This window comes from Nicotiana sylvestris, chromosome 7 (assembly GCF_000393655.2).
Source record: "Nicotiana sylvestris chromosome 7, ASM39365v2, whole genome shotgun sequence".
In the NCBI taxonomy this organism is placed as follows: domain Eukaryota; kingdom Viridiplantae; phylum Streptophyta; class Magnoliopsida; order Solanales; family Solanaceae; genus Nicotiana; species Nicotiana sylvestris.
This window is the reverse complement of record NC_091063.1, coordinates 40,393,141-40,537,319: the sequence shown is the minus strand read 5'-3', so window position 1 is coordinate 40,537,319 and position 144,179 is coordinate 40,393,141. Positions and strand designations below refer to the sequence as shown.

General features: G+C 39.3%; 4 protein-coding genes and 2 long non-coding RNA genes across 12 annotated transcripts; 3 read left to right on the top strand and 3 right to left on the bottom strand.

Moving 5' to 3' along the window:
- The first annotated feature begins 42,688 nt into the window (after nt 1-42,688).
- Nucleotides 42,689-48,805, top strand: LOC104213020 (uncharacterized). 2 transcript variants are annotated; one of them, XM_070151788.1, is made up of 6 exons: nt 42,689-42,945; nt 43,042-43,085; nt 43,184-43,736; nt 45,596-45,929; nt 46,054-48,532; nt 48,630-48,805. In XM_070151788.1, the coding sequence occupies exons 2-5, from the start codon at nt 43,054-43,056 to the stop codon at nt 48,528-48,530; spliced, it is 3,396 nt and encodes a 1,131-aa protein (XP_070007889.1). In that variant the 5' UTR covers nt 42,689-42,945; nt 43,042-43,053; the 3' UTR covers nt 48,531-48,532; nt 48,630-48,805. The 2 variants fall into 2 exon arrangements, with proteins under 2 accessions (XP_070007889.1, XP_070007888.1); XM_070151787.1 differs by having other exon boundaries at nt 48,615-48,805.
- A 1,306-nt stretch (nt 48,806-50,111) lies between these two features.
- LOC138873029 (uncharacterized) lies at nt 50,112-50,645 on the bottom strand. Its single transcript, XM_070151459.1, has one exon. It carries the CDS (start codon nt 50,643-50,645, stop codon nt 50,112-50,114), a length of 534 nt encoding a protein of 177 aa, XP_070007560.1.
- A 3,096-nt stretch (nt 50,646-53,741) lies between these two features.
- On the bottom strand, nt 53,742-54,662 carry LOC138873028 (uncharacterized). Its single transcript, XM_070151458.1, has one exon. The coding sequence runs from the start codon at nt 54,660-54,662 to the stop codon at nt 53,742-53,744; it is 921 nt and encodes a 306-aa protein (XP_070007559.1).
- Nucleotides 54,663-74,727: 20,065 nt separating this feature from the next.
- Nucleotides 74,728-107,004, bottom strand: LOC104238799 (uncharacterized). 6 transcript variants are annotated; one of them, XR_011401021.1, is made up of 6 exons: nt 106,910-107,004; nt 105,585-106,044; nt 104,089-104,159; nt 103,182-103,244; nt 96,834-102,657; nt 74,728-75,087 (listed from the first exon to the last, which is right to left on the bottom strand). It is a non-coding gene; the product is annotated as an uncharacterized lncRNA (long non-coding RNA). The 6 variants fall into 6 exon arrangements; XR_011401020.1 differs by lacking the exon at nt 96,834-102,657 and adding an exon at nt 96,420-96,490; XR_011401022.1 differs by lacking the exon at nt 96,834-102,657 and having other exon boundaries at nt 74,728-74,827; nt 74,928-75,087.
- A 2,562-nt stretch (nt 107,005-109,566) lies between these two features.
- LOC104238798 (uncharacterized) lies at nt 109,567-112,214 on the top strand. Its single transcript, XR_713964.2, has 4 exons — nt 109,567-109,921; nt 111,024-111,166; nt 111,384-111,456; nt 111,960-112,214. It is a non-coding gene; the product is annotated as an uncharacterized lncRNA (long non-coding RNA).
- Nucleotides 112,215-139,862: 27,648 nt separating this feature from the next.
- LOC138873027 (uncharacterized) lies at nt 139,863-140,319 on the top strand. Its single transcript, XM_070151457.1, has 2 exons — nt 139,863-139,911; nt 139,964-140,319. The coding sequence occupies exons 1-2, from the start codon at nt 139,863-139,865 to the stop codon at nt 140,317-140,319; spliced, it is 405 nt and encodes a 134-aa protein (XP_070007558.1).
- Nucleotides 140,320-144,179: the final 3,860 nt, after the last annotated feature.

Below are 144,179 nucleotides of genomic sequence, written 5' to 3'. Positions count from 1 at the left end.
TCACTTCTTTGTAAGGGGTTAGATAGACACATTATCACTCTTTCTTATGCATTTCAAATCTTTTCTCCTTTTTCAACTTTCCACGCCTTTCATTTTTTACTTTTCTTGAATCCCTTTTTGTTCTTTTTCATATTAAACATTCTATTTGCCATTTTGCTTTTCTTTCTTTTCATTGCCTTTCCTTTTTTTTGTGCCTTTTTACCACTTTGTTGCAATATCCATCCCCCCCAAACTTATACTTTTGCCATGTGCTAAAGGAAAGATCGGGTGCCAAGAGGGGGTATCTTTTAGAACGGGTATAGGCTTGTATTATGGTTCTTGAAGGAAAAAGGTCTAAGACTCAAAAGGGTTGACTAGGGATCTTATCATTGGTAGGTTATGGGAGTGTTCAACTATCATTTGGACAAGGAGAGCCTATAATCATGTCTCAAGTCAGAATTCACTTAGGATTTTGCCTCAACAAACATTCAGGGCAAGTTCTAGACCAATGGCTCGGGACTTGGACTTGCAATGCGATTACTCACCACACAAGCTATGGGATTGCTAAAAATGCAGAGTCGGGGGTGTAAGCACGTGATTTTTGCTTCACGGACAATCACTCCAAAAGAAAATAAAAATAGTGACAAATGACTTCGCTGTACAATTTTTCGAGTTTTCCGTGACATGTGTTGTTAGTCATTTGTGGGTCTGTCCATTTTGCATTTAATCATTATCAAACAAAATACAAAAAATATGTATGCATTTCTAGGTTGTAATTTAACCATTTAAAAGTTTTTATATATATATGTGTGTGAATAATTGTGTTAAGTATTGATTAATGGGTATTTCAAATTCATTTTTAATTTAGTTGTATTTCAAAAATTAGAAAACTAAATTAAAAAAAAGTGAATGAAAATCAGTTTGGGCCCAAGAAATAAAACAAAAATAGGCCCAAACCAGCACAAGTCCAGCCCAGACTAGGCCTGCCCTGACCACCTCCCGAAACGACGCCGCATCATGCGTCTGATCTGAGCCGTTCAAACACACCCATCCAACGGTCCACCTCAGCACCCGTAACCCGACCTGTTTAGCCGGTCCAACCCAACCCATCACTTAAACCCAAACGACCTCGTTTTAATACCAAACGACCTCGTCTCACCCCTCACCATCAGATCCAAGCCGTTGAGATCATCTGATCCAATGGGTCAGATCTAAACCCCTAGACCATATATAAGCTTTCTATCACACCTCACGCCCCCTATCCGAACCCCCCTTCACTCATCTCCTTCCCCAAGCCTGAAACCCCCAAACCCTAGCAGCCGCCCTGATTCCCCTTTCACCAGAACCCGGCGGCATGAACGCCGATGACCCCCTCCTGAACACCCTAAGACCCCCTCACTCTCCTGAACATGGATCTATTATCCCCTAGCCTCAAATCCCCTTCCTTCATCTCGAATATTAATTCGAAGATTCGAGTCGAACCCGGACCTATGCCAAACCTCACCATCTTCATACCAGACAATCCCCTGACCCCCCTTGTGACCAAACCAGGCTTGGTTTGGTCCGAATCTACCCACAACTCTTAGAATCTCAAATCTGAGAATCCAAAACCTAGAACATGAATAGCCTTGGAAACCGGCCAGTCTTAACAAGGTTTGAGGTCTAATAGACCTTAATCAAGGTGTTCTCACGTGAGAACACCCTGATTAAAGTTTGTTCGGCCTCAAGGGGTCAAAATTGAGTCAGATTTGGTTCAGTTTTGTTTGGACATTTTTCGGTAAGTTTTCTTTTCCTTTTTGTTTTATTCAACTGCTAGTTAAGTTGTCAGCATGTTTCGTTGTGTATGTTTGTTATTTTCTTTTGTTATTTTCCATTCGGATTTCTTCCATCTATGTCAAAGACCTTTTATTGGGTCAGTTGATTTTCTGTGTGTTCTGAATGTATTCTGTGGTATACATGATCGTCAATTAAATTAGTCGTCAAATGAGTTAATTCATATAGGTTCCCAGTGATTGAACAAAGTTGTCTGAAGTCATTCGGGACTCTGTACGTGTTGTTTATATGAACGATTGATTGTTATGTGTTACGATTAATATAGTCGAGTCGATGTATGTCGTCAATTAGTTTCAGTCATTAATGGTAACAACTTGATCCGTGTTGTTTATTTCTACTGTGATCGTATTTGAATCCCATTAGGAACTGAATTGTATTGCCTATTGGTTTTGTTCAAAGTTGAATTAAAAGAACATCTAGGGGGTAGGTTATAATGGCAGTTCAGACTTTGAGCTTAAATGGATGCCATGTTCACTTAGTTCAGATGGTGGGCAGCATACGTATGGTCAGTTGTTTTGGATTAAAATAGCCTGACAGCACATGCTGTCAGATTATATTCCTGCTGCCCATACTTTGGTTAAATAAACAAGAGATTAGGACACTTTAACAACAAAAAGAGAGAGGGGCTATCAGGGATTTCATGGGAGTTTTGTTATTTAAAATGAGTAAGTGGAAAAACAACAGGGAGGGGGAATTTTGAGTGGTCAAACAGACTGTAAAGTGTTAAGGTTAGGCTATAAAAGAGGCAGACTTTCCATTATAAGGGAGGATTCTTTTGGAGCCGAAAAGAGGAGGTTCTTCTGAAAAAAAACTTAGTCTTGAGAGAGGTCTTGTGAGTTAAAGGAAACTGAAAAAATATAAGGAAATTTCCAGAAATACTGTAACCAAACACTGTCTGAAAACTACAGAAGAATTCACATTGGTCAAGCTGTCTTGGCCAAGTTCTGTTGTTTGTCCTGATTGAGCTGCTTGTGATTGTTGAACTGTTGGTGTATCGAATACTCTGTTATTTCTGTTGTTTCACTACTCTTTTCTGGGATTACTTGTTTGGTGCTCGACCATCTGTTGGTTTTCTTTGTTCTGGAAACTGTTGCTGGTTGTCTGTGGACTGTGGAAAACACTTGTGGTTGTTGGTTTGTTGCTGTGTTGTTGCTGTGTATCTGCTGTTGCTGTGTTTGTTGCATACTGCCCAGCTGATCATTCCTTTCTTCTTTTGTTCTCTATACCAGGTACACAACCAATACACTGTCAAATGTAATTGGAAAATTAAGCATGAATACAAAAAGAAAAGACCTGAAGTTGACTTTCATACATAGATTGTTACATTAGATATCATGTACTGTAATAATTTTCATTCCTGTGTTGACAATAGAAGTAGCATGTATGCCCAGTGTATATCAATGTAGATTAGCTGAATGATAGTATATATATGTATGCTGATAGGTGAAAATATTCCCAATGTAATAGGTTGTATCTTAGACTTAGTTTAACTTTGTAGTATGTCCTTTAATGTAGGCCAAGCATGAAAATCGTACACTACTAGTTAAGTTCTTTCCTTTCTGATAAACTGCTTCATATAACTGGTAAACCATGTTTTAAGACAAAGAACACGGAGTCTGCAATCTCAACCTCACGAAGGTCGAGCCCAGGTCGAAACAGACCAAGCAGGCATGCATCGAACAAACAATGGCCCAGGTCTAGTCCATCACGCATGGGCTGGAATTGGGCCCTTAATTTTTGCTCGGCTGACCGTGTACGTGGCCGTGCTTCTGATTTTGTGCAAGCACTCGGAATTCTGTATAGATAACTTGCAAGCATGTAATTAACTAGGGCTATCTACTGTTTTCAATTAGTAGAGACAAACGCGACAAGAAACGTAGTTGCTATAGGATATCCTTTTAAAATAAGGACGAGATGAGCCTCGACAAAAAATGAATAAAAACGCACAAATTGCGGGGCCCTCATTAAATGTATATATTGAAGCATTCAGTCCCTAAGGTGGGTCGTTTAGCAAATCTTATGACCCCCCCCCCGGAACAATAACGCAATAGCCTCTTTAAGCGCGTATTTAATAATTTTACCTTCTTAAATTCGGGTGCGCATTTAAGTGACCCAAATCCAAATCTCGACGGATTCGAGATGTGTTTCTAATCACGGGTACATTGATTGTGACGTGGTTCGAGATGCATGTCCATGACGTCGCAAGTTCCTTTTTTTAAAAGTAAGAATGAGACGAGCCTCGACAAACAAAAATGTGCAAAGCTGCGGGGCCCTCTAAATGTATATATATATTAAAAATATTTAGAATCCGGGACATGCCGTTTTAGCAAATTTTACGGCCTTTCCCAAAAATAACAATACGTTAGTTGCTTTAGGCGCGTCTTAATAATTTATTTTTCTTAATTCGGGTGCACATTTATGTGACCCAAATCTAAATCTCAACGGAGTCGAGATATGTCAATAACCACGGGTGCATTGATGTAACGTGGTTCGAGATATATTTTCACGACATTGCAATTCTCGTAAATAATAATAACGACAAAAGCGGTTAAAAGATAAAATTGGCACATAAGTTCATATTTGTATAAAATCAGATAATCAAGCCAAATATAACAGTTGAGCGACCGTGCTAGAACCACGGAACTCGGGAATGCCTAACACCTTCTCCCGGGTTAACAGAATTCCTTATCCGGATTTCTGGTACGCAGACTGTAATATGGAGTCATTCTTTTCCTCGATTCGGGATAAAAATTGGTGACTTGGGACACCCTAAATCTCCCAAGTGGCGACTCTGAAATAAATAAACCAATCCCGTTTCGATTGTCCTTTAATTGGAAAAAACTCTCTTGCGCCCTCTCGGGTGCGTAAAAAGGAGCTGTGACAGCTCTGGCGACTCTGCTGGGGATATCTAAAACCCAGAACCACTGGTTCAGGGCTGATAATTCGAGCTTAGAATAATTGTTATTATTTGACTTTGTTTATTATCTGATTTTATTACATATTTTGAGCATAATGTGCTAAATGCTGCTTTTACCGCTTTGATATTATTTGAACTGTACATATAAACTGTGCCGAAACCCTTCTCTTCTTACCTCCGGGGAGAAGCTCGCTGGTCGAGACTCCCTATTCTGTTAGTGTCATACCCTGAAATAAGAAAGAGGTCGGACAAGTTACAAAGCCGGACGATCTCGCGGGTCCCCGGTACGTAGCCCCCTCCTCGACTCGAGTTGTCCGCTCGGGTACACAGTCTAGAACAAATACCCAGGTTGTGAACCTAGTATAACGAAACTTCATGCCGGATCCCTAGTAGGAACGCTTATTTGCATCATGTTGCATTTGACTTAGGGGACTCAACACAGGGGTTGGGTCCGTCTAGGACTAGCAACCTGAAATGAAAAGACCATCCTGCTGCATCCTATTTGTTTTGCGCATCTATTTGCTTCAGTTCCGCATGCTGACCGGTTTCTAAAAATAAAAGGGAAAAATAGCAGCGTAGGGAGATAATTACTTCTTTTGGAAAAACCAATGTCCGAGTAGTGTCGAAAATAATATAAAAATTACTTCGAGTTGGATTTTTAAAAAAGAAAAAAAAATAATATAAAAATTTTCTTTTTATCACTTTCAAAATCAAAAAAAAAAGAAGGTATTTATTTAAAATTAAAAAAAAACGGAAAATTCATAATTCAAAAATGTTGTTTCTTTCGTAGTACCCCTTTTATAAACTCAGACTAATAGTCCAAATATTTCCTAAAAAATAAATATTTTCTTTAGTCTTTATCTCTTTTCAAAAGAAAAAAAAATAATAAATATATATTCTCGTTTTCTAGGTTTATTTGATTTTCTCTATTCACGATATCCCGAACTACGCCGGTTTGATTCTCACCGGATGTGAGATACGTAGGCAACCCTAGTCGGGTTCAACCCCATTTTTGCTAAAATAGCCAAAATCAATAAATAAATAAATAAAAAGATGTGTCAAATTTTAAAAGAGTCATAAATAAGTCAGGTAATGCTGTTTTGTCATAAATAGTCGAATGTTCCCGAAAAGGGACGTCGGAAGGCTGACTTTGCATAAACAGCCACCTTTGGGTCTTGTTTAGCATTTTTGTCCAGTTGACCCACACAGCCTTAAAATCTTCGTCCCCGAAGTGTTTAAAGGCCGTGTTCAAAACTTGATCCCCTTTGTAAAATATTTTTGAGTCAAGTCATTTTGTTAAAATCACCTTAATAAATGTGCAGGATGAGCACGATGCAAAATGAACATTTTTCAATAATGACCAAAATCCCTGTCAAGTTACGGCTATGGTGGAATGATCTAGGTGTTGAAGGACAAAATGAGGTCAAGAAATATCTGAAAGGTCTCGTGGGTTTGTTGGAAATCCAGCCTCGGGGAGATATCATAAGAGCTTTGGTTACCTACTGGGACCCGGCACACAATGTTTTCCATTTCTCTGATTTTGAACTCACCCCGACTTTGGAAGAAATGGCCGGGTACATCGGGAATGCTGAACTTCCGTTGAGGCAAAAATACTTGGTCGCCCCAAGAGTTGTCACGGTACATCGGTTCCTAGATTCATTGAAGATACCCAGAACGGTCCACAACCCGGATCTGGCAGCCGGATTTTGTACTCCATGCTTCATATATGATAGGTACGGTCATGAGGGGGGATTCAATAATCCAATCAACAAACTGTGCAGCAAAGGTGTTCGTCAGAAGTGGGACAAACACAGACGGGTAGCTTTCATGATGATGTTCCTGGGCCTTCTGGTATTTCCAAGGAAAGACGGAAACATTGATTTGAAGATATCCGGGGTCGTCAGCACTTTACTCACGCAAAATGACAGTACTCTCGCACCTATGGTGGTATCTGACATCTTTCGAGCTCTTACAGCTTGTAAAGCTGGGGGAAATTTCTTCGAAGGTTGTAACTTGCTCCTACAAATATGGATGACCGAGCACCTCTGCCATCATTCCGAGATTTTGAGCCATGGTTCCCCAGAAAAGACTTGCATAGAAGAATTTTACACGAGAACCAAAGAGATCAGTTTGCCCAAAGGAGTCCTGGCATGGACCTCGTTCTTTCAAGCTCTTACTGCCAGCCAAATACAATGGACGCTAGGATGGTTGCCTGTTGATGAGATCCTATATATGTCGGCAGCTAAAACTCATTTCTTACTGATGGGGCTTAAGAGCATTCAACCTTACGCACCCTGCCGAGTTTTGAGACAGTTCGGAAGATGCCAGACAGTACCTCATGAGGAAGATCTTAGCACTCAAGCAGTTGAGATAAGTCCTAACGGACAATTCCCAGAAGCAAAGATTCGCCAAATCTGGAGTGAGTGTCAATATTTGAAATCAGATACTTGCGTGCGGGATCGAGCCAAAGGAGAGATGGCGCCAGGTTACCTTGCATGGTATAGAAGGGAATTTGAGCATGAAAGGCCGGCTAAGAGACCCCACATCCGGAATTTCACCGAATCATCGCAAAGGCAGTGGGATTGGTTAAAGAAGGAAAGAGGCTATTGCGCCGATATCCGCAGGTTGAAGCGACAAATGGAAAGCTTGAAATATGAGCACAATGTGCAAGTTGCTACCAATCTGGGAGAGCGGAACAGGTTAATTCAGGAAAACGAAATGCTCAGAGCCCAGATCAAACAGATAAGGGTGGATGCGGATAAACAGCCAAGGCATCAATCAGACGAGCAGCTGATAAAAAGGCTAAAAAGTGAAATCAGGGAATGGCAAGATGGTTTGGAGAAATCCGAAAACGTCATAGCAAAGCTCAGGGCACAGTGGGATACAAGAGCAGATAAGCATCGCCGATACCTGAATCAATTGGAAGGCGACCACGAGAAAACTATTGCTAAAATGAAGAGAGAGATGGCTACACTTGAAATCAAAGCAGCTAATCAGGCCAAGGATCTCCAAATTGAGAGTAGATACTGGTACGACTTGTTGGCCCGAATGAAGTTAGAGTACGGCAACTGAAGAATCAGCATATCCAGGATGCTCAGGTATTCAAGATGTGCAGCGATCAGATAAAATGCCTACTTATAGAGAAGAAGCAAACCAGAAATAGGATCAAGGCCATTGCCCATGCCATCACCCGACGATGTCTACGATGTGAGAACATGACCAGCGTTACCATCCTCTCGGCAGTGATGAGTTATGTCAAGTAGACCATGCATGAGCTGGAGCAACTTGAGAGGGATCTCGTACCTAGGACCGCGGCAAGGCCGAACGACGCCCCGCGGACACCAATTTTCAAAACCATAATGTACTCATAAGTCAAAGTCTGTATCTTAGCACTTTTTGCTTGTTTTTTTTATCAGGGTGATTTCTGGTCTATTTTTGAGTCTAGGCTTATTTTCAAAGTTTGCTCTTTCGTTTGCAAAATGTAGTTTGTAATAGGCCATTTCAACAATAAAAGGTTGTTTGCTTTTATGCTCATTTGTGCAGAACTACGCCTGGTTTGATTCGCGCGGGGACGTGATGCGTAGGCAATCCCCATAAGATTCGACCGCTCTTAATAAAGAAAGAAGAGAAAATACAAAAATAAATAAAAAGGGAACAAATGAGCAAACCGGGATGACGCATGTTGTTCGAAGCGAAGCATGTAGAAACGGTTAACTGCCTAGGAGCATTGCATCCTCTATGTGTTGTGATCAAATCTGTTAAGCTCTAACGCTAACAAAGTTTGTTGTTGTCTGATCCAGACAAGTTAGTTGTTAAAGAACTCTGGCAACACACTCCTATCAAACCAGATCCAAAGGACCGATAGCAACAAGCATGACTACTTCAGAGAATAGTAATGAGGAAGAGAGGCCGATGAGCCAGTTGCTAAAAGAAGCGATGGAAAAGATTGAAAGGATGGGACTAGAGATGAATGCAATGCAGCTAGCCATAGCCAAAACACAAAAGAGCCCTGAAACACTGGGACACATGCCAGAATACCCTCACTCCGGCCCTTCCACAAGCCGCCCAAATCCCCTTTATCATCAAGAAAGAAGCCCTCATGATTCCCAAGCTCCACCACCCCATCAACCTCTCCCAACACCCAATATTCCCATTTTTGTGGGACCAACATCAGCCCCTTTGCAAAGAACGACCAGTGAGCCATTGTTTCAGGCTCACGATACACAATACTATCCCCCCGAGCCTACGTTTCATGCCCCCGAACCACAGGCTTACAATCCACATTTGGAAGTGCCGGCAGAGATTGAGAAGCCGGCTAAGGCCCCTGAACAGGATGAAGTATTGAGAAAGTTCAAAAGCCTGGAGCAGTCCTTCAGGAACTTGCACGGGCTGGGCAACCAAGTCAGCGTAGCATACAAAGATCTGTGCCCTTTCCCAGACGTCCAACTCCCGGCTGGGTTCAAGATGCCTAAGTTTGATTTATATGAAGGACACGGTGATCCTATGGCATATTTGCGGTGATTCTGTAGCAAAATGAGAGGGGCAGGCGGCAAGGATGAGCTGCTGATAGCTTATTTCGGCCAAAGTCTGAGCGGATCTGCACTGGAGTGGTATACCAGGCAGGATTCCAGTAGGTGGTATACTTGGGATGATCTGGCGCAGGCTTTTGCAGGTCATTTCCAGTACAATCTCGAGATAGTCCCTGACCGTCTCACATTATTAAGAACTGGGAAGAAACCCGGGGAAAGTTTTTGCGAGTTCGGGTTCTGCTGGAGAGAACAAGCAGCTAGAGTCGATCCTCCCATGAGAGAGGGAGAGATGGTGGACTATTTCTTACAAACATTGGATCCAACCTACTTTGGCCACTTGGTGACAACAGTTGGAAAATCTTTCAACGAGGTGGTCAAGATAGGGGTCATGATAGAAGAGGGTCTGAGGTCTGACAAAATCTTGAACTATTCGGCACTTAAGGCCACGACCCAGGCTATTCAGAGCAGCACGGGAGGTGCGCTGAGAAGAAAGAAAGAAGAGGTTGCCACGATCGAGGCAGGCAGTTGGTCCAGGGCTGGCAGGCCACACTACAACCAACCCAGTCCTCACAGGTCAAACTACCCATACAACCCACCACAAAATTTATATCCACCTCGAGAACCACATTGTTCCGTACACCAGGCCCAAGTATACACTCAGCCTCCGGTTCGCCCGCAATGGCGCGCGCCGGTTCCCCAGAACATATATACGCCACCATAAAACACCTACCCTCCACCAAGGGCGTATAGAAACCCTCCAGTGGCAGGATTTCGGGGAAATCCAGATGCTAGGAATGACAGGTTGCGGAAACAGAGAACTTTCACAGAGTTGGGGGAAACCTACACCATTTTGTTCCACAAGCTGAGGCAATTGGGTTTGGTTAGTCCTGTCCAGACTCGAGAACCAAATCCCCCACCTCAGAATTTGGATCGATCAATAAGTTATGAATACTGCTCAGGGATGCTCGGGCATGACACCGAGAAGTATTGGAAGTTAAGGCATGCCATACAGGATCTTATCGACACCAATAAGATCGAGGTCCAGGCATCGGAAGCTCCTAACATCAACCAAAACCCACTACCAGCGCACCACGAGACTCACATGATTGAGTTGGTGTATGAGGGAGGAGAGTTGAAAAAACCCTCACAAACAGTGATGATGATCCAAGCCGCCCCGAAGGAAGTCTCAACCAGTGGGGGAACGAAGGTACAGTCACAGGGATAAAGCGTCAAGCTAGTAGTGATATTGGGAAAGAGCCTGTCCGCCATAACAAGCAAACCCGAGCCAAACAAGTTGGTAATATCAGGGGTTCCGCCCGCACCTGCTGTTGTGTTAAAGGGGGCATATAGAGAACTGGTCACCGTAAAGCCTGTAGTCCAGCTGCCGATGATTGATAGCAAGGTTGTGCCTTGGAAATATGAAAAGGCGGTGATGATGTACAAAGGAAAACAGGTAGAAGAAGTTAGTTGTGAAGCGCAAGGACTGACTCGATCAGGTCGATGTTTTGCTCCGGTGGAGCTAAGAAGAACCAACCCAGTTGCAACCAAGAAACCTGTGTCCGAAGAAGAGGCTGAGGAGTTCCTGAGGAAGATGAAAGTGCAGGACTACTCCGTGGTCGAACAGCTGAGAAAAACACCGGCCCAGATCTCGTTGCTGTCATTACTGATCCATTCTGAGGAGCATCGACGGGCTTTGATGAAGATATTGAACGAAGCTCATGTACCCAATGAGATTTCTGTAAACCACCTGGAAACCATTGCCAGCAAGATTTTCGAGGTGAACAGGGTAACATTCTCAGATGATGACCTGCCAATGGAAGGTACGGAGCATAATAAAGCTTTGTACCTAGCTGTCAAATGTGAAGACTCGGTGGTAACTCGAGTACTGGTGGATAACGGCTCAAGTGCCAATATTTGCCCACTATCTACCCTGAATCAACTAAAGATTGACCACGGAAGGATCCACAAGAACAGTATCTGTGTCCGAGGGTTCGACGGAAACGGAACAGCCACTGTGGGGGATGTTGTACTTGAACTGACCATCGGTCCAGTCCTGTTTACCATGGAATTCCAGGTGTTAGACGCCACAGTATCTTACAACCTGCTGTTAGGACGACCATGGATTCATGCAGCCAAGGCGGTGCCCTCCACCCTACATCAGATGGTGAAGTTCGAGTGGGAAAGACAAGAGGTCGTGTTACACGGCGAGGATACAACGTGCACCATGGGCGGAGCCATTGTACCTTTCATAGAGACCGCTGATGACAAAGGTCCTTGGGTCTACCAGATTTTCGATACAGGGTCGGCCAACAAAATTTCTGAAGGAGAAATCATCCCGCACCCTAGGGTAGCTGCCGCAACAGTCATGATGGTCTCAGAAATGCTGGGTAATGGATTTGTGCCAGGAAAAGGCCTGGGAGTCGAGCTTCAAGGGATTGTCCAACCTGTCTCCCTTCCTAAAAATCTGGAAACTTTCGGATTGGGGTTCAAACCAACCGCAGCAGATAGGAAGCAAGCGCGAAAAATGAAGAAGAGGGTCTGGTTTCTGCCTAAGCTGGTGCCACGTCTCTCAAGGTCTTTTGTCAAAGCAAGTGCCAGGGGGTCACCGGTCCCGAAGATTCTATGACCAGTGATCGGTATAAATGAGGACCTAAATCAGAGTTTTGAGAGGCTATTCGCTGATGTCAGTGTGGTAGAAGCTAGAGAAGGTTCCAGCAGAACAGAGATACAGTTTGTGGGGCCTGAGGCCAAGACCAACAATTGGACAGTTACTCCTCTTCCTGTCCGAGGGGAGTCTTGGTAGTAGGCTTTGATTTATGTTTTGTGTGTTTTGTTTTGTCCGGATTATTCCAGGGTGTAATCCAAATTTTACGTTTGTCTTGTAAAAGTGTGAACCCTTTTATCCCGCAAGTTTAATAAAGTTCTCTCTTTTGTCCTATTTTAATTTTTGTTTTGTTCTTTTTCTTTCTGAACAGTTCTCTTTTTACTGGTTCTAATGACATGGCATGCACAGCGGATCTTCGACCTAGTCTAATAAATCAATCTGAATCCGACTCAATGATGCAAGAGGTCGTTTGTGACGATGAATCTGAATGTGACGAAGGTGAAGCCTTCGAAGAGATAAACCGAGAACTGTGCCAATTTGAAGAGAAACCCAAGCCTAACCTAAATGACACTGAGGCTGTGAATCTAGGAGACGCTGATAACGTCCAAGAGACCAAAATTAGCATCCACATTGAGCCGAATGTCAGGGAAGAATTGATCAAAACCCTCATGGAATTCAAAGATGTTTTTGCATGGTCATATGACGATATGCCTGGATTAAGCACCAATTTAGTGGTTCACAAATTGCCCACTGACCCGGCATACCCTCCGGTCAAGCAAAAACTAAGGAAATTTAAAACAGAAATGAGTGTAAAGATCAAAGAAGAAGTGATTAAGCAGTTGCAGGCGAAGGTCATTCGGGTCACTCGATATCCCGAGTGGTTGGCCAATGTGGTACCAGTCCCAAAGAAGGATGGAAAAATCAGGGTGTGCGTCGACTACCGCAACCTCAACAAAGCAAGTCCCAAGGACAATTTTCCATTGCCCAACATCCATATCTTGATCGATAATTGCGCTGGGCGCGAGATCGGATCCTTTGTAGATTGCTATGCGGGTTATCATCAGATCCTAATGGACGAGGAGGATGCGGAAAAGACAGCGTTTATTACGCCATGGGGAACTTACTGCTATCGGGTAATGCCGTTCGGATTGAAGAACGCCGGGGCAACATACATGCGAGCAATGACTGCTGTGTTTCATGACATGATACACAAAGAAATCGAGGTGTACGTCGATGATGTGATCATCAAATCTTGGCGTCAGGAGGACCATGTAACAGACCTAAGGAGATTTTTCCAAAGACTCCGAAGGTATGATATCAAGCTTAACCCGGCCAAATGCGCATTCGGGGTTCCATCAGGAAAGCTGCTAGGATTCATCGTCAGTCGACGGGGGATTGAGTTAGACCCATCCAAAATTGAATCCATCCGAGATTTGCCACCGCCAAGGAACAAAACAGAGGTAATGAGTTTGCTGGGTAGACTCAATTACATCAGCAGGTTCATCGCTCAACTCACCGCAACTTGTGAGCCCATATTTCGGCTGCTGAGAAAGGATGCTGCGGTAGGTTGGACGGCAGAGTGTCAGGAGGCCTTCGACCAAATCAAAGGGTATCTGTCTAATCCACCCGTATTGGTCCCGCCTAAGCCAGGGAAGCCCTTAATTCTTTATCTGACGGTCCTGGAAAATTCATTTGGTTGTGTGCTGGGGCAACATGACGACACAGGAAGGAAGGAGCAGGCCATCTACTATCTTAGCAAGAAATTCACAGTACATGAGGTCAAGTACACTCAACTCGAGAAAACATGTTGCGCCCTAACTTGGGTAGCTCAGAAGTTGAAGCACTACCTGTCTTCATATACTACTTATCTCATATCCCGTTTGGACCCATTGAAGTATATCTTTCAGAAACCTATGCCCACGGGAAGGTTAGCAAAATGGCAAATTCTTCTCACAGAGTTTGATATCGTCTATGTGACGAGGACAGCCATGAAAGCCCAGGCGCTGGCCGATCATTTGGCAGAGAATCCCGTTGATGAAAAGTACGAGCCCTTAAGAACGTACTTTCCCGACGAAGAAGGTAATGCATACAAATGAGATGGAATTAACTGAGGAACCGGGTTGGAAGCTTTTCTTCGACGGAGCTGCAAATGCAAAAGGGGTTGGAATAGGAGCAGTACTCATTTCTGAAACAGGACGCCATTATCCTGTTACGGCTCAACTACGCTTCTATTGCACCAATAATATGGCCGAGTATGAAGCTTGCATTCTGGGTCTGCGCTTGGCTGCTGACATGGATGTCCAAGACGTCTTGGTCTTGGGAGACTCGGACCTCTTGGTACATCAAATTCAGGGTGAATGGGAAACACGAGATCTAAAGCTCATACCATACCGACAATGCTTGCATGATCTGAGCAAGCGATTTCGATCGGTGAAGTTCAAACATATCCCGAGAGTTCACAATGAGGTTGCGGATGCCTTGGCCACCTTAGCATCAATGCTGCACCACCCTGACAAAATGTATGTTGATCCTCTGAACATCCAGGTCCGTGATCAGCACGCTTACTGTAATGCCGTAGAAGAGGAGCCAGATGGCGAACCCTGGTTTCATGATATCAATGAATACCTCGGAATGGGGACATATCCAGAACAGGCCTCTGAAGACCAAAAAAGAGCCCTTCGGCGTTTGTCGAATGGTTTCTTCCTCAGTGGAGGAGTGTTGTGCAAAAGAAACCCGGATTTAGGATTGTTGAGATGTATAGATGCCGGTCAAGCCACGACGGTTATGGCAGAGGTACATGCTGGAGTTTGTGGGCCACACATGAGCGGATATGTATTGGCAAGGAAAATCCTTCGAACAGGGTGTTATTGGCTCACCATGGAACACGACTGTATCACTTTCGTAAGGAAATGCCATCAGTGCCAGATACATGGAGATCTGATTCATTCTCCGCCAACAGAGTTACATACGATGTTAGCACCTTGGCCGTTTGTAGCATGGGGCATGGATGTCATTGGACCTATCGACCCAGCAGCATCCAACGGCCACAGGTTCATTCTTGTGACCATTGATTACTTCACCAAATGGGTTGAGGCTAAAACCTTCAAGTCGGTAACCAAAAAGGCAGTGGTGGACTTTGTTCACTCCCATATCATCTGCAGATTTGGAATCCCAAAAGTGATCATCACGGATAACGGTGCGAATCTTAACAGCAGCCTGATGAGAGAGGTATGCCAACAATTCAAGATTACCCACCGCAATTCCACCCCATATCGTCCCAAGGCGAATGGAGCGGTCGAAGCAGCCAATAAGAATATCAAGAAGATACTGCGAAAGATGGTGGAAGGATCCAGACAATGGCACGAGAGATTACCCTTTGCTTTGTTGGGTTACCGCACTACTGTCCAGACTTCTATAGGTACAACTCCTTATTTGTTGGTGTACGGAACTGAGGCCGTAATACCAGCGGAGGTCGAAATTCCATCCCTCCGGATTGTCGCTGAAGCCAAGATTGATGATGATGAATGGGTCAAAGCTCGGTTGGAACAGTTAAGCTTGATAGACGAGAAAAGATTGGCGGCAGTGTGCCATGGTCAGCTGTACCAGAAGAGAATGGCAAGAACATACAATAAGAAGGTGCGCCCTTAGGAAGTTTGAAGTAGGGCAGCAGGTATTGAAGAAGATCCTCCCGCATCAGGTTGAGGCAAAAGGCAAATTCGCCCCAAATTGGCAAGGGCCTTATATCGTGACCAGAGTATTGTCCAATGGTGCTTTGTGTTTGACAGATATCGAGGGGAGATGTGTCGACATGGCTATCAATTCTGATGCAGTCAAGAGATATTATGCGTAATTTCTTTAATTATGGCAATTATTGGTTCGTTTGTTTGTATTTGGCATTTATTGGATAATGAGATGACGGAGGCAATTCTTTATTCTATCCAAACACTTTTAACCCTTGCTTCCCCTTTTGAGCCTTAAGTTATTCTTTCATACCCCTCTTTTGGAATCACTAATGGAAAAGACATGAAAAAAAAGGAAAAAAGAAAAAAAAAAAGAAAAGAAAAAAAAATCTTTAAAGGAAAATGAAAAGAAGGAGAAATTAAAGAAAAAAACAACAAAGAAAAAAGAAGATAAAATCATAAGAAATACAAAACCGTGGGAACTACGTTTGACCTGATTCCTCAAAGAGGATACGTAGGCGCCTCACGGCTCGGTCATAGTGTGCATCATAGTATATATAGGATGCAAAATGTACATAGTGTGCATAATAGGCACAGTGTGCGTAACGCACGTAGCTCAACACAAGTATAAAAAAAAATTCCCCATGCAAGAAAACTGGGGCAGAGGTTATGTTTTAAGTTCCAACAAAGGTTTGATTCCAAAAGTTATAGCAGATCACCCATCAAATTATTTCATTTTTTGATAGCCTTTCTTTAACCCCACACCAAAACCAACATCGACGTCCAAAAAACCTCCCGATCAACATCCAAGAGATACCAAGTCAGGCAAATAAGGCCAAGAATAATACACTGATCCCCAACAAAGAAGAGGACCGCAAGACTGGGAATGAATTGATGGTCAAAGGAATCTCCAGAAGAGAGGGTCGTATCAACAACACCCCGATTCCTCGATGAAAAAATAAAATGAGAGAGTCTTATCGGTGAAAACCTTCACAGGCACGGAAAGGCGACGTAAGATGAGGGATATCAAAATGAGAGAGTCTTATCGGTGAAAACCTTCACAGGCACCGAAAGGTGACATAAGATGAGGGATATAAAATGAGAGAGTCTTATTGGTGAAAACCTTCACAGGCACCATAAGGCGCCGGGAGATGAGAGAAAAGAGAGTCTCATTGGTGAAAACCCCTTGAAGGGCACTATGAGGCGACAAGACAGATCAACAAAAAGCGACCACATTCGCAACGAAGTGGACACTCATTTATCATCCCCAGCAAGTCAGACCATCGGGCAAATCGATTGATACAAATAGACTGGGTCGGGAATCTATGGTGCACGTCATGATCACGGGGACCAGTCATGTCCTCCAGATAAGTTCTTCTGAGTTTCTTCTCCCACCAAATATTGGTTCAGAAAGATTTTCTCCTTTTCTATCTTTTATTTCTCTTCCTAAAAATTTGTCTTGAAAAGGATTTTTCAAAGCTTACTACCAGAGACCGAAGGGGAATTCATCCAATGCAGGATAACACAAACAGTCTTAAAGGCCGGCCCCAGGCAATGCAATGATCGTGCCTCGCAGTTTTGGAGGAAGTAAGCTCCCAAAGGGAATGGTTTCGGGAGTAAAAGCAGATTCCCACAGCATGTGCTTAAAGAGAAAGCAGAAAAGGGAACAAATTTAAAACCAGCCCCAGCAGGCTAGAGACCCCCAGCAGGCAATTTTGTCCACTAACCAATTATGGGGACATAGAGCAAGAAAAGGGGAAGAGATGAAAAATCATCCGCCGGAAAGGCACCCTCTACCACCATGATTAAAACTAATTAAATCCTTTTGTCTGCTGCAGGAAAACAAAGGATTGATGATGGCAGCGAGATGCAACGCCAGGAAAATCACCAAAAACCGGGGCAGAATATTTTCTGCCGATTGTCAAAAATTTTCTCGGAAGAACGGGGAAACAATTTCAAATACATTTTAAGTTCTAGGTCGCCCACCAGTATAATGCGGGAATACATTTAAGTTCTAGGTCGCCCACCAGTATAATGCGGGAATACATTTAAGTTCTAGGTCGCCCACCAGTATAATGCGGGAATACTTTTAAGTTCTAGGTCGCCCACCAGTAAAATGCGGGAATACATTTAAGTTCTAGGTCGCCCACCAGTATAATGCGGGAATACATTTAAGTTCTAGGTCGCCCACCAGTATAATGTGAGAATACATTTAAGTTCTAGGTCGCCCACCAGTATAATGCGGGAATAAATTTAAGTTCTAGGTCGCCCACCAGTAAAATGCGGGAATACATTTAAGTTCTAGGTCGCCCACCAGTATAATGCGGGAATACATTTTAAGTTCTAGGTCGCCCACCAGTATAATGCGGGAATACATTTAAGTTCTAGGTCGCCCACCAGTATAATGCGGGAATACATTTAAGTTCTAGGTCGCCCACCAGTATAATGCGGGAATACATTTAAGTTCTAGGTCGCCCACCAGTATAATGCGGGAATACATTTAAGTTCTAGGTCGCCCACCAGTAAAATGCGGGAATACATTTAAGTTCTAGGTCGCCCACCAGTATAATGCGGGAATACTTTTAAGTTCTAGGTCGCCCACCAGTAAAATGCGGGAATACATTTAAGTTCTAGGTCGCCCACCAGTATAATGCGGGAATACTTTTAAGTTCTAGGTCGCCCACCAGTATAATGCAGGAATACATTTAAGTTCTAGGTCGCCCACCAGTAAAATGGGGGAATACATTTCAGCTTTAGATTTTGGAATCAGTAACCCCACCTGAAGGCGGAAGGTTACAACAGAGATCCCCAAGCAGGAAACAATAAAATCCCCCAGCACCAAGAAGCAGAAGGCTGCAAAGGCAAGCGCGCGATTCAAAATGAAGAAGGAACGCGTCTCAAAAGAAGCAGTTTGGGAACGTTATAGCATGCCCAACATAACAATTTTGATGAAGAAAGCCATACCACTGAAGAAACCATTGAAAGGCTTAAAGAAGAGAGCCATGTTCCCAGCAGAGCAAGCGAAGGGATGAAAACTGGCATTCAGAAAAGGCGAAGGACCAGTATCATCCCCCAAGTTCACAAAATAAAGGCATCAGAGGAAAGCGTTAGCCGACAAGAAAGCAAGGCAACAAGAACAAGTTGAAGATAGATGAGACCTCATGATCCATAGTCTAGCTTAGCTTCTTGTTTTTCCTTTCAGAACAATGTAACAGGGAGATCGGTTGAGCGGTAGCATCCTACAGCAGCATGCAACAGCGCACAATAGCAGCGAGCACTACAATCACACGGTAGTCCCAGCTACCAAAATTTTCCCGAACTACATTGACCTGATTCCAGTTCAGCCCAGGATATGTAGGAAACCTTTGAAGCAAAGGTTCGGTCAAATCTTTTTCAAAAAATGCTTCACACGGAGTACTCGGACGAGCAAAAATCGCCCGCTATATCTTTGCGCGAAAACCCTTCGTGTCTTCGTGCAAAGAGGGGCAGCTATAAGCACGTGATTTTTGCTTCACGGACAATCGCTCCAAAAGAAAATAAAAATAGTGACAAATGACTTCGCTGTACAATTTTTCGAGTTTTCCGTGACATGTGTTGTTAGTCATTTGTGGGTCTGTCCATTTTGCATTTAATCATTATCAAACAAAATACAAAAAATATGTATGCATTTCTAGGTTGTAATTTAACCATTTAAAAGTTTTTTTTTATATATATATGTGTGTGAATAATTGTGTTAAGTGTTGATTAATGGGTATTTCAAATTCATTTTTAATTTAGTTGTATTTCAAAAATTAGAAAACAAAATAAAAAATAAAAATGAATGAAAATCAGTTTGGGCCCAAGAAATAAAACAAAAATAGGCCTAAACCAGCACAAGTCCAGCCCAGACTAGGCCTGCCCTGACCACCTCCCGAAACGACGCCGCATCATGCGTCTGATCTGAGCCGTTCAAACACACCCATCCAACGGTCCACCTCAGCACCCGTAACCCGACCTGTTTAGCCGGTCCAACCCAACCCATCACTTAAACCCAAACGACCTCGTTTTAATACCAAACGACCTTGTCTCACCCCTCACCATCAGATCCAAGCCGCTGAGATCATCTGATCCAACGGCTTAGATCTAAACCCCTAGACCATATATAAGCTTTCTATCACACCCCACGCCCCCTATCCGAACCCCCCTTCACTCATCTCCTTCCCCAAGCCTGAAACCCCCAAACCCTAGCAGCCGCCCTGATTCCCCTTTCACCAGAACCCGGCGGCATGAACGCCGATGACCCCCTCCTGAACACCCTAAGACCCCCTCACTCTCCTGAACATGGATATATTACCCCCTAGCCTCGAATCCCCTTCCTTCATCTCGAATCTTCATTCGAAGATTCGAGTCGAACCCGGACCTATGCCAAACCTTACCATCTTCATACCAGACAATCCCCTGACCCCCTCGTGACCAAACCAGGCTTGGTTTGGTCCGAATCTACCCACAACTCTTAGAATCTCAAATCTGAGAATCCAAAACCTAGAACATGAATAGCCTTGGAAACCGGCCAGTCTTAACAAGGTTTGAGGTCTAATAGACCTTAATCAAGGTGTTCTCACGTGAGAACACCCTGATTAAAGTTTGTTCGGCCTCAAGGGGTCAAAATTGAGTCAGATTTGGTTCAGTTTTGTTTGGACATTTTTCGGTAAGTTTTCTTTTCCTTTTTGTTTTATTCAACTGCTAGTTAAGTTGTTCAGCATGTTTCGTTGTGTATGTTTGTTATTTTCTTTTGTTATTTTCCATTCGGATTTCTTCCATCTATGTCAAAGACCTTTTATTGGGTCAGTTGATTTTCTGTGTGTTCTGAATGTATTCTGTGGTATACATGATCGTCAATTAAATTAGTCGTCAAATGAGTTAATTCATATAGGTTCCCAGTGATTGAACAAAGTTGTCTGAAGTCATTCGGGACTCTGTACGTGTTGTTTATATGAACGATTGATTGTTATGTGTTACGATTAATATAGTCGAGTCGATGTATGTCGTCAATTAGTTTCAGTCATTAATGGTAACAACTTGATCCGTGTTGTTTATTTCTACTGTGATCGTATTTGAATCCCATTAGGAACTGAATTGTATTGCCTATTGGTTTTGTTCAAAGTTGAATTAAAAGAACATCTAGGGGGTAGGTTATAATGGCAGTTCAGACTTTGAGCTTAAATGGATGCCATGTTCACTTAGTTCAGATGGTGGGCAGCATACGTATGGTCAGTTGTTTTGGATTAAAATAGCCTGACAGCACATGCTGTCAGATTATATTCCTGCTGCCCATACTTTGGTTAAATAAACAAGAGATTAGGACACTTTAACAACAAAAAGAGAGAGGGGCTGTCAGGGATTTCATGGGAGTTTTGTTATTTAAAATGAGTGAGTGGAAAAACAACAGGGAGGGGGAATTTTGAGTGGTCAAACAGACTGTAAAGTGTTAAGGTTAGGCTATAAAAGAGGCAGACTTTCCATTAGAAGGGAGGATTCTTTTGGAGCCGAAAAGAGGAGGTTCTTCTGAAAAAAACTTAGTCTTGAGAGAGGTCTTGTGAGTTAAAGGAAATTGAAAAAATATAAGGAAATTTCCAGAAATACTGTAACCAAACACTGTCTGAAAACTACAGAAGAATTCACATTGGTCAAGCTGTCTTGGCCAAGTTCTGTTGTTTGCCCTGATTGAGCTGCTTGTGATTGTTGAACTGTTGGTGTATCGAATACTCTGTTATTTCTGTTGTTTCACTACTCTTTTCTGGGATTACTTGTTTGGTGCTCGACCATCTGTTGGTTTTCTTTGTTCTGGAAACTGTTGCTGGTTGTCTGTGGACTGTGGAAAACACTTGTGGTTGTTGGTTTGTTGCTGTGTTGTTGCTGTGTATCTGCTGTTGCTGTGTTTGTTGCATACTGCCCAGCTGATCATTCCTTTCTTCTTTTGTTCTCTATACCAGGTACACAACCAATACACTGTCAAATGTAATTGGAAAATTGAGCATGAATACAAAAAGAAAAGACCTGAAGTTGACTTTCATACATAGATTGTTACATTAGATATCATGTACTGTATAATAATTTTCATTCCTGTGTTGACAATAGAAGTAGCCTGTATGCCCAGTGTATATCAATATAGATTAGCTGAATGATAGTTTATATATGTATGCTGATAGGTGAAAATATTCCCAATGAAATAGGTTGTATCTTAGACTTAGTTTAACTTTGTAGTATGTCCTTTAATGTAGGCCAAGCATGAAAATCGTACTCTACTAGTTAAGTTCTTTCCTTTCTGATAAACTGCTTCATATAACTGGTAAACCATGTTTTAAGACAAAGAACACGGAGTCTGCAATCTCAACCTCACGAAGGTCGAGCCCAGGTCGAAACAGACCAAGCAGGCCTGCATCGAACAAACAATGGCCCAGGTCTAGTCCATCACGCATGGGCTGGAATTGGGCCCTTAATTTTTGCTCGGCTGACCGTGTACGTGGCCGTGCTTCTGATTTTGTGCAAGCACTCGGAATTCTGTATAGATAACTTGCAAGCATGTAATTAACTAGGGCTATCTACTGTTTTCAATTAGTAGAGACAAACGCGACAAGAAACGTAGTTTCTATAGGATATCCTTTTAAAATAAGGACGAGATGAGCCTCGACAAAAAATGAAGAAAAACGCACAAATTGAGGGCCCTCGTTAAATGTATATATTGAAGCATTCAGTCCCTAAGGTGGGTCGTTTAGCAAATCTTATGACCCCCCCGGAACAATAACGCAATAGCCTCTTTAAGCGCGTATTTAATAATTTTACCTTCTTAAATTCGGGTGCGCATTTATGTGACCCAAATCCAAATCTCGACGGATTCGAGATGTGTTTCTAATCACGGGTACATTGATTGTGACGTGGTTCGAGATGCATGTCCATGACGTCGCAAGTTCCTTTTTTTAAAAGTAAGAATGAGACGAGCCTCGACAAACAAAAATGTGCAAAGCTGCGGGGCCCTCTAAATGTATATATATATTAAAAATATTTAGAATCCGGGACATGCCGTTTTAGCAAATTTTACGGCCTTTCCCAAAAATAACAATACGTTAGTTGCTTTAGGCGCGTCTTAATAATTTATTTTTCTTAATTCGGGTGCACATTTATGTGACCCAAATCTAAATCTCAACGGAGTCGAGATATGTCAATAACCACGGGTGCATTGATGTAACGTGGTTCGAGATATATTTTCACGACATTGCAATTCTCGTAAATAATAATAACGACAAAAGCGGTTAAAAGATAAAATTGGCACATAAGTTCATATTTGTATAAAATCAGATAATCAAGCCAAATATAACAGTTGAGCGACCGTGCTAGAACCACGGAACTCGGGAATGCCTAACACCTTCTCCCGGGTTAACAGAATTCCTTATCCGGATTTCTGGTACGCAGACTGTAATATGGAGTCATTCTTTTCCTCGATTCGGGATTAAAATTGGTGACTTGGGACACCCTAAATCTCCCAAGTGGCGACTCTGAAATAAATAAACCAATCCTGTTTCGATTGTCCTTTAATTAGAAAAAACTCTCTTGCGCCCTCTCGGGTGCGTAAAAAGGAGGTGTGACAGGGGGCCCACAACGACCTTAGATAAGATTTGAGCACACAATGGTCCCGAAAACCACTTGATGATTATCGGTCAACACAAGAGTCTCAAGATCACTACTTTCACCATCCTAAACACAACAATTTGTTTTTGACCATAAGATCAAAGGCAAATGTGCTAGGCCCAAGTGAAGCTTTGCTTGAGGCACCCTTAACTACTAACTACTATAAACGAAAAGAAAAATGGACTCAAACCCTTAAGAAGGTTGTCACGCCATCCATCATTGGGAAAAGCCACCCGGTTCACACAACACTCCACCTTTGGAAAGAACCGTGGCATTAAGAAAACCAAAGGCTTATTGCAAACTTGAGAAACAAGAAGCTACGAATCACAAATAAGAAGCTAAGAACGAAATATTTGCGGAAAGTAGAATGAAAATATACAAGAGGGGATTTGAATATACAATAGATGGGATGAATATGTACAATGTAACATAACTTTATATACATACCCAAAGTAAAATAAAAGTGCGATAAATGTACGAAATGTTAAAATTATATACAACCCAAAGGTGAAAAATCAAGAACACATAAAAAAGTATCAAATATATATATAATCATCCGAATGAATAAAAATTAGGGCCTACCCCCTCAAATGAAAGCTGGCATTGTCCCCAATGCCAACTAAACTAAATAAAGCATCAAAAGAGATACGAAAAAGGATATAGGGACTCCCTATGGCCTGTCTGTTTGCATAGGCTCCTGAGTGGTCCCAGGGTTCTCACTGTACATAGTACCCTCAGACTGGTTCCCGGTGGCCTGCCACTCTGCTGCTGCTGGGACCTGGTCCTGGACCTGGACAGGCTCCTGAAGTGCATCCTGAGGCTAACTGGAGGAAGCCTCCGGTGGGTCGGCCAATTGGATGACTGCATCATCCGCTCTAGGAATTATCCTCTTCCTCTTGGGAGGCCTCTGTGACTGCTCTTGCTGGGAATGAGCTGCGAGTACTGGGTCCTGGAGCAGTAAGTCTAAAGGCAGCTAATCTGCCTTCAGTCTGTCAACATCAACTCTCAACACCTTCACGGACTCCTTGGATGCCCGTGTCTTTCTCAGCTTCTTGTGCTCCCTAGCAAGTGCCTTGAGAGACTGGCTGTGTGAAGCAACTGCATTTGTGAGCATCTTATGAGTGTCAAGGATTTTCTTTTGGTTGTCTAAAATCTCTTTCAAAGCATCCTCTATCGACTAGGAAACCTATGGGGCTGGAGGTGCCGACTGAGCCTATACTGTGGTAGTCAGGATGGACAACTTGGATGAGGCAGTCTACATCCAGTTGTTGATACTCAGAAGTGCCTGGCTTAGTCAGTGGGCAGTAATAGGATGGGCCTGGGAAGATGGAATCTCCGAGTCCGCTGAGGTGGATGGACCAGGAGGGGCAGCAGTGGAAGTAGATGCAGGCTCAACTGGAGTCACTACCACAACTAGCTCTTTAGACTGGCCAGTAGGAGCAGTAACTGTGCTCTTGAAGTTCTTGCTCTTGGGGTTATCATCCCCCTGCATGTTGTACCAGGAGAAAGGGGCCTTCGCTTTGACTTTGATGTCGAAGGGCCTCTTCTCCACTTTCAAGTCCTGGAAGTACATAGTGAGGAAACTAGGGAACGGGTAGTTTTTGTCATGCTCGGCGCCCACAATAGTAATAATCCGCGACATCACATTCCCTACATTGATTGGGTACCCTACCATGATCGAAGCCACTAACACAGCCCGGTGGAGAGGGAGGGAGTTGTCATGTGTTGTGGGGTCTAAACTGCTACATACAAAGGTCTTCCACCCCCGTGCCTCAAAGTTTAAACTCCGTCTCAAGATCTTGACTCCAGTAGTCAACCAATCGGGGTGGTACCTGGGATTGCCAGGTACTGTGCTAGCCAGGGACGAACCTCCTCACCCATTTCCATCTTTGCCATGTACAGGGTCTCATCTTCCTCATTAAACCCAAGATAGTCATTGATTGTCTTCCCGTCGAACAACACTTTCAGATTTCGAACCTTGGTCACTTTGGAGCTGTTTTTGATGTGGGCTATGTTGCTGTAAAATTCCTTGACCAAGTGTTCGTTGGCATCCACACACTCATCTAGAAAATGTTCCCAGCCTATTCTTGTGCTAAACTGCCTCCTCACATTGGGGTTGTGAGGTAGCAAGTATCTATCAATAAAACTCTGCTCAAGGATTAACTTCCTCACCGGCCACCATTCCCGGAACTTGTGGTACGCTACCTCACTAACAAACTGGTCCTGCCACACCTCCGACTTCCTAGTTCGGGCAATACCCCCCACTTGTGGTTCACCTCCTTCACCTACTTCACCGTCTCCCCCTACTTCCTCCTCATCACCTACTGCACCCTCTCCAGATAATGAAGTTGTGGGAGAGGTGGAGTATTCCCCACTACCATCACCTAAGCCCTCAGACGACCCAAAAGAGATGTTCACTGATGCTTGGGCAGTGGGGGATGCTGGAGGTGTATCTCTCAGTCTATGCTTCTCTGGCCAGTCAGGGATGTATTCTGGCACAAGTCCGAAGAGATCTCCCGGGAAGGCTCGTACTCACTCCCCGACATGTCAATGGCTCTGTCAGCAGCTTTTATCACTTTCCTCATGATCTTTATGTTTTGCCTAGCTATGGGGAGTGAGTTTTATCATTTTTTGCTGCCCTCCCCGGGAAGATCCACCTCTGCCAGGTTGTTTAGTTCCTTTGCCTCGTTGTTTTACCATTGTCTGCAACCATAATTCAATCAGCTTGTTAGTATCAGTGTAATCAGTTAAGAACCAAAGTTGCAGAACAGAAAAGATTAATTGCAAACAGTTCTCAGAAATCACCCAGTGCGGACCGCACAAAATGGTGTGCGGCTGCACAAGGGTCAATGCGGACCGTACAAAATGGCTATGCGGTCCGCACAGGGGTGGGGTTAAGACTATCCACCCTCTGTATCTAGGCAATGCGGACCGCACAAAATGTAGTGCGGCCACATAGAGGCCAGTGCGGTCTGCACAAAATGTAGTGTGGTCGCACTGCCCAAAGTTCAGCTTCCAAGTATTTCATCAAGGCGGTCCGCACAAAATGGTACTACGGACTGCACAGAAATGACTGCGGTCCGCACTGAGTGCCTAGTTGTGGCACTAAGTTAGGGTTCATGAATTTTTTTTATTTTAAGCTCAATTATGCACCTAATTAGTGTCCCTACATGTTTGCCCATTATATTGAACTACCTAAGTCTACCTTAATCAAAAATTAATTACCCGAACCTAAATAATTGAAGAAACTACAGGAAGCATAGGAAGAAAAGCAAGAAAAACAAAAATTAGATGAAATTAACAAAATTGAACAAGTAAAAAGGAGTGTAATGTTACCAGCTATCATATAAAATGAAGAATGTCGGTTCTAAGCAGTTAGTTATGAGTAGAGACGAGGATGAATAGTGTTTTAGTGAATCTAAGAGTAAAGAGATCGAAAAGTTTGAATAGGAGGGCCTCAGGCCCTATTTATAGAAAAGGACCTGGGGCCCAGTCTCACCAACTAGTACGGACCGCACAAAATGGACTGCGGTCCGCACTATACTGCTTTTTCCAAGTTCGACCAAGTAACCCATTGCGGTCCGCACAAAATGGACTGCGGCCGTAGTGGTCCACTACGGACCGCAAAATGTAGTGCGGCCGTAGTGGCAAACTTCAGAGAGGTCTATATTTTACCCTTCACTAGTGCGGTATGCACTAAATGTAGTGCGGCCGTACTAACAACTTCAGAGACTTAGCACTTTTTTCCACTATGTCCTGCACTGCACCAACACAATCCTATAACATCTCACAAACAGTTAGCCCAAAAATAAATTCTATCCTACAATGAAAATCAAAGAAAAACAAGAAGAAAAACACATGGGTTGCCTCCCAAGAAGCGCCTGATTTAACATCGCGGCATAACGCAAGTTACCATCACATCATTTGAAATGGAGAAGTGCCACCACGTGGTTGTCATCAATTTTTCCAAGATAATGCTTGACCCGGTGCCCATTAACTCTGAAAACTTCACCATTTTTGTTCTTTAAATCAAGAGCACCAAATGGGGTCACATACACCACTTCAAAAGGTCCACTCCATTTTGATTTGAGCTTTCCCGAAAACAGACGTAACCGGGAGTTGAACAAGAGAACCAAATCACCTACTTTGAACTCCTTTCCATGAGCATATTTATCACGAAGGTACTTCATCTTGTCCTTATACAAGGATAAACTGGAGTAGGCATGGAATCTGAATTCATCAAGTTCATTGAGCTGCTCCACACGAAGATTGGCTGCAACATCCCACTCAAGATTTAGCTTCCTCAAAGCCCACACGGCCATGTGCTCTAACTCAACCGGTAAATGGAAAGCTTTCCCAAACACCAACCGATATGGAGACATACCAATCGGAGTCTTGTAAACAGTCCTATAAGCCATAGAGAGTCATCCAACTTCTTCGACCAATCGGTCCTATTTTCTTTGACCATCTTTGACAATATGCTTATGATTTCCCTGTTGGAGACTTCAACTTGACCACTTGCTTGAGGATGATAGGGAGTAGAAACTTTGTGATTGACACCATACTTTGAAAGCAAAGTGTCGAGAGCTCTATTGCAAAAATGAGACCCCCCATCACTTATGATTGCACGAGGAGTACCAAACCATGTAAAAATGTTCTTTTTGAGAAATGCAACAACACTCCGGGCGTCATTGTTGGGCAAAGCCACAGCTTCAACCCACTTTGAAACATAGTCCACCGCCACAAGAATGTAAGTGTTCCCATAAGAGCTAACAAATGGGATCATGAAATCAATGCCCCATACATCAAAAATATCAACCTCAAGGATGGTATTGAGAGGCATCTCATCTTTCTTCGAAACTCCACCCGCTCTTTGGCATTCGTCGCATCTCTTCACCAAGTCACCCGCATCTTTGAACAAAGTTGGCCAATAAAACCCACAACTAAGAACTTTAGAAGCCGTCCTCGCCCCGCCACGATGGCCACCATAGTAAGAGTAACAACAAGCCTCCAAGATACTCAATTGCTCCTCCTCCGGGACACACCTTCGGATCACACCATCCGTGCAAATCTTGAACAAGTACGGCTCATCCCAATAGAAGTCCAAACTGTCCCACTTGAGCTTCTTACTTTGGTTAGAAGAAAGCTTACACAGGATTATACCAGTCACAAGGAAATTAGCAACATCGGCAAACCATGGCATATCATTCATCGACACCGAAAGAAGTTGTTCGTCAGGAAGTGAATCATTGATCTCTAGGCCATCAAGAGGCCTCTCCTCCTCCTCCAAGCAGGAAAAGTGGTCCGCCACTTGGTTTTCACTACCCTTCCGGTCCACAATCTCCAAATCAAACTCTTGAAGTAACAAGACCCATCACATCAGTCTAGCTTTAGAGTCCTTTTTCATCATCAAGTCCGGAGTGCGGCATGGTCGGTATGAATAATAACCTTAGCACCCAAAAGATACGGCCGGAATTTTTCCATAGCAAATACAATAGCCAAAAGTTCTTTCTCGGTCACCGTGTAGTTCACTTGAGCATCATTCATTGTCTTGCTCGCATAGTACATCGGATGAAACATTTTGTTCACTCTTTGACCCAAAACCGCCCCAATCATAACATCACTCGCATCACACATGAGCTCAAAGGGAAAGCTCCAATTAGGAAAGGTAATGATAGGAGTGGTGGTCAACTTATGCTTGAGAATTTCAAAGGCTTGCATACATTTCTCATCAAACATGAACTTAGCATCTTTTTCCAACAACTTGCACAAGGGGTTCACTACCTTCGAAAAGTCTTTGATAAATCTCCGGTAGAACCCTGCATGCCCAAGAAAACTTCGAACTCCCTTGACGGATGTAGGGGAGGGAGCCTTGAAATCACATCGATCTTTGCTTTATCTACCTCAATACCATGCTTCGAAATTTTATGCCCAAGAACTATTTCTTCTTCCACCATAAAGTGGCATTTCTCCCAATTGAGGACAAGATTGGTTTCTTCACAACGGGCCAACACCCTATCAAGATTCTTCAAGAACTCATCAAATGATTCCCTTACATCACTAAAATCGACCATGAACACCTCCAAAATATCTTCCACCATATGAGAATGGCCATCATACACCGTTGAAATGTAGCTGGTGCATTACACAACCCAAAAGGCATCCTAGAGAAGGCAAAAGTGTTATATGGATAAGTGAATGTGGTCTTCTCCTGATCTTCCAGAGCAATCAAGATTTGGTTGTACCAAGAATACCCATCTAAGAAGCAATAGAAAGCACGCCCAGCAAGTCGGTCTAATATCTGGTCAAGGAAAGGAAAAGGGGAAGTGATCCTTGCGGGTCACTTTATTCAACTTGCGGTAGTCCATGCATACCCTCCAACCAGGGACTGTTCTTGTAGGAATCAACTCATTTTGATAATTTGTAACCATGGTCATGCCACCCTTCTTCGGTACACATTGCACCAGCGAAGTCTAAGAGCTATCAGAGATGGGGTACATAACCCTGACATCCAACCACTTGATCACCTATTTTTTCACAACTTTTTGCATTGATTCATTCAATATTCTTTGATGCTCCAAGGAAGGCTTTGCATCATCCTCCAAGATAATTTTGTGCATAAAGAATGCGGGTCTTATTCCCTGAATATCAGCTAGAGTCCATCCAATTGCCTCTTTCCTCGTTTGAAGCACTGCCAATGTGGCATTAACCTGCATATTAGTAAGGCAAGAAGAAAAAATAACTGGCAAAGTAGAATTTGAGCCTAAGAACTCATACCTGAGGTGTGGAGGAAGTGGTTTCAACTCCAACGCCGGAGGCTCATCAATTGAAAGTTTAGTTGGTGGAGTCTTTCTATTCTCGAGATCCAAAGACATTTTCCTAGGCTCATAAGAATAAGAGCTCATTCCATGTAAAGCATTCATGCACTCCACTCAGCTTGCATCCTCATTGACATAAAGATTCAACAATACGGCCTCCAATGGGCTCTCCACATTGATCATTGCACTGGTGCCATCAATTATTACTGCTGTGACGAGGTTAACAAAAGAGCACACCTAGGTAATGTTGGGCTACTTCATAGATTTGCACGCATGAAAGACCACCTTTTCATCACCCAGCCGGAAGGTGAGTTCCCCTGCTTCCACATCTACCAATGCCTTCCCCATAACTAGGAAAGGTCTGCCTAGTATGATAGGAACTTCGTAGTCCACCTCACAGTCCAAGATCACAAAATCAGCTAGCAAGATAAATTTGTCCACACAGACAAGCACATCATCAATAATACCCAATGGTCTCTTCATCGATCTATCCGCCATTTGTAACCTCATGGAAGTCAGCCTAGGTTGCCCAATACCCAAGGTTTTGAAAACTGAGTAGGGCATCAAATTGATACTAACTCCCAAATAACATAGAGCCTTGGCAAAATCGGCACTCCCAATGGTGCAAGGAATGGTGAAACCACCGGGATCTTCAAGCTTCGGGGCCATTGAATGCACTATAGCACTAACTTGGTGAGTCATCTTTATAGTTTCACAATCCATAGAACACTTCTTTGTGACCAAGTCTTTCATGAATTTTGCATAGCCCGGCATTTGTTCAAGAGCCTCTACCAGAGGAATATTAATGGACAAGCTCTTCATCATGTCAATGAACTTCTTAAACTGATTATCATTCTTTTGTTTCGCGAGCCTTTGAGGATAAGGTGGAGGTGGCCTTGGCAAAGGTGCCTTGGCTTTAGGCACAACCGGCTTTGTCATGTCAATTATGTGTTCCCTAGATGGGTTCATATCACTTTGAGTTTCCACCTCGATATCTTGAATATCAATCCTCACTTCGTTGTTCACATTTTCATCAACCACATCTTCAACTACCAAAGGGACTTCATTTTCTTGCAATTCAACATCATCATCCAAGATTTGCTTTTGGTTGGAGGCATTCACATCACTGCCTCTCCCACTTCTCGTTGTTACCGCCATGACATAATTGTTTCCACCTTTCGGGTTCGCTACCGTATCACTTGGTAGAGCACCCTTAGGGTGAGTATTTAAAGACTGAGAGATTTGGCCTAACTGTACCTCCAAATTTCTGACAGAGGTATTGTGGGAAGCCAACTGTGCATCCGAATCTACATTCTTCTTCATCATTTGTTCGAACATTATTTCAATTCTACTCATATTATTGCCAGAAGAACTAGGACCTTGAGATGGAAATGGGGGTGGATTGTTCGGTTGTTGGTACATTGGGGGCCTTTGAAAGCCTTGCCTCCGATTTCCTTGGTTTCCATTGTTCCATTGTTCCATCCACCTTGACTTTTATTACCACCCCAATTGTTGTTATTCCCTTGGTTGCCTTGATTATTGTTCTGATTGCCCCAGTTGTTGTTTTGGTTGTTGTTCCCCCAATTACCACTGTTTTGTTTTTTGGTTGCCCCAATTGCCTTGAGGTCTCCACTGTTGTTGGTTGGAAGAGTTGCCCCGTTCGCCTTGATAGTTGTTTACATATTGAACCTCTTCACTTTGGTCATCATAACCATCATTTTGAAATCCATCACAGTCATCATCAAATTGCTCAGAATTCCTTAGGTTTTGTTGCCTTCTTTGCCTTATTTTGTTGACAAGCACATTAACACCCTCCATGGCATTCACTTGGCGAGGATTTTGAACTTGTTGCAACTGTGCCTTTGTCAATTGGTTCATAGTAGTTGTAAGCTCAACTATAGCTTGACCGTGATCATGTAGTTCCTTGTGCAAATGAATAACTGTGGGGTCACCTTGAGGCACATTGGCTCTACTTTGTCATGCAGAAGAAGTGTCAGCCATCTCGTCAAGTACATCGCATGCTTCATCATATGATAGCTTCATAAAATTGCCCCTGGCAAGTTGGTTTACTATGCATTGGTTTGTGGTGTTAATGCCCTGGTAGAAGGTTTGTTGGATCACAGCCTCGGTCATATCATTGTTGGGACATTCTTTCATCATTGTTCTATAATGCTTCCAAATCTCATGCAAAGGTTCTGTGGGCTCTTGCTTGAAAGTCAATATCTCATCACGCAATACTACCATATGCCCCGGCGAGAAAAATTTAGCAATGAATTTATCCTCCAACTTATCCCAAGTTGTGGTGGAATAGTTGGGAAGTCTCTCGAGCTAATCTAATGCCTTCCCCCGAAGTGAGAATGGGAAAAGTCTCAACCTAAGAGCATCCTCGGACACATTCATCTGCTTGCTCCCCCAGCATGTATCCACAAACCCCTTGAGATGTTTGTAGGCATTTTGATTTGTAGCGCCCGTGAAATACCCACACTGCTCAAGTAAGGTCAACATCACATTGGTTATTTGAAAATTGCCCGCCCAGATTCGGGGTGGGACAATAGCACTCGCATAGCCCTAGTTCGGAAGTATTCTGGGAGCCACTCTTGGAGGTGACGGAGGAGGGTATGGAATATCACCATTCGGATTAGCATTGGCATTGCGGCCTCTTTGTTGTCCTAGAGGTACAAGAGGCACCTCATCTTCCCCGACATCATCTACCTCCTCCCCCGCAATCACGTTTCCAAGAAGGTCATTAGCGTTGTTCGCTGCCATTTGGTACCTGAGTTGTGACACAAACAAGTAAGTAACAAAGAAGAAAAGAAGAACAATACACAAAACTAACTAAATAGATAGCCAAAACCGTTAGCTCCCCGGCAACGGTGCCAAAAGGTAATCACGGCCTACTCCGCACTACTATTGAGTAGTGAGAGAGGGTCGGAGCAGCTTTTACCCGATTTAGGGTCGGGATCGATTTCCACAGAGTGCTAGAATTTGGAATCGAGTATCTATCTAGTTTAGGATTACGTATGTGTTCCAAATTACACTTCTAATCATTTTTGAGGTTTTCATTTTACTTCCACTATTATCAACTACAAATGGTAAATACAACTAGATTAAGCTAAGAGATAATCTAAAACGGGTTGTTAAAATGGTTCAAAAGGCACTAGGGTAATGACTTTTACCTAGGTGGTTAATTGACGGATAATTGAATCTAAGACACGATTGACATAATTGGGGAGTATGATATAACCGCTGCACGATATTACCCACTCTGCACCTCTTGGTGGTTCGAGTGGTTTTGCCCGAATTGACGTTCTTAAGTCCAATTGGGTATGCAAATTTGCACAAGAAACTAGGGTTCAAGTCGGGTATTACTCTCTCGAGGTTTAACCTTTTAGTTGAGGCTATCAATCTCCTAAGTACGCCCCAATTCCTTGTTAGACCAATTTCGAAGACTTAGGCTCTCTTTCTCAAGAAATGCCCTAGTCAACTAAACACAAACTAGTGTTTGCAACCACTAATTCATCCATTAACCATGAAATTGGCCCAAATATCAAACACCCATAGTCAATCTAGCCCTAAAATACAAGACTCATCAATTACCCACACTAGGGTTGAGATACAACCCTAGCTTATGGGTCTAGCTACTCATGATTAAAGAATAAAAGCAAGAAATAGATGAAGAACAACTCATATTAATTAATTTCTAAGCTAAAGAACAAGATTAAATGATGAAAAGTAGATAAAATTGCCCAAAATAGCTAAGAATCTCGAACCCACAAGCGCAACTGTTTTACAAAACTATCTGATACCCTAAAAATGGGAAAAGAAGCTATTTATACTAAGCTGAAAATTCTGGAGAAAAATGCCCCTGCAGGGTTAGTGCGGACCATACAAAATGGTGTGTGGCCGCACTAGGGCTCTGAATCTGAAGATCTGACTCTCTGAACTCAGGCACTACAGACAGCAGAGAATGGACTACGGCCGCGGAGGCTTCTAGAGCGGTCCGCGCAAAATGGAATGCGGACCGCATTGACTTGAATCCTTGAAATTGGCACTTCTCTGATCTTGGGTTCTGCGGACCACACTAAATTACGTGCGGTCGCATTTCCTTCAGTGCGGACCATACAAATCCTAGTGCGGTCGATTGCCTTTGTGCCTTGAAAGTCATGCTCTCTGAACCTCACAGTGCGGACCGCACAGAATGTAGTGCGGCTGCACTGGCCTTTCTTTGCCTGAGCTTTGTCTTGTCTTGGTATTTGTGCAAGTTTCACTCCTTTTGAGCTGATCTTTGACATCTTGTCACTTTTTGATTAAACCTGCAATCAAGCATAACTTGTGAGCCTTTTGGGACTATTTTGTATGAATTTCTAATCAAAGCATAAGCAAGAAGGAGTATAAAATGCATTAAAATCCCTAGTTATCACCTAGTCAACCCCTTTGAGTCGAAGCCCTTTTTCTTTCAATAACCACATTACAATCATTCATTTGTTATACAATGACCCACTCTTGGCACCCGATCTTTTCTTAGCATTCTTGAGAAACAATTGGCAAAAACATAAGTTTGGGGGAGAGAAGAGGAGTTTGAAAGTGATGAAGGTATAAAGAAGAGAAAGAAATGAAGAAAAGGGAAGGCAAAGAATAGAAATAAAGAAAGAACAAAAAAAATGCCAAAAAGAAAGTGAATTAAGTGAAGAATTGAAGGGAATCCAAAAGAAAATAAGGAAGAAGGATTAAAGTAAATAGAAAAAGGAGAAAAATGAATTTCATGCTCAAGAAAGAGTGACGTTACATCTCTCTAGTTCCCCCGAGGAAGAATAAAATAACTCAAAGAGTCGAGAAAGTATGAGCTGAAAATAGAAAATGGAGTGCTTAAGGAAAGATGAAACCATTATATTCCAACAAGTCCTACATTGATCCAAAAGCCTTCATTACATCCCGCAAAAACTCTACATGATTTCAAGTTGAGTGAGCTTACATTAGTGGTGATTTACATGAGGGGCAAGCTTATGGTACTTAAAGCCGGTCTTGAGACGTTCTTTTGAGAGAGAAAAGCGAACTTTTCACAATCCTTGTTTCGAGTGTTACATTCTAAAGTGAGATTTACTAATGGAGAGTAGAGGACGAGGAGGAGTTTGGGATCCACAATGACCTACGTCAAAGAGCGTGCTTTCTTGATGAATAGAGTGAACTCTTGATGCTTTAGTGTCATACTAGAACTATTGTACTCAAAAAGTCATATCATTGTGTTGTTGATAATTCATATGTGTTGTGGGTAATTGTTGGTCCCAATTGATGTGTGTCTGATTCACCTTAGGCCATCTGAAATATCTTTTTTTCTAGTGGAGGTGGGAATTGCCTTATTTGCTTGAGGACAAGCAAATGCTTAAGCTTGGGGGAGTTGATAAGTAGGGATTTTGACCACTTAATTGCTCTCTTTTACTTGCGAATTAGCTCAAAAATGCTTCAAGGTATTCCCGAAAACTAACAAAATATGCTTACTTGAAGGGATATTGGGAAACGATCCAAAGAAGGCAAAATGAACTCATAAAGGAGTCAAAAGTAAACAAGAGCCAAAACTGGGCAAAGAGGCTAGCAGTGCGGACCGCACAATTCTAGTGCAACCACAGAAAGAGATTCATAGAAGGGGTTTTAGATAGCTCAGACAGTGTGGACCGCACCAAAAATATGCAGCCGCAATCATTATTATGCGGTCTGCAAGATTGAAGAATCAGAGAGTTGATCAAAATCCAAAAACTAGAGAGTGTGGACCGCATCACTTTTGTGCGACCGTAGAATCCTCAATGCGAACATAACCATTTTTATGCGGACCGCAGAAGACCTCAAGTTCCATCCCCAAGTTCCCAAGTGTGCGGACCGCACCAGAATTGTGCGGCCGCATAAGACCATTTTGCGGTCCACATCAGAATTATGTGGTCGCATAACCTCCGTAGGGGTATTTTTGTCAGATATTTTCAGCTTAGTATAAATACAATTTTTTGTCATTTTTAGTTTAAGTTTAGTTTGCAGAGGTGCACCTGAACATTTTTCTTTACTTCTTTGAGTAAATTTGTATTAGATTGACTTCTTAACATTAGTTTTTCTTTGTTTAATCTATGATCATGCATTCTACCTAAATTTCTTCTTGTACTTCTTTATTTTTCATGAGTAGATAAATCTTTAGCTAGGGTTGTGGCTCAACTCTAGTGAGGATACTTAATGGATATTTAATTTTAGGGCTTGTTTGTGATTGGGTTAGTGATATCTAGCCTTGTTTATGCTTAAATTCACTACTGAAAAATTGGTCCACGATAACAGCTGAAAAACCGTTTCCACAGACTGCCAAACCATTGCCATAGGGATATTGGAACGGTTTAAAGCCCGTCACATCAGCCGGCGTACCCATAGGTCTACTGGAATGGTTCTTGCAACGGTTTGCATCGCTGTGACAGTAAATACGTCTATCGCAACGGTTTTCCCTTTCTCTATTGGAACGGTTATTTTTTTCCAATTGGAACGGTTTTAAACTGTTACTATATTGTTTATACAATGGTTTCTAACTGTTACCATATTATTTAAAGCAACACTTAGGTAGCCAATTGCATGTGTTTGCTATACCACGAGCCCGATAAATTAAACTTGCCCTATAGTTTACAACTCGTAAGGTAGCCACCTAGGTGAAAGTCACGACCATAGATTCCTTTATCATTTGAAAAATACTCAAAACCAAAAATACTATTTTCTAGTTATTATTTGTAATCCTTAGCTAAAACTAGAAATAGAAAACAACCAATGAATATGTGGAAGTCCAATCTAAGTCACATCATACATTAGCTCTAGTTATATACCTAATCCAAATTCTAACTCCAAGTGGATTCGAACCCAACATGTATTGGGTTTATTATTGTTTCGACCGTCTCACAACCTATTTGTGGTGTGAGTTTGGGAGAGATTAGGTACCTGCTCTTTTGAGAGGTCGTTGCCTTTTACCGCCATGACGTCATGAATGATATGGTCTTCAGGGTCCGTTGTGTCGTCGTATATTTTTAGATATGGTGGCATTTTGAAAGTTTGGGTATGGCATGTGGGGCTTCCTCCTCATTGTATGGATGTTCCACGAATCGGCCGACGTCCCATTTTAGCAGGAGTTTCGAGGCGCCTAGTATCTTATCAACTCTTTCTTGGTGCTCCCTCATTTGGTCGTGAAGCGCTTTATTCTCATTCTCCATTTTTTTCATTTTCTTTAGAACAGCTACGAGAGCGTCGTTACCTACATCAAGAACAGTGTGATGGTTACCTGTTGGGGGAGGAGTGTGTTGCTCGTTGATGGTTACTGGGGTATCAACTCGTGCGGTATTCCTACTCTCCCCTAGAGCGGGTTTGTCGAGTATACTGCTTAGGGTACTTGTCAGCCACGCCTTCAATAATTTTTTACTGCGGACGACGCTTCTTCCGTTATGGACGTGGAGGCTCTTTTCTCATGTGAAGCGGTTACACTCCCACGAGGAGGGGTGAATCACTTTGCCTGGGTGGGGCGCTCGGCATCACAAGCTCCTTGTCTTCCTTGTCCACCTCATTAATGGTGCCTAGGGGATTGGTAGTGACACCCATCACTGCTTTCAGTATTTCCTCTCCTTTTCCTGTCATTGTTAGCTTGTGCAAACAAGAAAAAGGGAGCTTTTGTTGTTGTTTTTTTAGATCTAGAAGAAACTAAACTTTTAAACTAGGAAGTCCCCACAGACAACGCCATATTGTTTGACCAAAAAGTTTTAAACCCTTTTAGTTAAACCAATTTAATAAATAGATAAGGGGTGAAACCAAGTTAAAAGTAATAAATTCCGGATTCGAAATTAAACAACTTAGACGGTATGGGTCCATGTTCAAGTCAACAAATACTGAGTTAATGCTCAATGACTAGTAATTAATAAGAGGATGAAAACATGCAATAAATGTGATAAATGTCATTAAATGTAAGAAGAAGGAATTTGTCACCCAAATGTTGGATGAGATGGATGATTCCTTCCTCTGACTACAACGTGTGACAGCGGACAAATGAAGTGGATTATGTGTTCTTGAATCTTGTGAGTTAAAGAGGAATATTATGTGATGAAACCAAACAAGAGAGACAAAATAAGCTTTTTATATATTCCTGATAGTCAACTCTTTACAAGATGTTCTTTCATAAAAGTTCTGAATCCCCCTTAATTTGTTTCCTCCCTCTTCTTATTTATAAGGGATATCCCTAGAAAATCTTAAAATAGTACAATGTGGGGGAATATTCAACAGAATATTCCTATTCACAATCATAGGAATATTCTAACAATTGCAGTCGTTTGCTCTCTACTCGACCTCGGCACTGGTCTCTCCCTTTGAGCGACTCCTCGCCAGTGGATCGTGCTTGGTTTTGACCTCGGCCTCAGCTCGTCCATTTGCATTCACTAAACTAGAGCCAATTTTGACCCATACATTTATAAATTAGATATTAGCTGTCAAATTAATTATTTCTCGATATTGAAGACGTTAGAACCTCACTTTTGAAGATAAATTATACAAAAAGGAAATAAAAATGATACTCTATGAAGTTTAGGAAAAGATAAGATTGTTAAAACTTATTTCATAATATTTGTATAAATAAAACTCTTCATTAAGAATAAATTTTAAAAAAAAAATTAAATTAATTATTTTGAAATAATTAAAAGCACTAATCTTTTTTAACTAAAAAGGAAAGAAGAATATCGCCCGGTAATAGTCCTTTTCTGAATTATCTCTCTGGTCAATCCTCTTATATTCCGTTTATTTTAGCAACTTATGATCAAAATGTCTCCTCGTTAAGATCTCCCGGGCGATGGTGGAGGAAGCCATTCATCTATTGCAGCACGGGACATCTTTTTTCTTTCACAATTATCTTTACCTTTGGTTCCTTATGAGTCTACATCCATTCTTTTTCATAGAAAACGTGGAGTAAATTAAAGAGAGTAGATATGCTTAAGAGCTTTAAGAGAGCACATGGATGTGAGGCTTTTAAACTGTTAATTTTGGAGAGAATTGACAGAAAAGTTTTGTGAGAAAAATGTAATCTCTATTTCTATATCTCAACTCATACTGTACGGTTGTTTATATACAAATGAAATAAAAAATATGTGATTAGCTGAGCTGTCATCCACTCACTCCTTAACCTCCCTAACTAACTACATGTATATATCTATACAGAGAGAAAGGGTAGTTTATGTTGTCTAGCCATAAGGAAAATAGTACATGGAAGAATATCTTTATTTAATGCATCTAGGGTCAAACAAGAAATATTTTTCATACTAGAAAGCATATGTCCCAGTATAACATGTCACACATTTTGAGAAGTATTTACAGATGTGGACATAGAGTGAATTGGAAAACAACTAGAAAATTTATGTAAAGAAATTGAAATATTAGAAATACGAGATGATTGTCTGAGTGAGTTCTCTGGTGGTGAATGAATGGATTGAAGAATGTAGAGGTCATTTTTTATTCTACCAAGACCCAGTGGCCTCTTCAGTGAAGGGCCCTGCAAAGAGCATAAAAAGGCACTGAAAATTAGGTCACATCCAAATTGAAGAAAGAATTTGTGCACAGATAACAGCTTCAATTTGAATGAGGGAACAAACAGAACTCTATTTAGGACTAGGTCTGGAAAAAAGGTAACTCTCCCTGCATGAGTTACTTTTATCTTATAGGAATTTGGAAGATTAATAGTTAAATGGTAAGAAAGCATATGAATGTCAAAGAGAATGGATTTATCAAAAGTCATGTGTTCTGATGCTCCAGTATCAAGAATCCATGAATGAATAAAGGATTTATCAGGAAGAACGGATGGTAAAATAGGAGAAATACCAGCACAATTTGTAGTCACATTAACTTCAGAAGTTGATACTGCATGTTACCAATTTTTACTTGTTGTAGAATGTCCATCAGCTAAGAATATTGCTCTTGACTTATTCCCACAGGGTTGTGATTTTGTATTAAAAGCACCTGAATTCTGATTCCTTTGCATAGTCTGAAAACAAAGTGTTGATCAATGGTTCTCTGTATATTAAAGCATCATGTTGGGTCCCCATTATACCGTGATTCTCATCTTCAGCTATAGCTGAATTCCCCTGCACTACATGTTGATTCTAAAAGGTTTTAGGTTTATCAGATTTAAAGTTGACAGGATATCCATGAAGCTTAAAACATTTTTCTATAGTATGTCCTGGTTTTTGGTAATAGTTGCAAAATATATTTCTCCTGTCATTTCCTTTGACTGTATTGAACTTGTTACCATTTTTGGGATAAGTATTAAAGTTCACTTTTCCTTGTGCTGGATAATTCATTTATTTTTATGCAGATACATTGAAGGAGCTGAAATCAAAAGGTGAGCATGCCATTGGCTGGATAGATCTATGTCTCTCCTCTTGAAGGAGAAGAGAATATACCTTGTCAATGTTTGGTTCGGGAGTCATCATCATGATATTCCCTCTATAGGTATTATATGATTCATTCAATCCCATCAAAAATTGCACAAGCTTCTCTCTGTTTTCTAATTCTTTGTTCCTCTGTTTTGCTTTATATTTGCACTCAATACAAATACAAGGAATCCTTGAATCTATGGCTTCTATTTTATCCCAGATTGCTTTGATATTGTTAAAATATGTTGAGATATCAGATGATCCTTTCACAGTTTCTAATAATTTCTTTTGTAATCCAAACAACATTGCAAAGTCAGATGAACCATACCTATCTTCAAGTTTCTTCCATAGGTCTCTAGCATATTTGGATTGCAACACACTCAACCTTATGCCTTTAGTCAAGGAATTCAGCAGCAAGCCATAACCATATCATTAAATCTTATCCAAAAGTCCAAATAAGGTGAGTCTTCTCCAGGTTTTGAATTTTTTTCATTAATAAAACCTAGTTTATTCTTTGCTGATAAGGAAATTGACATAGATTTCCTCCAATCTGCATATCCAGTGCCATCGAATGGTGAAAATACAAGAATCACACCAGGATTGTCTGAAGGACTTAAGTAAAGAGGATGCGAATTGTCAACCACGATCTGCCTTACTCCAAAAGGATCGTCTTCCTCCATTAATGGCGAAAAACAGCAGAGATCAAACAATTGTTGAAGAAAACGAAGTAAATCAGAAGAAAGAAGGAATCGAAACAAGTTGATTTCAATTTTCCAAGTAGAACTTCATTGAATTATCCTCGAAGAATCTAGAAATGGATCGAGCAAAGTGTGCTCTGATACCATGTTAATTTTGCAGAGAATTGACAGAAAAGTTTTGTGAGAGAAAATATAATCTCTATTAATGTATCTCAACTCATACTGTGCAGTTGTTTATATACAAATGAAATAAAAATATGTTGTTAGTTGAGCTATCATCCACTCACTCTTTAACCTCCCTAACTAACTAGATGTATATATCTATATAATTAATTCACAGAAGCTTCTAGATGTAAACCCTTATATGTCACGTGTGGCAGCCCATGTGAAGTAGACAAATAAGTAACTAGGGTTTCTCTGTGTTATGTCTTCTCATTCGATTGTAACGCCTCTCTTTGCTTAGTTAAAGTCTGAGCAGAGGAGTGACTAGTATCTGATGAAGAATCAAAGTTAACATATACATCAATTGGGTACAGTCAGATCTCTCTATAACAATATCACTATATAACAACCATTCACTATAAAAACCAAGTTTTTATGGAACCATTTTTCATACTATGTTATAATATATGTTTCTTATAACAATACTTCGCTATAACAGCCAAAACATTTCGGAACAAATGAGGCTGTTATAGAAAAGTTTGACTGTAATTAGTTTTTCTGCGAGGTCTTGTGCATTTGGTATCTAGAAGGTAGGCAAAATATTAGATGCTTTTTAGGTGTATTAAATTTATTTTTTTATTGTAATATCTTATACTACATGCGTTTCAATTTAGATGATGTAGTATAATTCGGTACAAAATTTAAGAATAAAAAGAAGACTTTTTGAAATATGTGGTCCTAAAAGCTTAAGCGACAAAAGCTTTATGGGATATACATTTGTTCTGCTATAAAAATTTCTTATTAAGAATAAAGTGAGTAAAATAAAAAATGTAAAGTTGAATTATTTTCAAATATATAAATGTGTTATTCTTTTTGGAACAGACTAATAAGTATAGTGTGTCATTTAAATTGACGAATGGAGTAATTTTTATCAAAAAAATAATAAGAAAATAGTGCCCAAATAAATTGAAACGAAGGGAGTAATAATTTTAAAGAATAAAATGAATAGGTTGTGCTAGGATTAATATGAAGTGGAAGGTGTAAAACAGGGAACTGCAATCCGCGCGTGGTATTTCTCTCCCTAAACATCGAATCTTTGTTTCTGAAAACCCTCATTTTGAGTACACGAGCGAGTTGTCCTACACTCCAACTGTATAACACTTACAAAAACCACATTACAAACAAAATGAAAAAGTAGAAACTGAATAAAATATGTAATACTCCTACTCTACTGTAGTTTATTCTTTAAATTTACTTACTTTTATACGGCTCGGTTGAGCACTCATCTGTCGCTATCCCACTTAAAAGTATAGACAGAGCTGAAAATAGGATAAATTGACACCTTCCCCCTACCCCCTACTTCTCACACTTTTCGAGCGGGAAATAATAGAATACACGCATAAAGTGCCATTCCTCACTCTTACACACTCTCTCTTCTTTCCCTACTTTCTCTCTCTACAAAAAAAACCCAGCTCCAAATCCCCCATCACTCAACAGAAAAATCTCTTCATTTCCATGGAATATTGTTGCTGGAGCTCCGTTTGCCTAGTTTGTATTTCTTTGTTTGTAGCATCTACTGGACTAGCTCGTAGTAGTAGTAGTTGTTAGTGTGTGTTTTACTTTCTCTCTCTAGTTAAAGCTAAGGTACTGCTGCTTCTACTAGCTTTCTCTCTCTAAAACTCTTTATTCGTAAATTGTTGATTTTTATATGTTTGTGTGAGATTTCTCTGTTGTTTTCAGGTAGCGTAAAAGATGGCGGTGTCGATAGATGGTTTCTCTATCAGGTGAGTAAGATTTTGTTGAAATTTTTTACTTAAATTGTGATGCGGTACCATATTTCGATGTATTTATTGTATAAAATGCCTGGTTTGAGTTTAAATAGGGAGTATACTGCGAAAATGAGGAGTATGGACGTGGTGAAATGCTGGCCGTTCGATGAATCAACCAAGGAAGTTCATGTGAGAGCTATGTTACCTCCAATTGCCGTAAAGAAATTCAGCTGGTGGCTTGATGTACTGGAATTATCAGATGATAATGTGGATTCTGATGTTATTCCAGTCACGAGAATTCGAACGGCCAGAAAAACAAAGGCTATTAAAGGAAAATCAAGGGTTCAGAAGAAAAGGTCTATTATTGACATTTTTGCTGCGGCTCCGCAGGTGGAGAGAATGGACGACGGTGATTATTATGATGATGAGGATGACGACGATGATTGTGATATTGAAAGAGTTGAGTCTTCTGATCGGAATGTTTCTGCTATTAGAAATAGTAAAAATAAGAAGAGAAATACAAAGAAGAAGACGAAGAAGAAGGAGAAAACGATTGTGAGCAAGTTGAAGGAGGTGAATAAGGGCATAATAAAGAAGGATAATAGGAGGATTAAGCAAAAGAAGAAAGTGAATAGTAGTTGCCTGGATCTACTAATCCGAAACAAGGTACAATACTTGTTTTTTTTCTTTCATTTGCTGTTATTTTTTGTGGTAATTTTATAAGTTGTAACTTGAAATGTATCCGATGCTTGATGAATTGAGACGTTGATGTGAAATTTTGTGCATAAAATAATGGTGGTGAGTACAGTTACTTAGATTTTGGGTTGGTAAAAATCTGATTTGTTAGTTCAGTACCTTTGAACTATAAACTATTCCGGTAAAACTAGTCCTTTTACCCCCTTGCTGCCTGAAATTACTGTTGAAAAATTCGCATACATCTGAATATGGAGCCATATCTTTTTATTTGTTTGTGTTTGTGTGGAAGAAAGCGACGGAATTTTAACAGTTTGGTGATTTATTTTGGATTGTTAATGGCTTATGCTGTTTCTTCAGAATACTGAGATGAAAATTAAAGGTGCTTGTCATCACATTCAGCGTTTAGTATTGCTCAGAATCTCATATTTTATGATAGAAATTGTGTTGTTGCATCTAAATTGTTGGATTACTTGCTAGAGGAAGCCTCAATTAGGCCTTACACTTGGATACCTAAAGGACTATTTGCAGAAAAGGGAGTTTTCCAGATGACTGCTGTTTAGTTGACATTTGTTTTGTGCATTTGATATATGTGACAAGGGGCAATTTACACTTCTCCACTATTAGAAACTTGGTTGGTTGCATACAATATGGTGAATGATCATGTCCCAGCATAATTCTAGTTGAGGGGTTTACTTTTTTGACTCCAAGTACAGTAACTAATAGCCTTGTATAATTAATTTAATGCTCCAGGAATGGAAGAACTATTTGTTATTTGTTTGATTTAATTTTTGCGTTTAATTTGATAAATCATCAATATCAAAAATTTGATGGATTTTCGTCAGTGATTTAGTCATGATATCTGAGCAGAAAATTATCAGGCTTTGAATCCCTCAAATAAGATGTAATTTAATTAAGAACTAGGAAATTCCAAAATTCTTCCAAGTAATGTTTATCATTACCTTCAGAAATTATAATACTAGTATAAATTTTGCAGCATAGCTATAGTCTTGAATTTTCTTCCGGAAGTATGCTCCTCATAGTTTTGCTGTATATCATTGCGAGAGTTGAGATTTGTACTCTAACACACATATACGTAAACCTTTAATTTGCTGTTTGTTTTAAAGTTTTTGATGTAAACCACCTTCTTTTGAAACTTTAATTTTAAAAGTTTGTTTTACGGTATTTCGCTTTTGCTGTTTCTATAGGGTAATTAGAATGATCACTTTATTAAATCTTTTCTGGAGTTGTCTGAGTGATAATATGAATTAGTATTCACATGGAAAACTGGTGAATAGAGATGCCTTTCCAAGAACTGCATTGAGGGATGAATTAGTGTGCTTCTACGAGAACATAACTGTGTTCTTTCACTTTTTCCTTTTCTATTTCCATAATTTCTTCTGTGTTCAATGTTTGTAGAGCTTTCAATTTTTTATTTGTTTTCTCTTTCTGGGAAGAATGTGTGGTAAATCAGAAAAAGGATATTGATCGAGTGCTCCGCTTCTCTTAAACTATAGCTTCAAGCTACTCTATGCAGGAAGAAACCACTTTAAATATGAAACTCTATGCATAAGAATGAATATATGATTAATTCAAATACATTAACCCGGCAAGAGTTGATGCTAATTGCAGCAAATCATTGTCCAAGACATTGTGCTTAATGTCACTGGATTACTGGATTGCTTTATTGTTTGGTTGGGAAGTATCTAATTATCACTCAAAACATTTTTCTGGTATGAAATCTGAGGCTGATCACTGTTTGAATTAAAATGCAATAAATTCTCAGGAGCGGCTTTATGTTACTATATATGGTTGTCTGAATTTGCTTGCAGGAGAAATTTGACAAGCTCAAAGTGCCCAATTCTTTTCCAAAACCTAGTTGTCCACAACATAGGAAGAATTGTGGGAATGACATGGCAGATTATACTCCTACCTACGGAAAGAAAGCACAAAGGAAGCATCTAGTTTCAGAAAAGATGACCAAAGGTCTAACTGATTCCAAGTTCTCCGCAAAGCACCAAAAGACGTTGATTCCAGTTGGTAGCAATCTCAAGAAAAGGACTAAACGATTTCCTGTGGAGAACTCGACAGGTGGCATTTTAAGTGGTCCCAGGGATGTAAATTTTTGCAGCAATCAACAAGGAGACAAACATGTCCCCTTCTCAGGTAAGTAAACGATTCTTTGACGAAATAGTAAAAGCATCTTCTGTTATTGTCTTCAGATATTTGGATTTTTTCGTAGTCTGTAGTCTGACCTGGCTGCTGCTTTCATTATATGACTGTTTTGCAGAGAGAGGAGAAGTTGTATCCCTCGTAGAGGAGAAAGGAACAAACAAATATATTCCGAGAAAAACAGAAAATGAGGTTGGTGTTCGACCTGGATCTCCAAAGCAGTTTCCCGTTGTGTGTAGTACAGCTGATGAGCCTGGTTTACTTAGGCAAAATATCGGTACTAAAGATGATTCATTTGAATGCTGTGACATTTTCAATGAAGTTGCTGAGGGAAATGGCAATTTAAAATTGTTCAGGAGAGGCTATGGGGTGGCATCACATGGTTCACAGTATCTCTGTAATCCTGGGACTCTCCACATGCCTCAACAGATATATAACCACCAAAAGAAGGCCCAAATAGATGGAAGTCTAATTAATGCTTGTGGTGCTAATGAGAGATCACGTGAGCAGTTAAAAGGTTCTCTCCACGAACTTGCTGGGATTTGCTCCATGCATTCTGTGAAGGCATATCCTCAACAGTCATCAGCTTTTGAAATTCTGAACAGGAAGCCTATTTTGCTGCCACAAACCATTACAGGAAGTTGCAGTGGTCATATCATGCAATATCAACCATTCCCTCAAATTTCTCCTCAGGACTTAATGTGCAAAATATGTTCTTTACCAGAGTGGAAGCAAAGAGAATCCATGTACGGAGAGAAGGGAATTGAAGAAAATCATGTTGGCTTGCCCCTCAACTCTCATGGGGAATTGATCAATTTGAACTCAAACGGTGAAAGAAAGTTGACTCAACTGCCAAGTTCAAGGGGAATTCTGGGTTCTTCCAGAGGATTAGCCGTAACCGATGCTGCACTCTCAAAATGCATGGATAATCTCCCTGATGCTAGAGGTCGGGATAAACGAGCACCACCAAAAGACCAGCTAAAATTGTCCTTTATAGATGATTCAATGCAGTGGAACCCTACTTTTCCAGTGCCTTCAAGGTTAGGTATCTATGACTATGATGCTGGAAGAACAAATGTTGAGTTGGATCCACGTAAGGAAAATGAGCAGTCTATTACTTCTTTTGAGTTAGACCGCCACGTTAGTAATTTCTCTAACCATGGGAGCAAGCAAGATGATCAGGCCAAGCAACTTGAAACCACCAGGAGTCAGCAATATGGGAATTCTGACCATTTATCACTGCTTGTCGCTCCCTCGAAAATGCGTCTGATGGGAAAAGAATTTACAGTTGGTAAAAGAGATTTTCATGTACCACAGGATAAAAGGATTTGGACAGATAAGCAGATCATTGCCGAGAATTTTTCTGCAGATAACTACAACTACAATTTAGTGGTTACAAATCATGATCAACAAAAGCATACCGTGCATCCTGTGCTGGGGACACTGAAAGGTCCGGTCGCTTGCTCTCCTAGTATCAGAATCAATCAAGCCATTCCACGGCCTTGGGTTTGCTCCCCTGACAACAGCCATCAAATTGATTCAGTGCAGCATAATCATTTAGGTGCAACCAATCAAAGCCCTTTCACTGTTTATAATCATAAACCAAACTTTGAGGACCCTTTTACAGGTGGATATAAATCTTTCACAATCAGCCCCTACGCGCCTGGACCAACAGCGCTTCATCATTACTCCAGTCAGAATGGGAGCTCGAGCTCTGTTGTTCTGAAAAGTTCAAACTGCGCCATCAATTCTCCTTTCTTGCGTCCAGATTCTGAAACGAATTTCCGGTCACCCTGGTCTCAGTTATCTTCAGAAAGCACCCCATGGTTTTCAGATGCAAAAGAAAAGAGAAGACTAATGGATTTTCATGAATTGTATTCTACATCTGACAGGAACCATCATTACTGCAGCATTTCTGGGGATAACTGTCAAATTGACCATTCGGTATATGTTGCATCTGAGCGCTTCTGTTCTTTCACTCAGCACCCTGCATTGGAGAATCCAGTTGCTTCACCATCTTTGGCTAACTACCGCCCTATGCCACTCCAAATAGGCTCCAGAGCAAATGCTGGCACAAAGAAAAAACATGGTGACATGATGAAGTTGAAAGAGAAGATCACATCTACTCCTTGTCTTAGAGAAACTGGTTACAATAGAGAGGGCAAAAAGAGGCCGCTATCTGCATCAGACAATTGTACAAATGCAACAAAGATCCCTAACTTGATGTTTCAAGAAGATCCTTCTGTAGTTTCACCATTAAATAGGCTTTCTAATTTTGAAGGTCGTTTCAGCTGCAGACAAGCATGGGAATCAGGTTCAGTTAAAGGCATCGCAAAGAGTATCGAGAGTGGCCAAAGTGGAACACCTGATGCAGGTCTTGGATCTTTTAACAGTGAAGATACTCTCAAATATGACTGCAGTCCAAGATCTGGGCCCATTAAATTAACAGCTGGAGCAAAGCACGTACTTAAGCCCTGTCAGTATAATGATCTGAAGAACTTTAGGCCAACTCATTCAACTATCCAATTTGGCGCGTCTACTGCCGGTAGTACGACTCTGGAAACTGAGAAATCAACCAAGATTTACAAGTTCTAGTGGTGAGCTTGATCGCCCCTTAAAATACAAGCTTTCTGGGATAAATACTATCAGTCCCTAACTCTTGAATCACGGGAACGTCAGTTTTGCTACTTGCAGGAGACTTTTTCTCTACCCCAGTGGACTTGGAATCAGATGTAAAGTAGTCGAAACATGATGCTGCAGTTGACACGTTGACATTTAGGCTTTACTACTAAATTATACTCTAATCGTCAGGTAACTATCTTTTGGATTGTGATATGACATTTTGATGTGGATGCCTTACTTTTGACATTCATCATTTGTGCGCTTCTTCAATCTTCTGTGTGTTGAAAGCCTTCAACTACTCAGTTTTAAATATACTCGAAAAGGAGACGAGAAAATTAAAAAGAAAGGAAAGAAATCCTCTTCGATGTTCCTGATATATCATCATTTCGGGCAATCCCTGAGGGTAATAATGAGGTACTCCAATGTCATTATAGGAACATTCACATCATTCCTGTTTATTGCATATTATTTGTTTTGGTTTATCCCTTCGGGGTAGGGGTAAGGTCTGCGTACTCACTACCCTCCCCAAACCCCACTAGTGGGATTTCACTAGGTTGTTATTGTTGTATTTGTTTTGGTTTGTATCAGCTGGAGTTGGCCTTCTATGCATCCGGAGATGTAGATGTTTAAGTTACTCACATTACTGTGGCCAGTGCTTCATCCAATTTGTTGCGGAATATCGTGGGTTAACTAGCACACAATCACACACAAAGCAAATAGAGAAGAAAAATCAATACAAGGATCTAACGAGGTTCTGTTAAGCCTAATCTTCGGGGCAAAAGCAGAGAGAGTTTTCCAATATGAATGAGAAGAAAAGTACAATACAATCTCTAGGATCCCCAACTACAACCCCTATATATAGATCCCAAAAGGTCTCAAACATATAGGAGAAAAATTTCTCAATTTGACAAGGACTATAGGTTTTCCTTTCCCAAATCTATTTGGATAATGGGTTTTCCTAAACCTATAGAGATTATGGTTTCCTAAAAATATAAGGAAATAATTCAAGCCACAAATAACAAATCTTCCCCTTAGCTTGAATTCTCTTCATCAACAAGAAAAGAACAATACAATCTTTAGGATCCCCAACTACAACCCCTATATATAGATCCCAAAAGGTCCAAAAAAATAAGAGAAAGGTTTCCCAATTTGACAAGGACTATAGGTTTTCCTTTCCCAGATCTATTATGACAATGAGTTTTCCTAAACCTATAAGGATTATGGGTTTCCTAAAAATACAAGGAAATAATTCAAGCCACAAATAACAAATCTTCCCTTTGGCTTGAATTCTCTTCATCAACAAGAACAATGTCTCTCTACCTTGCCCTCAGTCCTCGCAAGGGCTCTATCCATTGCCACACACATCAACCAAGTCTAGGCAACGCCTAAACTTGTTAAGAGACTCAATCTCTTTAGCCATAGCACTAATCCGTCGATTTGGTTCTGTACTCTGAACTCAATTACATCAACAGTCTCTGCAACTGCCAAAGCAAATCCCACTGGATTCGTATATCCAAGAAGATTCCCATAAACTACGTTTGCAAACCTTTGCGGTCAGTTGATCACTCTCTTCTCTCTGCATGTTGCAATGCTATATGGTTGTTGTTGTGCAGATGCATCAACATTATCACTTTTATCAATATTTTGCACCTCATCCACTTCCTCTACTTTAGAACTATTGGGTTGAGCTAGTGGAGATTTAATTTCTAGCTCTATGCGGTCACTGACACCACGATCTGTTTTTGATATTGCCTTCTCCCTCTGATTATCCAGTGAGGCAGATTCATTGAATGTTACATCCCTACTGATAATTAGCCCTGGAGTCTTTTGATCTCTGCACCACAACCTATAACATTTCACTCCAGTTGCATACCCTAGAAATATGCACTTCTTTGCCCTCGGCTCAAGTTTTCCATCTCTCACATGAGCATAAGCAGGACAACTAAATATCCTTAAATTTGAATAATCAGCAGGCGAACCGGACCATACCTCAAAAGGAGTTTTGAACTCAATAGATGTGGATGGAGATCTATTTGACCAAATAACAAGCTGTATTGATTGCTTCAGCCCAAAAATCTTTGCTAACATATAAGTGTGAAACCATGCTTCGTGCCCTATCACAAATCGTTCTATTCATATGTTCTGCAATATCATTTTGTTGTGGTGTTTCGACACAAGTGTGGTGTCTCACTATGCCCTCTCTGCTGCAGAAATTATCGAACTCAAGAATCGTAAAATTTCAACCCATTATCAGTTCGAAGACGAAGCAACTTTTCTTTCCGTCTGCCTCTCAACCATCGTCTTCCATTTAACAAATGTCGAAAATGCCTCATCTTTTGTTTTCAGAAAATACACCCACGTCTTCCTTTTTTTTGAATTGGTAACTATTGTATATATTATAAAAATCAGTACATAGGTTGCACTGAAAACCAAATTTACATAGAGAGAATTTATAGATATTCTAATTTGAGACCTAGCAGTATCCTAGTATGTCTATGATTGTCAATGTATCTTCTGTGTACATCTGTTTGCACCAAAAACAAAATAGAAGAATACAATTGAGTTTGATCTTCTGCAGTGAATTGCTTCTGTCTTCAAAACATCTAGTATTCCTTTCCCTCCAGACTGTCCACCAAATACATGCCGGAACAGTCCTCCATCTATCTCTGCTAGTTGCTTGAGCTCCAGCTTCCTCCCAGCTATAAATGACATCTTTAATCATGTATGGCATTGACCAAGAAATACCCCTAAGACTAATAAAGATTTTCCATAGTTGGTCTGTAATCTTGCAGTGTAGAAACAAATGGTTGACAGTTTCTGCATTTTCCCCACACAGAAAACATCTTGAACACAGAGAAATTCCCCTTTTTATGAGATTATCCTGGGTTAAAACCGCCTCCTTTGCTAGTAGCCAAGTGAAGCAGGCTACCTTGTATGGAATCTTTGTTTTCCATATATGTTTCCAAGGCCATGTGTCTACCTGTTGATTATCATGATTCAAAATCTTATATGCATCCTTCACTCGGTAAATCCCTTTGTTGTGCCTCTTCCACCATATTGAATCCAAACCTTCCTGTAGTCCTGTAAATGCTTCCAGCTCTTTGTAGAGGTCAGTTAATCTTGTTATCTCCCAGTCATTCAGCTGTCTTCTTAGAGCTATTTCCCATCCTTGACAACTCCTCATATCAGCGACTGTCTTATGCTGGTTTTGTGCTAAACCGAACATATCTGGGTATCTTTCCTTTAAGCTTCCCATTCCTAGCCAGTTATCATTCCAAAATGATGTGTTCCTTCCGTTGTTCACTCTTATGGAGGAGTGATTCTTCATTATTGGCCAAAGTTCTCTGATGGATTTCCACACACTTACTCCATATGATGTACTGACTTTTTTTGACACCCAGTTGTTTTCTTCACCATACTTTGCTTTGATCACTTTGGCCCATAAAGATTGGGGTTCTTTAGAGTACTTCCATAACCATTTAATTCTAAGAGCCTTGCTTTGGTTCTTCAAATTCCTTATCCCTAATCCACCTTGTTTTTTATCCATTGTTAGTGTCTTCCAATTGACTAAATGGAAGACCTTTTTCTCCTTATTGCCTTGCCAGAGGAATGTTCTTCGGAGTTTGTCCAATCTCTGTAAAATGCCTTCTGGAATTGGGAACAAAGACATCATGTAAGTAGGTAGAGAGTCTAATACTGAGTTGATTAGAACTAGCCTACCCCCCAATGATAGGTACTGCGATTTCCATCTTGACAACTTCTTCTCACACTTTTCTATGACTGAATTCCAGATTTCTTTTGATTTGGATCTTGCACCAAGAGGCATCCCAAGGTAAACAGTTGGTAGGGACCCAACTTCTCCTCCCAATATCTGAGTCAGTTGCCCCATGTTGTTAACTTCATTAATGGGAAAAATATTGCTCTTTCTCCAGTTAATGTGTAATCCTGATACTCCTTCAAATAAAACCAAAATGATCCTTAAGAATCTAAGTTGGTCTTTTTCAGCATCACAGAAGACTAGAGTATCATCAGCATATTGGAGATGTGTGATCTCTAGATTGTTAGCCCCACTCCTGTTTACCTCAAAGCCTTTAACCCATCCACTGACTTTAGCCGTTTTGATCATGTTGTTCAATCCTTCCATGGCTATGATGAATAGAAAGGGAGATAAAGGATCACCTTGTCTGAGACCTCTGTGTGAGTGAAAATAACCTTTAGGACTTCCATTTATAAGAATGGAGAATTTCACAGTAGATATGCAAAATTTCATCCATCTAATCCATTTTTGCCCAAAACCCATTTGTTCTAACATTCTTAGTAGGAAGCTCCAGTTCACATGATCATAGGCCTTCTCGATATCCAATTTGCATAAGATTCCAGGTTCTTTCTTTTTTATTCTTGAATCCACAGCTTCATTGGCAATCATCACTGCATCAATTATTTGTCTTCCTTTGATGAACGCCATTTGTTGAGCATCAACAAGTTTCCCAACCACCCTCTTAAGTCTTTCAGTTAAGACTTTTGAGAGCAGTTTGTAGAAGCTCCCTATCAGACTGATCGGTCTGAAATCTCTCAATTCTTTCGCACCTGTCTTCTTTGGAATCAATGCTATATATGTTGCATTGAAGCTTTTCTCAAACATCTCCTGTGAATGGAAGTTGTTAAAAGCTGCCATGATATCTTCCTTCAAAATGTCCCAACACTTTCTGAAAAAACCCATTGTGTATCCATCTGGACCTGGAGCCTTGTCACTTGCACACATCTTCAGACTGCTCAGCACTTCTTGTTCTTCAAAGTTACTCTGTAAAGACTCCCTTTCCGATTCAGAAATGCTTGGACTATTTTCGAAATTGACTGTTGGTCTCCACTGTTCAGGTTCTGTGTATAGCTCCTTGTAGAATTCAATAATCTCGTTCTCTATTCTTTCTGGATCCTCGATTACTTCATGTCGAATCATTATTTGGTCAATGTTGTTGTTTCTCTTGCGTGCATTTGCAGTCCGATGGAAAAATTTTGTATTCATATCCCCTTCTTTGAGCCACAAAGCTCTTGATTTTTGTCTCCATGCAAATTCTTCATTCTTGAGTTGCACCTCAATCTCCATTAGAGTGGCTGCTTTCCTGACTGATTCCTCCTCTGTCAACGCTCTTAGTTGTTACGTTGTCTCAAAATCTGCTAGTTGACTTAGCAATTTTGATTTCTGCAGTCCCAAATTGCCTTCGTAACTTCTGCTCCAACTTTTAGCTTGCCCTTGAGAGCTTTTAACTTGCAAGCTAAAATGTAATCAGGTCTTCCTGAGAATTCAAAAGATCCCCACCACTCTCTAATTCTGTCCTCAAAACCTTCCACATTCAGCCACCAATTTTCAAACTTAAAGTATGATTTAGCTTGTTCCCACGCACCGCCTTCTAGAGCCACAGGTGAATGGTCCGAAATCAGCATTTGTTGGATAGTTTGCTTGATATTTCTGAGCCTTACATCCCATTCTTCTGAAATGAGAAATCTATCAATTCTTGAAGCCGCTGTATAATTGTCCCCTTTGAACCAAGTATAGTTTCCTCCTTCAAGTCGAAGATCTATCATCTCCATATCTTCTATAAAATCCGAAAACTCCACCATCGCTCTGGACCTCCTTGAGCATTCCCGTTTTTCAGAAGGGTACCTTGTAACGTTAAAATCGCCACAAACCGCCCAAGGACCTTCCATCAATCCCCTCACTGCACCAATTTCACTCCATACTTTTTTCCTTTCTATTCTACAATTTGGAGCATACACTCCTGTTATGTGACATTGAAAATTCTGTAGAAGAGCGTCAAACTTGCACGTCAAAGTGTATGCACCAGTCTGTAACACCTCCCCTTTCCATACTCTGCAATCCCATAACATCAAAATCCCCCCTCTCGTGCCGCTAGCTTCTAAACTTGCATACCTAACCCATCTACCACCGCATATTTGCCTGATTATTTCCTCGATATCCCCCTCGACTTTTGTTTCTTGCATGCAAATAATGTCTGCCCTCCAATTCTGCACTTGACTTTTTATTATCTCTCTTTTCTTCTTATCATTTAGACCCCTTACATTCCAGGAAATTACTTTGATCCTCATATAGAAATAATTGATAGATCTCTTCCCCTACTTCTTTTCCCGTCACTCTTGAATTTGACATCGAAAGAAGTCAAACCTTTTAATTCCAGTGATCCTTTGAATCTTTGTTTCTTCACATCCAACTCTGTCTCCACCCTTCTAACCTGTCTGCAGCTGTCAATTTGCATTAGCAATTCCAGTGCTTCTTCTTCATGTCCTTGGAAATCTACTCCAAACATTTTCCCCAATTTGATCATATTTTGATGGACCCATATTGTTGCATCCATGTCTTTATCCAATAATGGATTGTGTTGCTGAACTGCTAAAGGATTCACCTCCTCAATTTCCCACTCTTGAATAGGGCTAAATTGCTTTAGATGTTCCAAAGTACTTCCCACGTGATCATTCCCCATCTTTGAGTTTATGTTTTGCTCCCCTTCCTTCTGTTCCAATCTTGCTAAATCTACTCCACCTTCTGGCTGACTGCAACTGGTAATTGTTTCCTTTTGCATACTTTCACGATTCACATTAAAGGTTTGATCCCCTAGAGGTGACTCTTTTGCCCCCGATTGAGAAGGTCCTCCCATTTCCTCTATATAAGGCTTCAGCCCAGTATCATCAGAGATCTCACACGAGAGGTCATTAAAAATGACTTGTGCAGCCATATCGGGGCCATAGGATTTCAGCTTGACTTTTGACACTTTACTGCTTTGATTCATCGAAGTTGAACCTTGTGTAAATTGTCCACTTGCTTTTCCTTTACCAGTGTTTAGCTCATACCGTGTCTTTCTTTCAGCCCAGATTGGGATGAAGAATTTGGTACCGTCTTTTTCAATCCCCACCTCATTGGGAGTCTTTCTGCCATCACCAACAATTTTGATTTTCGCCCACTTAAGATGTTTTTTGAGATCAGTTTCTTCTTCTGCAGCTAACCAACCCCCACAGAGATCTCCTATTTCTTTGAAGATCTTTTGTGACCATAGATGTAAAGGAATCCTCATGGCTCTAATCCAGCATGTTTCCTCAATTTGTGAGTTTGGAATGCAACCGGCTGTATGATTCCACCAATCCAGATGAAGCTTGTATTTTTTCCATCTCCATTCTCCTTGCACAATCTGCTCTGCCATGAATCTGTTTGGAAATTCAAAAAGAAACATGTTTCCTGTCATTTCATATATGTTTACTCTGTATGCTTTGTTCCATGAAGCACTAGCCCATCGCCTTATATCTGCTAAAGTAGGTCTCTCATTGATTTCTTTCCCTAAAGATCCGATAATGCATCTTTTTAGTAGGCCTGTGTCCTCTCCTCCAGTAGGTTCCAAAACAGTGATATCGCCATTGTTCGTGCTGACCCTTGCCTCTCGAAGAGTATTGGATTGTCATTTACTCTCCTTAACTGCTTGGGCATAAGGGAAATTTTCCACAGTATTTCTGGGTGGTACTATGGGATTCAACTTGGTGGGTATGAATCTCTCTATCTTAGCTGCTATGTCTTTCCATCTAGAATTCAAAGTTAACTCTGGGATTATAATCACTGACCTCCCTTCTCTCTTCAGTGACAGAATACTCATATATCTTCCATGGGCGTTAAATTTCCTAGTACAGAAATGTTCTGTCATTTGCTCCTTGTACTTCCATCTCTTCACTCGATTGTTTTGATCAGTCAACGCTTCTTTAAGTGCAAAGCATATCCATTCCATTGCCTTACTACCCATGGATGATCTTCTCATCATGTTGCGGCTTCTTTCCACCCATTCAAACCAAGTATCTTTGTTGGAGTTCCATCTGGTGATGTCAAAAGATTTGAATCCTGCGTTGAAGTATATCCTGTTGTCTCCCATATTGTACTAAACAGCTGCTCAGGTTATGGAATTTTAGGGTTTGTTTGGACGTTATCACCGTGAGCTATAGAGCTTGAAAAAAAGAACAGAAAAACCAGAATTCTGGACAGAGAGAGATTCCCCGCCACCGGAAAAACTAAAAGTTGTCGAAATTCAGAAAAAGTTGTATGGATGTGCTCGGAATTTCCCAACGATCAAGCTGTCCAAAATAAAAATTTTAAAAAGTGGCCGGGATTGAGCTCACGCGCCGGCACGTGGCGTTTTGCTCGCCGGAAAGTGCGGCGCGTGGCGGCGCGTGAGAGGCTGTTTGTCGGAACTGTTTTCAGAGGGTTGGTCGGAATTGAATAAGCATGCTCATGGTGTTTATGAATCCTCAAGATTCCTTGTTCTCAGACTCCTCGGGGAATGTGCCTGAGAGCTCAAGAAAATAGAGAGAGAAAAAATTGTTCGACTTACCCTAGCTTTTTTTTTTCACCCACACCTTCCTTGAATAATCATCAATCAAAGTCATAAAATACCTGGCACCACTCTTGGAGGGAACTTGGTTTGGACCCCACAAGTCGGAGTGTATATAATCTAACTTGTTTATGGTCTTGTGCTCGGCCTTCTTGCTGAACTTTACCCTTGTCTGTTTACCAAACACACAATGCTCACAAAAATTCAAAATTTGATTTTTGTACTCATACAACAAATTTTGTTTACTCAACAAAGACAATCCATTATCACTCATATGGTCAAGTCACAAGTGCCACAATTGAGACTGATTCAGATCACTTTTCCCAAAAGCTACAGCAGCTTCTCTTTCAACTACACTGGCCTGAAGAAGATACAATTTAAAATGTAGTTTACCCTTCATGAGTACCATGGAGCCTTTACACACTTTAAGTATTCCATTCTCGGAGTGAAATTTATATCCTTGATCATCCAAAGACAAGCAAATGAGTGGGACTGTCTATATGGGAGATGATAATCCATTACCAGTAGAGGGGGGTTGGTAACATCAAATTGAGAATGTTCGACGGAATTATCAGAAACATTCTCTTTATCCGAGGAACATGTCAACACTCAATGTTTCTGATAATTCCGTCGAACATTCTCAATTTGATGTTACCAACCCCCCTCTACTGGTAATGGATTATCATTGATTTCTCTTTATCCGAGGAACATGTCAACACTCAATGTTTCTGATAATTCCGTCGAACATTCTCAATTTGATGTTACCAACCCCCCTCTACTGGTAATGGATTATCATCTCCCATATAGACAGTCCCACTCATTTGCTTGTAAGTTGCAAACCAATTCTTGTGTAGACACGTCTGGAAAGTAGCACCAGAATCAAGAACCCAAGAATTATGCTCATGACTAGAATTCACAACACAGACTTCCCCTACATAGTCATTATCATCAGAATTATTGCCAGTGTCAACAATATTTGCCGAATTATCTATTTTCTGCTTCCCTTTTTTCTCCTTCAACTTAGGACAATCTCTCTTGTAGTGACCTTGCTCTTTGCACTCATAACAGTGTTGCTTCCTTGCTCTAGACTTTGATCTGGCGGTTAACTTTTTTCTGTTAAAGTCCTTTTATTGTGTTCTGCCTCTAATCATAAGACATTCGCCCTCAATTCTGTTGTCTGGAAAGCTCTTTTTCAACTCTTTAGATTTTAGTGCTTTACTAACATCTTCCAGTGAAATGTTGTCTTTCCCATATAGCAGCGTATCAGCAAATGTATCATAAGACGGTGGTAAAGAACATAACACAATCAAGGCCTGATCCTCACTCTCAATTTTGATATCCACATTCTTCAGGTCCATTATAATTGCATTAAACTCATCAATGTGAGTTTTAACAGGTGTACCTTCATTCGTACGAAGATTGTATAACCTCTTTTTCAGGTAGAGGCGGTTTGTTAGCGATTTATTAGAATATAGATCTCCCAGCTTCTTCCATGCCGTTACTGCAGAAGTTTCTTCAGCAATTTCCCGAAGAACGCTATCTGTAACATTCATGAAGATCGCACTCAAAGCCCTCTCCTTCAGGTCTACCTTCTCTGTATCTTTCATCTCTTCAGGAAAATCCTCATCAATTGTCTTCCATAACCCCTGTAACACCAGGGACGATTTCATCCTAATCTTCCATAGAATGAAACTAGAACCCCCGTCAAATTTCTCTACTTCGTACTTTGTTGAAGATGATGAAGGCATCTTAACCCTAGATTATATGTAGAAACCCGAACCTCGCTCTGATACTAATTGTTGTAGAATATGTCGGTTAACTAGCACACAATCACACACAAAGCAAATAGAGAAGAAAAATCAACACAAGGATATAACGAGGTTCGCCTAAGCCTAATTCTCGGGGCAAAAGCAAAGAGAGTTTTCCACTATGAATGAGAAGAAAATCACAATACAATCTCTAGGATTCCCAGCTACAACCCCTATATATATATATATATCCCAAAAGATCCCAAACATATAAGAGAAAGGTTTCCCAATTTGACAAGAACTATAGGTTTTTCTTTCCCAAATCTATTAGGACAATGAATTTTCCTAACCTATAGGGATTATGGATTTCCTAAAAATACAAGGAAATAATTCAAGCCACAAATATCACAATTTTCTGCCCCAGGAGTAAAGATGCTGGAGTACATAAATGTAGAATAGTATTTGTAACTTTAAAACAAACGAAACATAAAAAATATACGGCTAAGATATCTCTGATGTTTGATCAAATCTTACGAAGGAGTAATAATTAATCTTAGTTACAAGGAGAATTGCCAGTCCGTCTAGCAACAGTGATTGCTGTAATTCTGGAATACAGAAATAGAATGTTTTCTCCTATGGAATTGTTGCATAGCCAATTAAGTACAAAGATAAATAGCCGGTCAAAATTAAAAGAAGGGAGAGTCTCCTGTTTTCTTTCAGCCTGCAAACATGTCAAAAATCCAGAATGAGTTTATCAAAGAACTTGTTAGCACAAACTGGAATGGATTTGACAATGTCAAAATTCTTAAAAATGTCGCCTCTTTTCTATAAAACTCTCAACTGCTTTCCTGGCATCAAAGCTCATCATCAGAAGGGCCTTCGGTTATCTATAACTTGGGCTTACATGGCTACCGACTTTAACATGCTTTCACACAAGATTCTCATGTATGTGAGCTTCTCCATTGAAAACAGGTAGCACCAACCATACGCACAATACAAGTTTGAAATGTGGCCAAAATGGAATCCTGTGAATGATAATTACAAGTTGTAAGATGAACCGAATTCAGGAGATCGTTTGATCGGTTTGTAATTTGTTCGAAGATAAAATATTTACTAATCATCTAGTTCTAGTGGTGAAGAGTTAGCTCTCAATCGTGCGCATATATAGTGGAATATTTATCCATTGGAAATCACGTACTATTAGTAATTAACTGGCAGGCATTTCACTTGGCAAAATTAAAGCAGTGAATTAGCGACTCACAGGGGATAAAATAGCGTCACACCAGGCCTGATAGTTAACGCCGAACGAATTCCTTGTTTTTATAATGAATCGCTAAGCAAGCAAAATTCTAATGAGAGTTTTATACGTACGGCCGTACTAGTGCTTATTTTCCGTTTGCAGTCGAAAAATACAAGCTTAACCTCAACCTATAGAGTTTTATACGCTATATTTTTCTAGATTCTATTACATGAGGCACGCATAAAAGAGATTATCGAACATCTTCTTAAAAATATTAATATACTTATGCATTACCTAAGTTTCTTTCTTATTTTATGCTTCGAAATATATATTCTTGTTTTGCTTTAGATCATATTCTAAAAGAATGAATTTCCTATAGTGTAACAAATAAATGTACTATATACACAAAACGTATGAAAAACCATTAACATAACAGCAGACATAGCAGGAGATGCATTTTGGAAATAATAAATGTGAGACATTTTTTCATCTGAAACATATATGGCTCGCCAATTATGATAACACTGTTAGCAATAGTGATAAAATAATGAAACGGATGGTGGCACCAAAAGTGTTCGATTCTGGTTGTCTCAGAAATATCCAACATATTCCAATAATGAAGTCAAGGTTTATGCAGTAATTGGAGACAAGGGGGGCAAATTGCTTTATGTCATTCTCGTGGAGCATCTAAACCTTAATTATTCCGAGAAAGCTCTAACCTTTGACTCTCTCACACGCGAATATTATTACCACCATAAATTAAAAAGATGCATTTGTATAAACATTCTTACACTTGTATTAGTACTCCAAAATCTTACAAGTATGTTGTATATATTTCTACTTTAACATAAGAAATTTATAAAAATAAGTCACTTGAACATTTTTAAGCAACAGAAAAGAAGATGAAATTGAAAAAACAAAACAAAACAAAGAGAGTGTGATATATTGGAAAATTACGTTAACCCTACATAAGTCATAGGAGAGACGTGGGGCACTGGGGCAATTCTAGGTAATATTCATTTTTTTTTGTTTTCCATCCGGTGTTCGGTACCCGCATTGTAGCCCGACTATATCCGGATTCGTGCCGCATAATCATTCAGGAGAAAGTGTGAATGGTTAAGGGATTCATTTAGGATCTGGTTAAGAGAAGAGCAGCCTCATCCGCTGCACCACATCCTTTGTTGTTGGTAGGTAATATTCATTATTTAGCCTTACATATCAATAAGTGTGAGAATTTTTTAAACTGGGTGAGGCAGCTGCAGTGAAATGTATTATTTATGAAAAAAAAGTAGAAGAACCGGAAAAGAAAGAAAAAAAGAGAGATAATTGTGAAGACGTGGAAAACATTTGAAGTAAAAAAAAACTCATATATGTTCGAATTAGTTTGTGAGAAAAAATTATGTTGAGAACATTATTTGTATTATTTTTAGTAGGAATATCCTTTGATTCTTTTCGGTTTGTGGAATTGTAGAAGAGCTTTTGGGTCTTCTGACAGTCTTATTGCTAAGACATTTTCAAGAGCTAGCTTTTAAAACTATTCAATTCAACCATCATTATTTTTCATATATGTCTTGAACAGGTTTTCTGAACCAAACAACGTATATAGTAGAAAGACTGTATTGAGAACCCGATTCTTAACCGAATAGGAGATATTAGTACAAATTAGAGTCGAAACTAGATTTTTATTAAAGGGGATCAAAATATTATAAAATAGACACAAATTCAAAAGAATTCAACATATAGTATATGTGCATATATATAAAAAAATTGATATATATACACAATATAATTTTTTGGTGAATGGGTGTCAATTGACTCTTCCTGAAAAGTGTAGCTCCGTCCCACGACAAAACTAATTAATTGTAGTGTTTATAGCAACACAAATATTTCTATATGCTTAAGACTACAAGTTTATAAAGTAATTATTTTTTTAAACTCCGCATAATCAAATAGATTCACATAAAATAGAAGAAGTAATACTCCCTCCGTTCCTATTTAGTTATCATGTGTATTAAATAGTTGTTCCCAAATCACTTGTTATTTTAAAAAATCAAGAGAGAATTAATTAACTTTTTTCAACTTTATCGTTTTCCATTAATTGTTCTAAGAATTAAGAGGCACGTAAATAGACACACGTAAATACACAAAGATTAAAGAATAAAGGGTAAATTAGTAACTATTCTTTTATTAATAATTTTTTAATGGACGTGCAAAATCGCACTACAAAAAAGACTCATTTTGTGGGGGTTATTTTGTTGATCAGTGACGGTTTTCGACCCCCACAAAATAAATTGTGGCGGTTTCAAAAAACGCCATAGTTACGTTCGCCACAAGATTTTTTGTGGCAGATTTGTACAACCTCCACGACGACCGCCACAAAATAAAATTTTAATTTGTGACAGTTTATCAAAGTAATTAGCGGCAATTTGTAACCTCCATAATATGATTTCAATGTTTAAAAAAATAATTTGTGGGAATTTATAACCCTCACAATTTGATCTCAATCAAATAAAAAAAAATTAGTAGTGGCAATTTGTAACTACCACAATATCTATCTGATAGTTTATATTCGGGGATTCAATAAATAACTTTACTAAATAACTCTCTGTCACGACCCAAAACTCAATCCATCGTGATGGCGCCTATCGTGGAACTAGGCCAGCCTCAACTCAATGAAAACCAAAACCACAATACTAAAATTTAGAACATTGCGGAAAAACACTTTTATCATTTAAGAAAATAAACTATTCATAACATAAGCAAAATCCATAACACGATTCAACCAGCCCAAAACTAGGGTGTCACGGAGTACATGAGCGTCTAGAGAAATAGCATAGTCTACTGCAATTGTTTACTGAATACAACTGAAACAAAACTAGAATAGAGAAGGAGGGTCAAGGCCAGCAAATGCTATGCAGATACCTCAACAAACTCCAAAGCCTGCAACCTCGATCAATGACCGCCACTGGGACCGAAAGTGCCTGGATCTGCACACAAGGTGCAGGAGGTAAGGTGAGTATACCAACTCAGTAAGTAACAAGTCCAAACTATGGACTGAAAGGTAGTGACGATCTCAACCTCATCGGGGATAATAGAAAATAACGTACAGAAATGTAGGCATGTTTTTAGTTAAATAAATAACTCAAAATAGTGAAATAGAGACGATATGGACATGGTAAAGAAATATAACTCTGCTACGTCTACATGCTAATGCACATGCTGTATGTAATGCATCATGTTGAGTGCTTCATGTGAACTCAATCCCAAATGCTCGTCCACTCAGTACTGTATATGGCTCATACGGCCTAGGGAAGATCTATCCCGGAATATATATATATATATATATATATATATATCTGACTGCAATCACTCAGTACTGAGGAAGGGCAATCCAGCCCTATGGAGAAGATCCATCTCCGGATAATGATAATAATCTCACAACCACTCGATACTGTATATGGCTCACACGGCCCAGGGAAGATCCACCCCGGAATATATACATCACTGGCTTTCAGTCTCCAGTGCCGAGGAAAAATAGGCCAATTTAGCCTCATGGAGAAGATCCATCTCCATACCAAGGGAAGATCCATCCCTGAATATAATCAACCGTGCTCACTAGGGGTGTGTTACAGACTCCGGAGGGGCTCCTACAGCCCAAGCGTTATCATAATCATCAACATAATCGCTGCGGCGTGCAGACCGATCCCATAACTATCACTCATAATCAGGATCTCGGCTTCACTCAGTCATCACTCTCCGGTCTCACACACACGGGCTCATAATGCCATGAAAGTAGCTTGAAACAATGATATGATGTGCCAACATAATAACAACTGAGACTGGGACATGATATGATATGCATGAATAAGAATGAGTACAGAATGTCGGTGGAATTAATGAGATAACAGCAAGTCTCAACAGTATCGGCATAAAGCCCTAATATGATAATTAACATGATTTATAGCTCATTTACTTAGTCATATAATAGGAATACAGATATCATCAAGAAGGAGTCACTAAACGGTGTCGTGGAATGAACAAGGCCACAATTCTCACGGTGCACGCCTGCATGTCCGTCACCTCAACACTAATCACATAACACTTATAGTTTGAGGTTTCGAACCCTCAGAACCAAGTTTGAAAACATTACTTACCTCAACCAAGCCAAAATCCTACTCCGCGATGCCTTTACCCCTCGAATCGACCTCCGGATGCTCTGGATCTAGCCATAAGCAATTCGATACAATCAACACACGCTAAAGGAATCAATCCCATAAAAAAAATTCTAAGCTTAAGGTCAAAAGTCAAAAAGTCAACTCCAAAGGCAGGCCCTCGGACCACGTCTCGAAATTCGTCCAAAGTCACAAAATCCGACATCCCATTTGATTATGAGACTAACCATACTAGTTTCACTCAATTCTGACCTCGAATCGACTTTCAAATCCCAAAAATTCACTTTATGAAGTTCCACAAATTTTCCCCAAATTCTATTCCAAATTACTAATCAAAAGATGGAATCAATGATATATTCATGATTATTAGCCAAAACCGTGTTAGAATCACTTACCCTAATAATTTCCTTGAAAAATCCCGAAAATTCGCCTCAAACCGACCTCCTAAAGTCCAAAAATATGAAATAAAACTCTAACCCTCGCTTATATAGCTCTCTGAAATTCCAGCTCGCGGTCGTGTATTCCTCACAGCGGCCGCGCAACCATTACCGCGGTCCGCGAAATTTCCATCGCGGCTGCCAATCCTAAACTCCTCCCTTTCGCGGTCCGCGAACTTTTACCGCGACCACATTTTTCTACCGTGAACTTCCTATCGCGACTGCACTTCCAATGATCCGAGACCTGCAACTTTCAAAACACCATATATCATGTATTTTCCAACTCCCAAAGCCAAATAGTGATCCGATAACCACCCGAAACTCACTCGAGGCCTTCGAGACCTCGACCAAACATCCCAACACGTCCCACAACATCATTCAAATTTAGTCTATCCTTTGAATCACTCAAAACAACATCAGGACACCAAATTACACTCGGATTCAAGCCTAAGAACTTCTAAATTTCTAAATTCCACAAATGACGCTGAAACCTACCAAATCACCTCCGAATAACCTGAAATTTTGCACACACGTCACAAATAACACTACGATCCTACTCCAACTTCCAGAATTCCATTCTGATCCAGATATCAAATTTTCCACTATCGGCCCAAAATTGCCGAATTTCCAACTTTCGCTAATTCATGCCTAATTCCACCACGACCTCCAAACCACATTCCGGATGCACTCCTAAGTACAAAATCACCTAACGGAGCTAACGAAATCATCAGAAATCCTATTCGAGATCGTCTACACATAAGTCGACATCCGGTTGACTTTTCCAACTTAAGTTTCTAGATATGAGGGTAAGTGCCTCATTTCACTCCTCCACTCCGGATCCGAATCAACCCACACGATACGATAAAACACATCTGAAGAACACAGAAGCAAGCAGAAACGGGGAAAACAGAGCTATTACTCATGAAACGACCAGTCGGATCGTTATATCCTCCCCCTCTTAAACAAACGTTCATCCTCGAACGAGTCTAGAAACATACTTGGAGCCTCAAATAGGTGTGGATATATACTCCGCATCTCCCGCTCGGTATCCCAAGTAGCCTCCCCACTGGGCTGACCTTTCCACTACACTTTTACTGAAGTTATATCATTTGATCTCAACTTTCGGACCTACCGCTCCAAAATAGCCGCTGGCTCCACATCATAAGTCAAATCACCATCTAACTGAACTGTGTTGAAATCCAACACATGAGATGGATCGCCGATATACTTTTGGAGCATAGAAACATGAAATACCGGATGCACGCCCGACAAGCTAGATGGCAAAGCAAGCTCATAAGCCATCTCCCAAATCCTACGAAACACCTCAAAAGGCGCAATGAACCGAGGGATCGGCTTGCTCTTCTTCCCAAATCTCATAATGCCCTTCATGGGTGAAACCTTCAGTAGAACCTTCTCCCTAACCATATAAGACACATCACGAACCTTTCTGTCAACATAACTCTTTTTCCTTGACTACGTTGTATGAAGCCACTCCTGGATCACTTTCACCTTGTCCAAAGCATCCTGCACCAAGTCTGTACCCAAAAGCCTAGTCTTCCCTGGCTCAAACCACCCCACTGGAGATCTATAACGCCTCCCATACAAAGCCTCATATGGAGCCATCTGAATACTCGACTGATAACTGTTGTTGTAAGCAAACTCTGCGAGCGGTAGAAACTGGTCCTATGAACCACCAAAGTCAATAACACATGCACGTAACATGTCCTTCAAAATCTAAATAGTGTGCTCGGGCTACCTATCCGTCTGAGGATGAAATATCATACTCAGCTCCACTTGAGTGCCCAACTCTCGCTGCGCGGCCCTTCAAAACTGTGATGTAAATTGAGTACCTCTATCTGAAATAATGGACACTGGGACACCATGCAGGCAAACAATCTCTCGGATATAAATCTCAGCCAACCGCTCTGAAGAGTAGGTAGTACACACAAGAATGAAGTGCGCGGACTTGGTCAGCTGATCCACAATCACCCAAATAGCATCGAACTTCCTCAAGGTCCGTGGGAGTCCAACTACAAAATCCATGGTGATCCGCTCCCACTTCCACTCTGGAATATCTATTTACTGAAGCAAGCCACCCGACCTCTGATGCTCATATTTCACATGCTAACAATTGAGACACCGAGCTACAAATCCCACTATATCTTTCTTCATTCTCCTCAACCAATAATGCTGTTTCAAATCCTGGTACATCTTCGTGGCACCCGGATGGATGGAATACCGCGAGCTATGGGCCTCCTCCAGAATCAACTCCCGAAGTCCATCTACATTGGGTGCGTATATCCGACCCTGCATTCTCAAATACCCCGTTATCACCAATAGTCACATCTCTGGCATCATCATGCATAACCTTGTCCTTGGGCACGTATATCCGGCCCTGTATTCTCAAATACCCCGTCATCACCAATAGTCGCATCTCTGGCATCATCATGCAGAACCTTATCCTTGAGGATAAGCAAACTAGGGTCATCATGTTGGCACTCTCTAATATGGTCAAACAAGGAAGACCGAGAAACCACACAAGCTAGGATCCAACTGGGCTCCGAAATATCCAACCTCACAAACCGATTGGCTAAAGCCTGAACATCAACCACAAGAGGTGTCTCCCCAACAGGAATAAATGCAAGACTGTCCATACTCACCGCCTTCCTACTTAAGGTATCGACCACTACATTGGCCTTCCCCAAATGGTACAAAATAGTAATATCGTAGTCCTTTAGCAGCTCCAACCATCTCTGCTGCCTCAAATTGAGATCCTTTTGCTTGAACAAGTGTTGGAGGCTATGATGATTAGTAAACACCTCGCAAGACACACCATAGAGATAATGCCTCCAAGTCTTCAACGCGTGCACAATGGCAGCCAACTCCAAATCATGAATAGGGTAGTTCTTCTCATGGGGCTTCAATTTCCAAGAAGCATAAGCAATCACTCTACCCTCCTACATCAACACACACCCAATACCAACTTGAGAAGCATCACAATATACTGCATAAGAACCTGAAGTTACTGGCAAGACTAACACTGGAGTTGTGGTCAAGGTGGTCTTGAGCTTCTGAAAGCTCGCCTCACACTCATCCGACCACCTGAAAGGAGCACCCTTTTGGGTCAATTTGGTCAAGGGTGATGCACTAGGTGAAAATCCCTGAATGAACCGACGGTAATAACCTGCCAACCCAAGAAAGCTACAAATCTATGTGGCTGAGGACGGTCTGGGCCAACTCTGGACCGCCTCTATCTTCTTTGGATCAACCTGAATTCTCTCACTGGACACCACGTGCCACAATAATGCCACTGAACTAAGCCAAAACTCACACTTAGAGAACTTTGCATACAGCTTCTCCTCCCTCAACCGCTGCAATAACACTCTCAAATGATCAGCGTGCTCCTCATGGCTACACGAGTAGACTAGAATATCATCAATGAATACAATAACAAACGAGTTGAGATAAGGCTGAAACACATTACTTATCAAATTCATGAACGTTGTTGGGGCATTGGTCATCCCAAAAGACATAACAAGGAACTCATAGTGACCGTATCGGGTCCTGAAAGTTGTCTTAAGAATATTCGAGTCCCTAATCTTCAACTGGTGATACCCTGACCTGAGATCAATCTTGGAGAACATTATCGCTCCCTGAAGCTGGTCAAATAAATCATCAATATGAGGCAAAGGATATTTGTTCTTGATCGTGACTTTGTTCAACTGCCTGTAGTCAATGCACATTCTCATAGTGTCATCCTTCTTCTTCACAAATAGAATAGGCTCACCCCAAAGGCGACATACTAGGCCGAAGAAACCCCTTATCAAAGAGTTCTTGAAGCTGCTCCTTTAACTCTTTCAACGGTGCCATACGATACGGTAGAATAGAAATGGGCAGAGTTCCCGACACCAAATCAATACCGAAGTTAATATCCTTATCCGACGGCATGCCCGTCAGGTCTGCAGGAAATACATACGGGAAATCTATCACCATCGGAACTGAATCAATACTAGGAGTCTTTGCACTGACATCCCTCACAAAGGCTAAATAAGAAAGACAACCTTTCTCAGCCATCCACCGAGCCTTCAAGTACGAAATCACTCTACTGGGAACATAATCCGATGAACCTCGCCACTCAATCTGTGGCACCCCCAGCATAGCCAACGTCACTATCTTAGCATGACAATCCAAAATAGCATGACACGGAGACAACCAATCCATGCCCAATATCACATCAAAATCAACCATACTAAGCATTAAAAGGTCTACTAAGGTCTCCAAACCCCCAATGGTCACCACACAACACCGATATACACGGTCCACAATAATAGTATCGCCTAGAGGAGTGGATACACGAATAGATAAAATAAGAGACTCGCGGGGCGTATCCAAATAATGAGCAAAATATGATGACACATATGAAAAGGTGGACCAGGATCAAATAGTATAGAGGCATCCTTATGGCAAACTGAGATAATAATTGTAATCACCGCATCTGAAGCAATAGCATCCGGTCTGGAAGGGAGTGCATAGAAACGAACCTGACCGACACCTGATTGACTTCCCTCACTAGGGTGACCCCTAGCTGACTGACCTCCACCCCGAGCTGGATGGGAGATGGGGACGTAACTGGTGTTGAAGTCGTAGGCTGACTCCTATGCTGGGATGAACTTCCCGTAAGGCGGGGACATAATCTCTTGATATGACCCAAATCTCCACACTCAAAGCAACCTCTCCTGGCAAATAGCGGTGGGGACTGAAGGGAGCCTTGAGCACCGGGATATCCACTAGAAGAACCAGGCATAGATGAGCCCTGAACTGATGGTGCATGAGTCGAACTCTGAGCTGGAAGAGCACTAAGAGATGAGTGGCCCTGATGTGAATTGTGAGGACCCTAGCCAGATGATCGACCACGGTGACCTGGATGAGCTGACTAAGCATGTTTGAAGGGACGACCTCTACCATGCTGGAACTGACCCCTAAAAGGAACACAAATGAAGCTACCAGATACCCGAGGCCTCTTGGCCTCCCTCTCAACTCGCTCCTAGCGGCAGACTGGCTCTATCTCTCGAGCAATGTCAACCAATTCCTCAAAATAATCACCAGACATTCTCTTTCTGGTCATAAGAATCCGTAGCTGATAAGCAAGGCCATCCACGAACCTCCTGATCCTCTCTCTGTCTATAGGAACCAACCAGAAAGCATGACGGGCTAACTCAGAAAACCTCATCTCATATTGCATCACAGTCATATCATTCTGACGCAACTACTCGAACTGCCTGCACAGGTCCTCTCTACGGGACTACGGCACATACTTCTCCAGAAAGAGAACAAAGAACTGTTGCCAGGTAAGGGGCGCTGCACCAATAGGCCTACGCCTCTCATAAGACTCCCACCAAGTAAAGACAGCTCCAGAGAACTGAAAGGTAGTGAACGAAACCCCACTGGTCTCTGGAATACCCGTTGTACAAAGAATTCTCTGACACTTGTCCAAGAAACCCTGGGCATCCTCGAACTTTCTACCACTGAAAGCCAGAGGCTGAAGTCTACCAAACCTATCCAATCTACGTTGTTCATCATCAGGCATGACTGGAACCATATAGTCCTGAACAGGCGCAACTGGTTAGGCTAGTGGTGGCCCCGGTGTCTGAAGTCCCTGAACAACCTGCTCGGGTGTGCGGGTGGCGGGAGTCTGAGTGCCTCCCTCGGCCTGGGAAGTAGCTGCTGTAGTAGAAACAATGACCGCCGGAGCAAGACTGGTGCACACGGTCAGAATCTAAGCTAAGGTCTTCTGAAGGCCTGGAATAACCATAGGCACAACTGGTGACTAAGCTGGTCCCGCTGGGGCATCTACACCCGGAACCTGATCATGAACTGGGGCAGCGGGTAGATCTACTGGTGCTACCCTAGCTACGGTGCAAGCTGCACCTCTACCTCTGCCACGGCTCCTACAGCGACCTCGGCCTCTCGCGGCCCCAACTGGTGGTGTCGGTGTTGTCCGTCTTGACCGGTAGTACGTGTCCTCACCATCTATGAGAGAATAGAATAACAGAAGTTTCGTTCTAGAATCAATAGTTCGCACGAAAAGAATTCAAGAATGTGAGGTTTTCCTAAAGGTTCTGCAGCCTCTCGAAGATAAGTACAGACATCTCTGTACCGATCTGCAAGACTCTACTAAACCCGCTCATCACTCGTGAGACCTATGTAACCTAGGCTCTGATACCAACTTGTCATGACCCAAAACTCAATCTGTTGTGATGGAGCCTATCATGGAACTAGGCCAACCTCAACTTAATGAAAACAAAAACCACAATACTAAAATTTAGAACATTTGCGGAAAAGCACTTTTATCATTTAATAAAAATCCATAACACGATTCAACCAGCCCAAAACCAGGGCGTCACGGAGTACATGAGCGTTTAGAGAAATAACATAGTCTACTACAATTGTTTACTGAATACAACTTAAACACAACTAGAATAGAGAATGAGGGTCAAGGCCTGTGAACGCCATGCAGATACCTCAACCATCTCCAAAGCCTACAACCTCAATCAATGACCGCCATTGGGATCGAAAGTGCCTGGATCTACACACAAGGTGCAGGGGTAACATGAGTACACTAACTCAGTAAGTAACAAGTCCAAACTATGGACTGAAAGGTAGTTATGATCTCAACCTCATCGGGTATAATATAAAATAACGTACAGAAACGTATAAAAACATCGAAATAGAGACGATATGGACATGGTAAAGAATATAACTCTGCTACGTCTACATGCCAATGCACATTCTGTATGTAATGCATCATGCTGAGTGCCTCATGTGAACACAATCCCAAATGCTCGTCCACTCAGTACTATATATGGCTCATACGGCCCAGGGAAGATTCATCCTGAAATATATACATCTTTGACAGCAGTCACTCAGTACTGAGGAAGGGCAATCCAGCCCCATGGAGAAGATCCATCTCCAGATAATGATAATAACCTCACAACCACTCGATATTGTATATGGCTCAGACAGCCCAGGGAAGATCCATCCCGGAATACATACATCACTAGCTATTAGTCTCTAGTACTGAGGAAAAACAAGCCAATCCAGCCTCATGGAGAAGATCCATCTCCATACCAAGGGAAGATCCATCCCTCAATATAATCAACCACACTCACTGGGGGTGTGTTACAAACTCTGGAGGGGCTCTTACAGCCCAAGCGCTATCATAATCATCAACATAACCGCTGCGACGCGCAGCCCGATCCCATAACTGTCACTCATAATCAGGCTCTCGGCCTCACTCAGTCATCACTCTCCAGTCTCACACACACGGGCTCACAATGCCATGAAACTAGCCCAAAACAATGATATGATATGCTAAAATAATAACAATTGGGACTGAGGCATGATATGATATGCATAAATAAGACTGAGTACAAAATGTCAACGGAATTAATGAGATGACAGCAAGAAACGACCACTCGGGTCTCAACATTATCTGCGTGAAGCCCTAACATGATAATTAGCATGATTTACAACTCATTTACTTAGTCATATAATAGGAACACGGATATCATCAAGAAAGAGTCACTAAACGGTGTCGTGGAATGAACCAGGCCACAATTCTCATAGTGCACACCCGCACATCTGTCACTTGGCATGTACGTCACCTCAACGCTAATCACATAACATATAGTTCGGGGTTTCGAACCCTCAGAACCAAGTTTGAAAGCGTTACTTACCTCAACCAAGCCAAAATCCTACTCTGTGATGCCTTTGCCCCTCAAATCGACCATCGGATGCTCCGAATCTAGCCAGAAGCAATTCGATACAACCAACACGAGCTAAAGGAATCAATCCCATAAGAAAATGCTACGCTTAAGGTCAAAAGTCAAAAAGTCAACTCCAAAGGCGGGACTCGGGCCCATGTCTCAAAATGTGACCAAAGTTACGAAATCCGACAACCCATTCGATTATGAGACTAACCATACTAGTTTCACTCAATTCCGACCTCGAATTGGCTTTCAAATCTCAAAAATTCATTTTATGAAGTTTCACAAATTTTTCCCAAATTCTATCCCAAATTACTAATCAAAAGATGGAATCAATGATATATTCATGATTATTAGCCAAAACCGTGTTAGAATCACTTACCCCAATGATTTTCTTGAAAAACTCCCAAAAATTCGCCTCAAACCGAGCTCCCAAAGTCCAAAAATGTGAAATAAAACCCTAACCCTCACTTATGTAGCTCACTAAACTTCCAGCCCGCGGTCCGTGTATTCCTCACAGCAATGTGAAATAAAACCCTAACCCTCGCTTATATAGCTCTCTAAACTTCCAGCCCGCGGTCCGCGTATTCCTCACAGCGGCCGTGGAATTTCCATCGCGGCCGCCAATCCTGAACTCCTCCCTTTCGCGGTTCGCGAACTTCTACCGCGACCGCATTCTTCTAGCGGTCCGCGAACTTCCTATCGCGGTCGCACTTCCAATGATCCGAGACCTGCAACTTTTAAAACATGAGATATCAGGTATTTTCCAACTCCCAAAGCCAAATAGTGATTCGATAACCACCCAAAACTCACCCGAGGCCCTCGGGACCTCGACCAAACATCCGAACACGTCCCATAACATCATTCAAATTTAGTAGATCCTTTGAATTACTCAAAACAATATTAGGACACCAAATTACACTCGGATTCAAGCCTAAGAACTTCTAAATTTTTAAATTCCACAAATGACGCCGAAACCTATCTAATCACCTTTGAATGACCTAAAATTTTGCTCACACGTCACAAATGACACTACGATCCTATTCCAACTTCCGAAATTCTATTCCGATACCGGTATCAAATTTTCCACGTCGGCCCAAATGCGTCGAATTTTCAACTTTCGCCAATTCATGCCTAATTTCACCACAACCTCCAAACCACGTTCCGGACGTGCTCCTAAGTCCAAAATCACCTAACGAAACTAAACGGAACCATCAGAAATCCCATTTGAGATTGTCTACCCATAAGTCAACATCCGATTGACTTTTCCAACTTAAGTTTCTAGATATAAGTGACTCATTCCACTCCAAATCCACTCCGGACCCGAATCAACCCACACGATGAGATAAAACACAGCTGAAGAACACAGAAGAAAGCAGAAACGGGGAAAACAGAGCTATAACTCATGAAACGGCCAGTAGGGTCGTTACATTCTCACAACACAAATCAAATTCCATTAATAATATCAATACTAACAAATATCACAACTTTAAATTCATATCAAACTAAAATTGTACAAATAAATGTATGATAACTTAAACATTATACAATAAAGAGTAGATCCTCATCCTTAATAAATAAATATACAAAGTGCAATATATTTGCTTGGTGATTTGCATTGTTATCACTTGATGCTACTCTTACATCCATGAGGGGAAGTAGACTCGCATTCCACATCACTAAGTTGAAATAACAAAACAAAAATATTTGATGAAAAACTTATAATTGACTAGCATTTTGACAAACCAAAAGCACAAATTCAGTTACATAAATAGATGAAAGCTCTAATTTTTTTAACAAATTAATCTGTCACTTGGTCTAATCAAGGTATTGAACAGAAGTTGCTGGATATTATAACATGAATAAGAGTTAAAGTACAAAGTTAATTCCTCGTATATCAATCACAAATCTTACCTCAACGAACTACTCTACTTGGCAACATAAATTCTGGCCATATTCATGAAATAAAAAACCCACCTATGTAGCTATTAAAGTGCTAGTCAACCTCTATAGATTTTCTAACATTAGAATTCAACAAGTATAAGTTATAATCCAGCCCAATGATTAACGGAAAATGAAAAGTTGAACGCTAACAGCACCGGAAAACTCAAGTAGAAGAAATGAGCGGGTAAAATAGGAGCCCTAAACTAATAATTAGCTAAACAAACCAAGCTAGCGTCAAAATCTTTTGGAGCTAACTTCAAGCAAAAGAAACAACAAAAAAGTGCCAAAACTTGAATAGAAAAAATAGAATTTATATACTACCAACTTACTTCAACGTCTAATTTGTTAAAGGGCTTAATCAAATTTCGCAGACATGAATTTCATTTGTATCTGTATCACTAACACTGCAAGAGAATACGAAACTAATTACTCTTAATAACATACAGTAACCAAGGGAAAAAAGTGAAAGGATTGAAAATGTAGGAGATAACTTTGTGACATCTCAACAATCGAATTATGGAATTTTTGTTTGATTAGTTTCTTTCAGTAGTTTTCTTTTCATCAGTTAACCATCTCAATATCCTACAAAATTATAAGAAAGCAATATCGTTAAGCTAACTAAATAATTAGAACATGCCCTTCATATAGTTGGAGTTGACAAAATAGATAGCAGAACCATCACCATAAGAGTGTCAGGGACCTTTGTTCTGAAAATTGTTGTATATTTCAGTAACCAGTAGTCTTGGGGATGAGAAAAATCCAAATGCAATCAATTTAATCGAAAACCGCCACTTATTTATGTGTGTTGTCCGTTTAGACTGGTACATCAAGTTTACATCCACCTGTAGCCACGTATAGAAAAAGATGTCAATGAGCTAACTGTGTTACTTGTTCCCGAGGCTACCATTTTTTGTTTCACTTAAAGTAGTGTTCAATGTTGCAAATTGTCACGACCCCAGTTCGCCCTCCGTGAACTATCGTGACGGAACCTAGTCTCTACGACTAGGTAAGTCTAGCAATTGCGGAAAAAGGGAAAACAACAGATAAAACTAATAAAAACTGCGGAATAAACATAATGAAGGTCTAAAATGCTGCTCGGCATATACAAATATAACTCTCAAACTGAACACTTTCCAAAATCCGGAATCTCATGAAATCACAAGTTGTTAAATAACTACAGGTGTCTAACTCCAATGTCTAAACAAAAGTAAATACAGAAGGGCTATATATTACGCCCCGCAATATTACGTCCCGCAGTACTACATTACAATGATGCTACGCTTTGCAGTATTAAATTACGACGATGTTGCACCCTGTAGTATTGTACGTTGAATTTGTCGTAAGGAAATTGGTATCAGTCCAAGGAAAAGATTATTTGGAGATTATAAGGATTATGCTATTTCAAACAAGTGAAGAATAAATTTGTGAAGGTGAGAGGGGAAGCAAGTCAAAGAAATTGAATTTTCGTCCAAGTTTGGCATGTTGGGATAAAATACGGGCCGAGCGTTAATACTCGATATTTATAAACTAGTACCATACAAGGTACCACATGACCATGATAGTAAGATGTATAACGTGTGCGAAAAGTGAGTAGTATTTTAAGTAAGTGGAAATAATTCCTAATTATGAAGGTAATTGGTTAATTATTGGGTAATAGGACATTACCTAGTTAATTAATAATTGTGGTGGATTTATTAAAGTCTTTGGATAAAGACTAAAGTAAAAAAAAAATGTGGCAGCACTTGAAACATATTACATGACTCATCATTTGGCATGAAAGGTGGCCATTCAAACTTTGGGTGTCATCTTTATTTTGGAAGTTGGGCTAAAAGCATTAAAAGGATGACGGTCTACTAATTGAGAAAGATACTACAAAGTTATTTGACAAGCTACACTATATTGGTCTCAAAATGAAAAAGTTAGATGTCTTGCTCTCCTTTTAATGGTTTCCTATTGAATTTCCTTATGTAGATAACATTTCTTACAAAATCAAGTGCAAAAGAGTTGGTTGCTCTCATCAACAAGAATTTGAAAGCACATGATACTGAAATCAGAGATAAACTATAGGATCTCAAATGAAAACTTAGAGGTCAGATGGAAGGAAAACACGGTGAGAAAGTTTTGGACTAAAATATCTTTGTTTGGTGGTTGTTTCGTATTTAGTAGTGCAGCGCCATCTTCAGATTCCAACGAGATTTCTTAGCACAATAGCAACGTGAGATTTTGTGAATCTAGACGAGTGCGACGCAAACTTTTTAAGAATATTATACGGATTTTTGTCTACTTCAGGTATATTAAGGCTATCCCTTCTTTCTTTTGGCATGATCCATACGATACGAACGAAACGTGCAAATGCACAAATTCCATGAATGACTCTATTCATAGAGGTATTAGAGATATCTATGTTCTTAAAATTCCGTGTGTCATAATATTTTATCATCTGTTTATGGGTCTTAGAAAAATATGAAAGTTGAAAAGAGTTTACTTTATGATATTACTCAAAGGCAAAATGGCCTTATGAAGCTCCGAAAGATTTTATTAACGTACTTTTCATGCATTGCATTCATGTGCATTAACCCATGACCAGATTGCGGTATATACATGTATATATGTATGTATATATATATATATATATATATATATATATATATATATGTATATGAGATATGGGAAAGGTTATGGCGTTATATACGCACCACCACCTGATCAGCTGGTATATGATGATGATGTTGCCCACAGTGGCTGAAATATGATTCAAACGGCGTTATATACGCGTATATATGTATGTATATATATGTATATGGGATATGGGGAAGGTTATGGCGTTATATACGTATCACCACCTGATCAGCTGGTATACGATGATGATTTTGCCCACAGTGGCCGATATGATATGATGGGATGCCCTCAGAGGCTGATGATGTTATGAAACATGTACTTATGCACGACATGACATTCATACGCATATGCATGACGCTAAAAGTAATTTATGATTTACAAAGTTATTCAGACTTACAGGTTGAGTCATGTACTCTATATGTCTTCCATGTCTCTTATATATTTATTTATGTGCCTTGCATACTCGGTACATTATTCGTGTTGACGTCCCTTTTGCCTGGGGACGCTGCATTTCATGCACGCAGGTTCCAATAGACAGGTCGAGAACCCTCCAAGTAGGCTATCAACTCAATGGAAGATGTTGGTGAGCTCTATTTGCTTCGGAGTTGCTCGTTTGGTTAGTATGATTTAGACGTGTATTGTTTGGTATGGCATGACTTTGTCCCGACCTTTATGATATTTATGTACTCTTAGAGTCTTGTAGACATATGTCGTATACATAAAAGATTGTACGGCCTTGTCGGCCTGTGTTTTGAGTTTATAAAGGATCATGTTGACCTATTAGGCTCGTATATCATGTGTATATGATGATATAATAAGAAAGATACGTTATGTTGGTACTCGGTTGAGTAAGGTATCGGGTGCCCGTCGCGGCCCGTCGGTTTGGGTCGTGACAAAAGTGGTATCAGAGCAGTTCCGTCCTAGGGAGTCTAAAAGTCATGTCTAGTAGAGTCTTGTTTATGGGTGTGTCGTGCACCATACTTATAAGTAGGAGGCTACAGGGCATTTAGGATTGTCACTCTTTCTTCTTACTCTAGATCGTGTGGCAGAGCTCACTTATAAGAATTCAAATTCCGAAATTCTTTTTTTATTATTCGTAATAAGACGATACCTACATCCGGAAAGAAGGATTGGAAAGAGAGATAGTTGTGGAAGAGCTGAGTCAGAGGAATTGAATTTTTGTATAATGCCTACGATAAGTAAATGTGAGGTCTTTAGCAGATCGTTGTAGACATGTGATTTTTGACCCTCCCCAAGATTTTTTATATTTTAGCACATAAATATTTAATTTAGGCCTAATATAGCTATTTCAACTAATTTTTACTCTTTTACTTTATTTTATTACAAGAAAAATGAAAATTACAAAAATAGTTCTATTAATGTTTTGTAGTCATTCTTAATCTTGAAAAATACCCAAAAGAATAGTTTATTTTAACGGTCAGTCTTATTTTAATAGTTATAATATTTAAGTAAAATTAATTAATAAATAAAGTAGTATTTTAGTCTTGTTCACCCAGAAAAGAATAAAACATGGGCTCGAGCTACCCATTTTTAGGCCTAATTTTGGACCTAGCCCATAATTTTCAAGCCCATAATTCCTAGGCCCATACCCCTAACCTAATCTCTACCCCTATATAATAGAACCTCACACCTAAATATAGACCTAACATTAGACCCCCCACCTGGAAGAGGACCAGCGCCGCAGGGACTCCAAAAAGAAGAGAACCATGTTTTCTTCAACACCCAAAAAAGGAAACAAACGCTGCTCCTTCTTCATCCACACATCAGACCATCTTCATCATCTCCAAATATCAAATCCCCTCCCCTTCCCTATTTTTCGAACAAAAACGGTACGCTGTCGAGCTTCCCCTTTCAAAAAACGAACAACCTGCTTCAACCATGAAAGGCTGTGACTCCAGCTCAGAAAATGAGCAGCGAAAAAGCTCTAAATGCAGTCCATAAATTTCCTCTGAACCCTTCTGAAACAGACCCCCATGAATCCCAAATTTCCCTATCCAGATCTGAAGAATAAAAAACAGAAAACCGGAAAAAAAAAATTAAAGGTGGAGGTTGATGTCGCTGCTCTTCTGCTTTTGCTAAGGAAATGACAAAGCTTTAATTGTAGCAGCTATTTTCAGCTTTGCTAAGGAATTTGTTCACTTTGCATTTTTAGTTAAGAGGCAAACTCAGAAAACTCTTTGTATCTTGCTATATTTATTAATGATTGGTCTCCTCTTTCCCGCTCGAGATCTGTTTAAGTGTTAATTCTATATTTGTTTGCATGTTAAATGATTTGAAGAGTTTATTGGTGGAGAAATTCTATGCATCTGGGAATCAAAAATGAAATTGATATGGATGCTTTCTTCTTCCCTTTGATGTGTTTGTTATTGAGATATAGTTGTAGTAGTCGTTTATGTGGTCTTTGAGTACTGGAAATGGGTGTTTGTATTTTGAGCTGAAAATTGATCCATTGGTGTTTGTCTCTTCTTTGTTGATTACGGGCTACGATGGATTAAGCTAATATAATCATGGTGCAACTTTGATGTGTATGACAAGTAGCTTACAGAAAATCTAAGGATAACGGATTCCTTTGTATATAAGCATAAGCAGGTACACTAGTTTTAACTGTTATACCTTAAGTATTTCAATGATTAGCTAGCTGACACTAAAAATAGCCACCCTTTTTATACTTTTTTTTGTGTGTTCGGAAGAATCAATCGTTCTTTTGTTTCTAATTGTTTAAAATATAATTTGATATTTTAAAATTTAAATTGGATTCATATCAACATAATTTATGTATAAGATGAGATAGGTGCATTGAGTTGGCATGATTTAGAATCATGTTGTGACATTTACTAACTGGTATGGGAAAAATAAATTGAACATTAGTTCTGTTGGTATGTGTCCATAACATTTTTATTTATTCCACTTGTGTTTCCATGAATAAGTTGAGGCGTGCCATGTCAAATAAAACCCCTAAACTCATGGCCCTCACTTAATTAATTTTAATCCCTTCAGAAATCGAGGTGTGCCATTAGTTAAATTTTGCATGGCCCTCGCAAACCATGTCATTAACTTGAAAGTGCGTAGTTGCTTTAGGCGCGCTATTTAAATTAATTTCCTTAAACTCGAGTGTGCATTTCATGTGACCCAACTCCAATTCTCAACAACGTTAAATAAAATATGTCGTGGATCGCGGGTGCATTTCATGTGGCATGGTTCAAGGCGTATTTTTTAAATAACGTTGAATCTTCCTAAAAATGATTAAACGCGGTCAATAAGTTAAAAATTGAACCATAGGCTAAAACATGTATTAAAATTAGATAATTAGGCCAATAATAACAGTTGAGCGACCGTGCTAGAACCACGGAACTCAAGAATGCCTAACACCTTCTCCCGAGTTAACAGAATTCCTTACCCGGATTTCTGTGTTTGCGGACTGTAAAACAGAGTCAATCTTTCCTCGATTCGGGATTTAAAACCGGTGACCTTGGATACCATAAATATCCCAAGTGGCGACTCTGAATTTTAAATAAAATAATCCTGTTTCGATTGTCACTTAAATTGGAATAAACTCCCTTATATACTCCCTTCCGGGGGTGTAGAAAAAAGGAGGTGTGACAGCTCTGGCGACTCCGCTGGGGATAAGAACCCAGAATTTCTGGTTCAGGGTTCAGAATTCGAGCTTAGAATAACTGTCATACTTGGTTTTTATCTATTATCTGATTTTTTGCGTGTTTGAGCCTAATGTGCTAAATGCCGTTTTTTACCGCTTTAATATTGCTTGAACTGTATATAAACTGTTACGAAAACCCTCTTCTCTCTTAGTCTTCTAAATCAGCTGGGAAGTGTGCACTTCGAGTGACTTCTTTTCTGTTAGAGTCATATCCCAATTTTAGAACGAGGTTCGGACAAGTTGCAAAGCCGGTGAAGCTTCTTTATTCCCGGTACGCTGCCCTCCCTCGGCTCGAGCTGTCCGCTCGGGTAAGCCAGGTCTAGAACAATACACCCAGGTTTTAAACCTAGAATAACATAGCCTCATGCCAGATCCCTAGTAGGAACGCTTGTTTGCATCACGTACATTTACCTTTGGGGACTCAACACAGGGGATGGGTCCGTCTAGGACAGGTGTACCCAAATTAAAAGACCATCCTGATGCATCTTACGTGCTACTTGTGTATCTGTCTGTTTCGGCTTGCATGTTGACTAGCTTCTAGAATAGGGAAAGAAAATGAAAAAAAATCAAAATCAAAAAAAACAAAAATCAAGAGTGAGAGGTAGGTATTTGCAATATCCTGAAACTCCACTGAATTTTTGAAAAAAAAAAGTCATTTCAAAATAAGTCATGTTTTTCCTGTTTCGTCAAAATTGCGCGAACTACGCGAGTCTGATTCTCACCGGATGTGAGATACGTAGGCAAACCTCATCGGTTCCGGCCCATAATTTTAAAAAAATCCAAAAATATTTTCCTTTACTTTCTCTCTAGAAAAGTCTTTTTTTTGAGACACCATTTTTTTAAAAAAATCCAAAAAATATTTTCATTTACTTTTTTTATTTAGAAAGTCTTTCTTTTAAACCCCAATTTTTTTTAAAAAAAATAAATACAAAAATATTTTCTTCTAATCTCTCTCAAAATCCAAAAATATTTGTTTGCAAATTCAAAAAAAAAACTCTTTTCTTTTGTAGTATTTCTTTCATAAATTCAAAGTAAAATTCCAAAAATATTTCCTTTCTTCTTTAGAAGTTTTTCTTTTGAAATTTTCAGAAAAAAAGAAAAGAAAAAGAAGTTAAAATTCAAGAAAATTATTTTTTTCTCTTCTTTAGAAGTCTTTCTTTTCAAAAATCCTTAAAAAAAATTGAAATCCAAAAGTATTTTCTTTCTTCTTTGTAAGTATTTCTTTCGGAAAAAAAAAATTCAAAATAAAAAAAAAGAGTTAGTTTATTTACTTTATTCATGATATTCCCGAACTACGCAAAATCTGATTCATGTTCCCACATGATACGTAGGCAACCCACATCAGGTTCGATCGAAAGGCTTAAAAAAAGGGGGGGAAATGAAAAAGAGAAAAAAAAAAAGAAAAACCAAAAAAAAAGGGAAAGGAAAGAGACAAGAAAAAAAGAGAAAAGAAAAGAAGGAAAAAAAACAAAGAGTGTTTATTCTAACATGGCTGTTGTTTTGAAATAAAAGCTAGTCAAAGGTGGTCGGTTTGTTGGTTTGTAATGGTGAGTCATAAGAACAATCCAAGATCTCTCGGAAATAAAAGTATCTTCTCAACCAAGGGAATAAACACCATTGTTGTTGATCCAAAGTCACGAAAAGTCAAGTAGTCAAGTTGGCGGTGAAAAATAAAAACGGAGGCAAATGTGGGGGTAACTTTACTAGATTTGAGCAATAGGACATGGGCTGCTCGGGATGATTGTCAAAATTTGAGTGTTGAATCCAAAGCAATTAAAATGGTCAAAATGTCGTGGTAATGTTGATGTGCGAATGTATGGCTAAAATATCATTTAGCAACTGGAAAGTCACTCCTCCTTTAGCCATGATAGCTTATTTTGTCTTCTTTTCTTCTTCTTTTCTTCTTCTTTTGTGTTATCGGACCCTGCTATCCTTCATTCAATTAAAGACAACCAGTCATTTTGTGTCCATTTTATGCATAATTCTTTTCACGCTAGTACTAGTAACATGACATGCATGCGGAATTTTTGGCCAGATTTTAGAAAACTGACGTAGTCTTGAATTGGATAAGTGAGAAAGAGACATTTTTGGAAGATGAATAAAGACATGAAACATTTGGAAAATAAGCATGAGCCAAGTATACATGGAACCAAAGCAGTCATGCTCATGGAAGTTAAGGATCTCTACCTTTTGAATCATTTGAGAAGATCGGGCTTAAGGATAATCGGATGGGCTGAAGTCTGTTTAGCAGTAAGAGATAGAAAGTGTTTTGAATAGAAGGTGTATTCTAGACAACTTGAAATGGATCAGTTAATGGCAAAATGCATCTTCTACATCAAGACAAAATCCAAGAAAAATCACCCAAATTGACAAGGGTCATTCACAACGAGGAAAGTATTGTTCATACAACTTTAAACTGAAAATGACCCAAGAAGTCAGTCATGTTCATCAATGATGTGATCGCGAAAAATACAATAATTGGCGTTCTCGAGGCTAGGAGGCCCTTTTTCTGCTATCCAAACACTTTATACCCTCTGTTACCCCTTCTGAACCTGTGTTATTTTCTTTGCCCAACATCTTTTGGAATCAAGTTTAGAGTCAAGAGTCAAAAAAAATGAAAAATGAAAAAAAAGGAAAAAAAAGAGTCCATGTCCCAAAAGTACAAACTGGGGCGATTCTTAGAAAGTTCAAGTGAAAAAAAAAGAAAAGAATTGTCTGCCCTCAAAAAATAGAAGTTGGGGCAACTTGTTTTGAAAAACAAAAGAAATAAAAAGAAAAAAAAAAGAAAAAAGAGATACAGAAAGAAGGATGAAAAAATTATAGTTAGGTCAGATGTTTGAACTACGTTCGACCTGATTCCTTAAAAAATAAGGATACGTAGGCAGCCTCACGGTTCGGTCCAACCAAATAAGAATTTAGAAGAAAAAAATAGAAAAAATAGAAAAATCCAAAATCCCCAGCATCTGAAACTGGGACAGAGATTTTATTTCACTTTTGAAATAGTCGATTCCAAGAGTTGTAAGTCCACAACCCCCTTTACTTTGAGTTTATTTTGCGTCTTCATGACGTCCTTTCTTTCCAACCCTATCCAAAATCCTTCCAAATAAAGACCTCTCAATATGCCTTCAAGAATGGCAAGAGAAGCATGCAATGAGCAACGGTTATCACACGACATATAACACTGTCAAGTTGCTCGCATAAGAAAGTAAAAGAAAAGAAAAATAAGGAAAATGAGAGAGTCTTACTAGTGAAAACCTTCACGGGCAGTGTAAGGAGACGGCAAGCAGAGATGAATAAATGAAAGAGACTTGCTGGTGAAAACCCCTCGGGGCACCACTAGTCGAAAGTGAGTCATGAAGCTGATGCAAAGAATTGGCACGAACAAGCCCAACTTCAAAGTTCATAAGAATGGTAAAATGAAAGATTGAATTAGTTTGATAGATCGGCTGTTAAGTCCAAAATGCATGTCATGATCATTAAGGCTAGTTATTGAAAAAAAAAACTCTTCCTTCTGTCCTTCCGACAGGAGGAATTTCTTGTTAATATTGTTTCTTTATAGCATTGTGTCCTTCCCTCTGAGTCAGTCCTTGTCAAAACAAGCAAGAAAAGATTTCAAAATCTGCTACCAGCTTTTCAGTTGCACAAAGTAAATTTGGTCAGTACACTCGGTTGTTACTGTCAATGTGCCTTGAGAATTCATGCAAAGGCTCCCCCAAAAGACTCTTGTCAGCCTACTTGGCGCAAGCAAAGATAACTGGTGATTCTCTCTGACCGGCAAATTGCTCAAAAAAGCAGGTAGTCATTCAAGATATCGGAAAAGGTCACCTAAGCAAGGATCTCCGTTGGGATAAGGCTGATTGAGCCGCAAATACAAATGATACTAGGTGTGAAACAATTAGGATTGATGCAGAGCAAAAGTCTCTTGAAGCCGACTTAAGCTGATTGAGCAGAAGCCAAGCTACCCAAGATTCAAGGCCACAAACCGACCACCATTTTCAAAACTGACAATTTTTTCTTTGTATGAAACAGGGACAAAGCGGTGCAAGGAAAGTGATTCAAAAAGAAAAAAATGAAAAAAAACAACAAAAAAAGAGAAGAAAAAGAAAAGACGATAAGAGCCGACAAAGGGAAGTTTCTCAAATCTTTGCCTTTATTTGTCTTGTTATTGTGCATAACATCTTGCCATTGATCTTCACATTTTTCCTCCTAGGATAAAAAGTCTTAGTCTGATGGATTTTCCTCCCAATCAAAATCTTAGTCTGATGAATTTTTCTCCTAAGATAGAAGACCTAGTCTGATGAATCTTTCTCCTAGGATAAACATCTTAGTCTGATGAACTTTTCCCCTAAGATACCAAAAAAGAAAAGAGACCTAGTCTGATGAACTTTCTCCTAGGATCAAAATCTTAGTCTGATGAACTTTCTCCTAGGATCAAAATCTTAGTCTGATGAATTTTTCTCCTAAGATAAAAAAAAGACCTAGTCTGATGAACTTTTCTCCTAGGATCGAAATCTTAGTTTGATGAATCTTTCTCCTAAGATAGAAAACCTAGTCTGATGAATCTTTCTCCTAGGATAAACATCTTAGTCTGATGAATCTTTCTCCTAAGATACCAAAAAAGAAAAGAGACCTAATCTAATGAACTTTCTCCTAGGATCAAAATCTTAGTCTGATGAATCTTTCTCCTAAGATAGAAATCTTAGTCTGATGAACTTTTCTCCTAAGATACCAAAAGTAGTAGAAAAAAGGCCTAGCCTGATGAATTTCCTCCTAGGATTAACGTCTTAGTCTGATGAATCTTTCTCCTAAGATAGAAAACCTAGTCTGACGAATTTTCTCCTAGGATATTTTGAAAAAAAAGGAAGTCTGGATTTGAAAAAATAGGTCAATTTTTAGTTTTCTTAAGTTATCAATGTTTAGTTTTCTTGAAATCAAGGGCCCCGCTTGAAGAATAGGGTAAGTTTTTACTTTAATCAAGCTTAGTTTATAGTTTTCCTAGTCTATTCTTTAGTTTACTCTCATCATTGCATCAATAGTACACGTGGTTTACAATTTTGCTAACAACTCACAAATCTTCCTAGTGCAAACTGGGGCAGAAAAAATTTCTTTTGTTTTGTTTGTTTTGTTGTAATCAGGCGCCCACCTGGAGAACAAGGGAAGACACCTCAAGTTTCAAGGGAAAGCAGTTTCGAAGGAAGACAGTTCAAGTTTCAAGGGAAAATGGTTCAAGGTGCAAGGGAAAACAGTGTCAAAGAACAAGAGAAGACGGTTCAAGTTCAGCAATCAGGCGCACGCCTGGAAAATAAGAGAATTCAATTTAGAATACAATACAGGTCAGCAACAAAAGAACCTCGCATCAAGAATGTGAGTCAGCAGTCCTGGATGATCAACAGAAGTTAGTCACAATCCAAAATATAAAGAAAAAAAAAAGAAAAACAAGAAGTGAATCCAAATGCATAAGTTAATGAAAGATGTGAGCTGCTCAAGATAGGACTGAGGTCACAAGCTCTGCATGTCCCGTCTTGGTTTGAAAAGCTCAAGAAGATTGAGCCAACATCTGCGGCTAACAAGCATCAAGATTCAGATCAGAGTCCGCATGAAGAACCAACCAAGACTCAAGATCAAGCTTCAGAAGACTCATAGATAGGAATCTTGTAACTCGTAGCTGATAAGCTTAGTTAGTATTTTTTATTTTAAATTTTGATTTAATAACGGGACCGCGGATCGGAACCTCAGCGGAACGGTACCTCGACTGGCTCTCAACCTCGGCACACTCCATCATCTCACTCACCGCTGAACTACACGTGGCCTGATTCCTTTATAGTCAAGGATATGTAGGCAGCTCAGATACCAGGGCTCGGTCACATTCCCCTTTTCTCAATTTTAGTCTCTCCCAAATAAAGGTCGGGTCAAAAAATTTGTCTAGTCGTTCTTTGTCTGAAAACTCTTCATTTTTCCAGTCAAAGTGGGGCAGCTGTAGACATGTGATTTTTGACCCTCCCCAAGATTTTTTATATTTTAGCATGTAAATATTTAATTTAGGCCTAATATAGCTATTTCAACTAATTTTTACTCTTTTACTTTATTTTATTACAAGAAAAATGAAAATTACAAAAATAGTTCTATTAATATTTTGTAGTCATTTCTAATCTTGAAAAATACCCAAAAAAATAGTTTATTTCAACAGTCAGTCTTATTTTAATAGTTATATTATTTAAGTAAAATTAATTAATAAATAAAGTAGTATTTTAGTCTTGTTCACCCAGAAAATAATAAAACATGGGCTCGAGGCCTAATTTTGGACCTAGCCCATAATTCCTAGGCCCATACCCCTAACATAATCTCTACCCCTATATAATAGAACCTCACACCTAAATATAGACCTAACATTAGACCCCCCCCCCCCACCTGGAAGAGGACCAACGCCGCAGGGACTCCAAAAAGAAGAGAACCCTGTTTTCTTCAACACCCAAAAAAGGAAACAAACGTTGCTCCTTCTTCATCCACACATCAGACCATCTTCATCATCTCCAAATATCAAATCCCCTCCCCTTCCCCATTTTTTGAACAAAAACGGCACGCTGCCGAGCTTCCCCTTTCAAAAAACGAACAACCTGCTTCAGCCATGAAAGGCTGTGACTCCAACTCAGAAAATGAGCAGCGAAAAAGCTCCAAATGCAGTCCATAAATTTCCTCTGAACCCTTCTGAAACAGATCCCCATGAATCCCAAATTTTCCTATCCAGATCTAAAGAAGAAAAAACAGAAAACCGGAAAAAAAAATTTAAAGGTGGAGGTTGATGTCGCTGCTCTTCTGCTTTTGCTAAGGAAATGACTAAGCTCTAATTGTAGCAGCTATTTTCGACTTTGCTAAGGAATTTGTTCACTTTGCATTTTTAGTTAAGAGGTAAACTCAGAAAACTCTTTGTATCTTGCTATATTTATTAATGATTGGTCTCCTCTTTCCCGCTCAAGATCTGTCTAAGTGTTGATTCTATGTTTGTTTGCCTGTTAAATGATTTGAAGAGTTTATTGGTGGAGAAATTCTATGCATCTGGGAATCAAAAATGAAATTGATATGGATGCTTTCTTCTTTCCTTTGATGTGTTTGTTATTGAGATATAGTTGTAGTAGTCGTTTATGTGGTCTTTGAGTACTGGAAATGGGTGTTTGTATTTTGAGCTGAAAATTGATCCATTGGTGTTTGTCTCTTCTTTGTTGATTACGGGCTACGATGGATTAAGCTAATATAATCATGGTGCAACTTTGATGTGTATGACAAGTAGCTTACAGAAAATCTAAGGATAACGGATTCCTTTGTATATAAGCATAAGCAGGTACATTAGTTTTAACTTCTACACCTTAAGTATTTCAATGATTAGCTAGGTGACACTAAAAATAGCCACCCTTTTTATACTTTTTTTTGTGTGTTCGGAAGAATCAATCGTTCTTTTGTTTCTAATTGTTTAAAGTATAAATTGATATTTTAAAATTTAAATTGGACGCATATCAACATAATTTATGTATAAGATGAGATAGGTGCATTGAGTTGGCATGATTTAGAATCACGTTGTGACATTTACTAACTGGTATGGGAAAAATAAATTGAACATTAGTTCTGTTGGTATGTGTCCATAACATTTTTATTTATTCCACTTGTGTTTCCATGAATAGGTTGAGGCGTGCCATGTCAAATAAAACCCCTAAACCCATGGCCCTCACTTAATTAATTTTAATCCCTTCAGAAATCGAGGTGTGCCATTAGTTAAATTTTGCATGGCCCTCGCAAACTATGTCATTAACTTGAAAGTGCATAGTTGCTTTAGGCGCGCTATTTAAATTAATTTCCTTAAACTCGGGTGTGCATTTCATGTGACCCAACTCCAATTCTCAATAACGTTAAATAAAATATGTCGTGGATCGCGGGTGCATTTCATGTGGCATGGTTCAAGGCGTGTTTTTTAAATAACGTTGAATCTTCCTAAAAATGATTAAAAGCGGTTAATAAGTTAAAATTAAACCATAGACTAAAACATGTATTAAAATCAGATAATTAGGCCAACAATAACAGTTGAGCGACCGTGCTAGAACCACGGAACTCGTGAATGCCTAACACCTTCTCCCGGGTTAACAGAATTCCTTACCCGGATTTCTGTGTTCGCGGACTGTAAAACAGAGTCAATCTTTAGAGTCAATCTTTCCTCGATTCTGGATTTAAAACCGGTGACTTGGGACACCATAAATATCCCAAGTGGCGACTCTGAATTTTAAATAAAATAATCCCGTTTCGATTGTCACTTAAATTAGAATAAACTCCCTTCCGGGGGTGTAGGAAAAAGGAGGTGTGACAATGGGTGTACTGAAAGGTGCAAGCTTCCTGATAAGAAGCCTTAAGGCAAGAATATTTATTCACCTTTATGGTGAAAGACAATGCTTTCAAGAAGTAAAAGAAGCAAGGTGAAGAAAAGTACGAGGTACCCAATTAATGAAGACTAACGACGTTTATAATTGAGCAAAGGAACATAAGCTTTTTGAGTTATATTCAATAGTAACAGAGGTATATACAATTGGTCGCACCCATTCCAGATATGCCCTATGGGGGTTAATAGAAGCAGTATAAGAAGATATGATGGATGAATTGTTTGTGACGGTTGACATTTCCAAAGGATATTGCAAGTGTGCTAGTAGATCTCCTCGTGAGACACCTACATGGTGCACCCTAAAATATTAAAGCTAGATATGAGCACTGGATGCCTTGAAGGAATAAATATTACCTTAGTGTGGCTCCCACCTCGATAAAGAAAGAATGCTAGGCAACTGTAAGAGCCAAGGGATGAAGCAAGGGGAGCCAAAGGCAAAACAATGTTGTATTCGAGTTTTTAGAATAAAGCAGTAGACATAGATAATTAGAGGGAGATGGGAAAAGAGTTAATGAAGCATTATGAGTAAGATATGATACACGGATGATAACGGTAGGTCAAAAAAAATGATGACAGTATTACATAATTTACAATCAAGTAAAGGGAAAGACAAAAGATGACAGGCCTTGAGACAATGAAAGAGTATAGGCCATACAGTCATGTTCTCATTTCGAGAAATAAGTCCGCAACTCTAACGCGATTACCAAGAGGAAAAGGCAGACCCAAGAGTAATAGAACCAGTATGGATTGGTGAACAAGATAAACTAAACATGAATTAGGGACTGAGTGACTAATAATAGCTGCCATCATAAGAATTTCAGATTTTGTTCCGCCAATAATAGAATGGACGATAAAAGAAGATTCATGAGAAGTTTAGAGAATGGTCATTCAGGAAGACACTTCCCTACAGCAAGCAATGTGAGCAAAGTTCATCTTAAGGGATTGTATGTGCCAGTTATACTAAGTTTCACCCTCGTGATTAAGGAATTTTGCTATCCTTGGTACGAAAGGATTACCGCAAGACGAGTAAGGGTCATCGATGATGTGAAAGGATGTCAAGGATGAAAAGGTGAAACATCTATAGGTAGGTCGTCGTAGCTCCAACTCTTAGTACTCCCCTAAAGGGGGGGATATGGAGTGATGTGGCATTAAGTTAGAATTAAATGGTACTAGTAACTATGGAGTGGTAAAGGAAGAATGCGATAAATGAAAGAGGAATGATATGACACTTATCCAATCTTACAAATACGTTACGATTCAAGAATATTGTGCAAGCACGACGTCAAGGAAAGGAAGTAAAGGTTCCTGCCCGAGCTGTTATTAATAAATAAAGAGACTGCGCGAGATGTAAGTTAAGACAAAGGAAATAATCCAAGAAAGATTACGAGGAATATTGATATGAGAATGGTCCAACGAGTAGTTAGTAATTGGTCAGGAAGATCCCAGTTATGGCTAAACAAGAGGTTACAGACGAGTCATCAGATCGTGTAAGGTAAACATAGTAGAACCCAACATGGAGAATTCAGCCTCGAAAAATATCACTATAAAACTTGAGATATATTCAAACAAGAGTCGGGGTAGTTAAAGGTACCGTATGAGTGTTACAGGGATAAAAGAAAGTGTCACTAGGAAGGCAGTCAAAATATTAGTTCAGAAACAACCATACAAGCACAAAGGCATGGAAGTAAGCAGCTACAGATGATTATAGGCAAGAAAGGACATCAAAAAGGTCCGTAATAAGCTCACAGCTTTATGAGAGTCAAGGGTTCTCCCTAAGTACTACAACGAAAGACTAGCTGGGGAGATAAGAAAGAAGGCTTCAATCTAAGCACAACGACCTAAAGAGGAAATGGTCGTGTAACAATAATCTCGCAATAACATTGTAAGCACTCCAAAGGAAAATGGCACCTACCGTGGCTAATAAACGGGAAGTAAGAATTAAAAGTAATATTCGAGATCATATGAGTTGTATGAAAGCTCTAGCAAGTGTGGGCACTAAGATAAGCTAAGTATGGATGCAACAAGGGGCAGAAAGACCAGGAAAAGTAATAGCTTACGTTGAAAGAAAGCTAAGATGGAACGGAAGAATTATTTGATCAATGATCCAGAGTTAGTACGTTATGGATACACTCAAGATTTTGGAGCATTATCCAGGCAACATATTTGTTGACAATCATACAACCATAGAAGACTCCGGTATAAGTTAAAAGAAAGAATTGAGCCGAGGGCATAGACAAAGGATTGAATCGTTAGAAGATTGTATCATGGATATTTCATAATGCCCATGAAAGGCTAAGGTAATAACTGATACCATGAGCCACAGACCGGAAAATAGTTAAGCCTACGTAAAGGCTGATCAGAAGGAAGAGGAAACTAAAGAATTACATCACCCAAGTAAATCAGGAGTCTGATTATTGGACCTAGAAAAATTATAGAATTTGTGCTTGAGAACATGACAAAATCACTATTAATATCAGATGTTCAAGAGATATAGCACAACAACCATAATATATAATGGCTCTACAAGGAAGCTAGTTAGAAGAAGTACCGGCCTCATAAGAAATCAGTACGAAGCTCCCACTAGATTGTGTATGTACCAAAGGTACGAGTATTATAATAAAGCTTCAAGTTATGGACGTGAATTACACCTAGATGGAAGGGAGGTTATGAAGGAGATAAAAGATACGATACGAGATTTTAAGTAAGTAAGGTAAAAGTGAACAGCGTACGAGATACTCAAAGGCAGAATATGCGAATAGTCCATACTTCGGATAGAAGGCTAGAAGTGCTGGGATTCAATATCCAGGAATGATAGCGGCATAGTCAGTGGCATATCTCATAGCCTATAGTTTATAGGTATCGAGGAGGCTAATTAAGATAGTAAAGAAGAGTTAGAGACGATGTGATATCTCGCTTGATGTCCCAGAATGACATAAGGAAATCTATGATGCAAGCAAGTTGAAAGGTTGCAAGTAATATAAATAGAGTTGTGTAGGTCGCAAGCCATTGTATGGTGAAGCGACAAGGTTCTAGAAGACAAGAGTAAGGATAAGAAAGGGCAAGTGAGAAGGTAACAAAAATGGATAAGTCCTCAGGATTAAACCCATGAAAACAAAAAGAGCATATGGTTTCTCTAAATTATACAAAGCTCACTATAGCCTGAATGAACTCAAAGGAGTCTAAGACTAATAGCATTTAGAATGTCACCTTGGTAATAGAATGAGGGTGCAATTGTGATAGATAAAAGATGATGTTTGGGCCTTCGATTGAGTAATGATTCAACAAAGAAAAAAAACACGAATCTTATGAATTGGACAGGATTAAAGTACCCACGCAAGTTGAATCACATTAGAATGTTGTGAGGTATGGTTATGAAACAGGGTATCATCCCAGGTGGATCAATCTAATCATTTCAGACGTTCCCCGATAAAACGTGAATCCTAGCAACAATATTACATAAAAGGTTAAGTTATCAGTAGTATATTGTAGATCAATATTGAGGTGAATCAACAATGGATGGACAAAAGTTACAAAGTATGTGATAAAATTAGGTCGTTATTCTAAAGATGAACAGTAATGGGGAAGCATTAAAAGACTTAAATTTATACATATGGAATGAGCAACGAGAGTAAGCTGGGACTTGGTAGCCTGAGCAACGATAAATTAAAGTAAGAGTTATGGGAGTAAATTCATACGGATGGTTAAACGGACTTATGCGATAAGATATAGCAATATTCGTAAATCCAACAACATATCGAGCAAAGGACTTCAATATACCTATAGAGGCCCAGAGAGACATCCTATTAAGCCTTGTATATACAAAGTAAGGCCTACAGATTGACTAAAAGGTAAAATGAAAAAAGGAAAGATGAATCGCATAAGTTCACCTACAAGCCAGGGTCATACAGGCCGCATGACAAGAGGTAACAGAAGTTGCAAGATTAGGAAGATTTCGACCATAGGTCATGATATGAGCAAAAAGACTAAAGAGGGGAATACCCTAGACTTTGGATTTATTCACAGAACAACTGCTTGAATGGCAAGAAGAGTATTAATGTATTCACAAGAGCAATAAGTTACAAAAATGATAAGAGAATCAGTCAACATTCGAGGACGAATGTTCCAAAGGGAGGAATGATATTACGCCCCGCAATATTATATCGATATTACGTCCTGCAGTACTACATTACAATGATGCTATGCTTCGCAGTATTAAATTACGACGATGTTGCACCCTGTAGTGTTGTACGTTGAATTTGTCGTAAGGAAATTGATATCAGTACAAGGAAAAGATTATTTGGAGATTATAAGGATTATGCTATTTCAAACAAGTGAAGAATAAATTTGTGAAGGTGAGAGTGGAAGCTAGTCAAAGAAATTGAATTTTCGTCCAAGTTTGGCATGTTGGGATAAAATATGGGTTGAGTGTTAATACTCGATATTTATGGACTAGTACCATACAAGGTACCACATGACCATGATAGTAAGATGTATAACGTGTGCGAAAAGTGAATAGTATTTTAAGTAAGTGGAAATAATTCTTAATTATGAAGGTAATTAGTTAATTATTGGGTAATAGGACATTACCTAGTTAATTAATAATTGTGGTGGATTTATTAAAGTCTTTGGATAAAGACAAAAGTAAAAAAAATGTGGCAGCACTTGAAACATATTAAATGACTCATCATTTGGCATGAAAGGTGGCCATTCAAACTTTGGGTGTCATCTTTATTTTGGAAGTTGGGCGAAAAGCATTAAAAGGGTAACGGTCTACTAATTGAGAAAGATACTACAAAGTTATTTGACAAGCTACACTATATTGGTCTCAAAATGGAAAAGTTAGATGTCTTGGTCTCCTTTTAATGGTTTCCTATTGAATTTCCTTATGTAGATAACATTTCCTACAAAATCAAGTGCAAAAGAGTTGGTTGCTCTCATCAACAAGAATTTGAAAGCATATGATACTGAAATCACAGATAAACTATAGGATCTCAAATGGAAACTTAGAGGTCAGATGGGAGGAAAACACGGTGAGAAAGTTTTGGACTAAAATATCTTTGTTTGGTGGTTGTTTCGTATAAGTAGTGCAGCGCCATCTTCAGATTCCAATGAGATTTCTTAGCACAATAGCAACGTGAGATTTTGTGAATCTAAACGAGTGCGGTGCAAACTTTTTAAGAATATTATACGGATTTTTCCCATCTCCAGGTATATTAAGGCTATCCCTTCTTTCTTTTGGCATGATCCATACGATACGAACGAAATGTGCAAATGCACAAATTCCATGAATGACTCTATTCATAGAGGTATTAGAGATATCTATGTTCTTGAAATTTCGTGTGTCATAATATTTTATCATCTGTTCATGGGTCTCAGAAAAATATGAAAGTTGAAAAGAGTTTACTTTATGATATTACTCAAAGGCAAAATGATCTTATGAAACTCCGAAAGATTTTATTAACGTACTTTTCATGCATTGCATTCATGTGCATTGACCCATGACCAGATGGCGTTATATACGCGTATATATGTATGTATATGTATGTATATGAGATATGGGAAAGGTTATGGCGTTATATACGCACCGCCACCTGATCAGCTGGTATATGATGATGATGTTGCCCACAGTAGCTGAAATATGATTCAAACAGCGTTATATACGCGTATATATGTAAATATGATTCAAACAGCTATATATATATATATGTAAATATGATTCAAACTGCGTTATATACGCGTATATATGTATGTATATATATGTATATGGGATATGGGGAAGGTTATAGCGTTACATACGCACTACCACCTGATTAGCTGGTATACGATGATGATTTTGCCAATAATGGCCGATATGATATGATGGGATGCCCTCAGAGGCTGATGATATTATGAAACATGTACTTATGTACGACATGTCATTCATACGCATACGCATGACACTAAAAGTAATTTATGATTTACAAAGTTATTCAGACTTGCAGGTTGAGTCATGTACTCTATATGTATTCCATGTCTCTTATATATTTATTTATTTGCCTTACATACTCGGTACATTATTCGTACCGACGTCCCTTTTGCTTGGGGACGCTGTGTTTCATGCCCGCAGGTTCCGATAGACAGCTCGAGAGCCTTCCAAGTAGGCTATCAGCTCAACGGAAGATGTTGGTGCGCTCCATTTGCTTCGGAGTTGCTCGTTTGGTTATTATGATTTAGACGTGTATTGTTTGGTATGGTGTGACTCTGTCCCGACCTTTATGATATTTATGTACTCTAAGAGGTTTGTAGACATATGTCGTATACATAAAATATTGTACAACCTTGTCGGCCTGTGTTTTGAGTTTATAAAGGATCATGTTGGCCTATTAGGCTTGTATGTCATGTGTATATGATGATATATTAAGAAATATACGTTATGTTGGTACTCAGTTGAGTAAGGTACCGGGTGCCCGTCGCGGCCTATCGGTTTGGGTCGTGACACTATAACTACAAGAAAGAATGGAGAGGGACTCCTCGGTCTGCAGACGCAGCAGATATATCTCGAAGTCTCTAAAGAATCGCCTCGCCTCAAGGATAGTAGGGCTAAATCGAAGAACTTGGATCTGTACATAGAGAAAACATGTGTAGGAAAGGGCATGAGTACACCACAACGGTACCCAGTAAGTGTCAAGCCTAACCGCGATCGAGTAGTGGCGAGGAAGGTCAGGGCCCTACCGGTCATATACAATAATATATAAGGGAAAAAAAGCAGTATTAAAGTAACACGGGGTAATAAGAGTAGCAACAACTATAACAGAGACGAAATAATCACCGAAGGAATACAACTCAATACAAAGATAACAATTGGAGATCTCCCAAGATACCATCCTATAGTACCCAAATGTAAATATCCAGTGGATCTCCCGGGTGTCATCCCGTAGTCCAACTCATAGTGCGCGGGGATCTATCGGAATCCCGATCCGTAGTCTCAAATGTAAATACCCAGTATTGGGAAATCTACCAGGTGCAATTCCGTAGTTCCAATATAAATGTGCAGGGGGATCTACCGGAATACAAATATGTAGTCCCAAAGTAAACATGAAGGGAGATCTCCCGGGATACCGTCCCATAGTCCCAAGGAAAACACACAGCAGCAACACGAAGAATATTCAGTTAAATCCAAATTTCATACCAAGGTAAACAGGTATTTCTAACCTAGCATGCTGCACAGAGTTCAAATAAAGCAGTTTGAGCAAGTAAAACAATTAAGTCAATTAGACATGCTTCCCTAAGTTAACAGTAGGCTTAAATTGCAAGTAGTATAAACAGGGAAGAAAACACAGTTATAGTTACGTAATGAAAACATGATTTTCAATAATTAGCACATGTACGCACTCGTCACCTCACGTACAAGGTATTTCATATATCAACAACACCAAATTCTAAGGGGAGTTCCCCCACACAAGGTTAGGCAAGCCACTAACCTCGAACCGGCTCAAAAATTAACCCGAAATCATGCTCTTACCACGAGTACTCAACTCCAAATGACCCAGATCTATTCAAATCAATTACATAATGTAAATATAACTTTCAAATAACTAATTCCACTAATTAATTCGAAGCTAACACGCGAAATTAAGAAAATTGCCCAAAAAGTCCCCCGGGCCCACGTCTCGGGATCGGGTAAAAGTTATGAATTATGAACTCCTATTCACTCACGAGTCTAACCATACAAAAATTATCCAAATCCGATATCAAATCCCCAATCAAAACTCAAAAATTAGGCCTAAGAACTTTTCCAAATTTTCCCCCAATTTCTCACCCCAAATCCGAAATTAGATGATGAATTCATGTTTAGATTAATAGGTTATAAGCAAAAATGAGTTAAGAATCATTACCCGCAAACTCTCACTCCTTAGATGCCTCACTTCTTCCTCTTCGCGAACACGGCGTAGCCCACGCGTTCGCGATTCAACTTCTACCAATACTACGAATTCACACTCCCTTTCCCGCGATCGCGTAGAACAAAATCCCCTCTGCCTCATCTAAGCCTTCGCGATCGCGAGCCTCTTCATGCGATCGCGATGAAGAAAAGCATGCAATAGAAAATCAGAAAAAATCCGATCCTTCTCCAAGTCCAAAAATGGTCTGTTGAGCGTTCGAAACACACCCGAGGCCCCCGGGACCTCAATCAAACATGCCAACCAATCATAAAACATCACTCAAACTTGTTTCAACCTTCGGAACGCTCAAAACAACATCAAAACACCAATTTAACATTGGATTCAATCCTAAGAACTCCAAAAACTCTCAAATTACGCTTTCGATCAAATGCCTATCAAATCTCGTCCGAATGACCTGAAATTTTGCAAGCAAGTCACATTCAACACTACGGAGCTACTCCAACTTCTGAAATTTCATTTCGACCCCGATATCAAAATCTCACTATCGAACCGGAAACTTCAAAAATTCAACTTTCGGCATTTCAAGCTTAAATAAGCTACGGACCTCCAAAACACTATCCGAACACGCCCCTAAGTCCGAAACCACCCAACGGAGCTAACGAAATCGACAGAATTCCATTCCGATGCCGTCTTCATACTGCTCCGACTACGGTTCAATTTCTAAAGGTTAAGCTCTCTTTTAGGGACTAAGTGTCTCAAAACACTCCGAAATTCAAAATAAATCATCCCGGCAAATCAAAACAACAGAAACAAACACGGGGAAGGCAATTAATGGGGGAGTGGGGAATTCACTCTTAAAACGACCGGCCGGTCGTTACATCCTCCCCCACTTAAAACATTCGTTCGCCCTCGAACGAGCATAGAGACATACTTGAAGTGGTGAAAAGATGAGGGTAACAACTGCGCATATCCTGCTCGGTCTCCCAGATCGTCTCTTTGACCGACTGACCTCGCCACTGAACCTTCACTGATGCAATGTTCTTTGACCTCAGCTTTCGAACCTACCTGTCCAATATTACCACCGACTCCTCAACATAAGATAGATCCTTGTCCAACTGGACTGAACTGAAATCCAACACGTGCGACGGATCACCGTGATACTTCCCGAGCATTGAAACATGAAATATCGGATGAACTCCTGCCAAGCTGGGAGGTAAGGCAAGCTCATAAACAACCTCCCCAACACGCTGCAATATCTCAAAGGGACCAATAAACCTCGGACTCAATTTTCCTTTCTTTCCAAATCTCATAACGCCCTTCATAGGCGAAACTCGAAGCAAAACCCGCTCTCCAACCATATAGGAAACATCACGAACCTTCCGTTCTGCGTAACTTTTCTATCTAGACTAGGCTGTACAGAGTCTATCCTAAATCACCTTAACCTTCTCCAAAGCATCCTGAACCAAGTCTTTGCCTAATAATCTAGCCTCACTCGGCTCAAACCAACCCACTGGGGATCTAAACCGCCTACCATATAAAGCCTCGTACGGTGCCATCTGAATGCTGGACTAATAGCTGTTGTTGTAGGAAAACTCTGCCGGTGGCAAGAACTGATCCCAAGAACCTCCAAACTCCATCACACACGACAGAGCATATCCTCAAGAATCTAAATAATGTGCTCGGACTGTCCGTTTGTCTAGGAGTGAAATGTTGTACTCAACTCCACCCGATTACCCAACTCATATTGTACGGCCCTCCAGAACCGTGATGTGAACTGAGTACCTCTATCTGAAATGATGGAAACTGGAATACCATGTAGATGAACAATCTCCCGGATATAAATCTCCGCCAATCGCTCTGAAGAATAGGTAGTACACAAAGGAATGAAATGCGCGGACTTGGTCAGCCGATCCACAATCACCCAAATGGCATCGAACTTCCTTAATGTTCGTGGGAGTCCAACTGCGAAGTCCATGGTGATCCTCTCCCACTTCCACTCCGGAATCTCTATCTGTTGAAGCAACCCACCCGGTCGCTGGTGCTCGTACTTCACCTGCTGACAATTGAGACACCAAGCTACAAAGCCAACTATATCTTTCTTCATACGCTTCCACCAATAGTGCTACCTCAAATCCTACTACATCTTCGCGGCACCCGAATGTATGGAATACCGCAAACTATGGGCCTCCTCTAGAATCAACTCCCGAAGCCCATCAACATTGGGTACACATACCCAATCCTGCATCCTCAATACCCCGACATCACTAATAGTCACATCTCTGGCATCACCGTGCAGAACCTTGTCCTTGAGGATGAGCAAATGAGGGTCATCATACTGACGCTCCCTGATACAATCAAATAAGGAAGACCGAGAGACCACATAAGCTAGAACCTGATTGGGCTCCGAAAGATCCAATCTCACAAACTGGCTGGATAAGGCCTGGACATCCATCGCCATGGGCCTCTCTGCTGTTGGTAAATAAGCCAAACTGCCCAAACTCTCTGCCCGACGACTCAAGGCATCGACCACCACATTGGCCTTGCCCGGGTGATACAAAATAGTGATATCATAGTTCTTCAGCAGCTCTAACCACCTCTTTTAACGCAAGTTAAGGTCCTTCTGCTTGAACAAATGCTGCAAACTCTGGTGATCAGTAGAAATCTCACAAAGCACACCGTACAAATACTGGCGCCAGATCTTCAAGACGTGAACAATAGCAGCTAACTCGAGATCATGGACATGATAATTTTTCTCTTGTACCTTCAACTGTCTGGACGCGTAGGCAATCACCCTACCGTCATGCATTAAAACCGCACCAAGGCCAATCCTCGAGGCATCACAATAGACAGTATAAGGCCCCGAACCTATAGGCAATATCAAAACTGGGGTTGTAGTCAAAGATGACTTGAGCTTCTGAAAGCTTGCCTCACACTCTTCTGTCCACTGGAACGGAGCACCCTTCTGAGTTAGTCTGGTCATAGGGGCTGCAATAGATGAAAACCCCTCAACAAATCAATGGTAATAACCCGCCAAGCCAAGAAAACTGCGGATCTCTATAGCTGAGGATGGTCTGGGCCAACTCTGCACTGCTTCCACTTTCTTCGAATCCACCTGAATACCCTCTCTCGATACCACGTGGCCTAAGAATGCCACGGAATCCAACCAAAACTCACATTTCGAGAACTTTGCATATAACTTTTTTTCCCTCAAAGTCTGAAGCAATGTCCTCGAATGCTGCTCGTAATCTTCCCTACTCCGAGAGTATACCAAAATATCATCAATAAAGACAATGATGAACGAGTCAAGATATGGCCGGAACACATTGTGCATCAAATGCATGAAGGCTGCTGGGGCATTGGTCAACCCAAATGATATAACAAGGAACTCATAATGATCATATCAAGTCCTGAAAGCAGTTTTCAGTATATCTGGCTCCCGAATCTTCAACTGATGGTAACCTGAACGCAAGTCAATCTTAGAAAACACTCGTGCACCCTATAGCTAGTCAAACAAATCATCAATACGGGGCAAAGGATAACAGTTCTTTACTGTAACTTTGTTCAACTGGCAATAATCAATGCACATATGCATAGAACCATCCTTTTTCTTCACAAACAAGACAGAAACACCCCAAAGTGATACACTAAGCCGAATAAAACCCTTATCAAGCAATTCCTGTAACTGATCCTTCAACTCTTTCAACTTAGGAGGGGCCATACAATATAGAGAAATAGAAATGGGCTGAGTGCCCGGCAACAAATCAATGCCAAAATCAATATCTCTATCGGGCGGCATGCCTAGAAGATCAGCTGGAAACACATCAGAAAAATTTGTATTACAGGGACTGAATCAATTGTAGGGGTATCAATACTGGCATCTCTCACATAAGCTAGATACACGTCACACTCCTTCTCAACCATATGTTAAGCCTTAAGGAGTGAAATAACTCTACTGGAAGTATGATCTAAGGTACCCTTCCGCTCTACTCACAGTACACCTGGCATAGCCAGCGTCACAGTTTTGGCGTGACAATCAAGAATAGCATAATGGGGCGAAAACCCGTCCATGCCTAAGATAACATCAAAATCTATCATGCTGAGTAATAATAAATCAGCTCTGGTCTCAAAACCACTAAGAGCAACCACACACGACCGATAAACGCGGTCCACAACAAGAGAATCTCCCATAGGAGTAGAAACATAAATAGGGGAACTCAAAGAATCCCGAGATACACCCAAATGCAGGGCAAAATAAGAAGACACATAAGAATAGGTAGAGCCTGGATCGAATAAAACCGATGCATCTCTATGACAAACCAGGACAATACCTGTGATGACAGAATCAGAGGCGACAGCCTCGGTGCGGGCAAGAAAGGCATAATATCTGGCCTGGCCTCCCCCTCTAGGGCGACCTCTACCTCCCCGACCTCCACCTCTAGCTGGCTGGGCAGGTTGGGTAGCAACTGGTGCTATAATCATAGCCTGAGAATTCTACGAGGCACGCTATGGCTGAGAAGTCAGTGGAGGTGCACCCCTCCTAAGTCTGGGGCAATCCCTCACTATATGGCATGTGTCACCACACTCAAAACAAGCTCTGGAAGGAAGTGGCTGCTATGACTAGCTCAGGTCAGGTCTGCTGGACTGACCACTGAAAGCACCCTATGTAGGAAGCGCACTAGATACTAGAGGTTCATAATAAGGTTTATAGGGTCTATGAAGAGCTAGAATACCATTGGCAGCTGGAAGAGCTGAATGAACGGGCCGACTCATATAACCCCTACTATGATGAACTGCAGCTGGAGCACGAGCACTAGAATAATGGCCCGACTCTCGAGACCCCTTGGCCTCCCTCTCCTTTCTATCCCGAGCATGCATACCCTCCACTCTCCTAGCAATGCTCACTACCTGTTGATAAGAAATATCCATCTCACGAGCCATGCTAGACATGATGTTGGGAATGATCCCTTCAATAAATTGGCGAACCCTCTCGCGAACTCGCGAATAGTAGAAACCAAAGTTGGTGCATGCCTAGCCAAGATAGTGAAATGAACAGCATACTCTGATACAGTCATAACACACTGGCGCAAATGTTCAAACTCTGCGCGCCATGCGTCCCTGAGGCTTTGAGGAACATACTCTCTCAGGAATATATTTGAAAACTGAGTCCAAGTTAGGGAAGCTGCCTCATCCAGACTATTTAACTCATAAGTACACCACCACTTATAGGCGGCTCCTCGAAGCTTGAAGGTAGTGAAGAAAACCCCGCTCGATCCTGATATACCCATAGTACGGAGGATACAGTAGCACTCATCTAGAAATCTCACAGCATCATTTGATGCTAGACCACTGAATACAAGAGGCTTGTACTTCTTGAACCTCTCAAGCCTCTGATGCTCATCCTCGGAAGTCGTTGCCCTGTCCTCAGGTTGATCTGGAGCTGCAGGCTGTACAGGAATAATCTCTAGGACCTGATCAACATGTACTCGCTGCTCAGGAGTGCAGGCGACAGGAGTCTATGCTCCTCCCCCGGCCTGAGATGTGGTTGCAGTAAGGGGAAGCAACCTTGCCTGAGCCAGAGTGGTGTGCATGCTCATGAACTATGCAAGAGTTTCTGGAAGAGCTGGAGTAGTAGTAGCAGTAGACGTATCAGGTGTCTGGACTCCAACTGGAACTGCTGGTGGCACCTCGGTGGCAGCTCGCACGGGTGCTCTGGCTGCACCACGACGCGTCCTCGACCTCTACCCCAGCCCCAGCCTCTGACGGCTCCAGTAGGGGGCGCGAGTGCCTGATCATCTCTGGTAACACGTGTCCTCACCATCTGTGAGAGAATAGAAGACAGAAGTTTAGAATTGTGAATCAAAAATCTCGCACGACAAGGAAATCAAATGAAGTGGAATTTTCCTAACAGTTTCAAAACCTCTCGTAGATAAGTACAGACGTCTCCGTATCGATTCGTGAGACTCTAATAAACCAGCTTGTGATTCATAACTCCTATAACCTAGAGCTTTGATACCAACTTGTCACAACCTTAGTTCGTCCTACGTGAACTATCGTGATGACACCTAGTCGTAAGCCTAATAATTGCGGGAAAAGGGAAAATAGATAAAACTAATAAAAACTGCGGAATAAACATAATGAAGGTCTAAAATGTCGCTCGGCATATACAAATATAACTCTAAAACTGAACACTTACCAAAACCCAAAATCTCATGAAATCATAAGCTATTAAATAACTACAAGTGTCTAACTCCAGAATATCTAAACAAAAGTAAATACATAAAGGCTATAACTATAAGAGAGAATGGAGAGAGATTTCTCGATCTGCAGACGCGACAGATATACCTCGAAATCTCTGAAGAATCGCTTCGCCTCAAAGATAGTAGGACTGAGTCGAAGAACCTGGATCTGCACACGGGGAAAACATGTGCAGGAAAGAGCATAAGCACACCACAACGGTACCCAGTAAGTGTCAAGCCTAACCTCAGTCGAGTGGTGATGAGGAAGGTCAGGACCCTACCGATCATATACAATAATATATAAGGAAAAGAAGCAGTATTAAAGTAACACAGGGTAATAAGACTAGAAACAACTATAACAAAGACGAAATAATCACAGAAGGAATACAGCTCAACACAGAGATAACTAAGGATCTCCCAAGATACCGTCTTGTAGTCCCCAAATGTAAATATCCAGTGGATTTCCCGGGTGTCGTCCCGTAGTCCAATTCATAGAGCGCGGGGATCTACCGGAATCCCGATCAATAGTCTCAAATGTAAATACTCAATACTTGGGAAATCTACCGAGTGCAGTCCCGTAGTTCCAATATAAATGTCGGAATACAAATCCGTAGTCCCAAAGTAAATATGCAAGAGGATCTCCCGAGATACCGTCCCGTAGTCCCAAGGTAAACACACAGCAGCAACACGAAAAATATTCAATTAAATCCAAATGTCATACCAATGTAAACAGGTATTTCTAACCTAGCATGCTGCACAGAGTTTAAATAAAGCAGTTTGAGCAAATAAAGCAATTAAGTCAATTAGACATGCTTTCTTAAGCTAACAGTAGACTTAAATTGCAAGTAGTATAAACAGGGAAGAAAATACAATTATAGTTATGTAATGAAAACAGAATTTTCAACAATTAGCACATGTACGCACTCATCACCTCATGTACAAGGCATTTCATATATCAACAACATCAAATCCTAAGGGGAGTTCTCCCACACAATGTTAGACAAGCCACTTACCTCGAACCGGCTCAAAAATCAACCCGAAACCACGCTCTTGCCACGAGTACTCGGCTCCAAATAGCCCAAATCTATTCAAATCAATTGCATAATGTAAATATAATTTCAAGTAACTAATTCCACTAGTTAATTCGAAGCTAACACGCGAAATTAAGAAAATTATCCAAAAAGCCCCCCGAGCCTATGTCTTGGAATCGGATAAAAGTTACGGATTATGAACCCACATTCACTCACGAGTCTAACCATACCAAAATTATCCAAATCCGATGTCAAATCCCCAATCAAAACTCGAAAATTAGGCCTAAAAACTTTTTCAAATTTTTTCCTAATTTCTCACCCCAAATCCAAAATTATATGATGAATTCATGTTTAGATTAATGGGTTATAAGCAAAAAGAAGTAAGAATCATTACCCGCAAACTTCCTCCGAAAATCTTTCAAAAATTTGTCTCCTACCGAGCTCCCAATTCAATTTTGTGATATGAACTCAAGACCCTCGATTTTGAACTTTATGTTCTGCCCATACACGACCTTAATCGCGAACGCAGCGTAGCCCACGCGTTCGCGATTCAACTTCTACCAATACTACGCGTTCGCACTCCCTTTCCTGCGATCGCGTAGAACAAAATCCCTTCTACCTCATCTAAGCCTTCGCGATCGCAAGCTTCCTCACGCGATCGCGATGAAAAAAAGTCTGCAACAGAAAACCAGAAAAAAATTGATCGTTCTCCAAGTCCAAAAATGGTCCGTTGAGCATCCGAAACACACTCGAGGCCCCTGGGACTTCAACCAAACATGTCAACCAATCCTAAAACATCATTCAAACTTGTTACAACCTTCGGAATGCTCAAAACAACATCAAAACACCAATTTAACATCGGATTCAAGCCTAAGAACTCTAAAAACTCTCAAATTACGCTTTCGATCAAAAAGCCTATCAAACCTCGTCCGAATAACCTGAAATTTTGTAAGCACATCACATTCAACACTACAAAGCTACTCCAACTTCCGGAATTTCATTCCGACCCCGATATCAAAATCTTACTATCAAACCGGAAACTTCAAAAATTCAACTTTCGGCATTTCAAGCCTAAATAAGTTACAGACCTCCAAAATGTCATCCGAACACACCCTAATTCCGAAATCACCCAACGAAGCTAACGGATACGACGGAATTCCATTCCGAGGCCGTCTTCATACTGCTCCGACTACTGTTTAATTTCTAAAGCTTAAGCTCTCTTTTAGGGACAAAGTGTCCCAAAACACTTCGAAACTCAAAACAAATCATCTCAGAAAATCAAAATAGCAGAAACAAATACGGAGAAAGCAGTTAATGGGGGATCGAGACATTAATTCTTAAAACGACTGGTCGAGTCGTTACACAAATGTCCTTCCCATTTTTCTAACTTCCTATAAGTCGTGAAGTTTGTCATACAAAAAATAAGCTTCTGTGAAACGAACACCTAGTCAAGAAATGAGTTAAGAAGCACAACTTACCCCTTAGTCATACCAACACAACAATCCTGAAACCTCTGCCCACATATTCACCAGTGAAAGAAATTTTCTTCACCATGCTTGTTTGCACCCCAAATAGATCATGCATCATGAAATGGGAAACAAGAAGAAGTATAACAGAGATAGTTCTGACTAGTCATTAAATTTTTTTTATAATGATAAGAAATGTCTAGATGCTTTAGATAAGACTTCATTAACTCAAAGTCGGAACAAGTAGCTAAAGTTTAATCTCTAGATTTTCACTGATAATCATGGTTAAACAAGCATGTTGGAATTACTTAGACGCTTTATTCATTTGATCAAAAGTACTCATGAATAACAAGAAATCCAAATATATTTGTAGAAGCAAACACAAGGAGTGCTTTACCTTCACGAATTAGCTCAAATCTTGGATGATCAATCCATTGCTTTAGATTATCCTTTGATCCATTGGAGTAATTTTCTACAACAACCACGTGAGCATATGCAAAAGTTAATGTAGTTGTACTCAAGCTTCTAATCATTTTTTATATACAAGAATGCAATATTTGCAAATATACAACAGAAAATCAAACTTAGAAGACTGTACCTCATTCTTCTCATTTTACATTAGTTTGTCAACAAAGGCGAGAGCCGATAGTCTAGACCATCTACCAAATTTCTCATGTTGGTCAGTGATTATGGCAGTTCGTGAATAGTAAACAATGCTAATTAATATCAGAAAATCACAATAGTATCCCGTAAAGCAGCCTCGATTAAACATTAACTAGAGTACTACATTATGAAGAGGTTGGAAATCAAAATTTTACTTAATTGTAATAAGAAAGAAAACAAGAAATCAATTCCTAGACCGTTGGACCATCAATCTCCAAGCTGGACCAACTTACAAACAATTCAAAAATCAAACCCAAAACTTAGTAGCGATCAAAGTCGTTGGACAAAGAAAGAGTGTATTGCCTTGTTCCCCGTACTTCAAAATTCTAAATACATAATCCATCCAATAGCCAAAATAGGAAAACCTTCAATCAACCGTAAAAGACCAAAGATCTCCCAAATACCACCTAATACAAATATAAAGTCTCTCACTAGAGAGCCTCCATTTAAACGCGCACAGTATTCTACTACAACAATTCTTAAAAGGGTAAAATTTGCAATTAGACCTCAAGCGAAGGAATCCACACAAAATTGAACCAAAATATAACACAATAGTAGTAATAATACATAAATCCACAAGCATATCTTAAACAATTTCGAGTACGAACTCTGTAACGAATAGTAGACAAAGGAGATATAAAGCAACTGAAAATAAAAAGAGTATAAGTACAAACCTTTGTTGTTCTGATTGCGCCGACTTTCTCTCGGTAAAGAAGGCGATGAAGAGAGGAAATTTGGGCCTGAAAGATTTTGTGAGTTGGGGAGAGGGAATTGTAATTTCCAAATTACCCCGTAAGGTGCCAATTAAAACCTATAAAGATATTGTCTTTTAGCGTCTTTCTTTACTTCTAGTTTTCTCTTTTATTTCCTTTTTATTATTTAAAAGAAAGAAACTTTGACAAATAAAATTAACTTACTAATACAACAAACTTAAACGTAATTGATATATACTACTATACAAAAAAAAACGAAAAACAAAAGATCCAAACAAATAATAAATTAAATATAATACAAACTTATTAAAACTCATTAAAATAATTCATTTAATATTCAAATTGCTAAATATTCTTGATTACATAAATATGACAAAATTATAAAAGTGCTAATATTTTTGTCTTTATTCACAACTCCTAAAATTATGAAAATAAAAGACACTCATGTGCATATATTTGTATTTTTTGTCATGACCAAATTTCCAACCAAAAGGTCGTGATGGCACCCAATATCGCTTGCTAGGCAAACCAATATGTAACAAGACTAAATCCAACAACCATCTAAAATCTTCCCAGAACTAGTGTCACCGAGTAAATGAGCTTCTACAGAACTACTAAATACAATGTCTGAAATAACAAATACACTGTTTGATACGACTAAACAGTATAAAATCTAGAAGATGGGTGACATCAAGACCTGCGGACGATAATGCAACACTACCTCGAGTCTCCACAACGAAGCAAGCTAGTTCATCCTTTGAGTACCAGTAAGGAATCTGATGCCAAAATCTGCACAAGAAGTGCAGAAGCGTAGTATGAGTACAAGCGACCCAATATACTCTGTAAGTGTCAAGCCTAACTCCGACGAAAAAATGACGAGGCTAAGACAAGACACCTACATATAAAATTGTGCACTTAAGTAACGAGAAAATAAAGAGAGATATAGCAATTAAGAGAACAAAAAAAAAGTAGCAACTAAGATAGCGATTAGGTAACACGTGAGTGTAGTAGCAGAATAAATAAAAGGAGGAATAATGAAAGAATTAACGAAGGAGTATAATGATGTAAATAACACTAAACAAGTCTTTCACTACAATTCAAGTTTAAGTCATTTGACAATGCGACTATGAAACAACATAGCCAAACTCTCAATCTATATCGTAAAAGTAAGGAATAAGAGATATCAATCAAATGGTACAACATCACTCTTTGAATTATTACTCTCATTCTTACAAGCACGGAAATACCCCTCGTGCATATTACTCTTCCCCACGAGCACAAAAACACCTTTTGTGCAATTCACTCTTCCCACCACGCATAAACATGTAAAGCATTGCCAAGCAAGATGAAAAGAACAAATAATATCAAGAAGAGTGATTGAATATAACTTGCCATAAGGAAAGTAGTCATCACTTATCACCAATCGCGAAATCAACATTTCAATAGCCTTACTACCCAATATCGCAACAAGCTCAACACGACTACCAACATGAATAAGAATAGTCAAAGAGTTTCACAATCTAATTAAAGCATAAAAGTCAGTTTTACCGGTATGCTTAACCCATAGCAAACACATATGCACCCCTCACCTTGCGCATACGTCGCTCCCAACACATAGCAATTAGACGTAGTTACATTCTAATTTCCTCAAATCAAGGTTAATCAAGTCACTTACCTCTTTCTAGGACAAATCAACCCTCAAATACTGCATTGTCTTTAGCACAAGCTTCCAAATTATTCGAATATGGCAAATTAATACTCAAATAGTCAAAATAAGCTTTAGAAACTATCTTTGTATCCAAAAAGTCCGTCTTTAGCATATTTAGAAAGGTCAATAAAAAGTCAACTCGGATCCACTTGGTTGAAATTCGAAATGAAGACTAAATCTTGAATACTACAAGAAATATGATTTTCTGTGACAACGTTTAGTGGCGACTCAAGCAGTTGCCACAAGAAATAAGGTTATTGTGGCGACTTAGAAAGATTGATGCTAAAGCTGAAAGGTTTAGCGGCGACCTTTGTAATCGCCACAGAAAGTAACCTTTAAGAGGCGACTATTTTTGTATCGCCACAAATGTGTATCGAGTTTTCGAGGGGAAATATGGATGTACAAAGTATTTGTGGCGACCTACAGATAGTCGCCACGGAAGAGTCTTTTGGGGCGACTTATAGCTTGTTTGGCCAAGCTTCTTTTTGGCCAAAATTTGAGGTGTTTGGCCAATCTTTTGGAAGGAAAAAAATTGCTTTTGAGGAGAAGCAGAAGCAGTTTTGGAGAAGCAGAAAAAAATAGCTTCTCTCCAAAAGCACTTTTTTGAGAAGCACTTTTGAGAAAAATACACTTAGAAGCAGTTTTTAAAAGCTTGGCCAAACACTAATTGTTGCTCAAAAGCATTTTTCAAACTAATTAGCCAAACACAAACTGCTTCTCACCAAAAGTACTTTTGAGAAAAATACTTTTGAAAAAAAGCACTTATCAAAATAAGCTGAGTTTTGGAGCTTGGCCAAACGGGCTATTAGTCGCTACAACAAGTGGAGCAATTGTGAATTTTACAATGTTAGTATAATTTGGAAATCCCTCCAGAAATGCAGAAATACAGATCTCATTTCCCCCAAAAACCAAATGGGGGCTTTTCCAGCCTACCCGACGCCCTCTTCCCAAAATCACTTCTCCGGCAAGTTTGATGCGGTGATTTTCCCTCTCCCTTCCAAACTCGGCTCTTTTCTCTTTCGTATCTCCTCTCCTTCGTATCTAGCCAAAATCTATGCATCTACCCAAACCCTAGTGAATCGATTAAATGCAAACAACTCAAATTTTTTGCTTTCTTCTCTGAAGAGGCAAAAACCCTAACCCCTTTGTCTACCATTCCTTCAACCATTTTGGTATTCAGGTTGCTGTTCTTCATAATTCCTGACTTGCTGGTGAGGGTTTAGATCTTCATTATGCAGAGGGTAAATCGCACAAAATCCAGACAGGCAACCTCCCTCTTCCACCTTATTCTGTATATGTTTTTCATATGTAGCTGATTGATGTTTTCGGAATTTCCATTTTCATATTGGTGAATGTGCTTGAGTAGCGTATGTGCCTTCCTTTTTTCCTTTTTATGTGATGCCTTCTTGATCTGTCTAATCTTCTTTATACTTGTTAGGATTGAAGTTCTTAGGTGTCAGAGAAATTTGTTGAATCTTGCTCTTGAAAACAATGTATTCATTTTCTTTTAGCCTCTATCTTATGAAATGTAAATGATTGTATTTTTTTTCTTACTGTTTTAAACAAAAGAAAAAGTAAAGCATGTATTCTTTTGGCTTTCTTTTGTAACGGAAAGTTTAATTATTGGTAGAGCACTCCAGTAAATATCATTGTAGCTTCTCATGTGTGGATTGAGGACCAACCAATGTTGCTTGGTTTGTTGGAGAAAGGTAAATATGTTAGTATTACCTTGTTGATTGGTGGTGGATGTAGTTGATGTTAGATGGTAGTTATGGGTCGTTCAAAGTTTAGATACTCTAGCAGTTCTATGTCCATATACTCATGAGTTTGTTGTGTCCTTGTTACTAGCTGTCCTTATTTTTATGCATTTCTGCAGAATATTGAACAGGGAAAGAGCTGCAAACTAATATGTTATGTACATTCACAAGAATCAATTAATCTATCTGTAGCTTTAACCGGTTCAAATAGACTAAAGAAGCTGGGTACTTTCTGAAATAGTATAAGTATCATATACTATATATGTAGTTGTCTATATTTTCCAACTTTTCAACTAGTTTATGTGAATTGCGTAGCATTACGAGCTGATGGACCAGGGCATTGTGGTTTATTTATAATAGAATCAAAGTTAGTATCTTAGATAATATTAACATATTGTAGGACATAGGATATACATGCTAGTTAAATTTCAGAAAAGTTAATCATCAATGGACCATTATTCCATGTTTGTGCTCTTATTTTACTACGTTTTATTTTGCCATGTGCTTCTGTGAAGTTCTTCCCGATCCATCTATATGGATAACCTTCCATTTGAGCGTCTTTGATGATCTTGTTCAATGTGAATAAATTTATTACTATGTATGTCTGTAGAGTGCTGTTTTGTCGAAGGTAAGTAGTAGGAAATGCATTTCGATGGAAAGAAACCATCAGACCATGGGTAAAGAGGCATGAGCATTTTTAGCGATGGTTACCACTACGGTGATGGTTATTCTTGGGACGTGCTTCCTTCTAAGGTTAGCTTCTTGGTTGTTGCAATTATCACACAAATCAAATATAATGGACTGAAGAAATTCAGCTTATAAATGGTTAACCTCTCTAGTAGACTAAATTGAATAATGAATGTCTTTGTTAATTTTTGGAGCTGCTTTTAGAAGTTAGTATACATTTATGGTGCCTGAAGATCTATTTCAATTAGCTAATGCATTTGAACTTTTTGTTTTGCCTTTGTAGCCCTTTTGGTACAAATGTTCCTGGTTCTATCACTCCATCCCTCATTCTTGACAACAAGATGTTAGCCCTTTCAGTAAGTTTCTTTTAAATGCGTGGTAAAATTTAGTATTAATATCTCTTACTCTATTGCTGATCACCACTTAACGGTTTCATCTCTGACAAGAAAGCATGGTGTGAGTTTACAACATGGGATAAGAATAGACATTCCTTAATGAGAAAATATTTTTTTTTGTATTTTGATGCAAGATATACTAATTGTTGGGGAGGCAGATGAATCAAAGATAACACTGAGAAGGGAACTATGATCAATCTTCCTTCTAATAGATTCACATAACTGAATATGTTTCTGGACCCTCTGGTTGCACAAACAGTTTTGAGTTCAAAATTTAATAGTACTTATTTCCCAAGGCATACAGTGCAAATTCAGTTTAAGCCCTGAATATCTTGACAATCACTTGGCACAGTTCTGTAGTTCTAACTGACGTTTCTTTTTATATGCTTTCCTTTAGTACTTGACTTAGCATCAACACTTTTTTTTAGTGCACATTATATTAATGTTCTTTGTTTTTTCAATAGCAAGGATAAAGTACTTCAACAACTGGAAAATAAAATGAAGTTGCTCGAAGACAAGTTTGAAGATATGATCCTTTGTATTTTTTCTTAAAATAGCAGTATAAAGTTCTTCAACAAGTAGGAGCTCAAAACATTTGATTTCTTTTTTTTCTCTTTCCATGTGCATATACAAAGTACAATGTATTATGGAGCGTCGTATACTTTGATGTATAGACTATTTGGTAATGAAAACTTCGTACATAATTTTGTTTAAGCGTATTTGATGGTTTTCATGATTATTTTTGTCATGTTGAGCAGCTAGCAGGAATAATGATGCCCATTAAATTATTATTATTTTTTTAAAAAAAAAAAAGCCTTTAGTGGCGACCTTAGTTGCCACAAAAAATAAACAGTCTCAGTGGCAACAAAATTGTCGCGATTGTTCTAAAAGTAATTATTTTGCAGCGACTTTCCCCAATCTATTTTGTGGAACATGTTTTTGTTGCATACTAATTCACTTTATGCCGCGACGAAAGTCGCCACAAATGCCTATTAATTGTGGCGACTCTCCCTAGTCGTCACAACTAACATTTTGTAACAGATGTACATGCGGCAAGCCTTGGTCGCCGCTATAACCATTTAGTGGCGACTTTTAGGGCTTTTGTAGCGACTTTAGTCGCCATAAAAAGTCAGATTTCTTGTAGCTCCAAGTCCAAATATGTGATTTGTTTTGAGATCCGACCTCAATTCGATGTCTAAATCTATAAAATAGAAAAATCCTAAGTTTTACCCAAAAGCCCTATTTCTATTAGATGAAATCTTATATTTAGGGATGAAAATCAACTAAAAGTAATGAAAATTTATAAGAAACAAGTTAAAGTTACTAACCCTTGAAGACGGGAAACGATTTCTTTTCAAAAATCATCTCCCACAAAGTCTAGGTCTTAAAAAATAAAATAAAATAAGCTAATCCCAAATTTTTTTATGTTTACTCAGCTGCAGATGTCGCAGTTGCAAACTTTTGTTAAGCAATTGCTCAGCTTGCAAAAGCGAAACAGTGTTCGCTAATGCAAAAATGACCTTGAGCCTCAGGTGTCACGAATGCGACATAGATCTCGCAATTGGGAGGGTCGCAAATGCGACTCTAGCTTCGCAATTACGAAGCTGGCCACCCCATCCCACCTTCACAAATGTGAGGCCCACTTTACAATTACGAACATCACATTTGCGAGAAGTTTATCATAATTGCGATAATTGCAGTACCAGCAAATTCTAAGTTCTACGAAACCAGTCCGAAATCAATTCGAAACTTACTTGGGCACTTTGGGACTCCATCCAAACATCCACACAAGTATATAAACCTCAAACAAACTAACTCGTAAGTTCAAAACATCAAAATAACATCAAGAACTAAAAATCACATATCAAAACTCAAAGATTTCAAAGTTCTTAAGTTTAAATTTTTACTTTTTATAATAAGCGCCGAAACAGAATCGGGCCACCCGGGACGCCAACCAAATATGCGTACAAGTTCAAAATCATCATACGAACCTAGTAAAATTGTCAAAATACCGATTTGAGGTCGTTTACCAATAATATTGACCGTGATCAACTTCAATTACTTATAACTTTTAAAATCAAATTTTCTTTTAAAAAATCACATTTAAATTTTCAAAAATCAAAACTGACTATGCACACAAATCATAAATCATCGACTAAAGCTATATAAGATCTTAAATTATGAAATGAGAAGTTAGAACTCTAGATGACTTATCGGGTCATTAAAGATTTCTCTTTCGTATTTATGGATCGGTACATCTATATGTCGATGTTGGACATACTAAGTCATATGAAGCGACCTTCCATTTTATCTTTAATATATACGACTTGCACCTTCTGGCGAATGTGGTTAAGTTTTAATCTTATCTAATCTTGAATAATTGCATATCCATCTTAGCATCCGCATTTGCCCAACACATATCTTGTGGATATATTGGACTTTAGCAACTCAACACTCACGACCATATAACATTGTCGGTATTATAACTATTTTAAGGAGTATTTCTTCTCTTTGATGGACACTATTTTGTCACATAACATCCCGGTAGCACTTGTCTATTCAACCATCTGATTTAAGTACTCTACGAGTAACATTTTTATCTATCATTCTATTCTTTTGAAATAACGAGCATAAATATCTAATTATTTTAATTTTGGTACTGCTATTCAGTCTAGTCTCACCTCAACTTCCTCATGGGTTGGCTAAAAGCAAAGCATGTATTCAATAGTACTTCTACTTATCCTAAAATTCTTATGCCCTAAAGTGCTTCTCCATAATTTATGCTTTTGGTTGACCCCTAAATATGGGGGTTATTAACTGCCACAAATTGTATCGAATTGTGATACTTTACAAACTTCCACAATTTGATGCAATTTGCAGAGGTTATAAAAAGCATCCGCAAATAAACCGCCACAATTTTTTTTTTTATTTCAGGGGTTAAAAGAAACGCCACAAAATGATCTTATTATGGGGGTTCTTATTATCTCACAAATAAACCTTCACAATTAGCCTTATTTCTTATAGTGATCTTATCCTGACAACTAAATAAAAATGAAAGAAATATTTTTTCGTAAATGAGTTTATAAAATATACTACTTATAAATATTTAAAAGCCCAAAATAAAGAAAAGAAATGGGTTGAGTTTGAGTCAAATACAAAAGAAGCCAAGAATTATCCTCCTTCGGACAAAGAGAAGTGACAAAAAAAATAAAAAGTAAACTAAAACTCTAAAAGTTACAACAATAACATATTCATAGTAATTTTGTAAGTCGGGTCTGAGAAAGATAAAGTGTACGCAAACATTATCTATGCTTTTAACAAGACAGAAAAGCTGTTTCCGGCAGACCCTCGGCTCATAAAAAAACTTTGTTGTCCGTATATACATGCTCCTCAAGACATAAGACCACATAAGGGTACATTAAATATGATATATATGGAGGTAAAAAGTAAAAACTGATTGGTGATTATGGAAACAAGGGGTCATTCACGTGAAAAATCTGTATTGAGACAGAAAGTAGAATCTAATCTTTCTTCAGACACAGAGAGAAAGTGAGAGCAAACGAAGGAAGTAAAAATCAGATGAATTTACCCTAGTTACAGGATGAAGCTAGCTAGCACTTTATGGATAGTAGAAAAGATAAGGGTAAAAAATAGAAAGGTCACTGGGGCAGACTTGAATGAAGGAAGCCAAAGCTGGTAAAAGACAAAAGAGGAAGAAGAAAAGAAGAGAAGTCTCTGATCTTGTGTAAAGATACGGCCGTTTGGTCATGGGATAAAGGTTATATATATCTTCGTTTAGAAATTAAAATTAAATTTATCATATGTTTTGTTGTATAGATTAATTAAAATCAGTATGAGTCTCACACTATACATTGAGATTAATAATCCCATCTAAGAAGAGGGATAAAATTATCCTAGAATAAAGTTAAGAAATGACCAGATTATCCGTCTGCATTTTTCACTACCATACATAGGCCTGTTTATACGCTCTTTTGCTCAGTTTTAGTATCATATTATAGACAAGTATGCAGCCCTTTAAGCTATAAGCTACAATTTCCACGTTTTAAAAATGGGGGAGGAAGGGAAAGGGGTAGGTATAGCGTCTTAATAAAGAACGCTATACTTCCCCGGTTTATTTAATTCAACTATAGCATCGTTTAAAAGGACGCTATACTTAACTGGGAAATGGCCGTTAACGTATAGTATTTTTTTAAAAGATGTTATATATAAATTGGTCACCATTTTTTTTCTACAGTACATTTTGGTTCTTTAAGTCCAAAAGAACCACATTTTGGTTCCGGACTCCATTCATTATATATGTATATTCCGTTTTAGTAACAAAGGAACATATGTAAAATAGCCAAGCAGTACGTGAGTGCGCCTAATATTGGTGTTTATCATGTGGCCAGCTTAAGCCAAGACCTTTAAGAAAAAGAAACGCTAATTTGATCATATTCTAGTTTAAAAACTTGTTTTACAAGACTTCTGATTAATATATAATGTCCTGGAATGGTCATGAGATTAAGTATGTACTTTTGCATCTTTATCCTAATTAATTAACGTCAAAACTCAGACAGTGATGGATATTTTAACTACGCTGGTTATGTGAGAGTTGGGTATTTAGGTTTATTATAATAAGAAAATATTGTTGGCTAGAGCTTTCTGGTATTAAAATATTTGTTTCTTTAAGTCATGAAATATCAAAGATTCTTTATTCAAGTTTATCTACCTTTAAGTCAAACACATATATTTGGATAATATACAGTATATTCTACTTTTAATCCAATGAACTAAACAGTAAGCAAAGCAATAGCACTAAATAATCCAATTAATGCCAAGATAAACTTAGGATAACTTTGTTCCCATCAAATTACAAAGACCCATTGTAGGCTTAATGCTTTTTCAAAGCGAAAAAAAAGGAATACTACTTAATAGTTACTACTGTTCTATAAACTACTACATTAGCTAGGGGTATTAATTAATTAGACAAGCATATATGATGGGTATATGCTAAGACAGATTGACGTTCGACATTGGGTATGCATACGCAACTGAATAACACAGAGCTAGCTTATAAGGATTTGAATACTAGACATACGTATAAACGAAGGAGATGATTGATGATCAGTTAGGAAACAGAAATTAGTTGTCTACACCTCCCAGATATATCATATATAAAGAAAACCCTCATACCTTCAGACAATTAATATAATTAGTTGCGCCTGAGGCGGTGGCGGGAGCAGGATTTTCAACGAGGAATGTTCAATATCTATTATATATACATAAAAAAGTTTTAATTGTGATTTTTCAGCGAAGAAAGTAATTACCCCTTCTGCCTCTCTAGCTCCGGCTCCGGCCCCGACCCTGGCTGTAGGAAGTCAAAGACAAACTCAACTCTTTCACCAATCCAAATTTAAAGTAATTCAAATTTTTTGTTAAGAAAGGTTCATATATATATATATATATATACACTGGTGCAAGCAGTACATAACTATGATACTATAAAAGAACTGAATGAGCAGAAAATAAGATGATGTATCAGTGTTGTACTGGAGTCAGAAAATTGATAGGACAAAGTTATAACTTATAGTATAGTACATTAAAGACACATTTATAAGCTAGCTAGCTTTCATGTCCCTATATGCCTCTTTTTATTGTCATTACTTCAAATCTTAACCAATATTGTGACTGTCTGGTCTGCTGATCGGGAGTTGTCACTGTTCTCAGGGTCTATAAAAAGAGGGGATCGGAGATTGTGTAGAGAGAAGTAAATATTATGACCTGTTGGTAGTTTGTCAACATTTTACCACCTTGACGTTTTCCTGGACCAGAGAGGGATGTCTATTAAGTGTTGCCATGAATCATTACTTTTTTTCTTTGAATTTCAACTGAAACATTGATTTAGGCTGTATTTCAAGTGAAACGGATTTTTCACTCATAAAGTTTTAATTTTTGCCAACTTTTGTTTTTTCCGAGTGAAGTTCAATTCGTATCTAAACGCAAATGATTTCCACAAAACTTTTTAGCTTCAAGTACTATTTTTTGCCCAGCTTCGATTCAAATGTTGTCCAAAACGCCTAGCTAGTTAAAAACTTTGGGCTGCTTTACTTCTTATTAAGCTGAGATTGACATTTAGGAGTCATTTGCCATGTCTTAATTACAAGCTTCTAATGCTTTTGAAGTGTGGTTAATGTTATTTTCTCCTATACTACACCAAGTATTACGTACACTTGTTTTGTCTTCACTAAGCATGTGTATGCAATGAGGAATTGCTGATCAGAATTCAATAAATACCTTTTGAGATCTGTCCCATTTACTTGAAACACCAAAAGGAAAAAAGAGAAGTAGATCTAGATAAAATAAAAGGATAATATTATTTATACTAAGAAAATGGGAAAAATATTAGACATAAGTCATAACCAATGCTATCAGTAAAAATCGTAATCTGGGCTTTGTAAACTACGGACAATATATGTGCACGGATACACCGGTAGAAATATATAGCACCGTTGTACCCAAAACAAGAATTAAATATGGCAGTGCCCTATTCTTTTCATTAATACATCGACAATTCTGGAATAGATATTGATAGACGGCCAAAAAATGCATATTTTTTGATATACTTTCATTTTATAACTTGTGTGGTCACGGTAAGTTATATGAGTTTTTGTAGTGAATTATGCTCGTTACGAGCATTCTTATGTGTAGAAGCAAGTTGAACGAAATGTGAGCAAAAGAAGTTGATTCGTGACCAAAAGACGAAAGAAGGAATTTGCTCGTTCACTCTCGCGTGCACATGAGAGAGTGAACGAGCTATTGAGGAAGAGCTTGGAGAAAAAAAACCGCGAAGTATATCAAAAAGATATGGAAGTGCACGAGAGACCTAGAAGAAAAAGAATAAGAGAAGAATTTTGCTCGTTCACTCTCGCGTGCACACGAGAGAGTGAACGAGCTAACCTAAAAAGATTGTTTCAAAGTAGGCTTGTATTATTTTACCCCATGCTAACTCTATCCAATATAAATAACTTTTGAAGTGAACATGACTTTTGGGAGGGAGAAACACATACCACACTTGGAGGAAGTGTAACGACCCGGCCGGTCGTTTCATGAGTTACCGCTCCGTCTCCCCCATTTCTACTTCTTTATGTCTTGTTCAGTTGTATTATGTGGTATCGGGTTAGTTGGTTCGAGTTCGGAGTAATTTTTGGGAATTTGGAGACACTTAGTATCTTTTGAGTAAGCTTAAGTTGAAAAAGTCAACCAGACGATGACTTATATGAAAAAAGGGCTCGGATGTGAATTTTGATGATTCAGATAGCTTCGGGAGATGATTTTGTACTTAGGAGCGTGATCATTATAGGTTTTGGAGGTCCGGGGTAGATTTAAGTTTGAATTGGCGAAATTGGAATTTTGGCGTTTCCGGTTGATAGTGGAAATTTTGATATAGAGGTCGAAATGGAATTTCGAAAATTGAAGTAGGTCCGTGGTGATTTGTGATGTGTGTGCAAAATTTTAGGTCATTCGGACGAGGTTTGATAGACTTTTTGATCGAAAGCGGGAATTGAAAGTTTTGGAATCCTTAGGCTTGAATCCGAGGGTGATTGGTGTTTCGACGTTGTTTTGAGTGTTCCGAAGATTGTTATAAGTTTGAATAGTGGCATTTGACTTGTTCGTACTTTTAGTTGAGGTCCCGGGTGCCTCGGGATGATTTCGGATAGTTATTGGGAAGTTTGGAAATTTGTTTGAGTAGCTTCAGCTGCTTATTTTCTGTCACAACCGCACTTGCAGATTGAGGACCGCAGGTGCGAAGCGCAGAAGCGGCGTATTGACCGCAGAAGCGGAGGTCAACTGTTTGGGCGAGCATCGCAGATGCGGATGGTATGTCGCAACTGCGAGCCCGCAAATGCGGGGATTGGGTCGCAGGTGCGGTAAGGGAAATTAAATAAAAAATCGGAGAAGCAGTTGGAAATTCGCAGAAGCGGTGACCGCAGATGCGGAAATGGACCGCAGGTGCGGTATCACTGGGCAAAATATATAAATAGATGTCTTTGCGAATTTTTGCTAAGTTTCATCATTTTTGAAGACGGGAAGAAAGCTAGGGCCGTGATTTTTCAAGGAAATCGAAGGGTTTCAGTTGGGTAAGCTTCTTAAGCCTTATTATTTGTGTTTATGGCCATTTTCCATTGTTTAATCATGGTACTAGTGGAAAATTAAGGAGGAATGTTGGGATATTAGGGCTTGGAATTGGAGACTTTGATTTAGGGATTTGAAGGATTATTTGTGGTCGGATTTTGGTGTATTTGGTATGTATGAGCTCGTGAGAGGATAAGGAATCTAGTTTGGTAAATTTTATCGGAATTCGAGACGTGGGCCTGGGGGTCGGGTTTTGACCAATTTTGGGATTTGTGATGTAGTTTGATTATTTTCACGTGGGTTTTGTTCCCTTAGCATATATTGATGTTATGGTTCTGATTTTGATTAATTCGGGGCATTTGGAGGCCGAATCGAGAGGAAAATGAGTCGCGGGCTAGAGGTTGGCTTGGCTTGAGGTAAGTAACGCTTCCAAACTTGATTCTGAGGGTTCGAAACCCCAAACTACGTATTCTATGATTATTGTTGAGGTGACGCAATGCCAAGTGACAGGCATGTAGGCGTGCACCGGAAAAAATGCAACCTGGATTATTCCATGGCACCACTTAGTGACTCTTTTATATTGATATATGTGTTGTAATTATGTGATTAGTTAATGAGCTGCAAATCATGCTAATTATCATGTTAAGGCTTCACGCCAATACTGTTGATACCCGAGAGGTCATTTTCTTGCTCTCATGTCACTAGCTTCATTTATATTCTATACTCAGTCATGTTCATACATATTATATCATGCCTCAGTCTCAATTATTGCTATTTGACATATCATATCATATCATTATTCGGGCTTGTATCATGACATTTTTAGCCCATGTACTAGAGAGTATTGACTGAGTGAGGCCGAGAGTCTGATATTGATTGACAGTATGGGATCGGGCTGCACGCCGCAACAAGATATTGATCATGCCTTCGCTTGCATTGATATAGCGCTTGGGCTTAGAGAAGCCCCTCCGGAGTCTTTACACCCCCAGAGAGCGCAATTGATGATATTGAGGGATGGATCTTCCCTAGACATGGATCTTGTCCGAAGTATTGGCATAGAGATGGATCTTCTTCATGGGGCTGGATTGGCTTGTTTCCTCGGTACTGGGTGACTTATAGTCAGTGATGTATATATTCCGGAATGGATCTTCCTTGGAACGAATGGGCCATATACAGTATCGAGTGGTTGAGCACTGTGAGTGAAAGTATTATATGTAACATTGATCATGCTATCTGTGCATTGGTACTTAGAGGTTCCTGAGCTATATACTCTGTATTGTTCATATTGTGTGTAATCACTACTGAGAATTTACTTGAACTGTAAGCATGTCTACTTTTCTATACAATTAAATATTGCTACCTGTTGAGGTTTGGTTCGTTATTACCGTCAGTCCATAGTTTGAACTTATTACTTACTGAGTTGGTGTACTCACGTTACCCCCTGCACCCCTGTGTGTCGATCCAGGTATCTCGGGGCACGGTATCAGTTGCTGATCTTATCAGTTGGAGGCTTTTCTCTGGAGATAGTGAGGTAGCTGCATGGCGACCGCAGTTCTGCCTTCTCCTTCCTTATCTTCCTTGTAGTATTTTTATTGAATTTTTCTCAGACTATGTAGTCTTGGTTATTTAAAACGGTTGTAGTATTTTGCTCATGACTTAGTGACGCCCGAGGTCGAGCATGTATTTCTTTCCGCTGGATTTGATTTCTATATTTATCTTATTGGATTTCTGCTTAAAAATATGATTTTTCTTAAGTCTTTAATTGAAAAACGGAGTAAATGGGTAATAGTTGGCTGGCCTAATATCATGATAGGCGCCATCACGATCGGGTCAGTTTTTGGGTCGTGACAGGAAGCTTCTAACTAGTTTTTCTTCTCTTCTCTTCTTTTAGTTTCATAGTTTATTTGTTGTAGAGTTGTGGAATGATATATGAACGTTGTAGTTTGAAACTTAGATTGTTCTTACTATTTTATCATATTGGTTTATTTATTCACTCTTGCACTTAATTATTTGATTGCTTGATCACTAATCGAATACTATCTACGAATCTAGGAGAACTCAGGAGAGGGAATTCTAAATTGCACTTAAGATTGAGTAAAGCAAGATCTTAAATTTGAGTATCGAAAACGGATTTGCGGTTAGGATATGAATATACCTAATCGCCTTGCTTGATTATTATACGGGAATTATAAATGCGTTCTTGTTAATCCTAATTCTATAGGGATATAGGCGTTAGGTTAGCTTGAATAGGCGAGTTGTACTTCGGGAGAAAGCTACGAGCAATACTAACCCCGTCAATCAATAAACCAGATAAATTAGTTAGACAATTTAGGTAGAAAACTCAACGGGATTGTTAGCTAACCCATAGCTCTAGAATATTTTCTCCCATTGAATTCGTGTCTAAGTTCACCAATTTGTTTACTTTGTTTCTTAACTACTCTAGATTATCATTAGTTAAATATTCATACTTTAGAATTCGTTTGAATAGATTAATTGTTTGGGTTTAATTTAGTCTATAGTTAATCGTCTCTGTGGGTATGATATCTGGACTTACAATCCTATATTACTTGTCGAAAACGTATACTTGTGTGTGCGTTTGGGAGCAACAAGTTTTTGGCGTCGTTGCCGGGGACTTAGAAATTAACTAGTCTACTAGATTAGATTTTTACTTTTTGTCTATTCAAGTTTTTAAATTTTTATCTTAGTTTAATATTTACTATCTTTGTTGATATGCCATCTTGGAATGATAATTGGCCGAATATTGGTTATTCTTATTATGGTGATCCTTGTCCATATTGTGGAGGACCACACTTGTGAAAAAAAAATCTATATCTCAATCTAATGTGTGGAATATATGTAATATGTGTGGTGGTCAAGATGACCATTGGTATGGTTGTCCTAATTCTTATTATTCTTCTCAGAACTCTTGTTATAATGTTTCTAATAATATTTATGAGTTTAATAGAAGCAATGAAGTGGAGGATATGGAACGTGTTGCCCGTATTATGGACATAATGAGGTAAGTAGCTAAGCAACAGAATGAAAATCAAAAGGCTCTACAAAGAATTAGTGCAACAATCATGAGAATGAAGGCCGAGGTGGAAGAAGTGGCTGAAGAGAGCGAGTTTCCACAAGAAGATAATTTTGAAGAAGCAGACATAGTGAGCCAATCTTGGTTAGAGGAACAAGCTCAACTGATAAAATCTCATGAGTTTCTTCGTGATGGTTTTTCAAATATGACAGAACAACTGGTATAAAGTATATGTATTAAAGTTCTTAGTGAGGATGACATTTGATGCTAGTGGTTTTGACCATATGACTGAAGTTTCAGTGTAGTCAATGCCTTCCTATTCGGAATCACCTCTGATGACCACTTTGGTTTTATATCTTTTAATGGACCCATCACTAATCTGTTTGACTTTGTATATCCACTTGCAAGAAAAAACCTTCTTGTCAGGTGGCAAAGGTACAATATCCCAAGTATGATTGGCATCCAAGGCCTTAAATTCCTTGAGCATAACATCTTGCCATGCAGGGTGAGGGCCAGCTTGCTAAAATTGCTGAGGTTCATGGAAAGGAGATACATGTGGAGAAAGTTTGGAAGGAGCAGCAGAGCTGGCAGAAGTGCAGATGTAACCTTTAAGAAAGGTGGGAGGATTAATGACTCTAGTAGAATGTCTGAGGGGTGCAGGAGCTGAACAAGGTGCAGAATCTGAAGGAAAAGAAGGTACTTCATTGAGAGGAGGAGAAGGAGTATGGAAAAAAGGTGAAGGAGGATGGTCATAAGGAGGAGTAGGTAGAGGATGGTCTGAAGGAGGAGTAGAAACAAGAGAATCTTCAAAAAAGGAAGGAGTTGGCATAGACACTGAATAAGTAGGAGGGACAGAAGAGGGAGTAGAAGAATGGTAGGGAAAGATGTGCTCATGAAAAGTAACATCCCTAGAAAAGATTGTCTAAGTTCAAACTCTTATAACCCTTCTTGCCCAAGGGGTACCCTAAAAATACACAGAGAAGCTCTAGGTTGAAATTTGTCTCTCTTTATCTTGGGTAAAGTGGCACAACACAAACAACAAAAGGATCTCAAATGATTATAAATGAGAGGATGACCATGCAACTTCTCATTGCGAGATATATTATGAATAACAGGGAAGGGAACCTATTAATGAGATAGGTAGCTATTAAGACACAATCTCCCTAGTACTTGACAGGGAGTTTGGACTGAAAAAGTAAGACCCTAAAAGTTTCTAAAAGATGTTTATATTTCCTTTCAACCACCCCATTCTGCTAGGGAGTGTGAGGTACAGTGGTTTGATGGATAATGACAGATTCAACTAAGAAGGAAACAACCTGAGAACTTGAAGCAGCCTGAGAACTTGAACCAATTTCAATGGCACTGTCGGATCTAAGTGTTTGAAAGGAAGTGTGAAAGTGGATTTTTACCACAAATACAAATGCTTTAATAAGATTGAAGGCACTACCTTTATAAGAAAGCAAATGAGTCCATGTGACTCTAGAATAGTCATCCATAATGAATAAAAAGTATTTGAATTCATGATATGTTCTAGTATGATAAGGACCCCACAAGTCAACATGAACAAGTTGAAATGGATGAGTAGATTTAATGGAACTATCTAGAAATGGGAGTCTTTGTTGTCTAGATAAAAGACATGCAAAACATATAAAAAATTGCTTAGAAGACAGTTTATCAGACAAATCAGAAATGGTTTTCATTTTAGAAAAAGACATATGTCCTAATCTTTGATGCCAAGGAAATCAACTTTATTGCTTGAAGTAACATGATTACAAAAGGTAGTGCAAGCACTGCAATCACATCTGGGTAAAGAAGTAGTAGCTGAAATGGTATGTACACATGTATCAAGTTTAGAAAATGATGATTGAATGATATACAACTCATTTGGTGCTCTACCAATTTCCAATGGCCTCTTCAGAGAAAGGCCATGTATGAGAAAAGAAACTTTGGTAAAAAAGATTGTACAACTGAATTGAGAAACTAATTGAGGAACAAAGATAAGATTGAACTGAAAAGAAGGAACTAGAAGTACATTAGACAAAGTAAAATCAGAACAAAGATTTAGAGAACCAGTGCATGTTACTTTTACTTTATAACCATATGGGAGTGTTACTAGAAAAGGAAATGGTAAAGGTTGAATGGTGTGCAAGAGATCTTTGTGAGGTGTCATCTGATTTGTTTCTCCTGAATCTAGAATCCAAGTGTTTATTTTTAAATCTGAAGCACAACACAAGGCAGTGGAATATACAGCATGGCTGCAGAACACACCTGCAAAAGCACCCATGGCAACATTGCTAGTGGGAGCCTCCTGGATTGATGTGGTCAGGTGAGATTATTGGAAGAGATTCATCAAGTGTTGGTATTGGTCCTTGATGAACCCATGAGCAAGAGCAGGTGTTGTAACTTCAAGGAGGATGAAGAATCTATCCTAAGTTCATCAACTTGAGCACAAGCTGCAGACTTCTTTCCCTTAGTGAATTTTAAGTCCACCGGAAAGCCATGGAGTATGTAGCACTTGTCAACTGAATGTCCAGGTTTCTTATAATATTTGCAAACACTAGTCACCCTTTTGTTGTCAAAAATGACCCTCTGAGTGTAGACATTGTTAGTGTTATTAGGCTGAGAAAGATCAGTAAGTGAAGTAGGATAGGTCTTGACAGAAGAGGCAGACTCTGAGAGGAAGTTGGCCCATGATAATTGAAATTCTCTTTGATTTTCATCATTAAGGAGCATAGAATAGGCCTTTCCTAGAATTGGCACAGGGGTCATTCTGACATTGGAGTAGGTGCCATTGACCCCAGTTAGGAAGTGGATCAGTTTCTACCCTTTGTTGCATTGTGGTTCAGCCCCACATGTGCAAGATGGACCAAAAGAGGCAGTTTTTAGCTCATCCCACAACTTCCTAAGTTTGGTGTAGTTACTAGCAATATCAGAAGACCTTTGAGAGATACCAACAATCTCTCTATGAATTTGATAATAGCTACTGGCATTAGACTTCCCATACCTCTCCTCTATATCTCTCTAAATTTCCCTTGCAGTGTTACAATGTAGGAGACTGTCAACAATATCTTTAGGCAAAGAATTGATTAACCATGCAAACACTATGTCGTTGTATCTCACCAGTGATCGATGACTGGGAGATTCTTCCATTGATCATTCCAGCCTTGTTCTTTGTAGACAGTGCAATAAGAATATTGTTCTCACACGTATACTTGCATGTGCGTTTGGGAACAATACGTTTTTGGCGCCGTTGCTGGGGACTTAGAAATTATCTAGTCTACTAGATTGGATTTTCACTTTTTGTCTATTCAAGTTTTTATTTTTTATTTTTATCTTAGTTTAATATTTTATTATCTTTGTTGACATGATATCCTGGAATGATAATTGGTAGAATATTGGTTATTCTTATTATGGTAATTCTTATCCTATTATGGAGGACCACACTTGTGGTAAAATTATGCATCTCAATATGATGTGTGAAATTTTTGTAATGTGTGTGGTTGTCAAGGTGGCTATTGGGATGGTTGTCCTAATTCTTATTGTCCTTCTTAAAACTCTTAGTTTAATGTTTCTAATAATGTTTATGAGTTTGATTGGAGCAATGAAGTGGAGGATATGGAATACGTTGCTCGTATTATGCACATGATGAGGCAAGTGGCCGAGAAACAAGATGAAAATCAAAAGACTATACAAAGAATTATTGCAACAATCATGAGAATGAAGGTCGAGGCGGAAGAAGTGGCCGAAGAGAGCGAGTTCTCGCAAGAAGATAATTTTGAAGAAGTAGATATAGTGAGCCAATCTTGGCTAGAGGAACAAGCTCAACTGATAAAATCTCACGAGTTTCTTCGCGATGGTCTTTCAAATATGACAGAACAACTGATAGAAGGAAGAATTGAGCTCAGGCAAGAGATAGACCAATTTGGCTTAGATATCCATGACATGCAGGCTAAATTGAATAAAACAAGTTGAGGCGTCTGATGCCCTACAACTAATTGTTGTGGATACTGGCCAACTTATGGAGCAAAAAGAGGAATCCCAACTATTTGACCAAATTATTAATGATGCCAAGGTTGACAAAGTGTGAAAAAGTGAGGATGTCAAAAGTGAAGTGATTCTAAAGTTGGAGCGCATTGAACCTCATTCTAATAATTTTTCAACATTTTGCTTGGTTGGTGACACGAGAATTGATCCATTTGAGCATATGGAGGAGTAACTGGATGAGGAATAAAGTATTTAAATTCTGAAATTTGTCATACCAAAGAGGCAAAACTACATCTCGTACTTAAAGGCATAGAAGTGCAAGGTGCAATACCTATTGCTTAGTTCCTTTCTTTTTACACCACCGCCCTAGGAACGTAATAGAAAAATTGATGCAAAATTGGGAGCGCAATTTATATCCTCAAAGTGGAAGGAAAAATGGTGAAAATGATGGCATCGTGCCGCGATGTTAAATCAAGCGCTTGTTGGGAGGCAACCCAACTCTACTGCTTTCTTTTATTTTTTTTATTTTTATTATATTATTTTGTAGTGTTTGTTTTGATTTTTTAGGATTATAAACATAGGAAACAAAGCCATTGAAAATATGCAAAAACGAGCTAGATGGTGCGAACTAAGTGTGGGGTGCCCACACAAAGGACCATACCTGGGGAAGCCTGAGTACCCGTGAGCTGCTAATTCTTCGGCCTTTGGCAGGGTATATCTTCTACCCTCTTGTTATTTATAGTGTGCATTGAGGATATTGCACAATTTTAAGTGTGGGGTGAGGAGATTGCTTGGGTAATTTTGCTATCTTAGCTTAGTTGTAGTACTCATTCTTAGTGTAGTAGTCTTTGTTAAAAACGGAAAAAAAAAATCAAAAAATGGGACTTTTCCCGACGATGGATGTCATTCGACAGGTTTTTTGAGGGATTTAGTTCGAAATAAAAAAGACAAAAAGATTTTCTTTTGTTAGGTATTGTAATAATTTTCCCTTGGTTTTTCTTTGTGCCACGGTTCTTTTCTAAGGGTTTTGTTTGAATTGGTTATGGTTGGTTGTATTTTTTTAGGAGTATGTAGGAGCAGTGTGCTGCGATTGGAATTGAAGCAATATCTCTTGACTTTGTTATGTCTTGAGAATAGTGAATACTTTGGTAGTGACGCTTAGGTTCAGTTTTTGACTCTTGAATAAGTACCTTAATCTATATAACTTTGCTTAACTACTTTGACTCGAGTGTCTTGATGAGTCCAATCCTGAGTGAGTTATGTGCCATGTGTGTGTGAGGTTTGTGTCATTCTATGTATTGAATTTGATGTCTAGAAATTATTTCGTGTATTTGCAAAGCGAAATAGTAGTTTTGTTCAGTCTTGGAAGTGATATAGGCGTTTCTTTGTTGAACTAGTTATATAATTTACCTGTCTAATTGTTATATATCGTAGTTAACCCTTTGAGTCTATAATCCAGGCAACCACATTACAAGCCTTACCCATTTATTTGAATTAACCATCTATTTGAACCTTCACCTCTCATGAGCACTTGAATTGTAATGACCTTTGCAAAAGTTAAAGTGTGGAGTGGTTGGTTTGGATTTTGAGTGAAACTAATGAAATAAGGAGAAATGTGCACTGTTTGGAAAAAGTAAGAGCCACTTGAAAAAATAAGAAAAAATAATATAGTTGTATTGTTGTGAAAAGTATTCCTTGATAATGGTGACTCTTGATGTAATTGTGCTTAGAGAATTATGGAGTTAATATACATTGATGTCAAGGTGGAGTTATGGTTTGACAAAGTGTGGGGTTCTAATTGTTAAAGTGTATGTATTAAAGTGATTAGGGAGGTGTAGTCACTCTTATATCCAAATGTATCCTACCCGTCGCACAGCCTACATTACAACCAAATAAAGTCCTAATTGATTCTTGACTGAATGAGCTCGATTAGTAGAGCAGTACACTACGGGCAAGCTTATGGTTCATATTTTGTGGCATATGAACGTTGTTTCTTAGAGTGAGTGAATTCTTTCTATATTGAGTTCCTAATTTTTCTTGAATTTTATGTGTGTGAACCTACTCTCTTTTGTTGTGTGAGAACACTTGATTTATAAAGGAAAGGTAATGTTGTTGACCTCTGTCACGAACCAAAATCCATTAAAGGCCGTGATGGCGCCGGACACCACTGTCAGGCAAGCCAACACTAAATAGTTAATTAAATTCTCATTTTAATAATTTTTTTGAAATCATAAATTTCCTTCAACTTAACTAGTAAAAAGGCGAACTTTACAGAATAATAATAATAATATTTTCCAATTTCAATACTGTAATCATCCCAGAATCTGGTTTCACAAGTACATGAGCATTTACTAGGAAATAATAAAATACAATAACTGTCTGGAATACAAATTTGGTCATAAACGAAAAATACAAGTACTCTGAAGGAGATTCTGCTGGCTGCGAATCGTCTCATAAGATGCATACCACCTAAGTCCTCGCATCAACCACACCGTTGCATCCACAAGGCTACTAGACATACATGTGCTTGTACAACAAAATGTACAAAAAGTGTAGTATGAGTACAAAAACAACGGGTACCCAGTAAGTATCCAGTCTAATCTCGAAGAAGTAGTGATGAGAGGTTGACTCCGACACTTACTATGGATAACAATAATATACCGATAATATGATAAATTATGGATTTTATAAGGCAACTGTAAACTCAATAACATGAAGCATGTAAACAATTCTTTTGTTAATAAGAGATTTCCAAATTTGTTTTCATCTTTTAACAATTTATATCTCCGGCCAATGAGGCCACATCAATTATCAATAATTTCAAACCAATCAATTAAGTCATGCGCAAATCATACCGAGGTTTTACGGCCCGATCAAATATAATATTAAACTGTGCACTGTTAGAGGGTCGAACGATGCTAACCATAGATGTATTTATTTAATCTGCCGAGGCGTTCGGCCCATTCCACAAAAGATAAACACATTCAAACAACCAAATCAATGATTTATTTAGGTTCGATGTTCAAAGAAATATCAATTCTCATTAATGGTCAAGTGACCCATCCAAAACCCAATAGGTGAAGTTTAACCTTTTGAAATTCCATTATCAAGTTCCAATATATTTTAAACGGTTAAATTAACAAGTAGGATGCAAGCATCACAAATATAACATGATTTGGGTCCTAGATTATGCGGACAAAAGCATAATAGTAGCTACGCACGGACTCTCGTCACCTCATGTGTACGTAGCCCCCACAAATAGAAGCACATATTGAATTATTTCACCTATGGGATAAATTTCCTCTTACAAGATTAGAAAGGAGTCTTACCTCACTCCGAAGTTCCATTTTCGGCTCCCAAGCACTTCCGACGACTCAAACCGATGCCTAACGCTCCAAGACTAGTCAATAATTATGCAAACCCATAAATATATATGTAAATACTCATTATAATCCAATTTATGATAATTTCTAACCCCGATCGAAAAGTCGATAAAAATCACCCTCAAGCCTGCATGCCTGGATTCCGAAATTTTTTGAAGATAAACATTACCCATAACATCACGAACTCAAATATATAATTTATTCTCAATTACATACCCAAAATCGTGGTCAAAATCCAAAAATATCAATTTTTTTAGGTTTTCTACCAAAACCCCAAACTTTTACTAATTTTCCATGAATTTTCATGTTAAAATCTATATATAATCCAAGTATTTAACTTACAATAGGTGGGAATCACTTACCTTGACATAGATGATGAGACGGAGCTCCAAAATCACTCCTAAGTCATCTCCCATGGAGAAAATGAGATGCAATAAGCCAAACCCATATTTTCAAACTTATACACTACCAGGCAACCCTTCTTCGCATTTGCGGTCCTCCCATCGCGTCCGCGATGAACAAAATTCTCGAAAGCCATTTCCAAACTCTTCTAAGATAGCCTCTAGTATAATGGTTATTTTTTTGTACAAAAATCTAAATGATAAACGGTTTAACTTTCTGAAAACTAAACACTAAGATCTACAACTTTGATGTTTTGGTTATCTCCCAATTGTTTTTTAAAGATTTCGAGATATAAGCTGCCAAAATCAGCCCTGTACAACACAAATTTCTTCTTCATCTTCTCGGACAGCCTGTAGTGTACCAGCCATAACCTTTGGTACACAAATCAAAATGATAAATGGTTTACTTTTCTGAATACAAGACACAAAGTGCTACAACTTTTGTTTTTGGATCATCTCCAAATTCCTTATAGATTGCAAGATACGAGCCTCCGAAGTCAGACATGTGCAACAGAGATTTCCTTCTTCGTGAATGCGAAGAACAAAATCCAACAAGCCAAATCCTACTTTGCGAACGCGGGAGGATCCTCGCGAACGCGAAGAACAATACCAGATATCAGTAAATCAGCATCTAAAGTAGCCCAAAATGATCCGAAATATACCCGAGGCCTCGGGGACCCCATCCAATCACACCAACGTGACCCAAATATGACAGGAACTTGCTCGAGGTCTCAAATCACATCAAACAACATAGAAATCATGAATCATACCCCAATTTAATCTTAATGAACTTTAGAACTTCAAACTTCTACATTCGATGCCGAAACCTATCAAATCACATCCGATTGACCTTAAATTTTGTACACAAGTCGCATTCGACATTACAGACCTACTCCAACTTCTGGAATCGGAATCCGACCTTGATATCAAAAAGTTCACTCCCAATCAAACTTCTCAAAAATCTTCAAATTTCTAACTTTTGACAAACGACTCCGAAATGACCTACGAACCTCCAAATCAACATCTGGACGTGCTCTCAATACCAGAATCACCATACGGATCTATCCCATACTCGGAATCCCAAACGGACATCAATAACATTGAACTGCGCTTCAATCCAAATTTATGAATTTCTTCCAAAATGCCAACTTCCACAATAGACGCAGAAATGCTTCCTGGTCTTCCAAAATCCGATCCGAACATACGCCCAAGTCAGAAATCATCATATGAACCTGCTGGAACCTTCAAATCTTGATTCCGAGGTTGTTTACTCAAAAATCCAACCTTAGTCAATTCTTCCAACTTAAAGCTTCCAAAATGAGAATTCTCTTTCCAAATCAACTCTGAACTTCTGAAAGTCCAGTTCCGACCATGCGTACAAGTCATAGTATATGAAGTGAAGCTGCTCAAAGCCTCAAACCGTCAAACGACGCACTAGAGCTCAAAACGACCGGCCGGGTCGTTACATTCTCTCCCACTTAAACATACGTTCGTCCTTGAACGTGCTAAGAACTCCGCTGGAGTTGTCTGAAATCACTATTTAACACCTCGTGTACCTACCGTGCTACCACAACTTAGTTAAGCACATTTTCTCGAACAAATCTGAAGGTTTTCCCTTTTTACTTAGCCAAATAAGCCTTAGAGCCAAATTCCAACACCCGGAATTCTCTACCAAGCCTGTTTCCAACATACGAACACCGTATCAGTCACCACACGATGTACCAAAACATGATTGCATGCCTTTGCTGAATTAACACCATGCACCGCATAATTCACATGACCACAATAACATCCTCTGATAATAATAGCTGTCATTCCACGAATCTGATGCTCACACATACCTCATGACTCATATAAGTCCTGTTCCAACTCTTGCAATACTGCCACGACGGAAGAGATGTGTAGAAATTCATGACCAACTACTGAGTCAATAATTTATTAAGTTACTTCTCTTGACAAGAACCATTGCCTCATTATGAACCAAATAACTATATTTGCTCTTTAATATACTTCATATGAATTCGATCGCGCTGACCCCAGGTCTAATAATCTTGTCTCACCCAGTACAAGTTGCTCAGGCAATAAGCTACCTCAAACGTTGCCAAAAGTCTCATATGATGCCACAATGTGCCAACAAGTTACAAACTCGAACGTGATACATAAGGAGAGCGAACTCTGGAAAGAACTACTCGACCCACATAACTAACTGAACAACCAAAAGGATGTCATAAACCTCCCTCAAAAAATGGGAAACAAAGTATGCAAGAATAAATATAGGGGAATGTACTCAATATCACACTATTGCGGCGTGCAACTTGATCCACACATAATACCGTATAAGGAAAGACTTTACCGAGCTAAAATGCTCATGACTACGAAATACCTGAATATTGTCCACAAGCATGCTAAGTGCATAATAGAAATCCTGACCCTTCTGAAAATCATCTTTCTCGAGCCATCAATACTAGGAACGCCGATTCGATCCTGAACCACCGTATATTGCGATCTCTGACAGTCACTTCCCCCGCACCTTTCACATTACTCTGTTCCAAAGGCGAATTGAAGAAAACCATAATACCGATGAACTTAACACTTTATATTTAATCAAGGAAGACGACACCATATCACAGATGAAGATTCTAGCATGCTCGAAAATACCAAGTATCGTTACTCCATCAACCCCAACCTGAACACTCATAGTCCGATTGCCTTTCCTCCGCTGGAAATAAAATACTGAATCTCTGAATTTTGCACTAAGTAAACATCCTTCCAAGTCATTCACTGATTCGACGCATAGACAGACATCCTACAATTACACCACACTGTGGGATAGCAACGCACAAATCGTCATAACAATCAATGCCAAATCTCAAAACCTTAGGTAATACTAATATTGAGCTGAAAGGATAGAACGACCTTCCGTAAGGAGACGATAATAGCCCAATCAAATACGTAGGGAGAAACATCTTGTACCACATCTCTAGTACATTACAATTCCTCAATTCCTGATTTATAACAAGCGCTTTGCGTCATATAATATTGAATAGGAAAGAAACAAAGGCATAAGCCTAAAAGGGATCAAATCGCATGATGAGGAATCAAGAAGGGGATTGCTCCTAACAGCCCTGTAGCATCTCGAAGATAAGTACAAACATCTTTTTACCGATCCGCAAGACTCTACTAGACTTGCTCATGACTCATGAGACCTAAGTGAACCTAGTGCTCTAATACCATGTTGTCACGACCCAAAATTTGTTAAAGGTTATGATGGCTCCGGACACCATTGTCAGGAAAGCCAATACTAAATAGTTAATTAAATTCTTATTTTAATATGTTTTTTGAAATCATAAATTTCCTTCAACTTAACTAGTAAAAAGGCAAACTTTACAGAATAATAATGATATTTTCCAATTTCAATACTGAGTATCCGATAATCCTCCCAGAACTCGGTGTCACAAGTACATGAGCATTTACTAGGAAATAAAATAAAATACAATAACTGTCCGAAATATAAATTTGGACAGAAAAGAAAAATACAAGTACTCTGAAGGAGACTCTGCTGGTTGCGAATCGTCTCATAAGATGTAACTCACCTAAATCCCCGTATCAACCACGCAGATGCGCCCATAAGGCCACTAGACATACATGTGCTTGTACAACAAAATGTACAACAAATGTAGTATGAGTACGAAAACAATGCGTACCCAATAAAGTCTAATCTCGAAGAAGTAGTGACGAGAGGTCGACTTCGACACTTACTATGGCCAACAATAATATACCAATAATATGATAAATTATGGATTTTATTACGCAACTGTAAACTCAATAACATGAAGCAGGTAAACAATTCTTTTGTTAATAGGAGATTTCCAAATTTATTTTCATCTTTTAACAATTTATATCTTTAGCTAATGAGGCCACATCAATTATCAATAATTCATAAACAATTAATTAAGTCATGCACAAATCATACCGAGTTTGTACACCCCGATCCAACATAATATTAAACTGTGCACTACCGGAGGGTTGAACGGCGCGAAGCATAGATGCATTTATTTAATCTGCCGAGGCGTTCGACCTATTCCATAAAAGATAAACACATTCAAACAACCAAATCAAAGATTTATTCAGGTTTGATGTTCAAAGAAATATCAATTCTCATTAACGGTCAAGTGACCCGTCCAAAACGCAATAGGTGAAGATTAACCTTTTGAAATTCCTTTATCAAATTCAAATATGTTTTAAACAATTAAATTAACAAGTAGGATGCAAGCATCACAAATATAACGTGATTTGGGTCCTAGACTACCCGGGCATAAGAATAATAGTAGCTACACACGGACTCTCGTCACCTCGTGCGTACGTAGCCCCCACAAATAGAAGCACATATTGAATTATTTTACCTATGGGGTAAATTCCCTCTTACAAGGTTAGAAAGGACTTACTTTCGAAGTTCCACACTTGGCTCCCAAGCCTTTCCGACGACTCAAACAGATGCCTAACGGTCCAAGACTAGTCAATAATTGTGCAAACCCATAAATATACACTCAAATACTCATTATAATCCAATTTATAACTATTTCTAACCCTGATCGAAAAGTTGATAAAAATCACCCTCAAGCCCATGTTCCCGGATTCCAAAATTTTTTCAAGATAAACATTACCCATAACATCACGAACTCAAATATATAATTTATTCTCAAATCCATGCCCAAAATCGTGGTCAAAATCCAAAAATACCAATTTTTGTAGGTTTTCTATCAAAACCCCAAATTTTCACTTATTTTCCATGAATTTTCATGTTAAAATCTATATATAATTCAAGTATTTAACTTTTAATAGGTGGGAATCAATTACCTTGACATAGATGATGAAGACAGAGCTCCAAAATCGCTCCTAGGTCATCTCCCATGGAGGAAATGAGATGAAATGATCCAAACCCATTTTTTCAAACATATACACTGCCATGCAACCCTTCTTCACGTTCACAAGCCTCCCATCGCGTTAACGATGAATAAAATTCTCGAAAGCCATTTCCAAACTCTTCTAAGACATCCTCTAGTATAATGATCATAACGTTTTGTACAAAACTCCAAATGGTAAATGGTTTAACTTTCTGAAAATTACACACCAAGATCTACAACTTTTGTGTTTTGGTTATATCCCAGTTCCTTAGAGATTTTGAGATATAAGCTGCCAAAATTAGCCCTATGCAACACTAATTTCTTCTTCATCTTCTCGGATAGCTTATAGTGTACCAGCCATAACGTTTTGTACATAAATCCAAATGCTAAATAGTTTACTTTTCTGAAAACTAGACAGAAAGAGTTAAAACTTTCTTTGTTGGATCATCTCCAAATTCCTTATAGATTGCGAGATATGAGCCTCCGAAGTCAGAGCTGTGCAACAGAGATTTCCTTCTTCGTGAACACGAGAGTCTCTTCGCTAACGCGAAGAACAAAATCCCAGAAGCCAAATCATTCTTCACAAACGTGAGAGGATCCTCGCGAACGTGAAGAACAACACCAGATATCAGTAAATCAACATCCAAAGTACCCCAAAATGATCCGAAACACACCCGAGGCCCCGGGGACCCCGTCCAATCACACCAACGTGTACCAAAATAAGACACGAACTTGCTCGAGGCCTTAAATCACATCAAACAACATAGAAATCATGAATCTTACCCCAATTCAAGCTTAATAAACTTTAGAACTTTAAACTTCTACATTCAACGCCGAAACCTACCAAATCACATCTGATTGACCTCAAATGTTGCACACAAGCCACATTCAACATTACGGACCTACTCTAACTTCCGGAATCAGAATCTGACACCGATATCAAAAATTCCACTCCCGGTCAAACTTCTCAAAAACCTTCAAATTTCTAACTTTTGACAAATGACTTCGAAATGACCTATAAACCGCCAAATCCACATCCGGACGCGCTCCCAATACTAGAATCACCATACGGAGCTATTCCCAGACTCGGAATCCCAAACGGACATCGATAACATTGAAATGCACTTCAACCCAAATTTATGAATTTCTTCCAAAATGTCAATTCCACAATAGATGCCAAAACACTTCCGGGTCATCCAAAATCCAATCCGAACATACGCCCAAGTCCGAAATCAACATACGAACCTGTTGGAACCTTCAAATCCCGATTCTGAGGTCGTTTACTCAAAAATCCAACCTTAGTCAATTCTTCCAACTTAAAGCTTCGGAAATGAGAATTCTCTTTCCAAATCAACTTTGAACTTCCGAAATTCTAGTTCCCACCATGCGTACAAGTCATAATACCTGAAGTGAAGCTGCTCAAGACCTCAAACCGCTGAATGACGCGCTAGAACTCAAAATGACCGATCGTGTCGTTACAACCACTATGTTAGAGTAAGTGAGCGGGTTGTAAAAAATGTGTAGTGAATGTGAGTCAAATCTTGAGATGAGGATGTTATACTATTGTGCTTAGTCAATTTTAAATATTCTTAGTATGATGAGTTATGAGATTTGTTTAAAAAGGTCGTGTTGTTGTAAAGTGTAGAAAGTTGCTCGAGGACGAGCAAGAGTTTAAGTGTGGGGTGTTGATAAATGGCCAAAAATGCATATTTTTAGTGTAATTTCATCTCATAACTTGTGTGGTTACGGTAGGTTACAGGAGTTTTTGTAGTGAATTATGCTCATTATGAGCATTCTTATGTGTAGGAGCAAGTTAGACGAAATGTGAGCAAAAGAAGTTGATTCGTGACCAGAAGACAAAAGAAGGAATTTGTTCGTTCACTCTCGGGTGCACACGAGAGAGTGAATGAACTATTGAGGAAGATCTTGGAGAAAAAAACATCAAAGTATAGCAAAAAGGCATGGAAGTGCACGAGAGACATAGAAGAAAAAGAAAAAGAGAAGAACTTTGCTTGTTCAATCTCGCGTGCACACAAGAGAGTGAGCGAGCTAACCTAAAAAGGCTATTTCAAAGTGGGCTTGTATTATTTTACCCCATGCTAATCCTATCCCATATAAATAGTCAGAGGTGTGACTTTTGAAGTTAACATGACTTTTGGGAGGGAGGTACACACACCACGCTTGGAGGAGGCTTCTAACTAGTTTTTCTTCGCTTCTCTTCTTTAAGTTTCATAGTTTATTTGTTCTAGAGTTGTGGGGTGCTACATGAATGTTGTAGTTTGAAACATAGATTGTTCTTATTATTTTATCATATTGGTTTATTTATTCAATGTTTCGCTTAATTATTTGATTGCTTGATCACCAATTGAATACTATCTACGAATCTAGAATTGAACTCGGGAGAGGGAATTCTAGATTGCACTTAAGATTGAGTAGAGCAAGATCATGAACTCGAGTATCGGGAACGGATTTGCGGTTAGGATAGGAATATACCTAATCGCCTTGCTTTATTATTATACGAGAATTATAAGTGCATTCTTGTTAATCCTAATTCCATAGGGATATAGGTATTGGGTTAACTTGAATAGGCGAGTTGGCTTCGGGAGAAGGCTACGAGCAATAATAACCCTGTCAATCAATGAATCAGATAAATTAATTAAACAATTTAGGTAGAAAACTCAATAGGATTGTTAGCTAACCAATAGCTCTAGAATATTTCTCCAATATAATTCGTGTCTAAGTTCGCCAATTTATTTCTTAGTTTACTACTCTAGATTATCTTTAGTTAAATATTCATACTTTAGATTCCCTTGAATAGATTAAGTGTTTGGGTTTAATTTAGTCTATAGTTAATCACAAGTCCCTATGGGTACGATATCTGGACTTACAATCCTATATTATTTGTCGACCACGTATACTTGCGTGTGCGTTTGGGAGCTACAAGTTTTGGTCTGAGTGTAGTGTATTACTCTACTAATCGAGCTCATTCAGTCAAGGATCAATTAAGACTTTATTTGGCTGTAATGTAGGCTGTGGGACGGGTAGGATACATTTGGATATAAGAGTGACTGCACCTCCCTAATGACTTTAATGCATATACTTTAATAATTAGAACCCCACACTTTGTCAAACCATAACTCCACCTTCACATCAATGTATATTAACTCCATAATTCTTTAAGCACAATTACATCAAGAGTCACCACTATCAAGGAATACTTTTCACAACAATACAACTATATTTTATTTCTTATTTTTTTCAAGTGGCTCTTACTTTTTCCAAACAGTTCACCTTTCTCCTTATTTCATTAGTTCCACTCAAAAGCCAAATCAACCACTCCACACTTTAACTTTTACAAAGTCCATTACAATTCAAGTGCTCATGAGAGGTGAAGGTTCAAATAGATGGTTAATTCAAACAAATGGGTAAGGTTTATAATGTGATTGCCAAAGAAACTGGATTATAGACTTAAAGGGTTAACTACGATACATAACAATTAGTCAAGTAAATTATATAGCTGGTTCAACAAAGAAACATATATATCACTTCCAAGACTGAACAAAACTACTATTTCGCTTTGCAAACACATGAGACAAGTTCTAGACATCAAATGCAATACATAGAATGACACAAACCTCACACATACATGTCACATAACTCACTCACTCAGGATTGGACTTATCAAGACACTCTAGTCAAAGTAGTTAAGCAAAGTTATACATATTAAGGTACTTATACAAGAGTCAAAAACTGAGCCTAAGCGTCACAACCAAAGTATTCACTATTCTCAAGGCATAACAAAGTCAAGAGATATTGCTTCAATTACATATGAGTCAAGAGAAACTCCTGAGATTTTATCAGTTGAGCTTGTTCATCTAGCCAAGATTGGCTCACTATATCTGCTTCTTCAAAATTATCTTTTTGCGGGAACTCGCTCTCTTCGGCCACTTCCTCCGCCTCTGCCTTCAATCTCATGATTGCTGCAATAATTCTTTGTATAGACTTTTGATTTTAATCTTGTTTCTCGGCTACTTGCCTCATCATATCCATAATACAAGTAACGCATTCCATATCCTCCCATTGCTCCTATCAAACTCATAAATATTATTAGAAATATTAAAATAAGAGTTTTGAGAAGGATAATAAGAATTAGGAAAACCATTGTAATAGCCACCTTGATAACTACACACATTACAAAAATTCCACACATCATATAAAGATGCATAATTTTACCACAAGTGTGGTCCACCACATTAGGACAAGAATCACCATAATAAGAATAACCAATATATGACCAATTATCATTCGAAGATGTCATGTCAACAAAGATAATAAAATATTAAACTAAGATAAAAATAAAAAATAAAAACTTGAATAGACAAAAATGAAAATCCAATCTAGTAGACTAGCTTATTTCTAAGTCCCCGGCAACGACACCAAAAACTGGTTGTTCCCAAACGCACACGCAAGTATACGTGTGAGAACAATATTCTTATTGCACTGTCTGCAAAGAACAAGGCTGGGATGATCAATGGAAGAATCTCCCAGCCATGACCTGATTCCCCAGTCTATGATCACTAGTGAGATACAACAACATAGTGTTTTCATGGTTAAGCAATTCTTTGTCTAAAGATATTGCTGATAGTGTCCTGCATTGTGACACTGCAAGTGAAATTTGGAGAGATATAGAGGAGAGGTATGGGCAGTCTAATGCCAGTGGCTATTATCAAATTCAGAGAGAGATTGCTGGTGTCTCTCAAAGGTCTTCTTATATTGCTAGTAACTATACCAAACTTAGGAAGTTGTGGGATGAGTTAAAAATTGCCTCTTTTGGTCCATCTTGCACATGTGAGGTTGAACCACAATGCAATGAAGGGAAAAAACTGATCCACTTCCTAACTGGGCTCAATGACACCTACTCCAATGTTAGAATGACCGCTATGCCAATTCTAGGAAAGGCCTATTGTATGCTCCTTGTTGATACCTAATTTTTCCCTATATATTTTAAATATATATAAAAGCCTTCAAAATAGCATATATATGCATACATAAGCATGCCCAATATTTTTATTATTTTTTCCATAATTTTAAGGGTTTTAATTGATTTATTTTCTCCCCTTTTATCCATAAAATCCCAATAAGTATTTCCAAAATTATTTTTTTGATAATTCCTTTTATTTAATTTCTATATTTATGACAAAATATGGCTAATGTAATTTTTATGTATTTTTTACAATTACATTTGGTATTTTTAAAGATAAATTGCATATAATTGCAATGTTAGCCCATTTTTAGATATAATTATGTTTATATGCATAAAATTGGATCCTGTATTTTTAAATTGTTAATTATATATTTAAAATCATTTTTGTACCTTAATTTATTTTTCATAAATTACCTACTATTTTTTATAAATTAAATAGGGGAAAATTGGCTATTTAAATAACAGCCAAATTTGGCTTTCAATTATAGCCAAAATTAGATCCCTTTCTAGCCCAATTTCACACCCAAATCACCCGACCCATACCCTATTAATCCTTACCCAAACTCGGACCTCCCTCCGCGAGGAAGGGAAAAAGAGGGCGCGACAGCATGACGACTCTACTAGGGATATCTTTAGGTTCTTACCATAACGAACTTGTTTTTACAAATTAGTCCAAGCATGCGTATCCCATTCCCAGCTCCCTTATCTGGATTTAGTTGTCTAATTTGTTTTTTTTAAGCGTTTATGATTGCTTTATTACCCTGAAAACTGACTTGTCTCTTTGTTTTTTTTATGTAACTGTCTTTTCAATTATTTAAATGTTGTATTTATTTTTCCTACGTAAAAATACTTGCTTACATGTTATTAACTGCTACATAAATCATGCTCCACATCATATTCCACTCGTGCATCTCAAATCCTATAGCAACGCTTTAATCAGTGGTTGCGCTCTTCCTATTTGTTACCCTTAAATTCAGAAAGGCTTATTTGCGGTAAAACCAGTCAATCAGCGGTGCAGTCGACGGTTCCATGCCTTCCCCCTCAAGTTGTCCGCTTGAGGGTACTAGTCTAAAACCCCATAGAAACCTTACTCTGTTTAAATTGTGCATGCATCATGGTCAAACCTAGTTGGATCAGCTATGTTGTCCCCATAATGATCCTTTAACATAAGCCTTATCCAATGTCCATCGGGTTTTCCATAATTCCAACGAACGCAATCACGTTCTGTGCATTAATTTGGAGGACTAAATGCCGGTATGCTGATCGCAAATGTATAAGTAGTCGAGTTCCGTGGGGGTAAGGCCTAACCCTTTTGTTTTGCAGAAATGAGGAACGAAGTCCCCAGATTCGGTATGGTTAGCAATATCCCTCCATTGTTGCTAAATTGGTGGGAAGATCTTTCCTCAAGTGACAAGAAGCATGTGAAAAAGTACCTGGGTAATTTGCCTTTCCTACTAGATATTGAACCAAACAAGAAACTGATCGAGGCTGCTACCCTATTCTGGGATAGTGAAAGAGCCGTGTTCCGATTCGGCAACATAGAAATGACACCGCTCCTAGAGGAAATAGGAGGACTTGTCGGGTTGGCTTGGGACAGTCCCGGGCTTTTGGTACCAGAAAACCGTACAGGCAGTGGATTTTTGAAAATGATGGGACTGAAAAAGAATGTCGACTTAGTGTGCCTGAAGGACTCCTACATACCTTTCAAATATCTCTACGAGAGGTATGGCCACAACAAGTCCTTCCGCACTTATCATGATGAGATCTCCCTAACTTCACTGGGTCACATCCATCGCAGAGTGTTCGTTTTCATCGTGTGCTTTTTGGGGATAATAGTGTTCCCAATGAAAAAGGGAAGAATCCACACCAGGTTGTCCATGGTCGCCAAAACTCTGATAGAGGGGATTAGTGGGCAGATGTATACCATAGTCCCCATGATCATAGTTGATATCTATAGGGCCTTGGAACGCTGTCAAAGAGGGGTCCAACACTTCGAAGGTTGCAACTTGCTGCTAATATGGTTGTTGGAACATCTCCAAAGGGGACGCTATCGCCAAGAATTTCTGCGAAGGGCTTGGAACTACCACATCACTTTCCATCACCCTAAGTAGCTGACCTACATTTCAGACATATTTGCTCAACCGGAAAGTGCCAGCGAATGAGTAGAGTTCTTCGACAATCTGACCGAGGAACAGGTGCAGTGGATGGCTGAATGGTTTCCAACAAACGAGTTCCACATCCAGGGATGCTCCACATTTGGTGTTGATCGGGTTGAGAGGGATATATCCATATGTTCCTATACGAGTTATGAGGCAAGCAGGCAGAAAGTAGGTTGTACCAAGGGTCGTCAAGATGAGTCATTTTAGGGCAGATTTCCAAAACGATGACATACCTTACAAGTGCCAAGCTTAGCACATGTGGCACTGCAAAATCATTGTGGAGAAAAGCACTGTCGAGCCAGACAGATATCACGCGGGGTGCGAGCCTTTTTACCCTACATGGTTGGAGGACAATCTGAAAGGAGCGGTGACACCGAGGACTGGTCGAGGGAACAAAATCATAGACGAGGAAGTTGAAGCCCAAGTCAAGTACAACAGGCTGCGCAAGAGAGTCCACGACTCTGAGAATGGCATCGGGAGATACATGAGAGAAACGTAAGGTTGATCGAGGAATGGAAAGAGATGATGGTCACTTCCAATAGAAAACTGGAATACCTGGAGCGAGAAATAGTGGAACTAGAGGGCAAAGTCATAAAAAGGATTGAAAACTATCAGAATGGTGAAGGAGCCGAGGGAGGACATCTGGCACGAGCCTACTTGCTGCTGGGACTGCGAGCTAGGAGATCTGTTTGATGGAGTCCGGAAGATCGAATCTGGGGAAGGTCCTTCTGGGACCAGATAGATTAGATTTACTTGCTTTTCATAAAATGTAATAAGGCCAAGTGCCAATAGTGACTTGTTTTTGTTATTATGTTAGTGTCGTTTTGGATTAATCTATTTTATATTATGAAATGCAGAATTTATTGGCATTTTAAGTTCTCCAAATTTATTTGTCACTAGGCCTACCTCGGGCACAACGAGACTCCCAAATTAAGATACGAATTTATATCTCGCACTATGTGTGTTTAAATACTGCAAACATTTCAGGATCCTCGCTAACTTGTTATCTTTTTGTTTTGTTTATTTATTATTATTATTATTATTCCCATCCCCATAGGTTGGTTCATCCATACTGGCCTCATCAACATATCATACCAGATCCAGAGGCCCTCCACCTCCTCCTCCTCCTCTAAGAAACACAAAAGGCAGAGGGAAAGCAAAGATGGACGACTTAAGTGGAATTCGAAAGGAAAACATTAAGAACGCAGAGACCTCTGATGGCCATAGTACTCCGACCCCGAATGACCTGGTTTTGAGACTTGAACAAAAGATACTGGAACTGCAAGCGAAACTTGAGCAGGTCCGCAATTTGACTAATTTGTCACTCACCCTCAATGTCCCTGATATCCATCAACAGAACGCAAAGAACCCAACACCTCCTCAAAACCAACAGCCACAAAACCCTACCATACCAAATCAATACGCAACTCCACCTCAAAATGTCAATCCATTACCGATACCAACTCCACCACAACATCAACCAATTCCATACCCACCAACCACTACTTACCACACTCCCCAAAATACACCACCACTCATTCCAGATCCACAAAACTCCACCAATGACCATCACTATACCCAAGTTCCTGGCACCCATCAGAGCAACCCCATATACGTGGAAACTATACCACATTCTACCTAGCCAATCTCCTGTGCAACGGAACCCTCCGAAAATGACCTTCTCATTAAGAACATGGCTGAAGAA

What these genes read in the sequence shown, in the direction of transcription:
- LOC104213020 (XM_070151788.1), top strand. Translation starts at nt 43,054, where the DNA reads ATGGCGGTGTCGATAGATGGTTTCTCTATCAG. An exon ending in ATAGATGGTTTCTCTATCAG is followed by an intron (nt 43,086 to 43,183) that starts GTGAGTAAGATT and finishes GAGTTTAAATAG; the next exon opens with GGAGTATACTGCGAAAATGA. An exon ending in ATCTACTAATCCGAAACAAG is followed by an intron (nt 43,737 to 45,595) that starts GTACAATACTTG and finishes ATTTGCTTGCAG; the next exon opens with GAGAAATTTGACAAGCTCAA.
- LOC138873029 (XM_070151459.1), bottom strand. Translation starts at nt 50,645, where the DNA reads ATGTTAGCAAAGATTTTTGGGCTGAAGCAATCAATACAGCTTGTTATT.
- LOC138873028 (XM_070151458.1), bottom strand. Translation starts at nt 54,662, where the DNA reads ATGAGGATCAAAGTAATTTCCTGGAATGTAAGGGGTCTAAATGATAAG.
- LOC138873027 (XM_070151457.1), top strand. Translation starts at nt 139,863, where the DNA reads ATGGAAGAATCTCCCAGCCATGACCTGATTCCCCAGTCTATGATCACT. An exon ending in TCCCCAGTCTATGATCACTA is followed by an intron (nt 139,912 to 139,963) that starts GTGAGATACAAC and finishes CTTTGTCTAAAG; the next exon opens with ATATTGCTGATAGTGTCCTG.